Here is a 111,436-nt window from a genome sequence, read left to right as displayed (position 1 = left end):
TTCTAAAACCTCAGGGGGGGTTACCCTGAAGGTCGTGGCACCCAGCAGTGCCCAGCGTGCCCTCCTACGCCTGGTTTTTCTAGGTTTTTATAGCCTGGGAACCGGGCGTGGGATTGAGCTGCGGGCGCGAAAGGGGAGAGACCACTGGCTCCGTTAAGCGCAGTCTCTGGCTTCCGATGGTAAGCAGCAAGTTCTCTTAAATTATAAATAATCCGTGTCAAAAGACGGAGGAGATAATTGGTTACTGATTAGAGATCGGATTTGTGAAGCTGTGGGGCGCAAAAACGGGGCCCGTCCCAGCAGCGGGAGAAAATGGCGCAGTAAGAAAATCGGAGGAGCTGAGCTATGGAAAGTGAAACTGACTGCCTGCGGAGTGAGTTTTGCAGAAGCCCTTGTTTATTTTGTAACAAGGCAAGTTTTGAGGGGTGAAAAGAATTACCTAAAGACTCTATATTGATACTTTGTCTCTATCTTGGTGGTGGATCTGCAAGTGATCTAGATACTTTGTATTATCTGCGCTCTAGCCCAGAAAATACGATCGGCTTTGATCTGCCTGAAAGCTGTTTTAACATCGCTGCAGCACTGAAGGAGGGGGAAGAGAAGGCTGACTTTTAAAACAATTACGAGTAGAGTATTTCCACACTAACTTTGAGCTCTGAAGGGGGGGCCGATCTTGGATTGAGCCATCAAGAGGCTGAAGAGGGGGATTTACAGCTTTACTCTTTACTCTCCCTAATTAGATACTGTGTATTATCTGTGCTCTAGCCTAGAAAATACGATCGGCTTTGAGTTGTTTGAAAGCTGTTTTAACATCGCTGCAGCACTGAAGGAGGGGGAGGAGAAGGCTGACTTCTAAAACAATTATGAGTAGAGCATTCCTACACTAACTTTGAGCTCTGAAGGGGGGGCCGATCTTGGATTGAGCCATCAAGAGGCTGAAGAGGGGGATTTACAGCTTTAGAAATGCAGATCTGGGGTCTTTACTATCCCTAATTGGATTAAGCCTGCAAGTGGCTGAAGCTTTTAACTTGTTTTGGGTCGCATTGGATTCTATATGTGGATTAAGCCTGCAAGTGGCTGAAGAGTTGCGGGACTTGGCTTCTTTGTTTTAGGTCTTTGAAATTAAAGGTGAACTCAATTGAGTAAGAAGCGGAAGGGAGCTTATTAAGGAGGGACTGAGTTAAGGGGAATTGCAATCTGTAATCCTTCTATGTACTGAGAGTGGAAAAGTATTGAAAGAGGACTGAGAATTGAGAGTATACCACCCAGTGGTGGAGAAGGGAATATACATACTCAGGAGTTGGGACAAAGTATAGTGCCATCTGGGGGTAAATTGGGTATTGCAGGAACTTGGGATTTTGAGCAGTACCCTCTAGTGGTGAGAAGGGGGATTTTCTTTGTCTTTTTTGTTTGTTTGTTTTTGTTTCCCTCCTGAATAAAAATGGCAGGTAAAAAGGAAAAGAAGCCGGCAAGCACACCGAAAGACAGAAGAGGCTCTAAACAAGAAGAAGTTAAAGATCTAGAAGCTTTATGGCAAAAAATTAAAGATGAATTTAAACATAGTGAACAGCGAATGGATAAGAAATTGGGAGAGATTGACAAGAAGATTGAAGGAGCGGTGGGAGAGCTTTCGACTCAGATAAAAGATCTGTCAGTGAGATCCAAAACAATGGAAGATTCAATTAAGAAGACACAAAAAGAAGTAAAAGAGGTTAAAAAGGAAACGGATAAAGTGAAAGACAAAGTGAAAAAACTGGATAAGGCACATGAACAAATGCTTGACAATTTAGCATTGATAGAAATGAAACAAAGACAGTTGAATCTGAAATTGAGGGGTATTCCTGAAGAAACGGGAGAAGATATCAAATCGAGAATAATTGCTGAATTGGCAAAATGGATGGGAAAAACAGATGAAGAAGTGAGTCAGACAATTGTAAATGTGTTTAGAATTAAAGTGAAATCAGCAAAGGCCAAAGCAAGGAAAGCACCTGGTGATTGTGTGGTGATATTCAATACAATGGAGATGAAAAATGAGATTTTAAGACTGAGTTTCACCAACAAGCTAATCATCAGTGGTAAGCCTATAATTGTGTTTAAAGAGATACCAGGAAGATTTTTGAAAAAACGCGATAATTATAAAGCAATGGTGGCCTTGCTTAAGAAAAATGGAATTCAACATAGATGGGAATACCCCGAAGGAATGATGTTTCATTATAAGGAGAAGAGACATGTGCTGACAAGTATACAGGATATCGGAAAATTCTTGAGGAAGTACGAAAATTTTTTGGGAGAGTTGGACCCAGAACTGGCTGTTCTAGCAGAAGTAACAGCGGAAGAGGAAGAAGACCCAAGACCACAAAGAAGGAGGAGAAAGAGAAGAGAGGAAGAAGAAGAAAAGGCAGAGGAAGAAGACCAAGATCAAGAGAAAGAAGAGGAATCAGAGAGAGAGGAAGAAGAAGAAGATAAGGATTTAAATAAAGAACCCGACCAAGTTTAGCAAAATAATTTTTTGCTCTTCCTGATAGTAGGAAGTAAAATGGCATTGAAGATACATTCCTGGAACGTGAATGGCTTGAATAATAAGATTAAAAGGAATAAAATTGATCATGTTTTGAAGAAGAAGAATTTGGATATAATTTGTCTTCAGGAAACACATGTGGCAAAAAAACATAGTTATATTCTTAAAAATAAAAGGTTGGGTAAAGAGTTTATAAGTTCGATGGAAAAGAAAAAGAGAGGAGTGGTCTTGTATATAAAGGAGAAATTAGATCCGAAATTGATTTTTAAAGATGAAGAAGGAAGAATAATCGCGGCTCAAATATTGATTGAGGGAGAAAAAATGTTAGTGGTGGGAATCTATGCACCGAATGAAAATAAAGCTGAATTCTACAAGAATCTGGAGGAAAGGCTGACTGAATATATGGATCAAAAGACAATGCTTATGGGCGATTTTAATGGAGTGACAGTGCCAGAATTGGATAGGACCAAGAAAAGGAAGAATGAAGGTAAATTACCAAAATCCTTTTTTGAACTAGTAGAAAACCTGGGTCTAGTGGATATTTGGAGACTGAGGCACCCTACAACTAAACAATTTACATTCTTCTCAGAACCAAATCAGAGTTCGGGAAGGATAGATAACATGTGGATCTCCAAGGAACTAGTGCCCAGGGTGAGTAAAACAGAGATAATACCACGTACACTGTCAGACCATAATTCTATATTCATGGAATTGAAAAGCAAAGACCAAAAGTCCTTCAGGTGGAGAATGAACGAAGATCTATTTGATGATAAAGAGGTGGTCTCGAAAGCTAAGAAGACCCTGAAAGACTACTTTCATTGGAATTTACACAAAGATACCGGACTGGATATGGTATGGGATGCAAGTAAAGCAGTGATGAGAGGCTTTCTAATACAGCAAAACAGTTTTCTGAAACGAAAGAAAGAAAGGAAGAAAGAAGAAATTTTGAAATGTCTCATGGAAAATGAGAAGAACCTGATTGATAAACCCGAGAATCAGCAAATAAAGAATAATATAAAGATGTTACAGACACAATTCTCCATGTTGATCAATCAGGAGATTGAGTGGAAAATAAAACAAATGAGACAAAGAAATTTCGAATCGGCGAATAAAACAGGAAAACTGTTGGCTTGGCAGTTAAGGAAACGTCAAAATCAGAACATAATAACTAAGATTAAAACAGAGGGAGGAGTGACGGAAGATCCAAAGGAGATTAAGAAAACCTTTCAAAAATTCTATAAGGATTTGTATTGCAAAAAGAAAGAAGATGAGAAGAAGATCAGTGAGTATCTAGGAAAATATGGCTTGAAACCAATTCCAGAAGAAGAGAGGAAGAAGCTAAATAACAGGATAACGACACAAGAATTACAACAAGCAATAGGGAGAATGAAACAAGGTAAAGCCCCAGGACCAGATGGTTTAACGGCGAAATATTATAAAGTACTGAATGAACTGTTGGTTCCAGTTTTAGAGGAAATGATGAATGATATTCTGTTGGGGGGAAAGATCCCAAATACATGGAAAGAGGCATACATAACATTGATCCCAAAGCCGGATACGGATGGCTTAGAAGTCAAAAATTATAGACCAATCTCATTATTGAATAATGATTACAAACTTTTTGCAGATATAATGTCCAAGAGATTGAAAGAAGTTTTAAATCAAATAATACATAAGGATCAGGCTGGTTTTCTTCCTGGTAGACAGTTAAAGGATAATGTAAGACACATAATAGATGTAATAGAATATCTGGAGACCAAGATAGATAAACCAGCTGTCTTGATGTTTGTAGATGCTGAGAAAGCTTTTGACAATATATCTTGGCAATTCATGAAGAGGAATTTGGAATCAATGGTTGGGAAGAATACATTCGTGAATGGGATCGAGGCGATTTATTCAGAGCAAAAGGCAAGATTGATAATTAATAACACCCTAACAGAATATTTTGAAATCACAAAAGGAACTAGACAGGGCTGCCCTTTATCACCGTTATTGTTCATCATGGTCCTGGAAATATTATTGATCAGATTAAGAGACCTATCTACAATTAGAGGTATTAAGGTAGGTGCAAAGCAATTTAAAGTGAAAGCCTTCGCAGATGATTTAGTTTTAACATTGGAAAATCCAAAGGAAAGTGTTGCAGAAGCTATAGAAGTAATGGAGAAATTTGGCCAATTGGCAGGATTCAAATTAAATAGACAAAAAACCAAGGTTATGGCAATGAATATGACGAAAGAAGAAAAACAGGAATTACAGTTAAAACATGGACTCGACGTGGCTAAAAAGGTAAAATATCTGGGAATATGGATGACAGCAAAGAATATTAATCTTTATATTGATAATTACGAACAAGTATGGAAGGAAATAAAGAAAGACCTGGAAAGATGGACTAATATGAAAATGTCATTCTTAGGAAGAATCGCAACAATAAAGATGAATGTATTACCTAAGATGTTATTCCTATTTCAAACTATACCTGTGGTTAAAGGTACGAGGCAATTCCAAGAGTGGCAAAAGATTTTATCAAGATTTGTCTGGCAGGGGAAAAAAACCTATAATAAAACATAAAATTTTGGTAGATAAGAAAGAAAGAGGTGGATTCGCCCTGCCAGACTTGAGACTTTATTATGAAGCGTCCTGTATCTGTTGGATAAAAGAATGGATAACTCTAGAGAATACGGACTTGTTAGATTTGGAAGGTTTTAACAATAGATTTGGATGGCATGCATATTTATGTTATGACAAAAAGAAATCACATACCGGGTTTACGAATCATGTGATAAGAAGATCTCTGTACGAGGTGTGGGAAATAAATAAAAGGCTGTTAGAGACTAAAACACCCTGGTGGGTCTCACCAGCAGAGGTATTAACAGTTAAGAAAGTAAATATGGAGAAGAGGCGGGCCACGTATGAGGAAATCTTGACGAAAACTGAAAAAGGATGGAGTTTAAAACCTTTTGAGGACATTAAAGGAGTGTTAACAGGATGGATAGAATACCATCAAATAAATGATGTGCTTAAAGAAGATAGAAAAATAGGTTTTGAGGATAAAAGATCCAAATTTCAAATAGAAGTGCTAGAAGGCAAAACAAAGCTTTTGGCAAAGATGTATGATTTGTTGTTGGAGTGGTATACAAAAGATGAGTTGACAAAAGAAGTGATGATTAAATGGGCAAAAGATTTGGGGCATAATATTGAATATGATGCGTGGTTGAAATTATGGAATCAAACTTTAAGATTTACAGCATGTACTGCCTTGAAAGAAAATGTATATAAGATGATGTACAGATGGTATTTAACTCCAGTTAAATTAGCTAAAATGTATAGAATGAGTGATAAAAGTTGCTGGAAATGTAAAGAGAAAGATGGTGAATTTTATCATATGTGGTGGACATGCGAAAAAGTTAAAAGATTTTGGGAAAGTTTATATAACGAATTGAAAAAGATGTTTAGATATACTTTTCCAAAAAAAACCAGAAGCATTTTTGTTAGGAATAATAGGAGGAGAGATTAGAAAAGAAGATCAAACACTGTTTATGTATGCAACAACCGCGGCTAGGACTTTGTTAGCCCAAAAATGGAAATTACAGGAATTACCTACAATTGTGGAGTGGCAGATAAAAATGATGGACTATGCTGAACTTGCTAGATTGACATGCAAGATTCGTGACCAGGGGGAGACAAGGTTTCAAAAGGACTGGAGTAAATATGTGGACTATATGGAGAAAAACTGTAGATCATTAAAAACTCTCGCAGGATTAAAATAAACCTTACGAATTGACCAATATGTTAAAAAAGGAACTGCAAAAAAGGGAATTAACAAGAAACCCGCATGAAGGGAGGGGGGGAAGTCATAGCTCGGCGGAGCAAGGTAAAAGATGTGAATATAAGATTTTGTATAAAAGATTGGTTTTGTTAATTTGTTGAATTTGGAAAATTGGAATAAAATGTATTTTTAAAAATAAATAAAAAAAAGAGATCCAGCACCGAGGACCTTCTGGCGGTTCCCTCATTGCGAGAAGTAAGGTTACAGGGAACCAGACAAAGGGCCTTCTCGGTAGCAGCACCCGCCCTGTGGAACGCCCTTCCATCCCATCAGATGTCAAGGAAATAAGCAGCTATCCTAATTTTAAAAGACATCTGAAGGCAGCCCTGTTTAGGGAAGCTTTTAATATTTAATGTATTGTTTTAATATTTGATTGGGATCCGCCCAGAGTGGCTGGGGAGACTCTGCCAGATGTGCGGGGTATAAATAAAAAATCATTATTATTATATTGATAAGATGGAATGTGTGCAGAGGAGGGCAATCAAGATGATCAAGGGTCTGGAAACCAAGCCTTATGAGGAATTGTTGAAGGAGCTGGATATGTTTAGCATGGAAAGGAGACTTATATGATAGCCATCTTAAAATATATTTCAAGGGCTGTCACATGGAGGATGGAGCAAGTTTGTTTTCTCCTGCTCTGTAGGCAGGACCCAAACCAGTGGATCCAAGTTACAAGAAAGGAGATTCCGACTAAATATCAGGAAGAACTTTCTCACACTCAGAGCTATTTGATAGTGGAAATGACCCCCTGGGAGGTGGTGGACTCTCTTTCCTTTGAGGTTTTTAAGCAGAGGTTGGATAGCTACTGGTCATGTATGATCCTTGCATTGCAGGGGGTTGGATGAGATGACCATTGGGGTCCCTTCCACCTCAACAATTCTGTGATCTACAATATTTAAGTCAAAGAGGAACCACTGGCACTTCTGTGTGGGCAATATGTTCCTCATTCACTTAGTTGGCAGGGACAGCTCTGCACATATAGCCTTGCTGTAAACCCAGACTTGTCCTCAAGACTTGGTGAATAGAAATGAAGAATTCAACTTTTATTCTCCTCCTGCTCATTACTTGCTCCATGGCAAAAATACCACCAGATCACTCATTTGCTTCTTTCTCCTTGCCAAGGCCTAAAACAATAGAAAGACGGCTTTCAACCCAGTCTTGTTCAGCTCTTCTTCTTCATCTTCCTTGTAGTGGGAGGAGTCTGGGAGGCCCCCTGATTACAGACCTCTGACAGTAAGTAGAATCTTTTGTTCATATGGACCAGATGGCATATAAAGAACACAGACAAGGCCTGGAAGTCAGAGCGTTGCATATTGGTGTTTATTAAGTTTTGACTAGCAAGATTCACAATATTATGGCTCTATGTGTAAGGGGGGGAGGGGAAGAATGGGACTCTCTAGTACCTTTCTTTGAAATAGGCCATCAAAAGATTTGCACAATTGCCTGCATAGTTTGTCAAAGCTTACCAGTTTCTAGAGAATAGTATATATGAAACTGTATGTAAGATAGGACAGCTGTATTAAGGGACTTGCAGGAATACTGACAGCAACTTATTTGCATGATTTGCTAAACCACACATACCCAAATAAATAATTTGTAACTTTAGGTCATTTCTCCCTGGTTTGAAGGGTAGAGTGCGTGGGGAAGTCACTGTCCAACAATTTAAGCTATGATTTGGATTCATTAAGTTTGGATTGCTGTTTTGCATAAGTAGGCTGGCTGGCATATCATCAGCTGTACATTTAATTAGAAAAATGAACTAGGAATTGGCGGTTAAAAGCACTCCTGCTAATTTATTACGTTTATTCTTTATGCCACAAGAAAACTGTTTTAGCCCCAAGGCCACACTCCACACCGGCTGTGTGCTTCACACCCTCGAGGTTTTTTTTGCTTGCCTTGAATATATCCTTTGAACTCTTGCTCACCTGGAGGGAGGATAGAGAGGGATATGTGTGCAGAAACCAGCCTACTATGGGGAGGTGAAATTTGCTTTCATTTCTCTGCCCACTTTCACTCCTGGCTGCACCAGCCACTGGCAAAAAGGAGTGCAGCCTCAGGTTGAAAATGGTTCCCCAATCCACTAACAGCCCCATCTTGTGTTGAGTAAGGCATGTTTAAGTTCAAGGTTTCAATAGGCTAAAGCTTAACTTTGTTTATGAGATGATAGGGTTGTAAAGTTCCGGTCTTGTGCATTTATTATTTGGGAATAGGCTAAACTGAGAAGTCAAGTAAGGCTTTTCAAATAAGTGTGTTTTTGTTTGGGGTGTGGGGAACGGGCCGCATGTCTGTGATACTGGGGCAAAAATGCAGCCAGACTTGGTAAGGTTCCAACGCAAAACTTTAATAAATTAATACGCATGCCCAATAAAAATACAAAATTACCATTTAAAACAACAACAAACCAGTCTTCATTCGTTCAGTTTGCCACCTTTAACTGGATCTGTACAAAAAAAAGGCATGACTTGAAAGTGGCAGCCACAACGTAAAAGAAAAATGCATGCCATCGTTAAAACAAATGCTATAGAACCCAGCTAGAAATTACTGTATTTACTCAAGTCTAATGCACCTTCGAATCTAACGCACGCCTCTGTTTTTCAGAACCTTGAGGGGGGGTGGGAAAGGATTTGCTGGCAAACGTAAATGTGCTATCGAATCTAATGAGCACCTTAAATTTCGCAACATAATTTGGCCAAAAAAAGGCGCGCATTAGATTTGAGTAAATACGGTATCTTTCAAAGTAGGCTAAGAATGACGGGTGATGTCATTGAAGAGCTAGACATCTTGGTTCACTGCAATCTGCTCCCCGCAACTGAAATATCAGAAACCAATTACGGAACGTAGTAAGAAATCCACAACAGATTTACACTGAGAAACATGCTAAAGTACAATCACAGACTATTCCAGAACACAGAAGCTGTGCTGTTCCTGTTGTGTCCTTTGTAGCAGAAGCCTCACAAGAGAGGGTAAAACAAGGAGACCTACTTCAGTTTGAATTTCCTGTACTATGATGAAACCCCCCAGACCTATTTAGTACTGGAAAGTACAATATATGTTCCCAACATTGTCTGAATGATACCACACAAGCAACAATAATAAGCATCTTTCATACATCAAAAACCTCACAGTCAGAATTCCGCTGCAGGCTACATTTCAAAATATTCCTTCATCAACCCCGGATTCTTTCTTCTTCTTCTTCTTCTGCAGTTCATTTAAAAACATACATGCACGCGCACACCCACAAACAAGTTCAAAATAAAATATCTTCGTTTTTTATAAGCATCTCCACCACAAGTCTCTGGTAACGGATATCGTTCAGGGCAGCCATTGCATCAAGTTCTGGCGCTCGCATCAGCGTTGGTCCAAAAACAATGCCCAGGTTCTCTGCGTTCATCAGGTTCTCCTTTTCGTGGAGCGTCACCCTGAAACAAGGAGGGCTACGGTTAAAATGCAAAGCACTGGGAAGACATTGTTGGTAGCTACCAGCTTGATCTCACAAACATGGGACCAGAAACAAAAAACCACATTGACACTACAAATTAAATGTTTTAATGGTCACAATGTATTTTGCCCAATTGGCAGTGGCAGTTGTGTGTTGTCATGGCAGATATTCTCCCCGGTGGCAGAGCAAGCCGAGGGGTGCCCAGGGGTGGGGGCGGGGCAAATTGGGTCAGGATGCTCCGTGGGGCCTCTGAGGAATCTGTCTGCCTCCTTCCACTCAGCCACCCTACAGCTGAGGGGGAGGTGGTGGGTGGACTGTTTGGGGCAGAGCGGGGAGCCTGCATGCTCCCAAGCCACCACATCACTCCCAGGCCCTGTGGTGCGTGCCGCTCATCATTTTGTCATCCCCTCAGTGGTGACACCCTGGATGGCCCGCCCCCACTCCACCCCCTTCCTCTGCCCCTGCTTCTCCCCTCTCTCCCCCATTCCCAGACAGTCTGCCTTATGGTCACTGCTTTACAGAAATCCAGTTGGCAAGACTTGGTGGGACACGGTCATGAGTCCCAACTAAAGGAACCCTGAGAATTACAGTTTTGCAAAAGAGTTACCATTCTCCAACAAACTCTTCTCATGAAAACTAGGTTTTTTTTTTGTTAGTGCAGCAGGGGGTTCAATCCACATACAGCATAAAGGGCCCAGAAAACCCTGTAGGCACCCTGATTGTGTTGATAATTCTGTACTCTTAAGATCTGACCTTACAACAATTATAGCATGTGAAATCTGATGTTAAAAGGGGGTCCTTGTGATTGTAATCCTTGTGATTGTAAACAGTGCTAGAAACTCAGATATCTAAGCCAGGCACCAAATGGCTCCTTACACCCAGAATGCTCCTTACCAAAACAGAATGATGCCTTCCTGGAACAGATGGCCAAGCATTCCAAAGGAAGTGAGATAGTAGTAATGGGGGATTTTAACTATCCTGATATTTGTTGGATGTCAAACTCAGCCAAGAGCATAAGGTCGAACAGATTCCTCACTGGCCTTGCAGACAACTTCATTGTCCAGAAAGTGGGAGAAGCAACAAGAGGATCAGCCATTTTAGATCTGGTCCTAACCAATAGTGATGACTTGGTTAGTGGGGTAGAAGTGGCAGGATCATTAGGTGGGAGTGACCATGCTCTTCTGGAGTTTATTATCCAGCGGAAAGGAGCAACCAAGCATACTAAGGTCCAAATTCTAGACTTTAAGAAAGCCGACTTCAGAAAACTTAGGGAAACGCTGGGTGAAATCCCATGGACAGTAATACTAAAAGGGAAGGGAGTTCATGATGGTTGGGAGTTTGTTAAAAGGGAGATATTAAAAGCACAACTTCAGGCAATACCAATGAGACGGAAACATGGAAGGTGCCTAAAGAAGCCAGGCTGGCTATCTAAAGAACTTTTGACTGAGTTAAGATTTAAAAGGGATATGTACAAAATGGCGAGGAATATGGCGAGGAATATAAGGATCCTCCTAGATCTATTAGAATATTTGGATTGGTCTCCAGGGAAAAGAGCGGCCTTTGTCTTCCTAGATATGGAGAAAGCTTTTGATTCGCTTGCATGGGAATTTATGAAAAAATCTTTGGCAGAATTTGGAGTTAAAGGGAAGTTCATGGAGGGGATCAAGTCAATTTATAATAGACAATTCGCAAAATTAATTTTAAATGGGGAGGTGATGGAAGAATTTGAGATAAATAGAGGGACGAGACAGGGCTGTCCCCTCTCCCCATTATTATTCATATTGTCCTTAGAATCATTATTAATCGAAATTAAGGAAGATGAAGGAATTAAAGGAATCAAAATAAGAGATAAAATTTATAAAATTAATGCCTTCGCGGATGATATGTTAGTTTTCTTAGAAGATCCGGAGGAATCCTTTAAAAATCTGAGGAAAATATTGGGAGCATTTGAGGCAATTTCTGGACTCAAAATTAATGAGAAGAAAACCAAGGTGATAGTTAAAAATATAAGGAGGGAGGATAGTATAAAATTGGGAAGCATCATAAATTGGGAAGTAGTTAAAAAAATTAAATATTTAGGTATTGTAATTAGTGGCCAAAATATAGATCTTTTTGAAAATAATTATGGGAGAGTCTGGAAAGAATTAAAAAAAGAAATGGAAAGATGGCATGATTTAAATTTGACCCTTTCAGGTAGAATGGCCTCAATTAAGATGGTGGTTCTACCTAAGATATTATTTTTGTTTCAAATGCTCCCAATTGTGGGGAAAAAAGAAATATTTGATAGGTGGAGAAAGGATTTGTCCAAATTTATATGGGGAGGTAAGAGAGCAAGAGTCCAGTACAAATTACTGACTGATAATAAAGAAAGGGGTGGTTGGGGGGTCCCGGATCTTAGGATTTATCACGCCTCCGCATGCTTATGCTGGCTTAAAGAATGGCTATTATTGGAGGATGAAGAGGTTCTAGTGGTAGAGGGTTTCAGAAATATAACTGGATGGCATACCTATTTGTTACAGGAAGGGGGGGGTAGGTTCAATCAATTCTCAGATCACATAATCAAAAAAACGATTCTAAAAACTTGGCTGGAATTTAAAGATCTAATTGAACCAAAAACACCTTGGTGGGCCTCGCCTTTAGAAATGACGGCGATGGGGGGGAGATGCAGGAAGGGAACTTGGTTAACATACCGAGATGTGATAGTCAAAGAGAATGAGGAGTTAAGGTTGAAATCATACGATCAGATTAAAACCAGCTGTACTAGCTGGTTACAGTACTTGCAATTACAAAGCTTGTTCAAGAGCCATAAGGAGAAAGGGTTTCTGGAAGGGAAATCGAAGGTGCAAGAATTAATAATTGAAAGTGATTCTAAATTATTATCAAAAATTTATAGATATCTCCTAGAATGGGAATTAAAAGATGAGGAAATAAAGAGTACGATGACTAAGTGGGCCCAAGACCTGGGGAGGCCAATTTATAAAGTCCAATGGGACAGACTGTGTAAAAGAACACTAAAGTTTACGGCCTGTACCGGGATAAAGGAGAATATGATGAAGATGTTATATAGGTGGCACCTGACTCCGGACAAGCTAAGTAAAATATATAAGAATGATGATAAAAACTGTTGGAAGTGTAAAGATAAGGTGGGTGACTATTTACATTGTTGGTGGGGATGTGAAAAGATATCTAAATTCTGGGGGGAAGTGTATGAGGAACTGAAAAAGATGTTAAAATTCACGTTTAAGAAAAATCCAGAATATTTTCTATTAAGTTTGATTCCCGAAAACCTTCCGGAAGACAGGGAAAGTATTTTTCTTTATGCATGTGCGGCGGCAAGGCTGCTAATAGGACAAATGTGGAAAAAAGTAGAGGCTCCAGCAATACAAGAATGGCAGGTAAAATTAATAGATTTTATGAGCTTGGATAGAATGACGGCAGCAATTAGGAATAAGTCAAAACAATCAATTAGTAGGAAATGGGAATATGTAGAGGATTATTTTAAGAAAAAGGATATTAGAACGGAGCTAAAGATCTGTTTACTTTGAGGCAGCGCGGGGAATAATAGAGAAAGGTAATTGGATGGGGGAGAATCGTATGTTAGGGCTGATTTGTATGGATTAACAACGCAAGTAGTAGGAGTAAATCACAGCTAAGTGGTGTGGGCAAGTTTGGAAGTTAATTTTTTAATGAAATAATAGAATGGTAAGATTATTAAATGTAATTTTGATTCGTGTTGCGTGTGTGTGAAATGTTAAAATTTTGAAATGTGTTTTTATGGCAATAGAGGAATGGTTGTTTGTCTTTTGCTGTAATGTTTCTTTTAAATGTTTCAATAAAGTCTTTTTTAACAATAAAAAAAAAAGGGATATGTACAAAAAATGGAAAAGGGGGGAAATCTCCAGAGAGGAATTCAAACATATAGCCAGCACGTGTAGAGACAAAGTCAGAAAAGCTAAAGCACAGAATGAACTCAGGCTCGCTAGAGAGGTTAAAAGCAACAAAAAGGGCTTTTATGGGTATGTCCGTAGCAAAAGGAAAAACAAGGAAACAGTGGGGTCACTCAGAGGAGAAGATGGTGAAATGCAAACAGGGGACAGAGAAAGGGCAGAACTCCTCAATGCCTTCTTTGCCTCAGTCTTCTCCAAGAAAGAAAACAACGCCCGACCTGAAGAATATGGAGCAGATGATTCAGCAGGGGAAACACAGCCCAGAATAAGTAAGGAGGTAGTACAAGAATACTTGGCTAGTTTAGATGTATTCAAGTCTCCAGGGCCAGATGAACTACATCCAAGAGTATTAAAAGAACTGGCAGAGGTGATTTCAGAACCACTGGCAATAATCTTTGAAAATTCCTGGAGAACAGGCGAAGTTCCAGCAGACTGGAGGAGGGCAAATGTTGTCCCTATTTTCAAAAAGGGGAAAAGAGAGGACCCAAACAATTACCGCCCAGTCAGCCTGACATCAATACCAGGAAAGATTCTAGAGCAGATCATTAAGCAAACAGTCTGTGAGCACCTAGAAAGAAACTCTGTGATCACTAAAAGTCAGCATGGGTTCCTGAAAAATAAGTCATGTCAGACTAATCTGATCTCATTTTTTGACAGAATTACAAGCCTGGTAGATGAAGGGAACGCTGTGGATGTAGCCTATCTTGATTTCAGCAAGGCCTTTGACAAGGTGCCCCATGATATTCTTGTAAAGAAGCTGGTAAAATTTGGGCTAGACAATGCTACCATTCAGTGGATTTGTAACTGGCTTACTGACCGAACCCAAAGGGTGCTCATCAGTGGCTCCTCCTCATCCTGGAGAGTAGTGACTAGTGGGGTGCCACAGGGTTCTGTCTTGGGCCCAGTCTTGTTCAACATCTTTATCAATGACTTGGATGATGGGCTTGAGGGCATCCTGAGCAAGTTTGCAGATGACACCAAATTGGGAGGGGTGGCTAACACCCCAGAGGACAGGATCACACTTCAGAATGACCTTAACAGATTAGACAACTGGGCCAAAGCAAACAAGATGAATTTTAACAAGGAGAAATGTAAAGTACTACACTTGGGCAAAAAAAATGAAAGGCACAAATACAGGATGGGAGACACCTGGCTTGAGAGCAGTACATGTGAAAAGGATCTAGGAGTCTTGGTAGACCACAAACTTGACATGAGTAAGCAGTGTGATGCAGCAGCTAAAAAAGCCAATGCAATTCTGGGCTGCATCAATAGGAGTATAGCATCTAGATCAAGGGAAGTAATAGTACCACTGTATTCTGCTCTGGTCAGACCTCACCTGGAGTACTGTGTCCAGTTCTGGGCACCACAGTTCAAGAAGGATACCGATAAGCTGGAACGTGTCCAGAAGAGGGCAACCAAAATGGTCAAAGGCCTGGAAACGATGCCTTATGAGGAACGGCTTAGGGAGCTGGGTATGTTTAGCCTGGAGAAGAGAAGGTTAAGGGGTGATATGATAACCATGTTCAAATATATAAAAGGATGTCATATAGAGGAGGGAGAAAGGTTGTTTTCTGCTGCTCCAGAGAAGCGGACACGGAGCAATGGATTCAAACTACAAGAAAGAAAATTCCACCTAAACATTAGGAAGAACTTCCTGACAGTAAGAGCTGTTCGGCAGTGGAATTTGCTGCCAAGGAGTGTGGTGGAGTCTCCTTCTTTGGAGGTCTTTAAGCAGAGGCTTGACAGCCATCTGTCAGGAATGCTTTGATGGTGTTTCCTGCTTGGCAGGGGGTTGGACTGGATGGCCCTTGTGGTCTCTTCCAACTCTATGATTCTATGATTCTATGAATGCCTCTTTGCCATTTTGGGGCCAGGTGGCATGAAAGTTTTATTTTTTAATAGGACTTTTGGGTTCCTGAAATTCATTTTGATTGTGCAGATAAAATATAATGGATAGAATTCTACAGTGTGTGTTGCTAGCTTGTGAAAACAGGCAAGATCCAAGGATCCCCAAGCATGCACTTCCAGATGGTGGAAGATGTCAGGCACCATCCTGGTATCTGGGCATCTTCACTTGGTCGCAAGTGGCCGATGGCCAGGTGCAAAATGCTCCTGGTGCTTGGTAAATTTTGAACATGTTGGAAACTACAGTGGTGCCTCGCAAGACGAATTTAATTCATCCCATGAGTTGCTTCGTATAGCGAAAAAATCGTTTTGCAAAGCGGCTTGGTTTTCTATAGGGTGGTTCACAAGACGAATAAAAAAATTCGTCTTGCGAGGCACCCTATGGGACGAAAAAAAATTGTTTTGCGAAGCGCGCCATAGGAAACTTCATCTTGTGAGTCTCCATTGAAATCACAAAACGCATTCATCTTGCGAATAATTCATCTTGTGAGGCATTTGTCTAGCGAGGTACCACTGTACTGCCCTAAAGGACTACTGTGAGACGGATATCCACTTATGGGCTCCTTAGAGGAAGGATGAAAGTCTAGAATTGAAAGAAGCCATGTCCTTCTATAGAACCACACACATCCCTTTTCATGTTATAAACAGTAAAATGGAATAAATACAACACACACAAAGCATACCATCTAAATGCATTGAATAAACATCTACGATACACAATCTATGTAATTAATGACAGGAAAAGTGATTTGTCTCCCTCTCTTCGGACTCTGTTCGAATGGCGCAGCATGCAAGCGGCTGTCTTGAGAGGCTACAATACGCTTTGCGGCAGTTAATTGCCAATTAATATTTGTAAATTAGCTGGTGAACAGATTAAATTCATATCACAGGATTACAACTCAAAATCCCCATCAAGGGCACACATATATAACTAAATACCCACTGTTGTGAAGTCTGTGAATTATAAATAAAATATCAGCAGCCCCCTCTCCACCGTGTTCATTCTATATTAGAGAGTAAAATAAATTTCAAACACCTTTCATGATAGCTAGGAGCTGATAACTGTTTGGCATATTGAAGCTGGGCAACCTCTGCAGTTTCTATTTACAGTGACTCCAAATATAGCCAGCAGGCTGACCAACTGAATTTGCAACATGTCTTTGTGAGCATGCCAATAAAAGGTTAGATGCTGCTTATGTACCTATGTGAAATGGGCATGACTGAGTTATTCTTGCGTCTATGGCAGTCATAAGAAAATTCTGTGTGGAAACTTCTTGGCTAGTGCTTTAAAAAAGAGCTGGTTGGCCTTCACACTAAATAACAAGTTTTTTGGAAGTCTTATCAGAAACTCCTCCTTTCTTGCCACTTTTGCTGTTTGTATTTGCATTTTTGTACATTTGAATTTTAAAGAGGATTTTGATTGTGAAATTATACTCGCATGAGTGGAGTATATATTTAGAGAATACTTTTTAAAGAATAAACCACTACAAATCATGTCTGAAGTGGCAAGTGCACATTTGTCAATGGATCCCATTAGTATCTCACTGAGCTTCTAAAAGAAAATGGCGCTGTTAATAAAGGGGAATGAAAAAGCATTTTGGGTGTGATAGAAGGAAAGTGACCCCCCTCCCCTTTCTGTTACTTTTAATAGAAAGAGAGGAAGCAGGCATTAAATGTGCTTCACGTAGTCTGGATTGTGGCTTTCCTTATCCATAGCAAAGATGTTAATTTTTCCAAATGAGAAACCAAAGCTTGTGCCAAGAACTAAAAATGGTTGTTCACACTATCGAAATATATATAATTTTTTTTTTAAATGTCCAGTAGCACCTTAGAGACCAACTAAGTTTGTTCTTGGCACCAGCTTTCATGTGTGTGCACACTTCTTCAGAAACAGAAGTCACCAGACCCTTATATGACTTCTGGTGACTTCTGTTTCAGTGTATCTGAAGAAGTGTGCATACACATGAAAGCTCATACCAAGAACATATATATATAATTTTGACTGCATCAGACCAAGACGGCTACCTAACTGAATCTAGGGCACACTATCATTACTGGAATTTTATTGGCTGGGTACAGCAATCCTAAACCCTGGTCTGGCAGCACAGGGCAGAACAACTACTGCAGCCAATACTTTGCTGTTCATGCCAGCCAGGGCCAAAGATGTGGCGGAGGGGGTTGCCCAGTTTTTAATGTTTCAATTACAGACTGGCACAGCTGAGTTGGTTCAGCCAGATTTCTACTTTGAAACCGTAGGCCGAGCCATGCTCAATGTGGTAGACAAGAAAAACAGTGTTGGGCATGATGCGATAGTCCATGTAACCAGGAAAGAGAAATTAACTACCGTAACCAGGAAAGAGAAATTAACTACCTGAAGATCCAAAGTTTACATGGATTAACTAAAGGCACGGTTGCTTTGGGATGCTCAGAATATTACTTTGCATTGTCTTGATGGCCAGAATGCTATCCTCCCAAGGAAACTATATGATCAAAGAAAGTTCCTCAAAAGAAGGGAAAATAAGATGCGAAAAAATGTTTTTGCAAAGGAAAACAAAAACTCAAATCAGAGAGGATTAGGATTACACTCTTAGGGAAGTTTAGATTTTTGAACAGTGGCATGCGGTCAGTGCAACTTGCAACCTTGGCGTTGCCAGGCCACGTTCTAACCAACTGAGCTATCCAAAGGGACAAATCTCACCTGTTCTTCAGTGGAGGGGAGCAAAAACAAAGAGGCATTTTATTGGGTCTCTGTTTTCAGAAGAAATAAATGTGGACGAGGGACTGTGCTGTGTGCCCTCACAAGGACTAAGTAATTCCAAAACCAATCTATGATCATTCCTCTGAATTCACAAGCAGCCTCATTTGACAAGGAAACACTCTAATTGTTTCGTAGATAGTTACATGAAGGGGGAAATATGGAATTCACACTTCTTGCTGAGAATTTGCTTATCATGGCTCAGCACATGAATAGGGCACAAAGGGTGACATTCCAATGCTGTCTCCTCCACTGCCAGAAGGCATCCACCAACAGAACTGGGAAGGAGGCAATTTTACGGCAATTCTTCCTTCTGCTGCAGCACCTTTCCTTCTCTAAATCAGCTTTAGAAGTTTGGGGGACCCTCCCGTTCCTACTTTTTTTTGGGGGGGGACACATGTGACTGTAGGGAGGAGGAGAAATGCTTAAAATTGTCGCCACCTATTGCTTAATGCCTTCCATCACTAGAGTCCTACCCTTAGGATTTAATGCAGTTAGCCCAAGAACCAGAGGCAAGAAACACACAAGAGGTACTAAGAAGAGGACGGGACCATTCATTTCCATACCTTTTTAAATGCGCCATGAGATACCGTAAGGTTTCACAGTGAGCAGGGGGCAGCAATTTTAGGGCTTCATGAAGTATTTCCAGCTGTTCGTCAGGATCTGTGGTTTCTGAAACAAGAAATATCTGATCAAATTGAAGCAAAAATATGTGGGGGTTTCAGGAGTTTGGGTAGTCTTCCCAGATAATTCTAGTTTATTGTAATTAAACAGATGATGAGGAATGGTTTGTGAAGCAGAGAGTTGCTCTGTAGCTCTCAAGTTTTAAATTGGTTTTAACTCATCTAATCAATATTTTACCAAGTGGAGACCAGAGGACGGAGTCCCGATTTTATCACTAAAAGGGGGGTGGGAAACGAAGTTCACTTGAAAAATAGTATAAATTAAAACTTACTTGCAGAATCTATAAACTTTGGGTAGGCATCGTATGTGATTAGCGGAATTGGCAAATCCCTGAAGTACAGTTTAAGTGCACCTGTGATAATATTGATATCTTCATATGTATTCACAGAGATGTCTGCTTTTTCCCCATCTGTAGGTAAAAACGAGGGAGAAAAGGGGGTGGGGGAGAGGAGAAGCAAACAATGTAGGAGGATTATTTTCATACAAAATTGAACATTTACTGGTGTTCACCTTTTTGCTGTCCTAACAAGCCTTTTGTAAACAACTCCAGTACTATATTGCCATAGGTTTCAGCTCTAAGTCAAGTACACTTAAACCAGCTTGTTCTTCTCTTCACAAGACATTATAAATTAATGATTGCTTTACACATTAAACCAAGTCTTTCTTCCTTACCAGCGAATTGGTACAGACCGTGAGAATGTTAATTTACGTTTACCTCAATTTGCAAGAGCGATTCCTTTACTAAGTGAGATGACAATGGCTGGATAAATCAGCCACAAACACTACACTTTCCTCTGCTCAGTAATCAAGGCGAATTCACCAGACCTCATACTGGCAACCTGTACAATGGTTGGTATGCCAAAAGCTACCTTAGGTACAGTAGATCTGCATCCACTGACCACCTATGGTTGATTTGCAGTAGACTGGGAAAGATCCCTGAAAATTGAGTTGTTTAACAGCAGGAGCAATGAAATGACTCCCAGCTCTAAATTTTACTTCTGAAATGAAGGTGTGTTGAATGGCATCCAGTTGTGGAACTTGAAACCTATTCCTGACCTAAGAATTATTTTAATGCTAAGATTTCGGAATAGATGGATCTTGTTCATTGCTGCATTAAACCATAGAATCATAGAATTGTAGAGTTGTAAAGGAAACACAGGGGGTCATCTAGTCCAACCCCTTGCAATGCAAGAATCTTTTGCCCAACCTGGGGCTCGAACCGACAACCCTGAGATTAAGAGTCTTATATCACAAGATTTGCAAGTCCACTCCATTTTTAAATGGTCTGCTATCTGGTGTGGGAGTCTTGGCCACTTTTGGATGTAAAAGCTAAAACATCCAGTAAGGAATATTACCTCGGTCAAAAGCCATTTTGACATCTTCAATTAGGTCACTGAATCCAGATACTCTGTAGAGTCCTTCAGAATTGAGACCTGTAAAAAATAATAATCACTCGATTAAACTTAGATATTTATCTTTTCTGCAGTCACATTTCTTTACTGCTGGCAACGCATAAATCTGAGCTGAGCTTTAAAAGCTTCATCTTCCTTTCTGAGCATAAATTTCACCGCCAGCTCTCAATCCTAAACATGTAACACTGTTGTGATCAGCACCCAATAATTTTACACAAACATATTTATGATAATGGTCCCTGGAATGGGGAAGATGTCATCAAATCACAAAGGAATTTGAAAACAAACCACTCACATTAGAATATCCAAGCTTATTTACATATATTTAAATATCATAAGAGCAACATTCAAGCAAAGAATCATTACAGGGGTAGACGTTGAGGAGGAAATGTGTAATTATCAGAGTGCTTAGCTATAAATATATAATTTACCTGTTGTTTTCCACAGAAATATCTGTGCAAGTAGAACAAGAGATCACTCAACAGCAGGCATAAATATTAAAGCACTGGAAAGAATATTTTTGGTGACTTGTACCATTAAAGAAACAATAACGGGGATTCAGCAGAGACATTACATTTTAAAAAAAACCAATGCAAAGTTAAGCATGCGTTGCTCAGGGAAATAATAATAATAATAATAATAATAATAATAATAATAATAATAGGTACTTATTTGTAAGATGTGTCATGCAAAACAGTTTCAAACTTAAAATTCAGCTAAACCAGATCAATCTAAAAGTTTTCCAAACTTTTCATGTCGGTGACACACTTTTTAGACATGCATCATTTTGCGACACACCAATTCAGTTTTACTAGCAAACCAGAGGTTATACTAACCCTTTACCAGCCCCCGGGAGGAGTGTTTGTGCGACACACCTACACACTGCAGCCGACATGCTAACATAGTTTGGAAAGCTCCGATCTAAAAGAATTATAAGAAAGGCAACAAGATCATTTAAAGCTGCCTTACCTCTTGATTCAATCTCTCTAATGCACATGTCTACAACCATTGGTCTCTTTGTGAAGTGCGCTTTTACTAGTGTAGTGAGATCACAGCTGTACACTTTTTTGACATGTTTCAGGTCTGGCTTGCAGTCGTTTGGGACCATCTTGGAGCATTGCTTATGAACATTTAAGCCACAATCTGGTGGAAAAAGCATACAAGCAACAACAACAAACAGTTAGCCTAACATTTTGTTCTATGAAATTGTAATCGCAAAGTGGAACCCTTCCTACAGAGTCTGATATTTTAAGGATCTCTTAAGTGAGTGCATGCAGTATAGGTACACAGTTTGAAGAATATCATCACCTTGGTTCTACATGTTTATAACAAGTTATCAGCATATACTTCAATATGACTTCATTGCAAGTGATGCTGCAATGAAGTGATGCTACAGAATGAACCTTTTCCACTCTGCAGCCAAAGCACGTGTTCTTTTATCAAGCTATGCCCATCTTGCGTGTGTACAAAGTGCCCTTGAGTGTTTTGAGCAGCAACCCCTTTATATAAACTAATCATCCAAATTCACTGTCGGTCCCCTTCACAGCTTCTAAAACCACCAGTCCTTTCTATCTTATTTTCAGATTATCCAAATGTTTTCTAGCTTCTCAGACCACCAAGGCAGAGATTACACTATATGTAATTTCATAAACCGCTAGAAAGCCAAGAAACATGATGAAATAGATTCTCAGATACTGCAAGTTGAAATATCTCAGATAAGCTGCTCTCCCCTTGCACTTTTCCAGGGCATCAATGGAAAGACAATATTTAAGAACAGAAAATATTGATTCTCGCATTCTCCAGTGAAAGCTGTAATAATGTGCTTTCATTAATGCATGAGCAAACACAAGACCTGTAAGCACTGTATATTAAGATTGCCCCACGAGGACCCATTTCAAATATTTGCTGAGAGTACAATAAGCAAAGCTGTCATTTTCTCTTCCATTGCTGATTTGATTTTAGTCAGCTCTAACCTTCTTCTTGCTTCTAATTCACTGAAATATATACATAGTTGCTGAATGAGCTTTATAGAAACAACCTCATATGTTAATGCATGGCCATCGTATTTTATCCAAGCTACACTGGGGAAGGATATGCATTCTGTCATGTTTGAGAACAAACAGAGTTCCTTCAGTTTTATGATTGCCATGAAATCAAAGCAGGATTTGGGGCAAGTGGATGAACCTGGGGCTAATTTTGGATCTGGGGAAAGGAAAAAAACAATGTACTTCCACTTGCTCATATTAGTTTCCATTAAGTTGGTTAAAAATGCTGGTGAATCCTCGTTTGCTGGTACTGGCAGCCTAGTGGCACACCAAGTATTCTACAGATGTTAACTGAGACACAAATAATAAGAGACAATTGAGGCAATAACCCATCCTAAGGAAAGACTTTTTGAAGGAAAGACTCTATATTATTTTTTCAAAGATGATGGAAAACCACCAAGGATAGAACTTGCAAGGTCTGTTCAGGGTAGTCAACCCACCCTGCTTTCGCAGAAAAGTACCACCTTTTATTTCCCAAATGACTCACCGGTTGTGCATGCATGCTAGGTATGGGTCACTTGCAGCTGCAAACAGTGGGTGCATGCTCATCACAGGACATCTGCAGAAGGAGCCTGGTATGTTGGAGAAACTAGGCAGCGTTCCACTCGCAACCCCCTCTGTTACTAATTTCATTTATAGCCAACCTTTCCTTCAAAGGGCTCAAGGATGCCATGCATAGTCCCCCTTTCCCCATTTTATCTACTCAACCACCCTGCAGAATGCCGTGGCGAGACTCCTTATGGGGTCCTCGCCGCAGGATCACATTCATCCAGTGCTATACCAGCTGCACTGGCTCCCGGTGGAGTACAGGATCAGGTTTAAGGTGCTGGTTTTAACCTTTAAAGCCCTATACAGCCTAGGACCCTCGTACCTATGGGACCGCCTCTCCTGGTATGCCCCACGGAGGACCTTACGGTTCGCAAATTATAACATTTTGGAGGTCCCGAGCCTCAAGGAGATTAGACTGGCCTTGACCTTTTCGGCCGTGACCCTGGCCTGGTGGAATATACTGTCACAAAAGACCAGGGCCCTGTGGGATCTGACATCTTTCCACAGGGTCTTCAAGACAGAGCTGTTCCACCAGGCCTTTGGTCGGGGTTGAGTCTGACTCCCTCTCCCCTTTCATAAGAACTTGCATGAAAGTGGCCTCCCAATTTTTCTCATATAAGCTCCCATATAAGTTCAGCACAAACAGTTGCTCCTGGTGAGCATTTAAGGTCCCCAACCCTAATCCGCGGGTTGCCATCTGATTGGATTTTATTCTGATCCTGATCTGATTTTAGGATGTATTTTAATTGATTGCCTGATTTTATGTTAATGTGTTATACATTTGACGATAGCCGCTCTGGGACAAAAGACCTGTGCCTTAAACACCAAAGACTTGGGGCTCAGCCTCCCCTCTAAAAAACACACCGGCTGCGAACTGATTTGCCTGTGCCACCTGGCTTGATGGCCCAAGACGAGGATGCTTTAAGTTTGAACAGTACAAGCCCCCAAAGCAAATGCAAAGCTCCGGAAAATCTAAAGGCGATAAGGAAAGAAGTTTGTTCTGTGCTTTGTTCAGGGTAAAGCAGGAAGCCATTTTTAATTTTCTTCCTCCCACTCAAGGACCTTGGGGGGGGGGGAAAGGGAAGAATCTGGCCCTAAAACATTATTTTAATGTAGATGGCGATGCATGGTGTGTGAAAGAACATTATATAAATTGTAGCCATGCAGGAGGCAAGCCACCCACCTACATACCAGCTTAGAGAGAAGGTGCAAGCTAGTTGCCATGGTATGTCATGCAATGCTGAAAAGATACTGATTATAAAATTTACTCCGAAGAAAATGGATTGACAAGCTCTCATGCTATAAACTAATCTACGTGCTTACTGGGAAAATCTCCACGTAGCATTCCAACCCGCCCGCCCGCCCCCCACCTGCCCCCTGCCCCATTATTTCTCTCTTTCTAGTGACATGCAACATTGCAAAAGTAATCGGAGTATGCTCTGTTCATTGGGCTTCGCTGGACCCAGAATTTTATACAGTTTTCATCTTCTTGCTTTATAGCTGACATTGCTTTTACATGACTAATAACCACCCATTCCAGTTTTGGTGCTCTTAAGGATTGGATCCTGACTACAGACTGTGAACTAGGACCTTGAAGGAGCAGCTGTAGGCCTATGCTACTTCGATGTTGCCTTCCAGCAAACACCTGTTTTTGAATCTTGATTACATTCTTCGCCTGCCTTCATCTCAGGCTAGGTAGCTTCGCAGCAACTTCATGTGCAATAAACACCTGCCTGCCCCTGACAGTTTTCCTCTCCTTTTGTACTCACTGTAATTTAATATTGGTCTATAAACAAACAAACAAAATTTAAATAAATGTTAGGCCCAGCCCAGCCAAAGATGAGCACTCTAGGCAAGTGCTCCTGATTTCAGTGATAAGAGAAGCAGCATTTTACTCTTTGGCTGAAATCAAAGACATTTAAAAGTCCTGATTGTGCCCACCACAATAATTTAACATGATTTACTTTAGAATAACAACCTCAACTAAGGATCCGCCACATGTTTTGATTTCTACGGCTAGAATTTTATTTTAAATAAGAAACGTAGACTATTTTATTTGCAAGAATTAAAAGAAAACTTTCTGGGCTTCACCTGGTTTAAGACAGCTGTATATCTAAAGAACGCTGAGTTTATTTCCACAGCAGGTTTCCCTCTGAAGCACTGTTTGCCTGTATAAAGTCTTAGCATTATTATGCTCCAAGGGAGAAGACACCTTTTGGAAGTGGACAGAATGTTCATATAGTTTTATTCACAAAAATCCATGTACGTACAGTATATGGATTTGTGTTTTAATGTTTTCACATTCCCCCACCAACATGGCTCACCGAAACATATATCCATGATGTAGAAACAATTCAGAAGAAGAAGAAGAGGAGTTTGGATTTGATATCCCGCTTTATCACTACCCGAAGGAGTCTCAAAGCGGATAATATTCTCCTTTCCCTTCCTCTCCCACAACAAACTGAGAGGCTTCAGAGAAGTGTGACTAGCCCAAGGTCACCCAGCAGCGGCATGTGGAGGAGCGGAGACGCGAACCCGGTTCCCCAGATTACGAGTCTACCGCTCTTAACCACTACACCACACTGGCTCTCAATTCAGCATTCGCATAACAATGTACACATGCTGTGTATGATCAAGTGTGGTGATTGCAATGTTTGTTTGGCTTTTAATGCTATCAAGTGTGTACTGGACACCCATAAGCTGGCCCAATTCATTCATACGGCACTAATTTGTGATAGACAGACGACCACCCTAAGGAGTAAATTCAACCGCATATTGAAAGCTTGGGATTTTCGTTTCAATTTTGTGATGTTCATCTATATACACATTTTATTGAATCTGATTTCTTGGACTACATTTTTGTAGCTTAAAGCTTGTTTGCTTTTGCAGAATCTTCACAGCCATTTCTCTCTTGGATGCTATCAACACATAATGATATCCAACTGGAGAAACTCAGAATTTATAATTTATAGTTTTGTGGCAACCACTGCTGTTTTATGATGATTTTAGCATTGTTTCAGCCTCCATTTTATTGCTTTTTTATGTTAGAAGGCAGAGTGCCAAATTACCAATATACTTTCTGATTAATATAAGAGGCCGATCCGGTTACTTCTCATGCCAATGGGAGTCATAACATTATTTACAACTGAAGTCAGTAAAGATTGAGGGAGTGCATTTCATTATGAAACGCAAAACCTACTAAACATTCACAGCATCAGAAAGAAACAAAAGACCCAAACAGTTGTTACCTGCGCATTTCACTCCCTGAGCAATGAGGCCCCACATAAAGTTGGCACAATATTCACACCAATGTGGACCCCTGAAAGTGTGAACCTGAAAAACAAAAGCAGAAGTCAACAGATGAGCGCAGTAATTTGCAAGTACGTACCCCCCCCACAAAAAAGTACACCAACCACTTCCTCCCCCCCCCCATTCTCTCTGATTAGCCTGGCTTCCATGTTGTGCCTACTACCACACAGTATGAGATACCAGAAACACAAACTTGCACAGAGACAGATTCAAACTGAAAAAGACTGCTTCAGGCTCCACAGAAACGTTCTTTTCAGCCTCAGGGCAGTTCTGAACAAGGTTGCCCCAAAGGTTTCCCCCTCTATGTGAAGCTGTAGGCTTGAGGTATAAAGAATCTTTGCGGATGATTGTTAGAGATGCTAGACACATGTTTCAAAAATGAGATACTCTGCCAAGCTGTGATACTTGCTCTATGTAGTACAGTGGTACCTCTGGTTACGAATGGGATCCGTTCCGGAGGCCCGTTCGCAACATGAAAAGGCCACATCCTGAAGTGCTGTACCTGCGCGCGCACACGCGCGACGCAATTCAGCGCTTCTGCGCATGCCCGTGCGCTGAACCAGGAAGTAACCCATTCCGGGACTTCCAGGTTCGGCGCGTCTGTAACCTGAAACGATGTAACCCGCAGCGGACATAACATGAGGTATGACTGTATAAAATATATATTACATCCATTTTGTACTTCTGTGGAGCTATGAAGTTTTGGAGAAACATACATTTTTTTTTTATCCTGCCCAACCCTGAAGCTATGGAGGTGGACAAAGCATCATTGCCCCCTCTTCCAGCTCCAGACTTGGTGAGAAGCTTGGGACTTGACCAAACAGCACCAAGTAGGCAAACCCTGTGCCCCCTCTTCCTGCTCCACCAAGCAACTCACCAACGCTAGAATACTCCCTTCCTCTCTTCCCTGAAGCAAAGGGTTGAAATATCAAGTTATCCCCATCCCCTCACTTTTAAAGAAATAATAATAATAGCCCATCATATCTGAAATGGAGCAGGGGACAGAGAGCTTTCCAATCCCTACATGGTGTTGAAAGCCACCAAGATATTCAGGTAAATCAACAGAGTCACTCTCCCATTGCTTCCCTCCCGTCCCAGCAAAGGCTGTCCACACGAAGATGAACAAGGTGTCCTCAGTTTCTAAATGGAAGATGAAACTAGAATGAGCACCAAGTGTATCGCTAGAAGTTATAGCATATAAATGCATATGGTACAATTGCCAACCATTTTTCTCCATTTAGCACCATCAGCATTGCATGTGGGATCTGAATTGCACGCTCAATCCTTGTCCCATTCATTTTTTATTTTTCTATAGTATCTTTCTGCAATGCCTATTACTCAAAGACAGTGTACAGTGGCAAAACAACAACAACATAACAGCAGATAATAGCTAGAAATGCAACCTGAGCATTGGAAAGAAAATGGCTGGATCATGGCCTTTAATGATTCTTAGCTATTTCTCCTGGAACAGATTGGTCGGTTTTTTAAAATTTTAATTTAGCTATTCAGCTAGACACAGCAGAAACTCAAACTCAGCTTTTACAGTTTGCAGACTTAAAGTCCACAGTGGTTAGCTAAACTAATTTATTTTCTATATGCTAAGAACATTGTGGTCTAGCGCAAAGCCTATCATAACGAAGTCAGCATTAGCTCATGTGGTTGCAGGAAGAGATTTAAGGAGTTGTTGTTTTTAATCATTAGCCTTGGATCTCTTTGTGCATAGGTAGGCTTCTATTTATTTTCACTTGCTACAGTCCTGAAAAGTTTATAACATCATCATCATTCTGAAGAAAAAACTACCTCTTTCTTTAACTATTGTACCAAAACATGAACTCTGCTGAAAAGAAATCTTAAAATCCCCCCTCTCAACTTCTAGGGAAAGTTGGCCACTAAAGGTGAGAAAAGTAGCCACTTCCTTCTCTATGGTTTTGATTTCCCCCTTCTCCAGCCTCCTCTGACTGTCCTGTGACAGCCTTCAGAATCCTAAAAGGGCAGAACTCTCTCCTTTGACAGGCCTGCTTCCAAACGGTGAATGCAATTTATAGCCAAGTCCTTATATGGAGAACTGGAGATGGTTCCACACCTGGGAAATCAGGCCTTCAGATGAGATGTGATTAAATAGCTCTATGGTCTAAGCCAGGCTTCCTCAACCTCGGCCCTTCAGATGTTTTGAGACTACAGTTCCCATCATCCCTGACCACTGGTCCTGCTAGCTAGGGGTCATGGGAGTTGTAGGCCAAAAACATCTGGAGGGCTGAGGTTGAGGAAGCCTGATCTAAGCTATGAAGTCTAGCCTCCCGTTGCCACTGGCGGATTTAGCAAGTCAAAGGAACCCATAATTCTCGTCATTCCCATCTTTCGTTGGAAACTGCCTTATACCAGTTTAGACTGCTTGCTCCATCTCATCCAGATCTGTCTACTCTGATCGGCATCAGCACTTCCATGTCACAGACAGAGGGTCTTTCCCCTCACCTGTTTACCTTAATAAATTTTAACTGGGGGATGCTGGGGATTGAACCTGCTTGCAAAGTCAGCTTCTACCAGTAAGCTATGGCTCTTCTGCTCCAGGGTAATATAAAAAATGCTGCTTTCTACTTTAATATTGTTTTGTTCTTTGAATTTTCTGTGAGTTGCCCAGAGAACATGTTACAGTGGTACCTCGGGTTACAAACGCTTCAGGTTACAAACTCCGCTAACCCAAAAATAGTACCTCAGGTTAGTAACTTTGCTTCAGCATGAGAACAGAAATTGTGTTCCGGCGGCCCGGCGGCAGCAGGAGGTGCTTCAGGTTAAGAACAGTTTCAGGTTAAGAACGGACCTCCAGAACGAATTAAGTTCTTAACTAGAGGTACCACTGTACTGGGGCAGACATATATGGTAAAATAAATAAAAAGAAGCGACCGTTTCCAACTATTAATATTTATTTATTTAGAAGACTGCTTTATAGCTCCAAGGCAGCGCACACCCACACCATAAATTAATGCACATTTAAAGCACATTGTTTCCTCCAAGGAATCCTGGGAACTGTAGTTTGCTAGGGCTGCTGGGTATTGCGGGGTAAACTACAGTTCACAGATTTCTTTGCGGGAAGTCATGTGCCTTAAATGTGCTTACCAAAGATTCACACAGAGAAAATTACATTCAGATCTGGTACCAGAAATAGAAATAACATTGGGTTGCATCCAAGTACGCAATGAAAGAGAAGACATTGAAACCAGCAGGTCTTCTCCAAGTATAACTCAATTTGGTCCCAATTGTGTTCCGATGGTGTCAGGATTATTCAGGTGGCATTTCCCACCTGCATCCTTAGTCTTCTCTTGTGTTGCTCTTCGGTAGCCACCTCTTAGGAAATTGCCCATGTCTTGGGCAGAGGTTCTCTGAGCAACAGCCTCTGAGGCAAGGAGGTGGGGATGAGCAGCTGAAACCCATTCATGGCAAAGCAAGTCTTCCCCTGCTTGCAGTTGCCAGGCAACACCACCCACTGGATCTCCTCTGATAAAACCAAAGAAGGAAGAAGGCAGAGGCAGGGGGCCAGAATGGCTTTTAGACCCCACAGTTCTAGTCATCTAGAGGACCAAGTTAAGAGGAGATTAACACATGCAAATAAATAAAAATTCTATATTGCCTGCTCGTGGAGCTTTAGGTGGCCCAATCTAAAGCTGCAGTCCTGCAAATGGGAGTCCATAGGTGCAAAAAGGATACCCATAACAACATTCTGGGGTTGGTGTTCTTACCCCCCCCCCAAGCTTATACAGTAAAGCCACCAAAAAACCTGGGCCGTTTTCAACAGCATATTCTACTCAGCATGTGGCAGAGCAGCACTTGCATTCCTGTGGTACTGACTGACATTACAGGATTACTTTTCTTCTCCTTAAAAAAAAAGCCTCAGTTATCTGCCACGTGCAAATGTAAATGCCTTATAAGACATGAGAAGTCAGGTTCTGCAGACAAAAAAATTCCATCCAAGATGTTCCAGGAAGATTCACTTCTCAAAACACAGAGGAAACAGCTTGTTTGTTTTGTTTAATGTATATAATGTTTAATGTATGTAATATATAATGATCAAAACAAGCTGCATATTGGCTAAGCTGCTGCCCTTTTAAAGTACAGAATGCAGTTTCAAAGCCTTTGTTCCACAAATTACTAATGGAGTCCCAGTGAATACAGACTTCTGATACTTTTCAATGTCTCAATCATAATGCCTGAGATATAAGGCATCTAATCCTGCTTCCCATATAGCAAAGAGAGGGAAGTGTTCTTATTAACAGGTCTCAGTAGCGCCAGCTCCTAGGAGAAGCCTATATTTCTTTTTGCAACTTAAGTTTTCTATAGGTTTTTTTGAAATTAATAGTGTGATTGCTAGAGAGGTCAGCCTCATTAACTCAGAGCTGTGCCCCTTTAATGAGGATTTCACTTTGCTTCTCCTTGTATTACTTGGCTGTGATTGCAGTGAGAGATACCAACAAATCATACTTCTTCATTGGCTAAAACTGAGAGAATATAAGATGCTAGATTTTACAAGACAAGACTTGTAATGCCACATTTGGTGGGGAACCATGTAACGAACAGAAAGATCAGAAGGCAGATATGTAAAAAAGGGAAATAAATTAATTAAGCCAATACCACACGCTTAATTAAAAAAAGAGGAAGAAATAATGGAGTTCAAATGCCTCCCTGAACACATGGCCCTCTGCCATGGAAAGCCCTTTAACCTGAAGCCAAAGTTTATGGTTATTCAATATTGAGGAGGGATGTGCAAATCTATCCATTTTTTCCATTTCTCTCAGTTTCTCATTTTTCCAATCTCAAGTTCAGTTCTGCACATTTCCACATCAGCTTGTGATCTTTTTTTTAAAAAAGTCCTCATGAAAATTCATCAGCATTTAGTACAATTCCTCCCCAGACAACCTATTAATGTGTGGCACGCTCCAGAGCATGGCGATGAAAATGGGGCCAGAGACTTTCCTCTACACCCCCAATAAAGACTGAGTTAAATCCAAACAAAGAAATGAAATAGGCAGAAGAAACTACTAGCTCCTCATCCTCCAGAGTGTTTATGTAGACTTTCTAGCTTTGTGATTGCCAAATAATAATAATAATAATATAATATTTTTTTAAAAAAAACATTCATGCAGAATTTAACAGAGCTACCTCTTGACTCTGGTGCAGTAGCTGAAAGAGCAATGTCACAGAGACACTGATTTTTTAAAAAACCTCATACATGGATGGGACAAGTGAGGCCCACACTATTTACCCAATGAGCCAAACAACAGCACACACTGAATGATAGCACTGAGAGATAAAACTCTAGCATCTGCCTTATGAATGCTGTCAAGAAGCTGCTTTCCCTTCAGCTATTCAGATAAGATTATCACCTTTGAAGGTTTAGTACCTTGTATATCACAAAAATCAAGAGCAACAAACCAGGACATGAAATGACAAATTACTTTCATATGTGCGGCAGTACACATAAAGATGATACCAGCCCTATATCTCCTTTGATTGCAACACCGCCGGAATCCCTGGTTGGGTGGCATTAGGACTGGGCCAGGTTATTATTGCAAGAGGAGCTTTAAAGGGGAAGCTAAATAAAATTGGACTAATATAATTTTTTTGTTCCAGTCATTCCGAAACCAATGCTGCCCTTTTGGGATCTCCTCCCGGGCTGGGCTGCCTCAGGTGGGCTAGTTGTGGCATAAACTGCAATGCAGCACAGAGCAGAAGGTGGGTGGGCTGAGATTTCTGCCAGCCTGTTCAAAGCATATTAACATGCTGGGAATATTCTGTTCCCCGCCAAGGGTCAGCTGTTTGGTGGGAAGCTCAAGTTCCTCCCAAACTCCACTCCCAACTTTCTTTTGTGCATTTTTAGCATAGAAGCAAATAAATGGAAGGTGGTTCTGCTTAACCTTAATTACTGATTTTTTAAAAGTGTTTTTAAACACTTACCAATACCTTTGCTCATGTAAATATCCCAGAAGTACTGAAAGCATGATATGAACCCATCTAGTTAAAACATTCCACGAAGCAAATACTGCTTTCGTTTCATGGATGAGAAAGGAGAGGAGGATAAAGACCAAGGGCACTTGGCAAATTCTTGACAGAAACAGAATTAATGTAGTAATATCGGAGATGATGGCTGGTAAAGTATGAATCTCAATAGTGAAAAAAATATTTGAGTGGCCTGGTGAAGGCATCCAAACCAGTCGGACACATGCATATGAATGGGACCTCTTTGGCTTGTAGAGAAGGAATAAAAGGTATATATATATAAAAGTTGGTCATTCAGGAGATTTAAGCAATCAAGGTTGAAAGCAATGGATGTTCTGCAGTAGCAGTTTCCTTCAACGTGACAAGGTCACTGAGAAGACTTTACGCTCTGCCTCCTGTCTTTCAGACAATGCTGAAGTTGCTCAAGTATTGAGTCTGCCCTGAAATTCAGCCAGCAACTTTGTCCAGGACTTCAGAGGACACTGGGGACATTTTGCACTGGTGCACTCCAGCATCCTTTGCTGCAGCGTATAAATAGCATTGTTTATCAGCAAGGGCAGCGTCGAGTAGCCAAACATTCTTTACAGCCCTCACTCATTTCCCAGCCAGAGGTTCAGCGGTGACTTGTTTCACTTCCCTGTGGGTATTAAATGTGTCAGCAGGAATGTGAACAAGTGGAAATTGTATTGAAGTGAGGCTACTGCTAAACCGGTACAGGAAGTGGAAGACAATGGAACGCACACTACTTTTCTTTTAGGGATAAAGGGGTGGTTTAAAAATTAGTATCTACTGCACACAGCACAGCCTATATAGATATAGATTCTACTGTAGGGTACATATCTCTTTTAGCAGTTAAAAAAATTGGCAAGCCCATCAAAAACGGCAACAAGAGCAAAACTTATTGGCTAGATATAGAAATGCACAAAACGACCGTACAAAGCTGCAAATGAAAGGAACTAGCCTGGCCATGATGCTCTAGCTAATTTGGAGGAAAAGCTGCTGATGATAAGAGGCTGTGACACACCATATCAAGTCCTTGAGGCAAACGCCTTGGCTGCCTCATTAGAGTCCTTCTACACTTCATCACATAGGGGAGCTGCTCAGCTCCTCAGGCCATGCATGTGCCAAGGCGGTAGACTCGCAAGCAGCAATGTGTCAAAGCTCGATTTGCCTAGGAAATATATATACACACAAGTTCCTATTAACTGGGCAGGGAGGGGGGCTAGGGAGCCTATTTTCATAGCCTTAAATGTTTTGAAATACAGAGAAAGCAGTGGGGTACGCTACTTCTGCATTATGTATATAACACTAATGAAATGCTGAAGGTTGGAAACGGTAGGCATAGAGTTTAAGCCTAAATGCAACCAAGTTGCCTTATAGCCACTTCCTAAGATGTAGGTTTTAAAATGGGAACCCTTACCTTTTTATTTCATTTTTTAAATAACTGGGACAGGAAACTGACAAAGATCAGATGTTGTGCTGTAAACGTCTATATCAAAACAAACAACTGCAACTAACCCAGCATTCGTAGAAATGCAGGGGCAGCTGGGGTATACTTCTTGCTCAGCATTAAAATTGCTTGAACATAAAGCTCATATTTAATGAGTGCATCAAGTTTGCTCCATCGAGAAATTTAAGCTTTTGTACCAGCATGTCGTCAGCTAATGACATCATGAGCAGATGGGTCCATTTCATTCATCAATTTACTAGGCAGGCTTCACAGGCAGAAGTTAACAGAATATTGTATTCCAGCCCACCTTAAACACTGTTTTAAATGCAGGAGACAAAGAAAACTAAAACCAGAGTTAACATCCCCCTGCCCAGTGCTCATCTTATTCTAGGAAGTGAACCACAAAATCTGGGCAGAGTCTAGAATGGTTATGTAGCTTTAAAGGCACCACTCCTGAAATTACAAGATCTTAGCATTCAAATATATTGCTCCAGCTTCTTGATGGCCTGCATCGTGTCTCCTCAGGAGTGGTGATCTAATAGGACATGCAAACTGCAGAAGGAGCTGGCCAGAATTAGATGTTTCCAATACTCAGTGGCTGCAGAGGCTGCTGGTCTGGCCCAGAGCCAAAGAGGACTTGGAAAAGGATAACATTCTCTTTGCAGAGAGCGGAGCCCTGCATTACGTTTAGTTCTGTGATTCTTTTTACAGACATTTGCTAGGGAAAACCCAGCTGCTGAAGCTGCAATTTGAAGGCGAGAAAGGGTCTTTGTAACTGTTATCCCTCAACTTGTTTTCCCACCAAACACTGGGCTCTCCAAGCAACTTCAAACACAGCAACAGAAGTGACCATGGGTTACCTGTATCACTTTTGTTGTAGTGGTAAATGCAGCTCAGGAGCAACTTTTTGCTGGAAAGGAGTTTGAGGGGAAAGGGTGAAGAAGCCCCTCCCCCTACACCAACTTACCGTTTCAAAATGTGTTAATATTTTTTTATTGGAAAAAAAAAAACCCCAGAAACTTAGTTCTGCTACAAGGTGTTGATCCAGCTAGTATCTCGTTTTCAATCAGTCCCTTTGGAAACATGTCTAATTATTTCAAGTAAAGAAAACACTGCATGGTCATGGTTTGTTTCCTAGCTGTAAATGTTTGATATAACCTTGAGCACTAATTTTGTGCTTGCATCCAGCTTGTTTCTCTAGCTGGTGCAACCAGTGTTATGCCCTTCGTATGCAACTGGAAGAAATACTTAGGGAGTTTGAAGACTTAAGACAGGCATGTCCAAAGTCCTTTTTGGAGGCCTAATTCGGCCCACCGGTCAGTTCAATCCGGCCCCTGTGGCAGTTCATTTCCTGGGGTAAAACCCTAAAAAAACTTTGGTCGGCCCTCACGCATGTTCACTTCAATCTGGCCCCCAAAAAGTTTGGGCACCCCTGACTTAAAAAAACGAACAAACCTCAAACTGGACAATAGATCTCCCCCTTTGCACAATGCCTACTTCAGTCCCAGGATAACATCAGTGAAATATCCCACCCCCTATTCCCAACCTAGCAAGTGCAGGAGTTGCAATTCCACAAGTTAAGAACTTCTCTGCACTCTCACACAACTTTTTCTAGTTTGTCACGGAGAAGGGCCATTATAGTTAAACCAGATCATATCTTTTCAGTGTCTGGTGTGCCCACTAGCCACGCCCACTTGAGTCCCACAGCTATGTACTGAATCACACCCATCATAGATGATCATTAAATCCTGAGGTTCAATGCTTCTAAATGGGAGAATCCAATCACTTTGTTTAAACATTGTTGTTTTATCCACTTTGTCAAGGAATCTAATTTAATATAAATTAGGTTTATGTTATATATGACATGGAAAATTTGCATTATTTAAGAGGACATCTCCTGGTTTTATTTATTTATGTTCAAAATCCCCCTTGCTATTTGCTTTTAATTCACTGCCTGCTTTAAAATTTTTTTATTTTTTTTTATACCCTGGGGGCAAGTTGACTGCATTCTTAAGCTCCAAACCTTAGGGACTGCCTTTTCATCTATCAGCAATCATAATCTCTGCAGTTAACCTATGGCAGTCTTTTGATAATGCCTCCTGTGTATCAAGTGTGATGGGGGAGGGCACAAAGGGAGGTATCCTGTACTCCTGTTCCCCATCATTCCCCTGAAGATCTGCCAAAGGCAGTATCCTTCAAACTCCTCTTTATTTTTATTTTTCAAGTGCAGGCTGCTTGGTTGCCAAGGATACGCTTCTTTTTTCTTCTTCCTTGCAATATGTTTCTCCTCTCCCATTTAAATACATTTCTAACCATTAAAAAACACACAACTGTTTAAAATGTTATAAGCCAGACCAAGAAGCTAAAGGACAAGGTATAATATGCATTTAAATATAATGTAAAATGATTGAAGGCTCAACAGAGGCACTAGGAAGGTTTTCCAGGGCTCTGCCTGGACTTAGATTCAGGGTAAACTAGCAAACCGCTGTTTTAGCAAAATGGATTTGGGTGCTCTTCCCACTTGCAATATAAATGTTTCCTGGAAACTGACAAATATATTAATAGAGATAAGGACATTCTTATAGCATTCATGCTGCAATGTATTCCTCTGAAGCAAATGGGACAGTATCAGGGCTTGCTTTGAGGACTGAAGCGTGAAATTAATAAAATCTGGCACCAATCTTAACTTATGTTGTGCATACTTTATATTACCGTAATCCAGACTAGATGCAACTGGGCATAGGACTCAAATTACAGGTTTGGAGAGGACTGTATAGCACAAGGGGACATAAAAAGAAATGAAATCTCCTGAATAAAACTGGAGCAATATGCAGGTAATTATTCCCAAATTAAATCCCGCCCCCGCCCCCGAAATGACATACAGTGATTGCATTTGAATGGCACTTTAAACCATGGTTAAGCAAAACTAGGGTTTAAAGTTAAGCGCACAGCCTGCTCATACACCGGGAGAAAATTGGGAGAGTTTCATTCCTCAGTGGTTTGTTTGTTTGTTTAGGGAGAAACAAACCACAAACCTGGATTCAGATTCCAAAACATGAATTAACTCCTGGAAGTGAGGAAAGAGCAAAGCACCCATGATTTTAGACCTGTGCAGCAGCATACTGTGTTTTCACCTTTAAACCATAGTTTAGCGTAATTATGGTTTACAGCAGCAATGGAGAACCTTGGCCTTCAAGCCAAATTAGTTCCAGCGGGAGGCCTAATTTCACCCAAGGTGAAATTCACGCAAGGCCTTTCACCCAAACCATGTCCACCTGCACTATACCTGACAGCATGTGTGATGTCAGCTAAAGATGTGACTGCAAAGGAACAATCAGGAGCCCTACTGTGTGCTCCCAATTGCTCCTTGGCAGCTGATTGGTGCTGACAGCAAGCCCTGCTTACACACTCCATACATAAATATGGTATGTATATAAAGCCAACTGGGAACTCCATACTTACAGTCAATCCCAAGTATTCAAAACACATCATATATATGAAGGGTTTGGAATCCATAAGGCAGGGCTAGCCTATATGGTGCCCCCTAGAAGTTGCTGGCCTGCCAACATAGCAGTTCGAAAGCACGTCAAAGTGCAAGTAGATAAATAGGTACTGCTCTGACGGGAAGGTAAACAGCGTTTCTGTGCTCTGCTTTTGCCAGAAGCGGCTTAGTCATGCTGGCCACATGACCTGGAAAAACTGCCTGCGGACAAACATCGGCTCCCTCGGCCAGTAAAGCAAGATGAGCGCCGCAACCCCAGAGTCGTCCACGATTGGACATAACTGTCAGGGGTCCTTTACCCATAGTTGCCAAGTCTCCTGCTGAAAAATGCGGGATCAGCAGTGGCGCGGCACTGGAAGTCACTTCTACGCATGTCTGGACATGCATAGAAGCGACTTCCGGTGCCGCGCTACCCATGTATGGGCATCGGAAATCGGGCGACGTCAGGACCCAAAATGGAGCCTCCCTGGCAGGTAGGAAATCCGGGGGATTTACGGGATTTTTTCCAATCCGGGCTGCCAGCAGGAAACGGTTTAAAATACGGGGGTTTCCCGCGAAAAACGGGAGACTTGGCAGCTATGACTTTACCTTTACCTTTTAAGAAGTTGCTGGACTACAACTCTCAGCATCCCTGACCACTGCTCACGCTGATTGGGGCTGATGGAGTCCAACAACATCCGGAGGGCCCCATTCTGACTCCACCTGCTGTGAGTCGGTATTATTACCATCCCAATTGCAAATAGGGAGAGAGTGGCTTGTCTGGAAGCCACCGAGTGAGTTCATGGCAGACGTGAGAACCAGGAACTTGCCAATCTGTAGCTCCTTCTCTGAAACCATTATGTCCCACTAGCTCTCTAGATTTCAGCTCGGCTTTACTACAATAAAGCACCACAACAGCGGGTTTCATATGTGTCTCCAGTCCAGAGCTCTGTGTATATTCAGATGTGTGCACACAAGTATTCTGATTCATGATGAACATGTGTGCAATGCATTCCCAAAGAGTGAGCTTTGTATATGCAATGGAGCATTCATGCCTAAAACTGATCACTGGATCAGAGCACCTGAGCACTGACTGCTTTCAAAAACAAGGAATACAGATATTTCACTTCGGGAGGAGTGTGGGCCAAATTTTTACCCTGACCCCTAATGGCAACCTCTTTTCTAACATAAAACCTACTGCGGTCTACCAGTTTCTGTTCTTTTGGAATAAGGCAATGAGTAAGTCCTCATTCTGTTTACAAGACCTTAATTAAAGCACCCATTCAATCAGAATGAATGAATGTAATGAATTATCTATAACTATCATTAGCTCAGTATACACATCTCAAGAAGATAATTTTAAGGGTTCCCAAGAAATAGTGAAGAAGACAATTGTATGGTGTGTGTGTGTTTTTAAAATAGTAATAATAAAAAAATAATAATAATCAGAAGCTACATAAGAAAACCATGTGGGTCTCTGAGAGTCACCGGCATTAAGAGCCCTATGGTAACAACATGCTCTTTTCATCACAGTCAATTCATTAATGAAGGAGTGGGGGGGGGGAGAGAAATGAGCTAGGAAGCAGGAAAATGTAGACCATCTGCTCTGCCCAGATGCAATAAAAGCATGCTTCTGGCATCTAACACCACTTAATGACAATGCACAGAGATAAGATCAATAAATCCGTTGATCAAAGATCAAGTCTCTCTCACACAAAATCTTTATGTACCTCTGAACTAAAAGCCAGAATTTAGCTAAAATATTTCCCCGGACTTTTTTAGTTGTTCATACACACCCAACTACCGTGCTAAGATTAGGAATCAATCAAATTAATTCTATACACAATGTTACTTTACTGAAGGGATACTGCTAGGGTGATTTTTGCCTAGCTTCAGAATGGAACACACAGACAAACAAATAACCAACCAACAGCCCCAAACAAATCTGGAATAGCTGCCCAGGAATAGGTATAATAAAAGAGTTGAACTCCTTACCTTGAAACTGTGAACCTTTTCATATTTTGGAATGTGTTCGTTTTCTTTCAGAGTTGCTCTTCTGACAAGTGATGTCAGCTGCGAATAAGCAAAGAGTTTAAGAGGTTGCCAGATTGTCACAGATGACTTTTGAAAGCCCAGCCGCATTCCCAAGGCTGCCATCAATAAATCTCTTTGACGGCTCTCCTGTTTGGAGTTGTGAACGGCAGATCTATTAGCTTTTTGCCCTGACCAAGACTCTTTGGATGGCATTTTGGAAGAACTGGCAGGCGAAAACCGAAACCAAAAAACCAAAAAGCCCAAACACCAAAAGTAAAATAAAAACAAGAACTTTGCACGGATCTCAATTTGAGTTAAAAGCAAAATGAAAGCAGCATTATTACCCTGAAGCCTAAACTGAGCTGAAGAAGGGCATCATTGATGCAATTACTATTTTACTTTAAAAGAAAAATCTGGTTTTGCTGCGGTTTCTTCTCTCTTGAGGGCTTCTTTTTTTTTAAAAAAAAAAGCTTTCTAATTCAAGCCTGAAAACTTATGGGTCTGAATGTAAACAAAAGCAGAGTCCCTATTAACAAAAGAAATCCCAGAAAGTCTTCATCCATTTAGAAAGCTATGCAGTGAATGCAGAAGAGGCCGTTTTCTGGACTCTTTTCTTCCCTATTCAACCATACTGATGACCATTTTGTATCAAAAGATGCTCACATACTGCATATAATCAGTTTCCAGTTAACAGACACTCTGCTAACCTCAGTCTAGCAAGGAGAGGGAGGAGGGGGCGGGCTTTAGCCGGCAGCAATGAATCTGACTGGTTGGAGTTAGACGGCATGCAACCAACGAAGAGCCTGCGATAGAATTTAAGCAGCGTGGTGCTCAAGCTCACTCATCCCCCTCCCACAGGAGACTTTCTTGCTGGCTCAAGAGAAAAAAGGAAAAAAAAATCAGCAGGAAGATAATGAGCGATGAATGAGTCATGCATCATTGCAAAATGGCATCTCTGCCATTTAAAAACTAAGGAGATTGCTCTTCAGTTTTAATGCCTGGAAATGTAGTGCAAGCAGGAAAGGAAGGAAAGCTGCATATTGCATTGAGACAGATGAACACGAATCCTATTGCTCATGACTATTCTCACACGCACCTCCCTTTACCTTTCTACAACAATTTCACGGTAACACAAAATGCCTTTTCTTTTGCACTTGTCGTGTACTTTGCTCAGTCCCTTTTTTCCGTAAAAGGCTGTCACCATCGCTTTCCTCTTCACCAACATCTTACATCTTGTATAATGATTCCCCACAGCATCCAAATGAGTTGGGACGATGGTACTGAAATGGGATTAGTGGTTGAGCTGGATGCCCCAAATGTCCTTTTCCAGCAAGTGATGGAAGTGTGGCAACTGATTGTAAGAATTATACTAGAATTAGCTGGCCCTGCCAAGTTGCTGTGGCTCATCCATGTGATTCCCCCCCCCCTGTGCCGACCCATGATGTATCCCACCCTCTCCTCCCCCCGCCCCGGCTTATCCCTGTGATTCCCCCCACCCTGTCCCGACCCATGATGTATCACACCCCCTCTTCCCCCCACCCCCGGCTCATCCCTGTGACTGGCCCCACTGTGTCCTGACCTATCCCGTGCCCCTCAAGCCCCACCTCCAAGCCCCACCCAGGCGAGTCAGTACCTCCATTCGGCCTAGTCTGTAAAGGCTTTGGCCTAGTATATAAATGGGAGCCGAGGTGCTGTTGAGAGGGGAGTTTTTATAGGTGCAGTACCAGTGTAGGCGCCGCTAGAGGGCGCTGGTTTGCAACCTGGTTCTTCCCCCAGCATGCATTTTCGTCTGAGTGGTGTGTTTTGGAACACGGGGTTTTGGGGTTTTTACCTGGCACAGGTGTGACATCTGTCTTTGAAAACGGTACAGGGTCGCTCTCATATTCGCATGCGGCATTGTGTCAAAATTTGAATGCAATTGGTCAAGCGATTTTGGTGAAACATGGATACTAATGGACATGGTCAATTTACATATATATATATATATATATATATATATATATATATATATATATATATATATATATATATATCAAACTAGCATGAGTGCTGGAGGTTGCTTTGATAGGCCTGGCAAACTGGACAAAGCAGCCATCCTTTGGCTTAGTTTTCATGTTCTGGAAGGGTCCAACATTTTGGAAAGGGAGCTCACCTTCTGAGTCCCTCTTCTCAGGTGTGGGATGTGGTATTTCTGTGTGTGAAAGTCAAGATGCCACAGGCTGAGAGTGGCTCACCAGAAACTTAGCAAGGATGGAGTAAGTAAGAGAAAAGGTTCTCATGTGAATCAGTAACTGGTTAAGAAACAGGAACTAGAGAGCAGGAATAAGTGGACATTTCTCTCTCTACTGATGGATCAATAATTAGAATGAGCAGTGAGGGCTTGAAGATACCAAAAATGTTGAGGGAGGTTGAAACAGAAAGGAATTGCCAGGAGCTCCTAATCACTGTCTCAAAACTGGGCAAATGGGCAGTAGATTGGCAAATGCAATTCAATGTTTTTGTTCTTGTTTTTCTTATGCATTTTGTGTGGGGGTTTTTATATTGTATGCTGTGGGCTGCTGCAAGATTTACAGCTGAAGAGTGGTATACAAATTTAATAAATGATAAATAATAAATGAAATTGACTGGGCCTGATTTTTATACCTCTGTGAATGTACCTGCCAAGTGCATGTAACATGCTCTTGAATTTAATGCTACAGCTATATTTATAAAGGAAGGGGTGGCATGATTAACACGTGGGGAAGCATTCAGGTGAACAATAAACTAGAAGCATTTAATTTTTCCTCCCCCACTACTGGAATGCACTTTCAAGTTTGTTAAACTCATTTTATGTTGTATCCAATTTTCGAGGCTACTTTGCATTTTGTACTTAGTAATTGATACCTGAATGCAAAACGCACACAGCCTCTATCAGCTGAGAATGGCAATTTTTACATCTCAACTGTTCATAGCAAAATACTTGGGAAGAAGGAGTCCAAGTCTTTCCCATTCATTACTTCCCCATTATTCTTTAAGAAAAGCAGTGACTTGAAGTATACATGAGCCACTCTCATTTCATGTGTGGTGCACAGATTTTGTACTGTGGTTAATTTGGGTTTGAATAAATCTTAGATAGGGCTGCCATATTTCAAAAAGTGAAGATCCAGACACAAAAGTTGCTGAGCTTGTTTTAAAGCTATTCTTTCCCAAGGAAATTCGCCAAAGTATCAACACTTCCGATATAAGCTGCCATATGCCTGGGTTTTCCTGGACATTTTTACTGATTTTTGAAAACCCCACCCGAACACTATTTTTGAAGGATGAATCCTGGCTAAGTCTGGGAAATTCCGGACATATGGCAGTTTATATTAGGTGTTAGCTTTGAGACAATGCAGATGTGTTGTGGCAAGAATTATCTTAGAAAGGCATCTGCATGAGAGTTGGGGGATTTTTTTTAAGAGAACGTTTGCTATCTGGGGCTTTGATAGTTACTTGTATTAAAACAGTATTTTTCTCTTTTTAAATCTACTGCCTTGTTAATCAATGCATGCTTTATTTCATTTTAAATAACTTATTATATCTTGTAGCCCTAGTGAAGAGGTTTCATTTCACACCTGACTGGGGAATATTTGGTCACAAGAAAAAAATGGCTGACAGGACAAGCTATTTCTGCCAAAATTGGTGGTGGTGGAATAGCTATGAAATAAACCTGATATTGATCATGATCTCCACATAAGATAAAATTTTAAAATGCCACTTGTGCTACAAACTTCCATCAAGCAGCTGTCCCTATGGATCTATTTCTAAGGCAAGGGGATTGAAAAAGTCACTCGTAGAGAATAAGGCATGGCTTTGTTTACAGTGGTAATGCAATGGGTTGTATCCAAGTAAGTTATACTCAAAAGTAGACCCAGTGGAATTAATAGGAACAAGTAACATAACTCCATTGATTTCACTGGTTCCCTGAAGCTGCATTGACTGTCTAAGAAAATGAAGTATTTTCCAGTCCAGTAGAAATAAGCAGGCCACCAACTTTGCACTTATATAATTAAGACTGCACCTTCCAAGATCCTTGAAACATCATAAATAATTGTAAGTATTAACATAAATCATTTTGATATTTTTCTTTCCTCCCATGGCAAAGAGCATGTTTATATTTTGACGTGCTTATTTCCTAGTTGTCAGTTTCCCTTTTCCCCTATATTTATTAAAACCTGATTTATTTTCAATTACACTTTAGGGTCACATTAGCAGAAAATGATTTCTGGATCCCGGAAAATTAAATCTAGAGAACGCCAATAAAAAGCAGAACAAAAACTACCTGACAGGAAAAGGTCACCCTTTCACTGCTATGATTATGAAAAAGAGATTTTAATCAGAAAAGGTGGTTTTAAACTAATGAATTTTCATTCTCATGTGACTTTCTGCTACAGAAACCTATGGAACACTGTTACAAAGCTTACATAAATTAGTGCTACCTTGATCATCGGCGGGATTTTAACCCCCCCCCAAAAACACCACCAAAAACAGTCATGCAGACTTAGAAATCACCCACACCTAAATCATGCTAATTATTTATGCAGTTATATATTACCCAAGCAAATAACACACCCCAATCAATATAGGATTCAACTTGTTTTGTATGAGAAACAACTGACGTGCCTGGGAGTTAGGTTACAAGGTGTGAACAGGGTTTGGGATGAATGCAAAATAAGATGACTTTATAGCTGTTCAGAGCTATAATTTATTGGGTTGTTTCTATTTCTATTGTGTATTTTGTGTTTTTATATTGTGATTTTCTGATTTTCTGTTGTAGCCACCCTCAGACTTGCAGGTATAGGGCGGTATAGAAATTTAATAAATAATAATAATAATAATAATATAAGCCAGTGATATCATGTGGACTTAGGAACTCCAACAAAATAAAGAGCATGGGGAGAACACTGGTATATGTGTAAATGTTAAATGGGGTGCCCTTTTTTGTGGGAACTATAGACTCTCAATCAGGGTGCTGCTCCCTAGCTGCACTGGGAAAGGGAAATGGGAGAGATGCTTATGGGCCTACAAAATAGTTGCATCTAGTCAGATGCAGTAGTTAGTGGTTTGTACAGGAATCTGCATAGCAATTCAACCTTGGCCAAAAGCCATTCTGGAAAATCAATCTTTTAATTCAAAATGGGTTTTTGAAATCCAGCTGCTGTTAAGTAAAACTGCAAGTTTAAGACAATCTTCGTGAATTTTCAGAAAGCCCAGAAATGCCACAGTGATATAGCTCAACACTAATATATATTTACTCATACGATTCTTGATTCTCATACATACAATTTTGTGGATGTTCAGCAAGCAATACATCAGCCCTTTCTGTGAAAACATCATACCTCCGGCCATAATATTTTGTTGTCTCCATAGGCATGAAACCTTTTGAGTTTCACTAGATCCTCATGGGTGTGAAAGTTAAAAATCTTATCTGACGTATTAATTTTGCAGTTCTTCAGTTCATGTAGCTGATTCAGCTCTGAAGGAATTTGGTGTATTTTGCTACTACAAACATCATTTGTTGCAGATTTAATTGGATGCAAGTTATCCAAACTAGCTGTTCAGAAACTGTAAATGAAAACTGCAGACTAGCCAAAGTGTTTCAAAGTGGCCATTCACCTATCACTAACTAAAATCTCTGCCCAAATAATTTAACACTTTGTCTACTGGAAAATAACTGCAAACCACAATGATATAAATTTTGCTAAAGTCATTCAGTGAAAGATTACACTTGTACTTTGTTAAAATGATTTTGCTGTTGAGCCACTGCCGTTCTAGTGAGTTCACAAAGCTACTTAGCATTTTAAGCTAGAGATAGCCCCCCCCCCAGGTAAAAGCACTTTAGAAGCATCCATTCTCAGCGTTGTGTGAAATTGAGTCGCTAAACTATCATCTTCATCCTACAATGACATGACCTAGCCTTGCCAATAGCTATTCCTTTGAAACAATACCTCAAATTGGCAAGAAATCACACGGTGAAATGAAGGATTTTGCCCAATCGTTCTTTTTATAAATAGCAACAGGACAATGAGACAAAGTCCACAATTGCCTTCAAAAGTTAGATCAACGTCTCTCAGTAATGTCAGGGTTATTCTTCACAAATTTGCCTCTAGTTCCTGAGTGCAGCAAGGAATTGCATGATCTATTAATAAGAGACAGTCACGTCCTAGACTCATGATCCATACGGGTGAAACTGTTTCTGCGGATGATCCTTTCCGCCCTGCAATAATCCTGAGACAATGTGGGGGGCCAATGTAATGTGTGGGCAGACTCTCACATATTCCCATTACTTACTCACTGCAAGGATGGAAATAACTAGCTGCTAAGGAGATTTGACAGGTTACCTATGGCTGATGTATCCCCATACTATTCAACGTATATCAGAGGCTAAATCACTGTGCTGCTCTTCCCTCCTGTGGCTTTGTGTTAAGTATTATTTTCCTTTGCTTTCTATTTGTTTTGTCCAGTCATTACCTTACAACAACGGTATATGGCTAATTGAGCATACATTGTTCTGGGTCTGTGACTGTATAATAAAATGATGTTATTTTATTTTATTTGACCATATATCGTCAAATACTACCAGCAATGAATGTACTACTACAAGAACAGGCTTGCAAATTGCCATTCATATAGGCCAGAATACACACACACACGCTTGCAACCCCCACAGTGCATATACTGTACTTTCTTTGGCAAAACCCAACTGTGTCATTGCTGGGGATTCTTTAGAAAGGCGTTACTAATGGAATTTATTATTTTTGAATGATAGCAACAAAAGGATGAGAAGGTACAATATATATTGTATATTTGTAACGATCTTCTGTTTCATTTCAGAGCTGTATTTTTCTTTATAATAACTTTTTCATGGTTTTGGTTATCATAATCATTTTAATATGGGGGGGGGGGGGAAGAGTTTGAAATATCCTTCTAGAGCACCAGGAACCACAGTGTTCTTCAGTAACATTTTAAGTATATATGCACAGCAAATAGTCATGCTATTTCCGGAGAGTTAAAAAAAAACAAAATTTTATCAGGATTGTACCAAAGGCCACAATGCCAAAAAATAAAAAGCCTAGGAACAAATAAGTGTCCAGCTTCAATAATAATAATTTTTAAAAAAGTACACTAATCAAAATCCACAAAACTCAAAACAGCCCCTTCTGTATTTAATATTTAGACTAGTTATAGGTAGGTAGCAGTGTTGGTCTGATGTGGCCGAAACAAACAAACAAAAATTCCTTCCAGCAGCACCTTAAAGACCAACTAAGTTTTTTTATTTTGGTATGAGCTTTTGTGTGCATGCACACGAAAGCTCATACCAAAATAAAAAACTTAGTTGGTCTTTAAGGTGCTGCTGGAAGGAATTTTTAAATAATATTTAGACTGTTGCATTAATATTTCTGTCACCATGAAGCTAGGCTCTGTGTTGTGAGCAACATATAGGGGTATAGCAGGATGTTAATGGCTTTAGATCAATGGTTCCCAACCTTTTTTTTGGCCATGCCCCATCTAAGCATCTCTAAAATCCTGATCCCCCCCCCGGGTGACATATAATTATTATTATTCAAAAAGCCCACTCCTATTCATGTGGAGGAAGCCTAAAAGGTCATTCACTGTTAATAACTCATTCTCGAATTGCCCCCCTTAAAAATCAAATTGCCCCCCCTGTGGGACGTGTGCCCCACGATGGGAACCACGGCTTTAGATGAATAATGAATCACAAGCCAAAGCAGTGCATTGGATGGATTCTGTTTGTCGGCCAAAGTGGGGTAAGTACAAGGAGTCTCTATTCCTTGAAGCAGGAATAGCCTCACTCAGTTCTTTGGATGCCAAAAATGCTGCAGACAATGTCTGCTAAACATGAAACTAATGTCTCAAGCTTACCATCTATGGGGAGAAGGAGAGCTCCATTGTGACTGACAGGCCAGCCTTGTAATCCGAGGGAATGATATCACCCAAACTCTTCCAATCCCAGAGCGTTGGGGAAGGAAAGTGAAGCCCTTTTAGTTCTCTCTCCTGGCTCCCACATAAACTTTAAAAAGTGCCAAGCACAAAACAGCACTGGACCAGTCTGTCTGCAATCTGGCAGGTTACTTACGGTACCTAAGAGGGAACTGCCCTTGTGTCTGATATATTTTCAGATCGATTGCCCATAAAACACCAGGATGGATTAAATAATTCCTTGTTTACCCATCACAAAACTGTAAAGGCTGGTCTTGTGGAAGCCACTCTAGTCAGCCTTCTGAAATTTGGCAAGATTAAAATCCTAAGAAGGAGCAGACGTGTTTCTAAATTTCATCCAATTCTGCCCCAAAACTTTTAAAGTTATAGACTATTTTTTAATTCAAAAACTTTTAAAATGTGCACAAAAAAATCCTCAAATCGTTTGGCAGAGCCAATCCACTCTGGAGGTACTACCAATGCCTGTAAATTTCATCCGCTTCCTTCAAAAGGGGTGAGGTGGGGGTGGAGATCTGTTTTTTTTCTCCATTGTGAATGACTTTCCCTGTGAAGTGAATTAGGACTCTGAGCAAGAGTTGAAGTATCCAAACTAGGTTGTTTTCCAAAGCACCAATTCAGGGTCCAATTCTTCTGATTGTTGCATATCCCTATCCTGTACCCTCTCCTCATTCTCTTTGTTAAAATTTTGTTTAAAATTATAAAAAACAAATTAGTGGTTTTTCCCCCCATTATAAACAATATTTTTGACTGTTAGCATTTAGTATATTACAACAAATAGCATGCCCTTTGTTCTTAAACTTTCATTACACCCTTGAGGACTTTCACAGTGAAAAAGTGAGGAAGAATCTTTTAAAAATAACTGATATTTACTGAGTAAGCATACCTTACTTAAATTACTGAAAGATTGGGTGGGGTGGGGTACTTTGCATTTAAACACTTGACCTGTAATTTCACTGTACCTAATACACTGGATGAAGCATAAAATGTATTTATGCTCTAAAATGCTTTTAATTTCTTTAAAACAGTGTTGTTCCTTTCTTTCATACCCACTGTCCTGTACGACAATGTCTTATTTTTCAAATCGGATTAGGAACTTTGGGAAAGTGTTGGAAGAATAAAATTGTGATTGAGTAACTTACCCTTTTTTCTACTATGTCATTGTCTCCTGCAGACTCTTTGCCATCAAGTGTATCTCTCACAGCCACTGTATGCTTCTTGTTTGTTGGCTCTCTGCTTAAAGTTGTATATCCTATGTGTTCATAAATTGGATTTATGGTCATCTTGGCAATGTATTCTGCTGCCTTGGTTTCAATATAAAGGGTGATCAATCCATCTGTCACCAGGTCGTGGATAGACTCAAAACGTTTCTCTCCAACGAAGTGTTTTCCATCATAGTAAAGTCTGAAGTTTCTGGTTTGATTTCCAAATCTGCCTCAACGGAAGAGAAGAGGTGTATTAAAAAAACCACAAAAAAAACTTCAGCAAGAGAACTTTGCACATAATAAACATTCTCAAACAAACCGAGGCTAGTATATTCTGCGGGTGGTTTGAACGAGGAATACAGAATGGTCAGTCTTTGGCTTCAACTTCCAGCTTCAAGGACGGTGTACAAATCAGAACCTCATGGGAGGGGGGAAACCAACCACTGTGGATAGAACACCAAAGATGTGCTTGGCCTTGAAAGACATGCTTTGTCCTTTAGTTACTTAATTATCTTGTGGACAAGCTGAAATTTAAAGCAACTCAATGCTCAGTTGCTTGCCTATGAAGGAAGAAGTTCTCGTCACACAGGATTATCTGTTGCAGAGCATTAATACAAAGATCTGATGTCGCTCTGTATCTCTGCACCCTGTTGCCTTTCTGTAGGAAGAGTTCGTTCAGGGCAGTGTCGTGCTCAAGTGCCATCAATGATACTGGGTGGAACTATTGCCAGAAGTGCAGCCATGCAGGACAGACTATGCACAAGGCCAAGCATTCTTCATTCGTGGCCAAAGACCAAGGACTAACTTTTCAAGCTTTACATAAAAGCTGCCTTGTGCCAGACTTATTAAGTCTGCAGTTCAAGGAAATCTTTGTGGCATAATGGCTCTGCAAGCTGGCGATTGATTCTGCAGCCCAAGTTGGAAATCATGTTCAGAGTAAGCTGAATTCTTGCACTTGTGAAACACCCCACCCAAAGAGTGGAATGCAAGGATGCCGGCAGTAAGTCTTAGGTAGATGAACTCCCTTGGGGACTGTTTGTAGGTCTTTAGGGCACAGTCAACACTACTTTTCCTAGAGGATGAAGGCATCCCCACCCAAAACAACAACACATTTGCTGCTGTCAAGTGTCAAGTCACTGACCAGACAACAGTACCAGCTACCAGTTTTAGCGGTGTATGAACAAAGTACTTCTTTGGGGGATATAACCTTGAAATATCCATCAGTCCATATACACTGGAGGTTTTAACCCACAACAGTCAACATCCACCGTAGTGACATGTAGTCCAATTTATGTATTCAGCAGAGGGTGTTCTGGAGAAGACACGCCTGCTTTGACCGATGATGGCCACTGCAGTCCCAGCAATGAGGGTCATAACTGGGGCTTATTCATAACACCCCTTAGGTAACTAATGACAAACAAATCCCAAGATGATGATGGCAGCTGTGATGTGTATGTTGTGTAGGACTCCTGTGCCTTTAGCAGTTGGGCAAAGAAGTCTTCCTGTACTTGGGCTATAGGAAGCCTTGCCCAAATGAGGGAAATATAGCAAAAGGATACAAAATCTGGCAAAGCAAACAGACGTTGATGAGGAAAGGCAAGAAAAGGAGGGATTCTGAGGAACGTGGTGCTGAAGTTATATTAAACAATGCACATTTCTTTAAACCCATTTGAAGCAGAATGACTTTTCAACCCAAATTTCAGCATGGTGTGTATATCTGGCAATACATGGGGAGGGTTAACCCTCCCCCCTTTCACAAAATGCCCTTGAACCATTGGGACCAGTTGAAGGCTTCTCACATGTCCAATATTAGGAGGGGAGGTGAAGAAGAATGGGTGCTGCTGGCAATATTTGGCTAATATACCCTGTCCCTGCACACTTCCATTGCATTATAGGGAAGGCAATGCTAGCATACCTTACATGGCTATTATAAGGCTTGAGATACTGCAACAATGTGCTTTGAACACTTGAAATGCATTTTATAAATGCTATAATCCTCCACAGGCAAACAGTCGTCATTATTAAAATATTGCTTTTCTGTCCTGTGCTTAATGTAACCGTTTTCCACTAGGAGACCTAACCTTTACACATTTTTGTACATCTTGCTAAGTTACACAGAAACGCAACGGTAACACACACTTTTGTAACAGCTGCTTTTTGTTTATTAAACAGGAAATTGGGTGTATATAATCACATACTCTCATGTCTTAACAGAGGCTCGCTGGAAAAGTTATTCCACGAATGTACAAAATGGGCTTTGACAATGTCATTAGGACACTCTTAATGGAATCCACTGTGCACTTATTTGCAAAATAGCAGGCCTAAAATAAAATGACTTGATTGTATTAAAAAAATGGTTTGGGGTGACTTGTCTGGCCTCTCTTGCTGACCAGCGGCATGCGATAATTTGCACAACCGGGGAGGACTCAGCTAAACTGGAAGTACAGTTCTAGTTTTAAAACCACACAAACATGCACACTTGTGAGAAAGCAGGAGGAGGTCAGGATAATGTTCAAGCACTTCTCCAGAGGTTCAGCCACTTGGCTGAAGACCTCTTCTGCCTTCCAGTGTAGTCTGGCAGTTTTCACCTACCATAACACGAGGGAAGCCTGGGGATCAGAGTGGAGCGCCTACTTCCTCGGCTTTCCTTTAGAACACATAGCAGGGACAAATGGTTTTAGTACACAGTGGGCTCTGCTGTGGTGCCGTTGGAGGCGTAGGAGGCTGGAGAGGTAGAAATCCATGAATGTCACTTTATAGTACAGCAAGTCTGCAACTTACGTGCATTTAAACTTGTGTGATTCAGCTCCGTTTCTACCGCCATCGTTCAGCCTGGACACTGAGGTCCAGCTCCGAGGTCCTTCTGCCGGTTCCCTCACTGCGAGAAGTGAAGCTACAGGGAACCAGGCAGAGGGCCTTCTCGGTGGTGGCACCCACCCCGTGGAACGCCCTTCCACCAGATGTCAAGGAAATAAACAACTATCTGACCTTTAGGAGACATCTGAAGGCAACCCTGCATCAGGAGGTTTTTTAATGTTTGCTTTATATGGACCCAGGTGGTGCTGCAGGCTAAACCACTGAGCCTAGGGCTTGCTGATCAGAAGGTTAGCGGTTCGAATCCCTGTGACGGGGTGAGCTCCCGTTGCTTGGTCCCAGCTCCTGCCAACCTAGCAGTTCGAAAGCACATCAAAATGCAAGTAGATAAATAGTAACCGCTATAGCGGGAAGGTAAACGGCGTTTCCATGTGCTGCTCTGGTTTGCCAGAAGCGGCTTTGTCATGCTGGCCACATGACCTGGAAGCTATACGCCGGCTCCCTCGGCCAATAATGCGAGATGAGCGCACAACCCCAGAGTCAGTCACGACTGGACCTAATGGTCAGGGGTCCCTTTTCCTTTACCTTTATATGTGTTGGAAGCAGCCCAGAGTTGCAAAATTATTGTTACTATTTTTGTTATTATTAAGTTTTACACAGGTGACAAATAGATATAAAACAATTAAAAATGGAGCAAGGTTCTGGGGAAAAAGAGAATCCTGCCTGCCATTGAACCCAGTGGGTTTTGACTATATGTGATTTTGGCTTTAGGTGTGACTCCCAGAGCGTAATCCCTCATGAACTGCGGATTTACTGTAGTAGATTAAAACAGGGACAAAACAGGTCTCTCTTCCCTGGAGCATTCCTGTCTCTAAAGTTGCATACTTTAGAGGAAGCTAGTAAAAAAGGCCTCTCTTTTCCAATGTCACAAGTGACGTTTTGTGGAATTTATATCATTTTAAAGCACACATTCATATGATGAATGATAGGGAGCTCAAAATTCAAACAAACCCCTCTTGATGGGATACGGAGCTTCCAAAATTGTTAACCTACCCTGGTCCCAAGTATCTTGTTGAAAGAGCTTCTTGCTTTGCCCACGAGACGCAGCAGACTTTGAACTTATTCTAATTTCAGTGTTGCTTCCAGCAGGAGAGCTGGGAATTTTATTTATTAATCTGAGAGTGGAAAGATTTTTGAAAATGTGTAAATCTCTTATTTGAGGTTTAAAGAAGAAAGGCAACTATATGCTAGAGGCTTAGTACCACATGCTCAACTAATGACCACCCGCTTTAGCCTGCTTCATTTTAAGGGCAGTCTTATTTGTGACACAGGTTATGTTCCTTGGGAACATTGCAGCAGATGAGGAAAGACATTTGAGAGGGAAGAAAACTGAAGCAAACATAGTGCCAAACTTGGATTAAGGTTGGACAGGACTCTCTCCATACCAATGCTTTTCAAGCAGCTCCCTAGCCTAGGAAGGTGGCCACTCCAGTTCATTAAAAATGAGAGTGAAATAGAACATTTTTTAAAAATGAAACCTCAGTATGATTACTAGAATCAACACTATCTCATTTTCTAATGCAACATTTTCATAGAATCAGGAAGCTGGAATAGGCCCATATCCACCCACATACCCCCCAACCACAGCCAAGCACCCAAACTTCAGCTATTCAATCCATACCACAGTGTACCAAAAGCAGTCCTTTTTTGGAGTTGTTTTAAGGCACAGAGATTTGGTTTTTTTTACAATTTTGCAAAACTCTGATATGTCCAGTATCACTTCTGAGGACCTCAACTTTTACAACCCAAACGTTCATAAGCTGAGGTGACTAAAACAACAACAACAACAAGCAAAATCTAGCCAAGCAGCAAATTCAATAGCAGCAAATTCAACATATTCTTCAATATGCTCACCTGTTAGCCCCTTACATTTAAAGTGAAAAAAGTGTATTTATTGCAGAAACAGGTGATCTAAACTACTTTAACATTGTGTGTCAAGGACAGATGATGTTAAATGTTTGAATGCTGTGAAATTATTTTTGCATGTTAAAGAACTCATTAACAATGACTGAAACACATGCTATCATTTGGGGTTGTTTGTTGGTTTTTTTACTTGAGATGTCCTTGATTTTAATTTATCCTTTGTCACATTCGCATAATGTACTTCCCCCCAAACACATTAGAAGACCTAATAATGAATAGTTGTAGGTCTGCGACAATTGCTCCTAATTACCAACATATTTCATTGGGCTTGAACTCCTGCAGTGGTGGCAAATTATTGGTACCAGTTGTGAACCAATTGTTTTAAATTCCTTTTATAATACCACAAATCCATTGATGGTGCTGGAATTATATGTACTGTAGTATAATCTGGGAGACATCATGCAGTGGTGCGCTACAGACCTTACAAGATACATGCATCTTTTAGAATTGTACATATTGCACATATCAGCACAAGTATGATATAGCATAGCCAATTGTGTTAATCTAATTTCCCTTTTCATCATGATTATGGAAAGTCATTTTTTTAAACACATGCTTCCAGGCTGAGGTCTTACATCACAAATGAGTCCCCCCCCCTTTGTATGCAATTAGTACATCGGCTTCCACTCATTCCACTCATTTTTTTCAGTCAGAGGCCCAATGGGATACCCAGCCAGGTGGGTGGGGTATAAATAACAAATTATTATCATCATTATTACCATTTGCTATTCCACACCAATGGGTTTGGCTTGATGGACTATTACTGTGCTGGATTTTATTTATTTGTTTGTTTGTTCCTTGATGTCTCTACTTACTCTGACTAGAGCAGGCACATAGGTATTTCTGTACGTGCGTACCTTTTTAAAAAATGACTCTGACAGCAAAGGTTGCCAGCCTCTAATGGTCATGTTTCTAGAAAACGTGTGCTTTTTTTGTGAAGGGGGCAATATCCATTTCCAGTTGGTGCCTTAAAAAAAATAAAAGCAGAGATCTTGAACGAGAGTAATGCTTAGCTATATCAAGCTGCTAAATATGGCAAAAATGTGATAAATTGGTGGGGTATGAGTGTTCAGACCCCTGGGCTCTCACTTGTGGGGTGCCTCAGGGTTCTGTCCTCTCCCCCATGCTTTTTAACATCTACATGCAGCCGCTGGGAGAGATCATCAGGGGGTTTGGGCTGGGTGTTCATCAGTATGCGGATGATACCCAGCTCTACCTCTCTTTCAAATCAGAACCAGTGAAGGCGGTGAAGGTCCAGTGTGAGTGCCTGGAGGCGGTTGGAGGATGGATGGCGGTTAACGGATTGAGGTTGAATCCTGACAAGACAGAAGTGCTGTTTGTGGGGGACAGGAGGCAGGCAGGTGTGGAGGACTCCATGGTCCTGAATGGGGTAACTGTGCCCCTGAAGGACCAGGTGCGCAGCCTGGGAGTCATTCTGGACTCACAGCTGTCCATGGAGGCACAGGTTAATTCTGTGTCCAGGGCAGCTGTCTATCAGCTCCATCTGGTACGCAGGCTGAGACCCTACCTGCCCGTGGACTGTCTCGCCAGAGTGGTGCATGCTCTGGTTATCTCCCGCTTGGATTACTGCAATGCGCTCTATGTGGGGCTACCTTTGAAGGTGACCCGGAAACTGCAACTAATCCAGAATATGGCAGCTAGACTGGTGACTGGGAGAGGCCGCTGGGACCACATAACACTGGTCCTCGGAGATCTAAACTGGCACCCAGTTTGTTTCTGAGCACACTTCAAAGTGTTGGTGTTGACCTTTAAAGCCCTAAACAGTCCTGTATACCTGAAGGAGTGTCTCTACCCCCACTGTTCAGCCCGGACACTGAGATCCAGCGCCAAGGGCCTTCTGGCAGTTCCCTCATTGCGAGAAGTGAGGTTTCAGGGAACCAGACAAAGGGCCTTCTCGGTAGGAGCACCCGCCCTGTGGAACGCCCTTCCATCAGATGTCAAGGAAATATGCAGCTATCCTAATTTTAAAAGACATCTGAAGGCAGCTTTGTTTAGGGAAGCTTTTAATATTTGTATTGTTTTAATATTCGATTGGGAGCCGCCCAGAGTGGCTGGGGAGACGCAGCCAGATGGGCGGGGTATAAACAATAAATTATTATTATTATTATTATTATTATTGTTGTTGTTGTTGTTGTTGTTGTTGCACAAAACCTCCATATTATTTATTTGCTGAGGCTGCAATTCCTGTCTCCAAGGTAATCTGCATTTACTGTGTGGAGATCTTGAGAAAACAGCTCCTCCAGACTTGATCATTAAAATCTGGCTGTGCTTTTAGCATGAGACAATTAGTTGAAATAGGTATACTTGCACCATTTGGGATGTCGAAAAGAAAATGGCTAGATTATGCTCAGGTGAGGAGAGACGGAAGTAGTGACCAAGGGGTGGTGTGTCTCGTTTTGCTGTTTGAGGCAAAACACGAAGTTTTGCTGCCACCGCCGCCACCTCTACCACCAGCATAAAAGGTAAAGGTAAAGGGACCCCTGACGATTAGGTCCAGTCGTGACCGACTCTGGGGTTGCGCGCTCATCTCGCATTATTGGCCGAGGGAGCCGGCGTATAGCTTCCAGGTCATGTGGCCAGCATGACAAAGCTGCTTCTGGCATACCAGAGCAGCACATGGAATCGCCGTTTACCTTCCCGCTGTAGCGGTTCCTATTTATCTACTTGCATTTTGACGTGCTTTCGAACTGCTAGGTTGGCAGGAGCTGGGACCAAGCAACGGGAGCTCACCCCGTCACAGGGATTCGAACCGCCGACCTTCTGATCAGCAAGCCCTAGGCTCAGTGGTTTAACCACAGCGCCACCTGGGTCCCTAGAACCACCAGCATAGGTGAGATTGAATGAGTTCCACAAAATCTTGCTCCAAATCAGTGTGGAGGCAGCAGGGCCAGCCCTGGATGGGGATATTGGTGACCGAGAATACTAACCAAAACATGACCACACATGTGACACACCACCCCAAAATATGGAATTTTTGTGCTAACATGTGGATATATAATAGCCTCTTTTTATTACCTGGATTTTCCAAGGGTGGAAAAAAATCGAGATTAAATGTAATGAAAGTATGGACTGCTGTTTTGATGACATCAAATGGACCCCGCATAAAACTTGCATGTACCAAACTGCCAAGATTGCATAATAAACTCCCATTTGAAAGCGCCCAGTGTTTTTATTCACTAGCTGTGAGTGCTCAAGTGTCAAAACATTCAAGCGCTGTATACATTAGCTTATCCAAGGAGCCCAGTTGCTTAGGAAGCTTAGCGGTTTGCATATACTGGCTACAATTCTTTCTACAAGTTGTATGAGCAGTACCTGAAAACTCTCGAATGTTCAAAACATGTCAGGGAGATTTGAGCTCCGAAACACTCTCAGATTTGCAAACGACCAAGGGCACAAACCATACAGAAAAGTTTAGTGTGCCACCCACTTCAGACATGCAACTGGAAATTATTTAAGGGCAGATTTCCCATAGCCTTACTTGGAATGGCTAATAATAATAATAATAATAATAATAATAATAATAATATTTATACCTCCACCCATTTGGCTGGGTTTCCCAATTTTTAATTTTTAGACTGATTGTTTTAAAGGCCCTAATATAGGCATGTCCAAAGTCCGCTTTGTGGGCCTAATCCTGCCCCCGTGGCAGTATATGTCCTGGGGATAAATCCTAAAAAAAACCTCAACAACTTTGGGGTAAAATTGCAAAAAAACAGAAATAAAAAAGCTCAACGATTCTAACCCTAAATTCATCAAATCTGGCCCTCTTTGAAAAATGTTTGGGCACCCCTGCCCTAATAAAAACAGGGCTTCCTAACCCAGCCAGTGCTGTGAGCTTTCGACATCACTACCTTCCCATTCCAAACTTACCTAGTAGCATCAGTGGCAAGAGGACTCAGTGGGGGTTCTGGCAGGCCCAAAACACTGTTGGAAGCATGCATGGCAATGCCCAGAGCCAATTAGGAACCACAAGAAATCAAGTTCCCAGGGGTTCTTGGTGGTAATTAATTTCCCATGGATCCACCTGATGGTCAAGGGCCTGGCAAAGGAGGAAGTCATATTTATAGACTATGGGTGGTATTCAACTAACTTTCGACTCAGAATAGATTCATTGAAATTAATGAACATGACTCAATTAGATTCATTAATTTCAGTAGCACCACCCTATATGTGGTATTCCCAAATCTGCCCATAAGCCTCAAAAGGTTGAGGACGTCTGGTCTAGAAATATGTCATCAGGAAAAGCTAGGCCATTATAAGAAAGGAAGGCACAGTAGGTAGGGCTCCCAGCTGGACTGATTCACGATTTGGGTGATTCCACAGGGCCAGCCCAATTCAGAAAAGCTCTGAGCGGTCTAAATCCCATAAATTTATACTTCAACCCCCAAAATGTTGGCATTTGTCACCCATCAGAAGTTAAGATGGTAGATTTCCTTTTCCCCAACAGATTTGTGGTAGATTTCCTTTTCCTCAACAGCAGGTTCTTGTGTGTGAACTTGTGTGCATTATCCATATGTGAACCACCACTTCCACATTTGAGTCATGTATTTTATGTTATGGGGACCCAGGTGGCGCTGTGGTTAAACCACTGAGCCTAGGGCTTGCTGATCAGAAGGTCGGCGGTTCGAATCCCTGTGACGGGGTGAGCTCCCGTTGCTCGGTCCCAGCTCCTGCCAACCTAGCAGTTCGAAAGCACGTCAAAATGCAAGTAGATAAATAGGAACCGCTACAGCGGGAAGGTAAACGGCGTTTCCATGTGCTGCTCTGGTTTGCCAGATGCGGCTTTGTCATGCTGGCCACATGACCTGGAAGATATACGCTGGCTCCCTCGGCCAATAATGCGAGATGAGCGCGCAACCCCAGAGTCGGTCACGACTGGACCTAATGGTCAGGGGTCCCTTTACCTTTACCTTTATTTTATGTTATAATCTGATTTGGATTGCTATGCTATTTCTAAAATTTGTCTTCCTTTGCACATTCTCACATACCGGCAAGTGATTTAGGAAAGGAGCTTTTCTTTAGCATTTTTTTTATTTATTTTTTAATACTGTTGAATATTGAACAGTAGGTGCCTGGCTCTCCTATTGATCAAGAAGGTTGACTATTGATTATTTATATTAATATAGCTATTCCAAATATAAGTTTTCTTCCCACACCATCCCCCTGAACTCACAGGGAGAAGGGGAGAGGGAGAGAGAGAATGGAAAGTTAAACGAAAATGAAATAGAATTATACGATCAGTTTTCCAATCAAAATGTTAACTGGAAAACAGAGTCAGTGAAATGTTGTTAGCTTAGAGCAGGCATCCCCAAACTGTGTCCCTCCAGATGTTTTGGTCTACAACTCCCATGATCCCTAGCTAGCAGGACCAGTGGTCAGGGAAGATAGGAATTGTAGTCCAAAACATCTGGAGGGCTGAAGTTTGGGGATGCCTGGCTTAGAGCTAACAAGAAGTGTTATGCTGCTAATAAAAACAGGTAGCTTCACCAAATTCACCAACCCCATTAATTCTCCTGACTAGGGTTACATAAACAAAATAAGAAGCAGGAGGTTTTAATTACTGCTTCGTGGTATTTGCTCGTAAAATTATTTCAGAGTGAGAGGCCCCATGTGCCATAAACTTTTGAATTTACAGAGAAAGGAAAATAATGTACCAATTAATATTGCTTGTCCGTTCTATGCATACCTGCCAAGTTCCTGTCGGAGAAATGAGGGATCGGACCGGAAGTAGCAGACCGGAAGTAGCGCTGCCGCCATTTTGGAACTGGGCGGAGCATGCTCAGAAGCGGCTTTTGATGCTGCTCTGCCCAGTTCCAAAATGGCCGCCGTGCCAGAAGTCACACTGCAGCCATTTTGGAACTGGGCAAAGCAGCATCAAAAGTCGCTTCTGAGCATGCTCCGCCCAGTTCCAAAATGGCCGCCGCGCCAGAATAAACTGGGGAAAAACAAAAAAATCTGTTTTTTCAGCTGGGAACAGCTGGAAAAACGGGGGTTTCCCGGGGAATACGGGAGACTTGGCAGCTATGGTTCTATGTTTTTCTTTTAAACAATACTGAGCAAAACACTGTAAACAAGGGAAATTCCACTTAGTGAGCATGCAAATAATGGTAATCATCCACATGCACGTATGCCTATAAAGTGTTAAATGTGATGTAAACAGGAAATCCAGTTTTGCTTCTTCAACTTTCAGTGTGGTTGCTCCTATTTTGTGGGTGTCCACTCTCTGTGCTTTCTGGGAACAACTGAAGATGTTTTTGTTTGAACAAGTTTTTTCCACTGAATGAAAAGGTCTCTGATTTAGGTGTTCATTCTGAGTTATTTGTAAACATATCCAGTAGTTTTCTGGAACTGCTTTTAATAGGATGCTTGCAAATTTGCCTGGGAGAGTCATGCAAAAGACAATAAATCAGCAATACAACAGCTACTATTTCCCCAAAGAGAACGGCACACACTTACCAGACCTAGTTCTCATTCATGCTAGTATTAGTTTGAAAATTATTCACAGAAATACGAACACCATATTGGAAAGCAAAACTTGTCAAAGGCAATTTCTTTATTTCTCTCTCCACTGATGTCATCCACACATTCAAAATCCTTATTAGGTGTGCAGAGTTAGGGCAGAAGTATGTAATTGAATTGCTACTGTAAAAACGACTTCCCTGCTATACCAGTTATTTATTTCATCTTTCATTTATTGCATTTATACCCCCTCCCCAAGGAGTTCTCACCCTCCTCCTTTAATCCGCACAACTACCCTGTGAGGTAGGTTAGGCTGAGAGGCAGTGACTGGCCCAAGGTCACACAATGAGCTTCATGGCGAAGGTGGGATTTGAACCCTGGCCTCCCAGGTCCTAGTCCAGCACTCTAACCACTGTGCCACACTGGCTGTGCTATTATTAGGGCCATGTGGGGTCAGGTGTTCCAAGTGGTCTACTGCAAGGGCAAGAGACCAAGTGCATCTGCCAGGTGAGGCCAAAATTCCAGAGTGTTGCATAAATTCCAGAGGGGACAGAGGCGGGTGTGTAGCCAGGGCTGGCAGATGGCCAGGCTTGAAAGGGTGGCAGTCCGATGGGAGGCATAGCATAGGAGTCCGCATAGCAAATTCTAGCAGGGAGTTCAAGCCTGAAGTCAGTTATGTAAGGTCAAACAGCCCCCTGTTACCTTCCCAGCTCATCTGGTCTGGTTGGGCTGAGTGTGGAAAGCATGCAAAAGAAGAATAAAATAGCCAGTTCCATGTTATCAGATGGCAGCACAGAACTGCACTGCTACACATTAACTCCAGTGAGCTCATTCCTGTAAATGCTTATCAAGATTTAACACTGTGCATTGACACAGTGCTTCGCTTCGCAATGCTCCCTGTTCTGCATGGGAAAAGAATCTCAGCAGGAATGATTTCCTCACTATTAAAATGCATTACACCCTGCCTCTGAGTATCTTGCCAATAATTGCCGAAGATACAAGAGCAGGTGGAAGTCTGTTGCTAACAGAACAGCTAAGGGTAATCTGGGATTTCTGGCCAAGGGAATACAGAACTGATAATAGAGGACAGATTGTTGGAGGAGGCAGTGGCAGCGGCAAAGAGAACGGGAACATAGCAAGAACCATACGGGAAGGAGAGATAACAGTCTGGGGGAGGAAACAAAATAAAAAAAAATCTTTCAGTAATGGTGTTGTCCACATACACCCGGACAACACCATTACTGGCCCCAACAACATCCAACATACCATCTCAGGACTATTTAATTGCTCATCTTCTAACATTGTGTATGCCATCAAATGCTAACAGTGCCCTTCAGCTCTCTATATTGGACAAACAGGCCAAACCCTACGCCAAAGGATAAATGGACACAAATCTGACATCAGGAACCACAAAACAGAGATACCAGTAGGAGAACACTTCAATCTCCCAGGACATTCTATACAAGATCTTAAAGCAGCTGTTTTATTACAGAAAAATTTCAGAAACAGACTGGAAAGAGAAGTTGCTGAATTGCAACTCATTAGCAAGCTTAAAACCATGGAGCCACCTGGAATGAACAAAGACATAGGATTCTTATCTCATTATACATGATCAAGCTTTCCTTAGCACCTCAGCCCTTGCTCCCCCCCGCAAGACCAATTGCTCCCCACCCCCACCCTCTAAATATACATAAGGGTCTGGTGGATTCTGTCTCAGTGTATCTGATGAAGTGTGCATGCACACGGAAGCTCATGCCAAAATAAAAACTTAGTTGGTCTTTAAGGTGCTACTGAAGGAATTTTTTTATTTTGTTTCGACTCACACCAACACGGCTACCTACCTGTAGCTAGAACTATGGGGGAGGAAAGAATGGTCCAGGTAATTAATTAACTCTACGTTATTATGATAAATGCAAGCTAGAGAACTAGCTCCTAGCTGCCTAGAGTAAAAACTGCACTTTCTTTCCTAGTCCTCTTTTCCTTCACTTGCTACTTAGCTAGTCTGTAGTTCCTTGCCTTTCAGGGTATTCACCTCCTGGGCTCATATTTCAGCCTCAAGTCTTAGTAGCATTTCTGACTCTTGCACCATGCTTGCCAAGAGCACATAGCTCTTGCCAACTTGAATAAAATACTTGGGGGGATGTGAGCCCCACCTTGCGTAACCGATCACACGCATACCATTTGAATGGCAGTCCCCATTAACTTTGGGGTGGGGGAGAAGCCCCTCAAATGTTTTCTTGGGGCAGCCGAAGGGACCTTGGACCCTAGGAGTTGGCTTCGATGGCACGTAGTCCTTATTGTTTCTAGTCTAGGACTCCTATTGTTCAGCTGACAGCTACTATTTCACCAGTGACTCCACCATTTGCAACTACCCCATGTCACATGAGGATCTCAGCTTACAGGAAGCTCCTGGAATGGAAACGAATCCCAATGAAAGCTCTCTCTTAATCTCTCTTCAGACAAGCTTGACCTTCATTGCACCCCGTCTATCCAAATATCTTTAAAATTTCTCCGAAATTTTCAAGTTAAGTTCCGAGTCAAATTAGTTTTACCCATTTCATGTTGCAGGCGCCTTATTTCCAAATCTCTCCCCCCCACCCACCTCCGGTATTTCTGATAATGCAACAATAGGGTTTGCAGGAAAGGAAACTATGGTAACCAGCTAAACATCATGTAGCAGCAGCAGCAGCTATCATCTCAAAGGAACAGAGAGTGTTCTTGCACTTCCAACGCCTACCGCCAGTACAATTCCTCCTCGCTTTCTTTATTATCTTTGTCCTAATTAAACAAGGTTCTCACTACCAAACTGACACAGGGGACGATGTCTTATTGTTGTCAACATCTGTTATAGGTCTTGGCATTAAGCAAGGCCCTACTGTTTAGCTGACTTCAAAGGTAGCTTTTGATACCTTCTGGAATTAATTAGGAATTTCCTGTTCCTTTCAGCTGTAAGGAATTTCTAATTCACATTGCAATGTATTCTATTACCCTTATATCCCCTCACCTGCGATCTGGATATAAATGCAATAATCTGCTCTGGCCAGAGTCCCCACCCTGCGCCTCTTTAATAAACATTGCTGCTTCTGGATGCAGAGAACTAAGAACAGTGCTCTTCCACTAATACTCAAACAGTTTGCATTATTTTCAATGCATCTCCCAAGTTCTATTCTCTTTGACAAAAATCCACTCTCCTCAGTTCCATGGGCATTCACTTCGAAGCCAATAATCCAGTCTATTAAACAGTAGATTGAGACCAATGAACCACAGAGCAAATGCCATCAACACAATATAGTCCCTCTGACGGCAACAGAATCCTACCACTGTTGTCCACCCATGCCAGTAAATGCTGCTTCCTGAAATACAACCTTGAGCTTATTATTTTGCTTCTAGCTGCAAAAGGCAGATTTCCTGCCTTGTCTGGTTTCAGCTGGCCACTGTATCCCTCTGATCTAGCTCAATGACGATGCCAAGAATCAACTGCACGAATTCAAACCAAACCTTAAATTTAAAACAACAATCTATCAAACCAACCATATATCAAAGCAATGCCATACCAGTAACTAAATGCCAGCTCTCAAAAGAAATGGCATGCAGCATTTCAAGAAGATATATATGTAAGTTTCGGCTTTTGCAGAAAATCCATAACTGTTGGTCAGCCACTGGGAATAGTGTGAGCACTTCACGTACAGACTAAGCACAGATATAGTATTGATGGTCTTGCAATGACATATAAGAGGATGAGACAGCGACTTGTGTGCATATGGCCCATGCCACCACAGGTTTTATAACCTGAAACAAGTTAATTTACTTGTTTGCCCTGCCTCTTCGCAATGCACAACAGTAAACGTCGCTTCTGGGATACAGAACAACAATGCTCCAATTTAATGTTTTGAGCAAAAAATGTAAAAGCACACTATTCATGTTTGAACTAAAAATGCAAAAAACACCTCTGCAACACACAGCCATAAAAGAAAGTATAGGAATATAAACCATATACCACCCTGTTGTGCCTGAAGTCCGCAGTAGTCTAGTCGGTGCAAACTTCAGGGAGTTTTGGAGCATGTGTGCTTTATCCCCACCAGGTACTGAATCTTTCCCACAGTCAAGTTGGGGAAGCGCCACACGCAGCAGCATAATATATCCTGAGGTTAGGAAAAGGTATAAATGCTTGCATCCAGGTTTGACACAGCTTTCTTATCTTACGAGATGAATCACCCACAAAGAGTGCCTTTCTTGGTTGCCATGGAATTCTAGACTTCAAACCGCGAACCTAAAAGGCCACTACTAGCACCCAAAATTTATGAGTGGCTGTTGCATTCATGCCCTCCCCAGAGATACACTTAGCGCATACTATTCTCCATTTCACTCTGGGTCAAGTTGATGGTCTCCTGCATCTAGTTTCCAACCATGGAAATAGAGGAAACAAGACAGGGAAAAGTTAGGAACTCTGAAAGACCACAAAAGGAAAAGCACTGTAGAATTCCTTCCTAGTCATATTGTGTTAAGAGACTGTGTGGATATCTGAACATCACATATTATTTATTTACAGGTAGGTAGCTGTGTTGGTCTGCCGGAGTCGAAACAAAATAAAAAAAATTCCTTCCAGTAGCACCTTAAGGTAAAGGTAAAGGGACCCCTGACCATTAGGTCCAGTCGTGACCAACTCTGGGGTTGTGGCGCTCATCTCGCTCTATTGACCGAGGGAGCCGGCGTACAGCTTCTGGGTCATGTGGCCAGCATGACTAAGCAGCTTCTGGCAAACCAGAGCAGTGCATGGAAACGCCATTTACCTTCCCGCTGTAGCGGTACCTATTTATCTACTTGCACTTTGACGTGCTTTTGAACTGCTAGGTTGGCAGGAGCTGGGACCGAGCAACGGGAGCTCACCCCGTCGAGGGGATTCGAACCACTGACCTTCTGATCAGCAAGCCCTAGGCTCTGTGGTTTAACCCACAGTGCCACCCATGTCCCCTATATTCTTCAGATACCTGAAGAAGTGTGCATGCACATGGAAGCTCACACCAATGACAAACTTAGTTGGTCTCTAAGGTGCTACTGAAAGGAATTTTTAAATATTATTTATTTAGCAGAGTTGCAGCCCACTCTTCATTAAAAATAATCTCAGAATAGGCTCCAATATAACAAACACAATAAAGCATTAAGTTATATATAAGGCAAATAGTACACCAGCACCAGTATTATACAGATAACCCCCAGCAACACCAAAATATCACCCAACATCTTTCTTTGAATATATGTATTCACTGGCCACTGTAGCTGTCTATAACATGTGTTATAAAACAGAAAAAAACCTAACGAGTTAACAAACAATAAAAAGGCTGCATGGACAGGTCCAGAGGCTTTAGTAAATCTGTATGTTCCATGCAAACTCCCAACAAAATTAGAAAAATATATTTTAATGGCTCAGATGTATGCAGGATTAAGGTATGACCAAGGCCACTGGAAATCAACTGATTTACAACACATCTAACTGCACAGGGTGAGTTGTAAGAAAACGAGACCTTGATGCAGTGCGGAAGGAAAAATATTAACATCTACAAAAGCTATTATGTAACAAATTGACAGAGAAGGTCTAGTGAGAGTCAAAGACAACATTCCAGTTGCTAAGTTACTCATAACTGATCCACATATGCTTTGAGGGGGGGGACAAGTGCACCAAAAACTTTAGAAATCTTACTTTCAGAAATCATGTTTTAAAAATGATAGGAAGAGGGGGTACCCCAAATACTTTAGGGTTCAGCTTTTTTGCATGCTCCCGGTATTTTTTACCACATAGATTCACTGTCAGCTTACGATTCTGGTTTTTATATAATATGTGTAGCTTATAAGGAAATAATTAATCAGTGATCTAGTTACACCAAGCATGAAAAAAGGGTAGTTAACACCCCCACAATCCATATCTATCCTGTCATTTCTTATGAAATGCTTCATTTGGGTGTGTTTTCCTTCAAACCAGGATCGATCCGGACTGAGAAAAAGAGTGACCTTTTAAGTCGGTTATGTGTGCACCGTCTAAGTGAAGCACATTTGCTGAAACAGGCTGTTGCTTATGCCTGCTCATGACACAATAGCCAGTTTATACAGGGCTTCAAATGCCTGAAATGAGTCAAAAGCTTGGTACTAAGGCCTGTGACTCATTTATTCTGTAACGGTGTGGTAACCTTGCTGAGAAAGGTTCTCCATCTGTCAACAAAGACCTTGTTGAGAAACTCCAGAACCATTTCTACCGTCGCCATGTACCTGCCTAGAAAGATGAGAGATCCATTTGCCTTATTTTCTTCAAGGTTCTATTAGTCAGTCAGCTTTTTAAAAGTACACCATAGCAGAATGAGCCCTATATTCTGGTAAATATCAATAAAATCCACTGATCTTGCTGGAAGCAAAGATCAGAAACGACCACAACAGTGGTTTTTAAACTTCCAACTCTTAGTGAGCCCTTTCCACATGAACTTGCCTGCTGAAGAATTCCTTGCGCTCTTAACAGTTGCTTCACACAGTAGTGGACAGCTATGACATTAAGTGATGACATGCCTATATGAATGGACCATCACAGACCTTTATGTAACCTCAGATGCAATGCTTTCCAATAAAATCAGTTCATACAACCAACATCATTAGACAGAGCCTTCCTCTAATGGTGCGCTGTAGATGTCTGGTAATCCAAAACATTAGAAGTGCACCAGGGCGGTAACCCTGCAGATGTTGTTGGATTCCAAATTCCCACAGCTCAGTGTGCATGATGTGCTACAGAATGTAGAATGAGAGTGCCTCTTTCCAGATGGTTTACACACTGATTATGTCTCATTTGTTCACGCAGAGGTTGAAACCATTTATGTATTGTACTGCAATGCACAGAAACTCTTCCCCAGTGTTTAATGAGGTCTCCCACACATGGATCATAATCTTGACACATGGCAAGAAAGTCTCTGACTGAAACACTCTTTGACTTGCTAGTAACTTCATGGAGAGGACAACACGTCAGCTAAAACTGGCACAGAGGCTGGATAAACCAGGGAGCCAAGCCAAGCCCGAGAGGCTTCTGCTCAGGGAAATGCAACTAAGCCCAATAGAAAAACGTGACAGTTGCCTTGAACCCAACCACGCACCAAATCCCTAATTCTCCAACCTCAGAAAACAGTAAAAAGAAAAAAGAACTATGACCAGGATCCAGAACGATTACTGAAATCCATTTGTGCAGAACACGATGTCTATTGTACTAGTCTATGTTAGCTGTATTCATGTGTCTGCAGTTGTGTCTCCAGCTGCAGAGATTGGGAGGACAGAAACAGGTCATCCAGTCCTATGCGTCAGAAAGAATGTTGGATAACACCAGGAACCGCCAGCATGGTGGCCAGCAGACATTGGACTCAGCTCCCATCAGCCCCAGCCAGCATGGTCAACAGTCAGGGATACTGGGAATTGTAGTCCAACAGTATCTGGAGGGCACCACGATGGCGACCTCTGCATTAGACAAACAACCAAATTAGCCTTGTTTTTTCAAGGGCAGAATACGTACATGAAAGGTTGAGGCAATTTAGTGTAAGGAAGTTCCCATTACTGGGTTTTGACAAGTTCGAAAATTTGGTTGAGGATAATTTAAGATGGCAGTTCTGTCAGCAAGCAATGGTTTCATCAATTTCAATCACCAGCAAGTTTCAAGTTGTGGGGGTGGGAATGATGACAAAGAAGATTTATTCATAACAGAAGACTACACAAGCCAAGAGCATATAACAGCTAGACTGGTGGACAAGTTGGATAAAGTTAGTTTCTGGCTTCAAATTTGACCAGTTCAGAGGTGTGCGGTGAATTTTTCCATATGGAAAGACAGTGCTATTGCAATGTCCTGTCATTGCACACATGCAGCATCATGCCTCCCTCTCTAAGCCTGGCATAAGCTTCCTGGGCTTTGGGAAGGAGGTGCCAAGCTTTGATACTTTAATACTAATTTACCAGGAAGTCCCCCTAGTCCATTGACCACACTGGACCAGTTATAAAGATGGCACTATCTATTCTATAATTGGTTGATGCTTAACTATATCTTTTAATGCACACTGCCTTTTGTATAGATAGCACCAGTCCTCATCTGCACAGGCCTTTCACTCGTCTGCATTACAGCTGAATAAAACCATGAACTTAATGGGAAGGCTGCTCGCTTGGGAACCTGAACAAGAGTCAGTGTGTGTTCTCCAGGGGTCAGCAAACTTTTTCAGCAGGGGGCCGGTCCACTGTCCCTCAGACCTTGAGGGGGGCCGGACTCTATTTTGGAAAAAAAGAGGAACAAATTCCTATGCCCCACAAATAACCCAGATATGCATTTTAAATAAAAGGACACATTCTACTCATGTAAAAAACACGCTGATTCCCAGACAGTCCGCGGGCTGGATTGAGAAGGCGATTGGGCCGGATCTAGCCCCCGGGCCTTAGTTTGCCTACCCATGTCCCACACTATCTTGTATCTGCTGGTGGTGTTGGCACTGGGAGTGACGTAAACTCCTGCGCTTCTAGTTTAGTGCTGCAGCATCAATTGGAAAGTGCTATTAAGCTGTTCCTTTATGGTCCAGCTCTCACTTCCATACATATAAAGAAGCCTGATTGCCGAAGAATTGATGCTTTTGAATTATGGTGCTGGAAGAGACTCTTGAGAGTCCCATGGACTGCAAGACGATCAAACCTATCCATTCTTAAGGAAATCAGCCCTGAGTGCTCACTGGAGGCTTCAATACTTTGGCCACCTCATGAGAAGAGAAGACTCCCTGGAAAAGACCCTGATGTTGGGAAAGATTGAGGGCACAAGGAGAAGGGGATGACAGAGGACTGGATGGTTGGACAGTGTTCTCGAAGCTACGAACATGAGTTTGACCAAACTGCGGGAGGCAATGGAAGACAGGAGTGCCTGGCGTGCTCTGGTCCATGGGGTCACAAAGAGTCAGACACGACTAAACAACTAAACAATTAAGCTGTTCCATAGACATGCAAGATGGACATGGTTTTGTCTAGATATTAAGATTGTGTCAAAAAGCCACTGAAAAGCTCTCATACATTGAGAGATGACTCTGGTGGACCGAACAGCCTATTTGTTATTCTTCTCTTTAAAAATAACAACCACCACGAATGTGCTTTTTAAAAACCATTACCTACACACACTGTGATCTGCAGAATAATGAAAGAGAGGTGGTATTAAGAAAGGCCCCTGCATACAATTGAAGCAGCTTTCAATTTAAACTTTTGGTAGAGCGAGGGATATAACAGGAGAGGACAAGTATAGAAAGTAGAACAAGGAGAGAGGTAAAGTGATAAGATTTAAAATAAGCATTTCTAAGTTTACAATGCCCCAATATTTCAATTGCCTGTTAAGTTAAAGGACTTTGAAGGTAGAACTAGGCCACAAAAATATAATTCAGTTAAACCTTTATTTCAAGAAGATTCATAAATAAAAATGGGAAAGAGCTAATCCTAATATTCCCCTCAAGAGTATTCATAAATATTCTAATAGCCTCAAAATGAAATATTAATTACCAACCTCAAAGCCAAAGTGTACGTTCCAGGTTGCCGTTGGCTTTCACGAATAAGATAACTTCCCTCTGCTACGCTCAATAATTGATCTGCTTCTTCTCTCGATATCCTCCCATGGAACCTGAAAAACAAAGCCCATCTTCATCAGCACAATAAAAGAGTTGTTTCGAGAGAAACGCTCACCAGAAAAACACAAGCCCTCAGCGTTTTTTTCATGTTAAGATACAAAAATAGCATCCTTCCTTTAATTTCAAGAAACACGCAGCATACTCAAAGTCAGCCCTGAATACAGTTATGTTAATTTCTCTACTTATCATGCAGCTGGCTTGATAATTTTCAGCTGGTAGTTCTTAGTTATCAACTTCTTTTTTTAATATATAAATAAAGCCTAGGGACACTGCCACCCTATAGGCCAAGTAAATTCTGTTCATAAGGAGCACTTATCAGCTTGATTTACAGAGAGGTGTAAATCTTATCTTACATAGCTTCTCATTTGACATTAAGGTTACATATCCTTCTCAACAATGAGCCAGATTGACAGCATGCCAAGACCCTAAGGACAGATCTTAAATTCGAATAATCATCTCTGTATACATAATTTACATACATTTTCCCCAGTCATCAGCACAACCCATCTCTCCCTCCAACTTATTTGCTTTCTTTCTATTGACCCAATGGAAACACCTCTACTATAATGTACCATTATTGTCATGGCAAGTTTTCCCCCCTAAATACAAACATCACAGTGAAAGTCACCCTGGCAAACATCGATGCTGCGAATGCTGTATGTGGCAAATGTCAATGTTCACATTTGAACACTGACAATCCCAGATGAATATTATGAACTTCCAAAGTTTCAGAGATACACCTAGTGAACGCTGACAGTTCCCTCAATGAGATCGTCAGTGTTCACTCATCTATTTCCGGCAAGTAGGAGCATACGGCAGTGTGCTGACCATCACAAAACCTGTCTGGGACTGCCAGCGTTCACACATGAATGTTGACATCCAACAAACTGTGTACATACTGCAATGAACTATGGCGTAGAAAGAGACAATGCTGTTATTTTAATGAGATCCGCTTTCCCCCTCAGATACTGCACAAAAGAACACCACTACAGTGGTACCTTGGTTCTCAAACGCCTTGGCTCCCAAACACCGAAAACCCAGAAGCAAGTGTTCCGGTTTTCAAAGGCTCTTCAGAAGCCGAACGTCGGATGCAGCTGTCGGCTATTGTTTCTGGGGCGCCTGCACCAATCAGAAGCCGCGCCTTGGTTTTCAAACATTCCGGAAGTCAAACGGACTTCCGGAACGGATTAAGTTCGAGAACCAAGGTACCATTATAAAAGCCATATAAGAAATGACAATGGAACTCTGTAAGAGGAAATGCCTCTAACAAAAAGCATTGTACATGCAAAGGGCAAACATATAAAGAATGGGAAGCCTGGTATGGCTAGGCCCTGATCCAAACTTTTCCTCTGCCATAATGCTCTGCAGGTGATATTTAGCTATGTCACTAGCACACCTTCTGATATACCATTTCCCATGTGCAAGAAGTCAATTGTGGGAGTCACAACCCAAGTATGTAGCCTCCTATTTGCACAAGCTGATCTATAACCTGAAAAAATCTTTCCAACTTGATTTTACTAATTGTACATACTCGTCCTAAGTTGCTGACATTATAGTTCCATAGTTTTGAATTCCATGTTACTTAGTTTTGTTGATAACTCAAATTATTTTCACTTTCAAATTTACAAGTCCAACAAGAATTTTGAAGCCCATTAATTCACTTTGGCAACTTTAAACTGCTCTGAAGATACTTTATTTCCAGCCAGGGAACTGTAAATTTCTTCAATATAAAGGCGTCGAATTGAACACAAAATGGATGACTGTGAACCCATGAATTCCAAGAGGAACAAACTATAAATTTTGAGTTAACAAACAAAAATACCCCTGAACAAAATGTGTGAATGAAACAAAAGGTGACTGAAGATTTTTCAACTGCTGAAAAATACATATATCAAAAATTCTCTTATGATCTGATTGCTTGTAATCTACTTCCCAATTTCAGTGTATGGGGAAAGATGAAAATTGGCTATAAATTTCCATAGCCACTCTAAAAGAAAAAGAACAAAGACGGGGGCCCTGGTGTGATTTTGCTCCCCACCCTCCTTAAATAAAAGAAAAAAAAGAAAAATAACTCACACATTTTACTTTATTGCCACCAATTCTGCCAAATGGAAGCAGGAATATGAAGTAAAGCACTTTCCTTGAAGTACAAAACAGCTAGCCTGAAGATGTGCGTGTCAACATTTCCTTATGTGACCTATTCATGGTCGAGTAAAACTGCCTATGTTGTTGAAACCACCAGTGAATTGCAAAATAATGTCATCTCTGTATCCTCTAAGACAAATTGAGCTGTTTTCTGAACCCATTGAGAACATGCAGAGTAGCCATTGGGCAAAGTTTTGGTATTTTTGCTCTATTAGACAGCCCTTAGCTTAAGGCAAAAAATTCAGAGCACACTGCATTACTTACTCTCGTCCATAGTACTTCGGTCTCTTCTCTACCTATTGAAAAAGAAAAAAGAAACACCATTTTACCAGAACAATACAGAAGACGTAAAAAGTTCGTGTTCTCCCTTAATGCACAGTTTATCATGGAATTAACTGAACAACAGCTAATAGACAAAAGACACAAATACTTTTTATCATTTCTAGATCTTTTTTTGCTTACCTAGAACAGGGTTTCCCAAACTTGGGTGTCCAGTTGTTTTTGAACTACAATTCTCATCATCCCTGACCACTGGTCCTGCTAGCTAGGGATGATGGGAATTGTAGTCCAACAACAGCTAGAGGCCCAAGTTTGGGAAACCCTGACTTGGAACAAACATTTTAATTTGGATACAACAATTTTTAGTCATGAAAATCTCTTAGCTTATTAAAAGGGCCACTTCACAGCTTATTTCATGAGGAAATCAGCTGCATATGCCATTTTTGCCATTTCTACCAGCTAGCCACAACAGAAATATATGCACTAGTCTGGAGACCACAGGTGAATATGGCTAAATGGAAGCCACGTAGCTCAGGAGGCCTCCACCCAATAGACCAGGCATCCCCAAACTTCGGCCCTCCAGATGTTTTGGACTACAATTCCCATCTTCCCCAACCACTGGTCCTGTTAGCTAGGGATCATGGGAGTTGTAGGCCAAAACATCTGGAGGGCCGCAGTTTGGGGATGCCTGCAATAGACCAATGCAGAATAGAAAAGCAAATGGGTTGCGATCAAAGTTCCCATGAGTAGAACTCTGTTCACAAGACATGGCTGGAGAAAAGTGGGCTATTTTCACTTATTCTTCCTTCTCAATACAACCCTCTCTACCTCTCAAAAATCAGAAGAGCGTTGGAACCGGGGTTCTGAAAGAGGAATCGGCAAGAATAGCATCCTGTCGATAACTCTTCCAGGAAATTGATCTCGGTCCCTTCTGCAAAGCGAAGGAGTCCTCTCCCTCCAATGCCATCCATATTAAATAAGCTAAGAAATCTCCTGGATCACATAGCCTAACATCCTGTTTCAACCAGATGTCTCCAGGAAGCCCACATAGCAACAATGGTTTTCTCTCTCGCTGTTACTCCTTAGCAACTGATATTCGCAAACACGGTGCCTATAATTCCGTAGGCAATGTATGTGGCCTGGGTCCCAAATAAGTAAGAATGAAGGAAGGGAACATGGGGGAGGGGGCACATCCGTGTGTTGCGATGCAGCTTGCATGAGATGTGTGTACGTGTCCCCCGTCCCCCCCCCCAAGTGCCTCAACAGCAGCTAAGCTCCATGCCTCTGGCCTAAAATCTAGCTCCATAATAAGCCTCTCATTTATGATTCGAAAATGAGAACCAAATTGGGGTAGTTTGGCACATAATACTCATTCTGCTCTTGTAAGAAATCCATCTTGCAGTGTGGATGCTCTCATATTTTGGAACTCCCCGACTCTTTTTGGTATGTGTTAAAACACTTCTGTTTATCCAGACATGCAGAAGCTGCTGCTTTTTAAGCTTATTGATGGTCTTCAGTATTTTTTTTTAATACTATACATGTTCTTAACTGTTTCTACTGCTAATTTTATTGCTTTATCCTTTTTGCAAACCGATTTGAGGCTTTATCACAATTAAGCAGTATATAAACAAACAAACTAGGTTTTTCCTCAAGCTCCTGCAGGCCAATGTGCAACAACCTGCCTACAAGCTGGTAATTCCACGGAACAAATAGAGGAGATGCAGGGAAAACATTAAAAAAAAAATGAGTGCAGAGGAAAGGAAAACCCCTTAGGATGCTGAAAATATCTCCAGGAACTTATTTACCAGGAAAATCACCCAGCAGCAGTATAAAGGGCTGCTTAGGACAAGGTTGTTTGTAGATACTGTTCACTCAGGCTTGCTGGTAATTAGGGTTATATTAGCATGAAGCTTTACTATACAACAAGAAGTGGGGGGGGGATATTAATTAATGCAATCATCTGGTTCGCTTGATATCTTTTCATTTAAGATTATTGTAACTTCATGGCAAGATGCCAAGCTGCGACAGCAAAGGACATCTTACGTGTGTGAGTATGCCACATGAACAAACACGCAGCAAGGCAACAACAGTAATGAAGAATCAGGCTTTTTTTCTTAAAAAGAATAATAAAAAGGCTTGAAAGAAGTTCATATGACAATTGGGGAGTATTAAATCAGTCGGAGATATTATCAGTAAAAGCTCATATCCTCTGTTTCCTATAAAATTATCCCTCTGCTTCAACGTAAACATAAGCACTGTAAAAAAACCAAAACAATGTAACTGGATTGATACTTGAGAGTATTGAGATATATTTTTCAGTTATTTGATTTAAAGCCTCTCTATATTGATGTCAGTGTCGCTCAAGAGAAGGCTCACAGTCTTGACTTCCCCGAAGCACAACACTTTCTTTTCCGAATGACCTGGGGAAATATCTGAACACACTCTGATAATAAGGTCAAGTAAACAGAAGTGATATTTGTAAAGGCTTACAAATGGCTTAACCCTAGCCAACAGGCAGCCCCGGATAGACAATGCTCCCAGCCACACTTTTAAGTTGCCCTTCTTACATCTCTACTTTTTGGTCTTCTCATCATGTCAGAAATGCTCCTTCATCAATCCCACCCCCCAGTATCAGTATGTTTTTTTTGGGGGGGGGCGGTTGGTTTCAACAATCCCTCTAAATTCTTAGTTGGAAATAAAAGTTACAATTTCTTTCAGAATGATTTCAGTTGAATGGTTATGCTTGTTGTTGTTATCAGCATCACATTCCCAAAAAGTAGTCTGATGAAAAAGGCTATTGGGGGCACATTCTGGAATATGGCTGTTTTGGCAGCCAATTCTTTAGTTTTATTATTATTATTTTATCTACGAAAGCATTTCTGTGCTGCCCTCTCGCAAAACATCGGGACAGTGTTCAGCAACCAAAAAAACAACACACCATGCAAAAGCAATAACATTGCTTTTTAATTGGAGGTGAGATCGTTATGCCCCTTACTCCTGTTGCTACTGTAAGAAAAATAAATGAAATGCTTTTAAAAGGTTAGGAAAGTAAGGGTAGGTGGCACATATACGTGGAGCAGATTTGCTGTTACGCAGCGATATGCAGGTAGGTTGTCTGTGCATTGTCTCAGGAGCCATGTCTGTGTCATGCTCATCAGAACATCAGCGATAATGCTAAGCGACTGGCCCTCATTTGGAGGAGAAGGAAAGACCTGGGTTCAGTCCTCTGTGCTCCCCGCTTGATGTTATTGCTGATGAGCTGATTAGGGATATTGCCACTGACTGGTGCTGTTGCTGATTTTATGATATGTTTTTCCGGGAGAGATTTCGAGGTGCATACAGCTTTGGGAAGGATAGGCAACCTGTGGCCATACAGATGATGTTTGACTCTTATGAAACCAGCTGGGCTGTTCCGATGAAGTGAAATGTCTGTTAAGAGTGCTACTAAAATCCCAATGCCAGGCAAGGGAAAGGGAATTGTGTTGTACACGTTTGCAACTGTGCAAGAGAAAATTCTTACCAGGGCACTCGATAATAGGCTAGAAAGCAAAACCTTAATTTATCCTGATCACTACTTATCTTCATGAACAGGAATCGGCATTAGCTGGATAAATAATTAAAATGCCTGCCAAATCAATATTGGCAGAAACTGTAGAGTTTTCTTTGAAAACGTGGACCACCTCACGCCCATTAGAGCTTTATATTTTTTCATCCTAGAGCCTTACAGCACATTTGGAAGAATTGCAACTGGCATATGAAAGAGAACAGCACAAAGAAACTCCTATTTAATTCAGTAAATTAATCCTGTTTGTGATCTTAGCGGTATAAGCTATTAAGGCCATGACAGTACTGTGCTCCCCTGTATTTAAGGCTATGTCAAAATGACAAACACATTTCGAAGATTAATTTCCTCTCCCCTTGGGTACATGATGAAAGTGTTGCAATAAAATTTAAAACTTTAATCATTTTCAGCGCCTGTTTAGCATGAACGGTGTTTTGTGGCTGCATTATAACAAGTCAAATTTCACGCCATAGCATATTAAAAATTGAAATTGATGTTGTGCTGTGATCCAGCAGAGCTGGCTGAGGAACAGATAAAACGGTTTGCCTAAGAACATTTAAAAAAGCTCCTGACATGGTGATTGGAGCTACTAGGTTTGTAACCTTGAATAGGTGGGCAAGTTTAGCTTTGTCCAGTAAGATGAGAGAGAAAACCCGATCAACATATTCTCCCTCCGCCTAAGAGATTAGACAGCACTGATCATGTCTACTGAAGGCAAGCAGGGGAGAGACCTGGACTCTGCGAACAAGAAATCAGGGTTGCCAGGGCTGAAAGCAACGTGTTCATCATCCACTGCACACCCTGGCGTACAATGAGAACTAGTCCCCGAGGATGATCCAAGCATGAAACCCTGTTTATGTGCATGGCTCACTCTTGCAGGACACATTTTGGTCATAAGATAGTGCCCCAATGTCTGGGAATGAAGGTCTGAATGACAAATGGTTGACAACTGGTTTGTTTGTTTGTTTGTTTTTATCCAGTGAGTCCTGTGCTCGTTCTCCCTCTCCCTCTCCCTCCTTTCACCCCTTACACACAATTAATTAATGGCTATGAAGCAAAAAAAAAAATCCAGCAAATCAGCAGTAACAAGATGGACAGGTCAAGGATGGTCAGGCATGATGATGCAAATCATAACAATGGCCATTTTTTAGTTTAACTGCACAGTGCTATTTTCACAGAAAAAGAGGTGCACGGGCTCACCATGAATTTCTCCCTTGCCATCTTAGAATGGCAATGGCGCCCACCTGAGAGGTGCCAGAGGTGAGCTCCGGATGAGGAAAAAAGTCCTGACTATAGGAGTGCCCTCACCCTAAGTGCAAATGAGGACTAAACAAAACAGGAACAGTACCAGCTGAGCGGAGGTGATTCTCATGGGTGTCATGGCAGAGGAAGAACGATTTAACCTTCCCCTCCCTGCATGCTGTGGTCCCAGCTGAAAAATGACTTCCTGCTCTTTTCTTGGTATTAAATCCTTCAGAAAACAGATACATGGTTGCTAATGATGTATTGAGAATCACACCTCATTTGGTCCCTAAGAGGGCTGCAATAAGGACCCTGTGCTTTTATATAGTAATTGGAATATTAACAGCATGATTTCCTAGCCATGTTAAGGCAGAGAACTGCCTACATGCCTGGCTCAAAGGAAACCAGATAAAGCTTCCAGCATGTAGTGGTGAGACTGGGAAAGAGGGACTAAGGGTAATTGGCTTATAAATTTAAAAAAAGGCTTAGGAACATTGTGGGAAATTAAAACAGTGGCCACAGGGAATGTATATTCAAGGAGGTCCAGGGAAGGCAGTGGTGGGCTGTTCCTAGTCGTAGAGGTTTGCCAGAACTAAACTAAGCAACAATATTCAGTATTTTTAAAAGCCTTCAATTACATTTAGCTTTCACGGTAAACCCACCTCAGATGTGCAGGTAATCCTTCTAGGGTGTGGAGCTTCTTGTTGCAACTGATACACTAGGAAAAGGCAGAGGAAAAATGGATTTCATTTTTATGCTTAAGACTGCAAGGAGGTAAACACTTTAGCATTTCTGTTTGTTGGTATTAATGAAATAGGCATGTTTGACAATCGGGGATCTGTCTATGCCAATGGTCAGTCGGTTCCTTTGTATGCCACATAGACTATGTTCGAAGCGGCATTCAATACATGGGAAAATAAAAGTATATAATATACTAACTGGGGGGACCCAGGTGGCGCTGTGAGTTAAACCACTGAGCCTAGGGCTTGCTGATCAGAAGGTCGGCGGTTCGAATCCCTGTGACGGGGTGAGCTCCCGTTGCTCGGTCCCAGCTCCTGCCAACCTAGCAGTTCAAAAGCACGTCAAAGTGCAAGTAGATAAATAGGAACCGCTACAGCGGGAAGGTAAACGGCGTTTCCATGTGCTGCTCTGGTTTGCCAGAAGCGGCTTTGTCATGCTGGCCACATGACCTGGAAGCTGTACGCCGGCTCCCTCGGCCAATAATGCGAGATGAGCGCGCAACCCCAGAGTCGGTCATGACTGGACCTAATGGTCAGGGGTCCCTTTACCTTTACCTTACATGTCAGCAGTAGCTACACAGCAACATGGTAAGCTGGAGGCAGATTTTCACCCATGGAAGACTTTTGATCCAATGGAGGGATTCTGCTGGTGAAGGGAAGGGGAAGGCCATCTTTGCCGATTTCCTCCTCCTCCTCCTACAGCCACCTGTTATCACCTCCCACCTCATTCTCCAAGACTGGTTTGCAATGATATTAAGAGTTGATCCAGACAACAACATGATTGAGGAGGAGGGAGGCAGAAGTTAAAACCATGGCTTAGCTCTGTTATACTGACAGCTGTTTCAGATTTCCTGTCCTGGACGCTATAGGTTAGCACCCAACAACTCTCTCTGAATTCTCAAGAAAAGGTAACCGAGCACATTGGAAACATTCAATAGAATTGCACATTTTGGTTGAACCAAAAAGAAAAAAAGGACAAAAGCTTCACTTTCCTTACAAAAGGTTATTTTTCAGCGATTTATTATTGTTATTTGCAACGGGAGACAACACACATGCGTTTCATGGCGACAAGTTGCTGGGTGTATGGTTGTTGTGATTAACGATGTTTAATATAAGCAACACAATGAGTGCCAATTTTTATCCTTTAATCATCAGCTTGAAGACAAAAAGCCTGCTCCGAGTCACTTTGTGTGTTAATGGTTTTATATTAAGTGACTGGCTTGGCATATGACAAGTGACTGATATAATAAATTATGACTCAAAAGCTACACTGTGGGACACTTAAAAGGCTCTGGAGCAGACAAAGGTTCTGACAATAGCGGTTATGCGGCAGCAGCTGTGGGGAAGGGGACTCTTAAAGGTACTACGGTTCCTTCGAGGCTCTGAAGCGAAAGCCTGGGCACAAATGGAATGAAATGAAGGTTGACATTAATTTCAATATAGAACAGATTTAAATCATAGTGGGACACTGAACATGAAACGCTGATAATGACAGATAAGTTCTGTTGGTCCAGCTACTCAGTAGCAGGGACAGAAGCCCTAGAGTAAAAACACATTACAGATATTATATCACCACAAGCACCACCTAATTCTCTCCCTGTCATATATATATGTATGTGTATATGAGCGATAGATATACTGAGAACTACCATATTTACTCGAGTCTAATGCACCATCGAATCTAATGTGCACCTCAATTTTCAGAACCTTGAAACCAAAAAAGGTATTCACTGGCAAATGTAAACATGCCATCAAATCTAATGCACACCTTAATTTTCGCAACGTAATTTGGCCACAAAATGTGTGCATTAGATTCGAATAAATACGGTAATATGGTGCTATCTCTTGTTTCAACTTTGGGTCTTGAAGGAATACAAAAACACCAGGCACACAGAATTCTAGCTACAAATAAAGCCAACTTTCCTATCGTAAGCCTGGGATTGTGAAAGGTGATTGTCCAATCCAGCATCTTTTCAGGATCTAGGTTTGTGAAGGTTTTCGTCTTCCTCCACTTACTTTCTGATGTGCACACGAATTTATGTGTAGATTTAAAACGGAGAGCAAACAGTTTAATGAAGGTTCCCCCAACTTCTAAATCAGACACCTGGTCAGAAGCAGATTTGGGGATTTTTATAGAGGGCTTTTTTCGTCCTCGGCAAGAGAGCAGATGCAAAGTGCAATATCATGAAATCCTCTCATTTCCAAAATGTCATAGATAGCAGCTAAATTTGGAGTATACAAATCTAGCCACTTGCGCTTTAAAAAAGAAAAAAAAATCCCCTGGTTCAACTGGTTTTAATAGAAGAAATAGACCGACAAAATCTGTGACATCCATTGATCTTCTTGGTACAGTTAGGTTCAGAACCTGTATCCTAACAATATACTTTCATTCATAGAATTGTAGAGTTGGAAGGGGCCCTGAGGATCATCTATTTCAACACCCTTGGTTTCAGATGCTACAGAGCAGGAGGATTCTGAGTACACCATGTTTATGAATTTCAAGACTTACAAATTTCGCCATTTTAAAAATACTAACAGTACCAGGGGTAGGGACAAAAGTAACAGAATTGAATCAGATACTTACGATAAGATTTCCAAACTGGTGGCCTGTATTCATCCGTATCTGAAAGAATAATGATACTCATTAGTACCCCAGCAGAAAGGGGGAAACCTGTAAAAGATACTTGAGAGAAATGTTATTTAAAAACTGAGAGGTTTCAAATTAACAGCATTATTTAGTTCCACTCAACCCAGCATTGACAACCTCTGGGCCTCAGGTCTAATTAGACCTGCCAACCCTCCTCATTTTGACCTGTGGTGCCATTTTGGCCATGCCACATCACCAGCTGGAACAGAACCATGAAAACCCTATGCACAGTGCTTGGCAAGGGCTGGCGATCTACCAGTTGTCACAGTTTCCATGTACAACGCTATGCAAAAAGGGTTACCTGGCCTCACTGTGACATCAGGTGATTGACAAGAGGGTGGCTCAGTGTACGTTTCAAACTTGGTCTGTGGGGGTGGGTGGGAAAGATAAGGATCCACCCCCCCAGCTCTATGGCTCTATGACTACCCACCCTGACACAGCCATTCCATTTTTCAAAACTGATTATGCATAGACAGACTTTGGGCGGGGGAAGGTTCTTTTTGCCTAGCTGGAGGAGACTCTTGAGAGTCCCATGGACTGCAAGAAGACCAAACCTATCTATTCTTAAGAAAATCAGCCCTGAGTGCTCACTGGAAGGACAGATCCTGAAGCTCCAATACCTCCAATACTTCGGCCACCTCATGAGAAGAGAAGACTCCCTGGAAAAGACCCTGATGTTGGGAAAGATTGAGGGCACAAGGAGAAGGGGACGACAGAGGACTGGATGGTTGGACAGTGTTCTCGAAGCCACGAACGTGAGTCTGACCAAACTGTGGGAGGCAGTAGAAGACAGGAGTGCCTGGCGTGCTCTGGCCCATGGGGTAACGAAGAGTCGGACACGACTAAACAACAACAATTCAGTTTAAAGGGACTCCCAAATATAAGTTTTTTTAAAAAAACAAGAAAATGAAAGAAGGAAGATACAATGAGGAAGGTACAACTATAACAGCTTGAAGCAAAATGTTTTTGTTCAATTGTTGGTTGCAAATTAACGAAATATAAAACAAATTTAAGGTTTCATATCTATAAAAGAAGCACTGGTAACTTCATTTTAATCAAAGTAGAGATCTATGTTTAAGCCATTGTGTACAGTTGTTTCTCCTGATCAGGATGTGAGCATGCTCTGCTAGGGAACTCCCAAATGGCATCATTTGCAGATGCCTGCAGCTATGGCTGAAGCCAAAGACTCATTATCAAGGTCATCCTAAAGTCACATGACCCATGACAGACACTCACCAGTTCTTCCTTTCAGAAAGATGGGATTTTGTTCAGATTCTTAAAACATATTTTGCAACTTTCCAGTCATTGTTTATATGATTTCAGTGTGCATTTGTGTTGTGTCATTAAGACACTTTAAATCAGCTAGAAACAGAGAACTGTAGAGTTGGAAGGGGCCCTGAAAGTCATCTAGTTCAACCCCCTGCTATGCAGGAATCTCAGCTAAAGCATTGATGGCATTAGCTCAGTAGGTAGAGCATGAGATGCTTGATCTCAGGATTGTGGGTTCGAGTCTCACATTGGGTGAGAGATTCCTGTATTGCAGTATTTCCCAAACTTGGGGCTCCAGCTGTTTTTGGACAACAATTCCCACTGTCCATGACACTGTCTTGCCAGCTAGGGACGATGAAAGTTGTAGTCCAAAAACAGCTGGAGACCCAAGTTTGGGAAACACTAGTCTAGACGACCCTTGTGGTCCCTTCCAACTCTAGGATTCTGTGACAGATGGCCATCCAACCTCTGCTTAAAAACCTCTGCTTCATTATCCTCCAATGAAGGTTAGTCCACCACCTTCCGAGGGAGGGACTAAGATGGATCAACAGTCTGGAGTCTGGACACCAAGCCTTATGAGGAACGGTTGTGGGAGCTGGGTATGTTTGGTCTGAGTATAGCAATCTTCAAATATCTAAAGGGCTGTCACATGGAAGATGGAACAAGCTTGCTTTCTCTTGCTTTGGAGGCTAGGACCCGAACCAATGGATTCAAGTCACAACGAGATTCCAACTAAACACCAGGAAGAACTTTCCGATAGTAAGAGTGGAATGGACTCCCACAACAGTTGGTGAACTCTTATTCCTTGGAGGTTTTTAAGCAGAGGTTGGATGGCCATCTGTCATGGATGCTTTAGTTGAGATTCCTGCAATGCAGGGGATTGGATAGATAACCCTCAAGGTATCTTCTAACTCTACAAATTCTATGATTACATGAATTCATACTGTTTCAGAGGACAGTGGGGGAGGAGGCACTGGGGAGTGCAGGGGGAGAGGGAATTATCAAATGATACCTTCTCCTGATTTGGCAGTGAGATTTTTCTGCTAGGTCAAAAGTCTTCTGTGGGCAGGAAAAAACAAACCTTCCATCTGCAGATGGTGAAGTCTGGCTCCATCCCAATGCTTTTCAGTGGGGAACAGTTCGTACTAAGAGTCATCAAGTGAAGTACATTCACATGTGAACAGGTCTTAACTTGGTGGAATTCAAGCAACACTTTAATCAAACTTCTAGAGAAGGCTGCTTTGGCAGTGCTTGAATATTCCTACTTTACTAGCAACATATGCATGGAAATACCATTTTACAAGTAAATTATTTAGGTGAGGAACCATGTGTTCAACTGTGTAAACAGACAGCAAGACTGCAAATAGCTTTTGGCTGGACTAGCAAGACTATGGATACATCTTCATTACGAGAAATAAAGATGACTTAACGGAAAAGACTATTTTTCACCAGAGCCAGAACATCTTGATTAAATCTCAACCAAGAAGCAAGAAAACTTTGCATATAAGCTAATATTTATAATTCGGAGGCTGAAGGAGTGATTTATGCCATGCAGGTGTTCCAAAATGTTTTTGTATTAAAGTACTGCTCTCATGTTTTTTGTGCAACCTCAACCATCCACGCTGGAGAAAAAAATACCAAAAGTTATCCTATAAACATATTACATCAGTGATAGCTAAGCAGAAGTGTTTTATAGTATTTTTGTGCACCCTTTACAGGGTGCTGATATATTATTAACAGATGACTGAAGTTCCACTTTTTCGTTTTCTTTTAAAATGATGAACCTGATGTAATATTCCAAAGCACAGCGACAGCTGGGAGACCACAAGATTGGCACTTGAGGTCTCTCTAATGCTGGGACTCTTCAAACACTAAATGATAGCCTGGCCCTACGTACAACTGCTGGCACGTTGACACTGAATAAAAGCCTTGCTGAGAGGTGTGAGTGTTAAGACAACAATGGAGATAGGGCCATTTGGAACACATGGGGATGCAGTAGAGTTGCTAAACGGGCAAACACCTGACCAGGTGACCACTAGACCAAATTTATCCTGGTAATTTATCTTAGGCCTCCTGGAGTGATTGATCGAAACAAGAGATAATGGAGAGGGTTGCATTTACATATGAACCAAAACAGAATTAAATAAAAGGCAGGAGGATTTCAGGAGCTAGGATGCTGTTCTTGGAGGCACACTGTGCATAAATGCGAATTTGGGACAACAGTTTTCTGCTAAGCAAAACATTGGCATACACTATTAGCAGCATTTAGAAGACCTTAACTCAATCCATAGCCATTAGGGAGGTTGAATTATATTAAGGGAGCGCTTGGTATTGCAGCCAAATTAGGAAACAAAGGGCTTAATTTAACAAAATTTAAATGTCATTTGGTGTTTTCTTCAACTGCATAGAAACTAAGCAAACTTATGTGCCCACTTTTCTCTTTCTCTGGCACATAAAAAAGACAAATTAATGTCCACAAGTGACATGGGTTTGCGCAAAATTTTAGAGAGATGTCTGTTGAATAATTTTAAAACAAGGAAGTTGGAATATTCTCTAAGGTTAATGTAAACCTTTGCCTCTTATCTGAATTATTTTTGCTTTCCCCTTTAATCTCAGAAGCTGTTTTATGGTTTTGTTAATACAAAAAAAGAAAAAGAAAAGCTAATCTCCTTTCACTTAGGATTTTCTAAAACATTAAGCACTAGAAATATTCATGCAGTGTTAACAATGGGTTTTAATACATGGCAGAAAAGAAATTAAATATTACAGTCTCAAGGAAGTCATAATTCAGGCCCCTGAAGGCATATACAATAATCTGTATTAGTACAATGGGAATAATTAAAAATAAAACATTATTTTGCAAAGAATTTTCTGTTGGAAGACACCCTGCCACTGATAACTGCAAAAGACAATATATGCAGATTAGTAACTGTTTCCACTATACACCAACATGCAAAATCTTACAGAGCCACATTTTTCAAGAGCTGCATACTGTTAATATAGCCATTATCTTTTAATAATATAGATAACATCCCTAGATAATTTTATTTCTTTCAGTGTATTTTATTATTCTGGAAATCACACTTGTGGTATGACTTCGTAGCAGTGATTTCACACTAAGTCATCCAGTATCTAAAGAAGTGTGCATGCACACGAAAGCTCATACCAATGACAAACTTAGTTGGTCTCTAAGGTGCTGCTAGAATGAAATTTTTTATTTTGTTTCATCCAGTATCGTTACGTATCTTGTAAGAACTGCAAACATTTCCGTGTAATTTTAGTTCTTATTTGGCTGTTAAATATAATCGACTAATAAACTTCTTTGATAACTCACACCTTCCTTCTTCAATTATATTATATTGTTATATCATTATATAGTATCATATATTCTACACACACACACACACACACAAACACAAAAGTTGTTTGTCCATCTGCTCTCTATCCATTTGGACACCTCTTGAGATATAGTCACCAAATTTGGCAAAATGGTTTCTGCAACAGAGGAGCAGGTCTTCAACCATGTTTGTTGGGATACCATTGGATGCCATTTTGAATCAAGATGGCGGACTAAACTTTCCTAAACTTCAGACTGAGGCACCTCTGAATATATTGTAGATATCATGCCCCCGCTGGAGGAATCCTGTCAAGAGGAAGACCTGATTGCTCCCGAAGAGGAGCAGACTGTGTCAGTGGACAGCAAGACAGAACAGAGGGATCCAGGGCCCTCAGGGGTCATGGCACCCCAACATCTTCTGCAAGGCACAAAACTGGAGGCAGAGGGTGAGCCACCATCCAGTCTGGAGGAGAGCCAGTGCCTAAAGCTGCAGAACCCAGTTGCCAGATTTAAATAATAATAATAATAATAAACCAAAAACCTGGAAGCCAAGCCTGCTAAGTCTTAAATACATCCAATACAATACCATTTTGACAGAAACTTTACTTATGAACATGATAAATCATGTAGGATCTCCATCTGTTCATTTATAATATTGCTTTTCTGTCCAGTTGTAAATCTCCTTCCCAAAATCGGTCTTTAGAATTCAACACAGCTACCGCTCTTCCCTTATTTATCAGCTTTATAAATTAAAGAATTATCCTGAAGGGAAATTAATATGTCATACTCCAGCGGTCATCAACCTTCTGGGATCTGCGGACATGTTTACAAACCACAGAAGCTGTTCTGTGCATCACACACGCCGAAGACAAACACATACTGCGGCATGTTCTTACGGACAGCAACAGAACACTCCTTTTAAGCCTTGTTTCTCGGCAATGGAGGGGTGCGTGTGATCCTTCAGGAACTACAAAAGTGTCTGTGGGCCCCTGCAGGCTCCACATTGATGACCCCTGCTCTATTATTATAGAGGAATTATGCCCAAATAAATGAATAATAGTAATATGTTTGTGGGGTTGTGTTCTTTTTATTATTATTGTGTATTTTCTGTTCCCATTTTGTATACTGATGTTGTGAACTGCCCCGTGATCTTCAGATGACACACAGTATACAGATTTAATAAATAAGAATAAGAATAAATTCTACTGTGCTCCTTTAGCACCCTTCAAACTATCGGTAGATCAGAGTTTTCCAAACTTCTCACGTTGGTGACATGCTTTTCAAACATGCATCATTTCGCGACACAGTAATTCGGTTTTACTAGCAAACAGGAGGTTAAACTAATCCTGCCTGGAGGCGGTTGGAGAATGGATGGCGGCTAACAGATTGAGATTGAATCCTGACAAGACAGAAGTACTGTTCGTGGGGGACAGGAGGCGGGCAGGTGTGGAGGATTCCCTGGTCCTGAATGGGGTAACTGTGCCCCTGAAAGACCAGGTGCGCAGCCTGGGAGTCATTTTGGACTCACAGCTGTCCATGGAGGTGCAGGTCAATTCTGTGTCCAGGGCAGCTGTCTATCAGCTCCATCTGGTACGCAGGCTGAGACCCTACCTGCCTGCAGACTGTCTAGCCAGAGTGGTGCATGCTCTGGTTATCTCCCGCTTGGATTACTGCAATGCGCTCTACGTGGGGCTACCTTTGAAGGTGACTTGGAAACTACAACTAATCCAGAATGCGGCAGCTAGACTGGTGACTGGGAGCGGCCGCCGAGACCACATAACACCGGTCTTGAAAGATCTACATTGGCTCCCAGTACGTTTCCGAGCACAATTCAAAGTGTTGGTGCTGACCTTTAAAGCCCTACATGGCCTCGGTTCAGCATACCTGAAGGAGCGTCTCCACCTCCATCATTCTGCCCGGACACTGAGGTCCAGCACCGAGGGCCTTCTAGCGGTTCCCTCGTTGTGAGAAGCCAAGTTGCAGGGAACTAGGCAGAGGGCCTTCTCGGTGGTGGCGCCCACCCTGTGGAACGCCCTCCCAACAGATGTCAAAGAGGAAAACAACTACCAGACTTTTAGAAGACATCTGAAGGCAGCCCTGTTTAGGGAGGCTTTTAATGTTTAATAGATTATTGTGTTTTATTCTTTTGCTGGAAGCCGCCCAGAGTGGCTGGGGAGACCCGGCCAGATGGGTGGGGTATAAATAATAAATTTATTATTATTATTATTATTATTATTATTATTATTATTATTATTATTATAATACGCTGGTTGTTTGCCTTTAAAAATCTCTAGTGAATACTTCCTCCTTACCAAATAATATCTTAAATTTACGGATACGTAACAGCAAATGACCAGGGTCACCTCCTTTGCTGATGTTTACATTTAGCCCCCGTTCTCATAATCTTGTGCATCTCATATAAACTTTTTTTTTTACTAGTAGAATTGACTTTTTAGAGCACAATAATTCATCTGTTTTGAATAAAGCATTTCTGGTGAAGATTCTGTAAGTTTAGAAGATGGAAAGCGCCATCTTGTGGCAATTTAAATCTATAGCCATATTCATATTATGGTCTTCAACTAAATCACCATGGCTCAATTTGGATCTAAAAGCAAACCTTCCAAGCATAAGGAAGGTTGAGCCTTAGGTATGCAAGCTATTTCTCCCTTCTGCTACAAGAGGGAGGAGTTTAAGACTCTTAATGTAGGTTTTGCAGCAAACTAGAATTGCAAAAAAGCATATTTTACTCACTCTTAACATGCTTTTACTCACTCTTAACATGCTTTATTCACTTCTTTTTCTATCTTTTCACGTTGTCCTCTACACTGTAATTTGTTCTTTTAATGTTTCTAAATTTGCACAACAACCAGATTTGTATCATAGCATACAAAACTACAATAAACAAGCACAGAAACCACTTACAAATAATCATAAAGTGGCAATAATCAAATAGTCAATGAATAAAACACTTATTTATAAATATGCCACAATAATATATACGGTACATTATTATGAAACTTACAAAAGGTATAATGTAAAAATCAACAGATAAAATAAAACTATAGGATAATAGAGTAAGGTCCATGAATCAAGCATCTTCTGTCAATCAATAAACTAAGAAACCTATTTTACTAAGAAAGAATAGGAGAGGCAATTAGGTATACATATGATTCTTTAACTCAAGCTAGTTGACCAAATATTGGTTGAATATTTTTATTTGAGTTTTTGGCTGCTCTTTAGCAAACACATACAGAGTGGCTTACAATAAAACAGCAAAACAGTTAAAACAATGTCATAAATATATCAAAATAAAAGAAACACTGAAAAGATACAGGTTTGCTATCTTATGCTACCCATTAAAAAATGAAATAGAACCTGTAGCGAAACAAAAAACATCTTAAAACTTATCTGAACTATAATAATAATAATAATAATAATAATAATAATAATAATAATAATAATTTATTATTTATACCCCACCCATCTGGCTGGGTTTCCCCATCCACTCTGGGCGGCTTCCAACCGGATATTAAAAACAGTACACCATCAAACATTAAAAATTTCCCTAAACAGGGCCGCCTTCAGTTGTCTTCTAAAAGTAAAATAGTTGCTTATTGCCTTGACATCTGCTGGGAGGGCGTTCCACAGGGCGGGTGCCACTCCCGAGAAGGCCCTCTGTCTGGTTCCCTGTAACCTCACTTCTCGCAATGAGGGAACCGCCAGAAGGCCCTCGGTGCTGGATCTCAGTGTCCGTATTTTATGTAGTATGTTAGCCTGAAAATGACCGCCTAAGTGCTTCTACCTATGAGATGAACAAGGATTTGAACCTGTGTCCCAGGCTGACAGTCTGCTCATTTAGCCGTCACCTTTGCCACTGACCCATTGCCCTTTTGGAAAGCCCTACAGTTATAGCAGGTAGCCAGTAGGAATTTTTTTGCTATGCTGTTTGGTCTGCTCCCTCTGACCATTGCAGGACTAGGAAGTAAGCTGTCCTCACTCTGGTCTTGTTAACAAAATGAATAGATGTAGTTGACAGTTCAAGTCGTATCCTTAAACAAAAATAAAGAAAGCTGTCCTCCCATTCTCACTGCTCCATGCATGTGCATAGCTGGAGGGTGGGGGTGGGGGGACAGGGGGCAGCCCCCCCAATCCTCAAAAAGTATTGAAAAGCATTAAAAATACTCCCATTAACTGAGGTTCTGCCCCCCTTAGCAGAAGCCTGCCTCCCAATACCCTCTTTTTTGGGGGGGACAACATTTTATTAATTTCCCAAAAAATAACAAATAATAATAATAATAATAATCACATTTAACAATTTAAACCATAAATCTTAATTCCATTATTTTACTCTTATTCACACACATCCTTAAAATCTTATATTCTTAACAATCCAATTTTTAAACATTATTCATCTCATTACAAGTGACTTTTAGAAGTTCCACTAATGTAAAAAACTATACAGTACACAAAGCTTACAAGGTTATGCTTTAAACATTTCCCTTATTTAAAAAAGAAAAGAAAAGAAAGAAACCAATATCCTCTTGGGTTTCAAATTGTCTAATGTCCTCACTTTGAGTTGATTTTTACCCGAGATCTCCCCCCCCCCCAAAAAAAACTCTTAACTTGTTTGGGGAGATCACAAAAATCCAGGCTAACAAAAATCCAGTCTATGCCCATGGCTCCATGCATCAAAACTCTCATTATGTAAGTGTTATGTAGACTTGTAAACCACTACATCTTTTGGGAAGCTACACTTTGCCCCTTCCCAAGGGGTGAATAAATACATCTAGGCAAATTTGTGCAGAAGAGGCAAACCGAAGTGTCCCCTCACCACCTACACCAAAGTATTCCCTACCTGTCTGTTATGTATTAAAGGAATATCATTCACTCACGTTTTCATGGGACATCTATGTGACACCATCTTCCAATCATAATCATCCCATATATTTCCCCTGTGCTTTCCTCGAACAACAGAAAACCCATTTTTTAGAAGAAGAAGAAGAAGAAGAAGAAGAAGAAGAAGAAGAAGAAGAAGAAGAAGAAGAAGAAGAAGAAGAAGAAGAGATCAATAGTATAATCTCTGAAAGGCGCAGGTGGTTCTTGGTGCAACTCTTCCATCTTTTACTAGAGGCACAGTTTTGATGTGCACAGTAACAAACCGGGCAGGTGAACCTATGGGTACTCAGCACATGCTCACAATCACCTTTCACACTGGCATCGTTTTGACATCCCATTTACTCTAATCCAACTTAATTGGCACCAAAATATTAAAATAGATACGAAATAATGACCAACTGACTAATTAAAACTTTTTTGAAATTCTTTAATGTGCTTCCAGTAAGTGCCATTCTTAGCAACCTTCCCCTGCACCACCAATTAAAACATGTTCACTTTATTTTAAAACAATTTTTTTTATCGCAAACCATTAAAGCTATCACACTGAAATAGTGCCACACACAAAGTATGTAATTTGATTTTAAAACATATCGGAAAAAAGTCCTACCCTCTTTAAATAGCTGCTCGTGTTAATTGTATTTCATCCTTTACCCAACCGCATGGTCACATCATGTCCAGTGGTGTGGACAGAATATAACAGGACGTCCACAAATAAAAAGCACAGTATCCCCAGTAGTGTGGAAAGTCAATAGCAATTTTGCTTATATATATAGCAAAAAAGCAAAGCATGGACTGGGGAGGTGGGGGGCTTATCTGGAAACAGCCATGTAGAAGTACCACACAAAGGTTAAAGAGGAAAGGACTCTATAGTCCCCAGAAGAATGAAGCCATTGTTCGTGTTGCATCACTACTACTAGAGAGTAAGAGACAGGAGCTGATTTTTAGATATAGCCATTGTTCTCCAATATAATATTTATACAGGAAGGCTGAAGTCTAATCTCTCAGTTTAAATCTTCTGGGTGGGCTGGTTCTTCCTTTAAAATCTTTCACTTGCTTCTCATTTCAGTGAAGAGTGTTCTGTTGCCATGGGCAGGGCTAATTTGAAGCACAGGGGTATCTTACTTTCTCCAACGCCACACTGGGAACCAAGCCTTAAAGAGGCAGACCCAGAACATGCACTCATTAGTGTGGTCAAATCTGAGTGCGCCATGGCAGCTCCTTCCTTAGCCGTCGAGTAATAAAGTATAAGACTGCAATTGTTTCAATAGCTGCCCCCCTCCCCTGGCTATGTTAGAAACAAGCAAGCCAATTTCAAATAATGGGATTATACAAAGTAGCCTTACTATGTGCCGCGTTCCCAAGGTCAAATGGAAAAGGAAGGCTCATTTAACGCAGCAAGCATGTTGGAACCTTCTGGTGTGATGGAATCCTAATGGCATTTTTTTTCCAGGAATTCCCATTAAAAGCTTTATAAAAACTATCGCAAAATACCTCTGGAATTTATGGTTCGGCACACATGGGCTAGTTTGCCTACGGCATCTCCATATTTAAAGCAGACATCGCACAAGAACTTTATTATCCCCCCTCTTTTTTGTTTTTCAACAGCACACAGCAGCACACACACACACACCCCCGCGGCTTCCTAATGCTGAGGCACCTGGTAGCTCCCCAAAGGCGACATGCCTCTCATGTGCTCAACACTGTCACAGTGTACTGCGCGGGGAATGGTGAGTTTTAAGAGGCAAGAGGCCAGGTTTTTAAAATGCAAGAGAGCCCTGGGGCGAAAGAAGGACTGAACCCTTGGGAAGCAACAAAACCCCCCTGGGATGTATAGAAACTTCCTTCCTGTAACAATCCCCACGGCAATATACAGTGGGCCTTACACAACTCACATGGAGGCAGATGCCATTGGAAACCTGGATCCTTCAAGAATGTCATGTAAGAGGGAACCCAGGAAGCTGCCTTAGACCAGGCAAGACCATGGTCCCATTGAGTTGAGTTCCTGGGAAAGCAGTTCTTTGGGGTTTCTTTTTCTTTCTTTCTTTCTTTTAAAAAAAAGTTTTCAAAAGTTTACAAGACATTTAATTTATCCATTGACTTCCCATCCGCCTTCCATGATGTTTTATGTTTTATGTTTATCCTTTAATGCTGCATATTTTAACTGATAACACTCCATATACACACCCTAAAAAATTATTAACTTTAATGTATTTCTACTGTTGCTCATACTTCAAATCCTGCTCGCAATTTCATGCAATTTTAATAGTTCTTTAGATATTCTTCAAAAGGTTTCCAATTCTCAAAGAATGGTTCATCATTTTGATCTCTCATCTCTTTTTTTGCTGTTAGCTTTGCCAGTTTTGCATTCTCCATCATTCTAATAAGCCATTATTAAATGGCTTCGTTGACACCTCAAGCTCTCCAGGGTTTCAACTAGGAGTCTTTCCCAGCCTTACCCAGCCTTATTGAGTCTGTGACTTCCTGTATGCAAAGTATGAATTAAGCTATGGCATTTCCCTGTTATCATGTTTCTGGTGTTTAGGGGTATACATGCAGCACCCCACACTTGATAAGGATCTAGTTCAGTTAAATCATACAGGGGTATTCTCTACTACAAATAGTAGCACATCCACTGCAAGGCAAATGGTGTTCATTTCAAAAACAAAAATGTAGCACTTGGCTCTTACACGGCCTTTAAATATTACACACAGTGCAATGTTCAGGAGATGCGTACCCAACAGACACGTTTGATGCAAGATACAAATACTCTGCCCACAAGTCAAGGCTGCCGGCTGCTTTCTCCATTCACTGTAGATTCATTGGCCACAAGGTGGAGCAGCTGCACAACAAATTTCACTATTATGCTGAGAACCAGTTAAAAATTATGCAATGCTTTTTGGAAAGTTTATTTATTTTACTTGTTATTGGTTTCAAAAGGTTTGCGGGCAGGAGTGTATTTTGCAAGAAATAAATGCCTATTTCTCATTAGATAGGGTTTTGATTCAGGTTTATTTCTAGATTCCTGAAGATACAGGATTTTAAGGTTGGAATTCTGAAATAGAAGTATGTTTTTTTAACAAAGGTGTTTCGCTATAGAAGACTGTACAGTCGTACCTTGGAAGTCGAATGGAATCCATTTCAGAAGTCCGTTTGACTTCCAAAACATTCAGAAACCAAAGCGCTGCTACTGATTGGCTGCAGGAAGCTCCTGCAGCCAATCAGAAGCTGTGGAAGCCCTGTTGGACGTTTGGGTACCAAAGAATGTTCGCAAACCGGAACACTCACTTTCAGGCTTGCGGCGTTCGTACCGCAAGGTACGACTGTACTGCCCTATACCCAATGGTTTCGGATGCTAATTCCACCACCAAGTAATTTCGTCCACTGCAGGGTGGAAGTGGTAATGGGACATGCACAAAGTAGGTGCATTTGAGTTTTGTTTTTATATTTTCCCAACCCTGCATAGAATTTGGTACAGTTAAAAGTATTGTGGAATGTGACAGACTCTACAAACAGGGTCCACATTGTGGACGGCCTTTTCTGTTGTATGTACCGTGTTTCTCATATTATAAGACACGTCTTATATTTATTTTTTCCTCAAAAAAACACACTATGGCTGATTTTCAAGGGATGTCTTATTTTTTCCCTCCTCCTCCTGCCGCGGCCGGCATTGCTGCTGCGCCTATCACTATGTCTTATTTTCGGGGTATGGCTTATATTCCTTGAATGCTTAAAAATCCTACTATGGCTTATTTTATGGGTATGTCTTAAAATATGAGAAACAGGGTATTGCAGCCTGTCATACAATTAACTCTCCCTTCCACCATTTCTGCAGCTCTGAACATACAGCTGGCATGCTTAAGGGTTACAAGACACCAAATCACTGCGTTTAAGGACATGACTTTTTAAAAAACAAAACAAAAAGTGCCCCCCCCACCTTTCTATGGATCTACTAATGCAAATGGACTCAACCGATACATCTGCTTGCAATATCTAAAATGCTAATGGACTCAGCATTTAGCAGAACCTAGAGGTTAAATTTTAGGGGAATTGTATTTGAAATGGGGAGATAGCCCCCTGGAGGCAAAATGGAACAGAGAACAGGAAGGTAGGGGAAGGGTCAGGGCTGGCCCTACGGCCAGGCTGGGTGGCGCAGGGCACTACGGCGCCGGCCCACCAGGGGGGGCGCCGCGACTGCGCCTGCCCGCTGGTCGGCCGATCCACCGCGCAGCTGCGCCCACGGCACCCCCGCTGTGCCTGACCGCCCGCCGCGCAGCAGCGCCTGTGGCAGCTGCGCTGCACCTGCCCACCGCGCTGGGAAACGGGGCGGGGGACGCCGGAGGGATCCGCTGCACCACGGCGCCAGGGGCGCTTAAGACAGCCCTGAGAAGGGTTAATGATTCCCTCCCTGCTCTCAAGCAGTTTCTCCAGAAGCAACTTTTTTGTCATCAAAAAGATCTGTTGGGCTACAGTTCCATACAGCTTGCCTCTCCAATTCCAACAAAGCCTTACATAGTTCATCCTAAGCTATTTGTGTCATATTGCTCCCTTAAAAACAAAACAAAAAGCACCCATCAGGACCAATAAGATCCTAAGTTAGTTACCAGATTCAACCTGAACTCTTCACTGATTCTGAAACTGCTCTTTGCTTTGAGTGAACATTCCCAATCCTATCAATGCAAATAGCATTTTCCCCCTCAGGGTTGCAACAGGCGACAAAATGGCTAAAGCCCCCTTGTCTGATGGGAGCCTGAAATTTATCAGCAACCTCCTCTCCAGCCAGTTGCATTTACTTTTTTTTAAACCCTGCACATTAAATGCCACACTTAATGCCACATTTAATTTGCTCCTGCATTAAATAAAAAGAATTAACCAAGGGAGCAAAAGGGGCATTTCTGGAATATGTCAAGTTGTTCAGCCCAATGTGCAGTCAGTTTTTGTCCTCCTTTGCCACTTTAAGGCTGAATCTCTTGTGGGTTAGAACTGCAGTTACAGAGAAACATTCTGGCCCAGAGAAGCAAACACACACTCTTCCATTAGAAATCACAAAAGCCATTTGTGATTTAAGGATGTGGCTTCTTTAGCAAGCTTGTGACCACAGCAGCTTGATTCACAAGGAGACTCTCTGGTTGTGCACATGGTTTACAATTCCTCAGCCCTTAAGAAAGCTGACATAGTGTCTGCGGCCAATAGGTTAACTCAAAATGATGAGCACCCAATGCTTCAGTTTACTTTTCCAAGGGAGAATGGACGAAGTAGCCAGAATAAGAGCCAAAGTCTCTTTAAATGTGGGTCTGGCAATAATATCACATGCACAAAAGTGGGAAATGTGGGGTCTTCACTACCAGTCGTCCAACACAGGACATTCTTCTACCAGCAGGCTTGATTCTAGGGTCAGACCCCTGGGTAAGGGAAGGTGACATCAGGGGACACATTGAAGAGAAAATTGTAGGCAATGAGAGATTAGCATGTGCTCCAATATTCTTAGCACTGTCTTATCCTGACCTCAGCAACTGTGTTTACTACTTTTCCCCCAACACACCAAATTGATCAAGCAAGTACTGAAATTTTTCATCATCGGGTATGAGCCTCAGCCTCAAGATACTCAAATTATTTTATCTGCTGAAACCAATTTACCAGCTAACAGGTCCATTTTGCTTCCTGAGTTTCCAAGCAGGCTTCCTCTTCCATTTTAGTCGAGAGAGTGCACTGCCAGCAAAAAGAATAAGACCCTCTCAAGGTTACTGTCTTTATTTGCTTCATTAGATTTTTCAAATTAGATAAAGAGTTTCACTGCACCAGGTGAAGAGAACCATTTGATTCTCAAGGCCAGAAACACTTTTCAAATGGCACAGACCTTACGACCCCCTGGGGAAAGAGGCTGGAGCGGAGTAGGGTGAGGGCACAGAAAAGAGGAAGATTTCTTGCTTTCCTGCAATGCACTCATCTTTTTGTTCATTTTTATTGCTTAAAAACAGAAATCAAAATATCCAGCTATCCAGCACACACAGGTTTTAATTGCATAGCTTGCAATTGCATAGCTTACATTGACTTGCTGGTGACGGGTTCACAAGACCACTGGCGGAGGAAGAGGGGTGCAGGGGGAGCGCACTGCCCCCGGCAGCGCGATTCTGGCGGGGTGCGATCGCTGCCCCCCCGCGCTGGGTGTCAGGCCCCCAGGACGCATGCCATGCCCCCAGGACACATGCCAGCCACGCCCCCGCCTGCTCTCTGCCCCCCCCCGGTGCCACTGTACATGACCATTTTAACTGATAGCTCAATTACTATACTATTGAAGACAGGCAGAAACATGTCTTAATGCTCCCTTGCAATAATAAAAAAAATTCCTGCAAAAAGAAAACAAGTGTAAGGAGGACAATGGTTCCCAGCTGTCTGTTGTGCTAATTTACCACTTGTCAGCATTTGTTTTTAAATGCAAGGGGACATTTTAAAAACGTGATGCTCCACTTGGAAATTGAAGTATTCTTTTTTAAAACAACAACAGGAAGAAGCAGGTCTTTCCTAACACAGAACAGAAGGGATGAAAATAAAAAATAGTTGATCATTAACTCTGTATCTGACCTTTCTCTTTCTGTTTTTTTGTAGCTATAAAAACCTCCCACCCTGCAATGAGCAATAAAGCACACCCATCGAATTTGTGTCAGAGAGGACGATCAGCTTTTGAAGGTACATAGCAGTGGCTTGCAAGTGTGTGGAGCCCAGAGGTACAAACAGATATGGATGGCTGTTTTCTCTTTAAAAAGAAAAGAAAAGAATATTGTGTTATGAACCATTCCAATGTTTTACAGCAGGGGAACGCATGAACCCTCTCTAATTGCTGAACTCTCATCCCAGTTCAACAACACGTAAGGGGCCAAGGGCTGTGGGTACCAGGAAAGGTCTCAAGCACTATCATCTTTTCTGCACGCTGCTGCATAGGCAACTGACAACCAGTGTAGCCAGAAAAGGAAGGGTGTTATATGCCCTGAACATCTAGAAAGCTACTGGTTGGTAGCAGTCTGTACCACGTGAAGCTTCCAAATCTCCTTTAAAGATAGCCCTGCATGTACAGTGTATTATAGTAGTCATGTCTAGATGTAACCAGGGCATGAATCATTGTATATTATACACCTTTAGGCACCAGGCAACAACATTCCTCTTTAACCAGGCCTTTGGCCGACTGACATCCAATGCCCTTTATAAATGTGTTGAGGGGTGGGGTAGGGGTTACTGGATTGTTTCTGTTTTTAATTTTGATTTCTGTATTTTGCGCTTTTACATTGTGATTTTATGTTGTAACTGCCCTGAGACCTGCAAGTATAGGGCAGTATATAACAACAACAACAACAACAACAACAACAATAGAAGAAGAAGAAATGTTCACTTTCTCTAGATAGGGATGCAGCTGGAAAATCACCAAAGCTGATATTTTAAGAATTTAATATTTTAAGAATATTAAACATTACTACTGCTGAGAAAAGCACTAGCTCAGGCATCCCCAAACTGTGGCCCTCCAGATGTTTTGGCCTACAACTCCCATGATCCCTAGCTAGCAGGACCAGTGGTCAGGGAAGATGGGAATTGTAGTCCAAAACATCTGGAGGGCCGAAGTTTGGGGATGCCTGCACTAGCTTGTTTCTCCCCACCACAGCCAATTTTGTGTTTTATATATGACACAGTGGCCCTCTTTAGATGCAGATAAACATGTGGAGGAGAGAAGGACCATATATATTTATTCCCCTGTGCTGGCCTTACATCAAAGCTCTCCATGTGTTGTGTGTAGTGGAGCAGCCTATTGAATGTGGCTAGGGCAGCTGTCCCCATTGAGCACTCAGGGCTCAAGCTCACAGGGAGAATCTACATGCACTCAGCAGGCTGCCCTGCTGCAAAAATGCCTCCAACACAGGGACAGTCTTGCGGAGGGGGCCTGTACAGAGTGAACCTGCACTGTCCCTCCTCCCTCCCGTGATTTGGTTATGGAATGACTAAAGAGAAACTCTTTTGATAATGTGCTGCTAACTCGTAGATCTTGCACAATAGTTTCTTCAAGGGACAATAGTGTCTCTTTGGCAATGCTTCTGTTCATTTGTTTAGTACTCATCACAGGACTGATGCAGAACACAGCTGGTGTTTTAATAATAGAATATTACGTTAAAAGGGCACTAAATGCAAGATCTATCTATCTATCATCTATCTATCTATCTATCTATCTATCTATGGATAGACAGAGGGAGAGAGAAGCAACATCTGCTAACCACACAAATAATTTTACCAACTACTCAGAAATATGCTTTAAAAGTAGCAAAAGAACATCCAAGAGAAGCAGCACATCAATAAGAGGTTTGTAGCTGTCTCTGACATCTGGAGAATGTAGAATTGTACTACTACTACATCATCATCATCATCATTATATAATGAATACCAGGATTTTATAAGAGTTGCTGCAAGTGACTGGGCTTTTTGAGTGTGTCTGTGATTTGCTCATTAAAGGTTAAATCCCCAAAGTTGGTAATTCACAAAACTATGGTCCAGGTTTGAAACAGTGTTTTACACACCTGCAAAGCATCGGTGTTTCACAGCCTTTTATATTGGCTGTCTTCTGGTTTCTGCAGAGCTGCAGAGACTATGAACTAATCTTGATACAGTATTTTCATTGTGCTGGTGACCTCAGCTGCTGCTGCTGCTGCCGCTTCACCTGCGCTCATGGGTTGAGAAGAGGCAGCAATTATCAGGAGAATGGAGAGGGGAAGAAAGAGAAAAATGATGGGCAACTAGTCTCTCACTAGCTATGCAAGGCTTTCATAAGATTTCTTCAGCTACAAGTAATCTCATTTTAGTCATTAATCAGCACAGATGGAGGATCAATGAAAGACCTAAGGGAGAACTGCAATGTGAGTAATTTGGCTGGATAGTTCTCCATTACAGGTAGACTTGGGTAACCTAAAGTATAATTTCATACATTCTGTACATATCAAGAAATAGCTCTGTAGATAAATAAATTAGGAATCCACCAAGTCTCCCCTGAATAACTTTCACAAAATATAAAGAGCACACTAAATTGTAGGGATAAAAATGCAGCAGCTATAATAACATGAGGAGAGAAGCCCAAGAAAGCAATGCTGAGTCTTAACAAACTTTGCATTACCAGAAGTGTCAGACACTCAGCAAAAATCTGATTCTAAATATGAGAAGTAAACACCATCTCTATAAGATTATGTGGAAACACATTATGCATAAATTCTAATTATGCAAAATTAGTCAGTAGAAAGCACTTCTCAAGTTAAGTAGCAGCTATGAGTTATTTATGTAATGAAATTTGCTTCCACAAATGATATGTTAATATCGAGATTATATTTTGCTTCCTTCACTGTAGCAAAGCCCTTTTTAATTATTACGTTAGGAATGTGCATAATTAAGTTTAATAATCAGTTTATTAATATGCCAGCATATAAAACTCTGCCATTTTATTGCTTTATTTACCAGAAACAGCGCCTACAGCTAAAATCAAATATCAACTGAAAGCTCTTTTTTATTTTTTAAAAAAGGACATTTCATTTCTTGGATGTATAGTCTCTCTTGAAAATGTTAAGCAAATTCTATGAAGATGCTCAAAGCTTCTGATGTGCAATATATATACCGGTATGTGTGTGTGTATATATATATATAATCTGTTTAGGAGGAAATGCAAATATGTTCTATACCAAAAAATAAATAAAATCCAGTCCCTCTTGGTGAGAACTTCCAGAGAGAAGCTAAAACAAAAAAAATTAATAAATCACAAATCCACACAGAGCAATATCCTTATTAGACCGCTCAAAGGTACAGATTTCGGATTTCTTTTTAATGTTTCCATGCCTTTAGATAGATAGATACTCTCTCTCTCTCTCTCTCTCTCTCTCTCTCTCTCTCTCTCTATATATATATATATATATATATATATGAGTGCCTTGCAAACCAGAGGGCTGACAGGGGCGGGAAAGTGATTTCAACACTTATTTTGGGGGACCCCCACTTACCATTGTTTCAAATGCAAACTCTACAGCAAAAGCTAGTTATTGTATGAACACACAGATGGTGGATTTTTTTTTGTTTTTATTTTTAAAAAGAGATCACCTGGAAAGTCTGGAACTCAATACAGTACTCCGAGATGCCAATCAACTCCAAACCCCCGAAATTGGGAGGGGGGCAAGCACACGCCCATAATATGTGCCTCAAGCAGCCTTATTTTTTCTAGCCAGGAATTAAGTGAATTAGGAATGTGAGAGAGAGAGAGAGAGAGAGAGAGAGAGAGAGAGAGAGAGAGAGAGAGAGAGAGAGAGAGAGAGAGAGAGAGAGAGAGAGAGAGAGAGAGAGAGAGAGAGAGAGAGAGAGAGAGAGAGAGAGAGAGAGAGAGAGAGAGAGAGAGAGAGAGAGAGAGAGAGAGAGAGAGAGAGAGAGAGAGAGAGAGAGAGAGAAGGGGGGCAACCAGGGGGCTCACACCTCTGAAATCCGGCAACGCAAACTCCCTATTGCATGCTGCATAACTGACAAGGCGGTGGGGTGGAGAGGAGCTGGACGAGAGATCTTACTCACCAAACAAGGTAAGAGCCATTGCGAAGGTGCTGCAAGTCGCAGGATCACGTCGGGGCTGCTCAGGAGGGCTGGGCTGGACATTGGGCTCTGCAAGCTCTCCCGTCCGCGGCGGCGCGCGCAAAATGCAGACGGTGTGTGCGAAGGGGGACACACACACAAAGGGCGCCGAGGCTGCAATAAAAAGTTATTGCATTGTTGCCCAAGGAGCCACTTGCCCCAGAGAGGAATGCATTTATCTCTCAACCCTGGAGAGGAATGGCTGGTAAGAGTAGGGTGTGTGGCGGGCAGCGGCGCCGCCAGGAAACTTAAGGAGCCCCGCCGAGGAAGGACTCTTGCTCCTTTTGCAGGAAGAAGCGCGCGCCGCCCGCTTTGGCCACCTCAGGCTGCAGCCCTTCAGGCTCCGGTAGCCATCTTGTTTCGCCACATGACCAGATCCTTCCCCTCCCTCCTGGCTCCTCCGCGGCGTTGCCGAGCCCGGCGTGAGTTCCCATGGCAACGGGAGGTTCACGCGCCGCCACCTCCCGTCTCCTGGGCCCCTCCATCTCCACCCCGCGAGAGGCAACAAGAGGCCTTGACAATACGGGGCATGGGAGGAAGGGGTCAGACTCAGCAGCCAGCACCCCTCTAGAAATGAGGGTGGAGGTGCTTTGAGAAAGGGCCCTGCTCCTTCTCCAAATAAAAACGCAGGCACCCCGTCTCCAAAAGCGCATCCTTAAAAAGGGAGCGCGCGCGGGTTTCCTTGTTTCTGAGCGCAGGTGAGAATTCTAAGGTCACCTGAGACTGTGGACCATTCCTCAAAGATGCTTTGCAAGGGTGGCTACTCAAAAAAGGATGCTTCAGGAAGGGGGGTAGGCAGAGGGGGCAGCTGCCCCCCCCAACCCAAAAAAATGAAGTAAAGAAAAAAAAATACTTAACTAACTGAGGTTCTCCCCATCCCCCCAAAAAATTCCTGGCTACACCCATGGCCTCAGCATGGCTACTAAACACAAACAGTTCTACGTTATTATCATTATTGTTTAATAAATTTGTATGCCTCCCTTCATCCGAATATCCTAAGGCAGTTTGCAATAGGAAACAATGCAAAACAAGAATACAAAAGACATAATAAAACAAAAACAAACCGATTGCCCCACCTCATCCCATATTTAAAGAAACCATGGGGTGCTTATCAGCCAAAAGGCAGGGGCGAAACTAGGCTTTATTTTAACCAGGTCAAAGACCCAGTTTGATACCCACTCACAAACATCTGTGCATATGCAGGCTGGGAACCTCAATGGCAGGCCTCTGGAGGCTTCACCCAGGGCAAAAAAACCCCCAAACCCAGCTAGCTCCCCTGTAGCTATGGCACTGCCAAAGGCCTGGTTGAACGTTTTTGCCTGCTGTCAAAAGATAGGTAGTGAAGGCACCAGGTGAGCATTCTGCAAATGGGGAGCCACTACAGAAAAGGACTGTTCTCAAGTTGCTGCTCTCCAGGTGGCACATGAAGAAGGTGATGATTGCAGGGTTTAGGGTTGCCATATTTCAAAAAGTAAAAACCAGAACATCCCAAAAGATTGTTGAGCTTTTTAAAGGAAAACTTCAAATGTGATTTTTTTTAAGGAAAACCAAAAAGCACCACCTTTTGGAAAGTCCCCTCGGATGTATGGCAGCCCTAGTCTACGTAGGGGATAGGGATATGACAGGTGATCCTTTAGATATTGCAGTCCTGAGCTTTATAGGTCATATAACCCAAACTTTGATTTGGGTCCAGGCCCCAGAAACGAATTGCCAGTCTGTGCAATAGGGTAAGGATTGGTGCAATACGCTCAAACCATCTGGCCCTGGTGAGCAACCTGACCACCAAATTCTGAACAGGCTGAAGTTTCTGAACATTATTAGGGTGAACTCTTAGGGGCTTTGAATTTTTGATCTGGCAGCTCTTGGGGAAACACATATGGAATTCCTGATCTTTGACATCTTGCCTTCTTTCAAAAATGGTGCAATCAAGCTGTCCTGCCTACAGTTGTGAAGAATATTCTTATGTGTTTAAGAAGAGGAGGTCAGAATAGGCCTATATATATATATATATATATATATATATATATATATATATATATATATATATATATATGGATTGTCTCTTGATCATGTGATTTTTCTTCTTTAAGTTCTCAAAGTTCTTAACCTAGTTCAAGGTTGTCATCTGAACTAGCTAGATGTTTAACTGATAACCAATCACAGTCAGTCCATCATTTGAAAAAACAAGACTTTTGAGCCGTCTGGGCCAGAAATGGCAACTATACATTCTGTTTTGGTGACTGCAACCTTGGTTTAAGGAGCCATCTAGCTCCTAGCTTATATACCTGAGTTTCTAGCACTGTGTAACCTGGGTCTGATGAAAGTTGGGAGTCCAACAACCTCTGAAGGGCCAAAGGTTCCTCATCCATGGTATAAACAGTTTGGCACTGAACTGGGAGAGAACTTTGCTAATTTTTCCCTTGGTGCCATACCAAGGGAATGTAGAATCGGGAGGTCAGTCTGGTGGGGAGATCAGAAGTGTAGAAAGAGCACTGTAGACCCCAGAAGAGTTGCCGGTAATTGTGCATTTCCTGTAGAGTGCTATCCAAAACTGGTTGATCTTGTTGTTGCACATTCCAGACTTGGAAATGAGTTTTGCGTATGGTTATGCCATGGATATATCTTTAATGGGATCTCCTTAGAGAAGCTGATTAGTCATTATAGGCATACCTCGGTTTATTGCACTTCACAGACCTTGTTCCTTGTGAGGATGTGGGTGCAGCTGCAGGCTACCCCATTGCTTCCAGGGGAAGGAAGCCCACAGCTGCTACTGTCCCTCTTCTGGCCGAAGGAGTGGAGCTGGCTAGGGCTGGAGCCAGGTTTTCCCCCTGCCGTTCCTGCAGCCAAGGGACCCTGGCTTAATAGACTACAGTATAGTGTAAACATAACTTTTATACACACTGGGAAACTATTTTGTGTGTGTGACTTGCTTTATTGTGATACTCGCTTTATTGCGGTGGTCTGGAACTGAACCTACAATATCTCTGAGGTATGCCTGTACTTTATCAGCTGCTGGGGTGGGAAAGGAGAGTGGTTGAATCTGCTGAAAAGAAACCACTGCTTTTGCCCTAATTTACTTTTCCTCTTCAGCTGTATCCCAAACGCTTCCCTAAATCAAACCAAGCATAATCAGCACCCTGGCTATGTTCATAAATTCCTCTGAAAACCAAAAACATGCACACAGAAATGTCAAGAGATTGTCAAGGTTTTCTACAATTCTGTTACATAGTATTGTATCATTCAGACTAGGTCTTCAGCTGACCTATCTACAGTAGGTTTTAATGCCCAGACCCCATATACATATACATATACAAGGTAAAGGACCCCTGACAGTTAAGTCCAGTCGCGAATGACTCTGGGGTTGTGGCACTCATCTTGCTTTACTGGCCGAGGGAGCCGACGTTTGTCCGCAGACAGTTTTTCCGGGTCATGTGGCCAGCATGACTAAGCTGCTTCTGGCGAACCAGAGCAGTGCACAGAAACTTCCTGCTGGAGTGGTACCTATTTATCTACTTGCACTTTGATGTGCTTTCAAACTGCTAGGTTGGCAGGAGCTGCGACCGAACAACGGGAGCTCACCCCGTCGCGGGGATTTGAACTGCCGACCTTCCGATCGGCAAGCCCAAGGCTCAGTGGTCTACACCACTCAACATGTGAATAAATTTGCAAGAACTCTCTGTGTTTTTTAAGCAAATAAAGCTGTCTTGAAATTGTAGGCTACCTTAGGTAGGCTCTGCTGCACCACAAGCAGATTTGACTGTCCCCTACACCCGTGTTTCCCAGCCTTGGGTCTCCAGCTGTTTTTGGACTACAGTTCTCATCATCCCTGACAACTGGTCTTGCTAGCTAAGGATGATGGGAGTTGTGGTCCCCAAACAGCTGGAGACCTAAGGTTGGGAAACATTGCCCTACACAATGATAGAGATGTGGCTCCCAACAGGGGACAGAGGCAATTGCACACCCTCCAAAATTTCTCCAATGAAAATAGGGACTTCCTATTCAACAACAACAACAACAACAACAACTTTATTATTTATATCCTGCGCATCCAACTGGGTTGCCCCAGCCAGTCTGGGGGCTTCCAAACATATATGAAAACATAATAAAACATTAAACATTACAAAACTTACCTATACAGGGCTGCCTTCAAATGTCTTCTAAAGGTTGTAATAGTTACTTATCTCCTTGGCTTGGGGGGTCACACAACTCCATACCTTCCAACATTTTTCTGATGAAAATAGGGACGTCCTAAGGAAAAGCAGGACATTCCAGGATCAAATCTGAAACCGGGACAGCTTCTGTAAATCCAGGACTGTCCCTGGGAAATAAGGACACTTTGAGGATCTGCAATTGCCCCTTATTCCTGCAGGGGCCCTACAAGCAGTGGTGTGAGAAAAAGCATACCCCCAGGAAGAAGATATGAAAGATCATACTGGAACAATCAAGATTCTCACAGCAAGGATCATGGCCTGAACAGAACATTCCCCCACTCCCCTCTATTACTACACATTGCTTAAATCGCCTTTTTTGCAATTTTCATTTTCTTATATTCTACGTTCTGAACAATTAATAAAAATTAGTTGTAATAAAGTACTTGATATACTTAACTCTGTGTAATAGTTTATACTTTGATTATACTGAGTAATATAATTAGTATTCAGTGCTTTTTCTAAAAAAATAATGTTAAGGGGTACTGTCATTTTGACTCAATAAAATCACTATTTTATAGTTCAAATCAGGAAAAATAAATACAATAAATGGACAAAAGTACAAAGAACATGCATTACCTCATATTACACAGCTGACAACTCACAGTAACTTCCACGTTGGCATGAGGTTTCATCAGTAAAACATCACACATCCACATTCCACACTGCTTCACACATTAAACGCTCGCTTTACACATTAAACGCTCCCCTGTTAGATTCACAAAATGTTTAGGGGTATGCGTACCCCTGCGTACCCCCGGGGAAAAAGCACTGATGGTATTCAAACTAATTATATATTTCTACATATATCAAATCAGGATTGGACCCTCAGTTACTTGCTCCAATACAGTGATTATCTCAAGTGCTTGGGTGTTTTATATTCAAAATAGCTGTTTTGTTGACATGACCCTCAGAAAACATCTTAGATACTCAGAAAGTAACAGATGAACCACCTTCAGCACACAGAAACGCAGCATCCCACTTCACATGGGGAACAAAGGTAAGTCATGCAAGTTAGAGAACATTATTTTCAGATCCATTTCCATGTGTGCAGAGTGTTGCCCGGGCAGGCAGATCTGCAGTTTAATGCGAATACAGATCTCTGTCTTCTTAACAAACACACCCTTCTACGTCTGCTCTTGGCTCAAGCACCCTATCTAAATGTGGATTTCCCTCAAAACATTAGTTGTGGTTCTTGGGTAGGCAGTAAAATTAGGGTGTTATAGGACTACATGATCACCACAGTTTTGTATTCAGCAATGCCATCTTCTGCTGGCTGTTCCCTCACTGCGAGAAGCAAGGTTACGGGAACCAGGCAGAGGGCATTATCGGTAGTGGTGCCCTCCCTGTGGAACACCCTCCCTTCAGGTGTCAAGGAAATAAAGAACTATACAACTTTTAGAAAACATCGGAAGGCAGCCCTGTTTAGGGAAGTTTTTAATGTTCGGTGTTTTATTATGTTTTATACCTGTAAGTCGCCCAGAGTGGCTGGAAAAGCCCAGCCAGATGAGCAGGGTATAAATAATGAAATAATAATAATAATAATAATAATAATAATAATAATAATAATAATAATGGTTGCACTTTGAAGCAGAAGTCCAGGGGAGCAGCAGGAAGGCCCCCAAGTGCAGTAGGGCTGGCTTACCACATTTTTTTTAGGTAAAGGAAGTAATCTAAAGAGGAAGCCCTCTTAAGACCATCATTCAGCCTAGAGACTAAGATCACCTATCCATACCACTGCTTGTATTGGTATGTTTATTATCGTTTATATAAAAAAAGGATGTTGAAGGATGACATATAAATCCCATAACACATATGTATATATAGCATTTTCGGTTCTTTCAAAGAACTGAAAAATAGCACTGGGGAAATGTTGCCGAAATAGTCTCCCAAATGGGATAGGTGCATGTGATTTGGAAATATGCAGAACAACACATTGAGGGGCGTAAGTAATAAAAATTATGTATTGAAACCGCTAGCCCATTAAGATCAAAGACCTATCCAACTCAGTTTTGTATCTTCAAGAACCAACAATTCTGGTCGTTACAGAAATCTGTTACAGCTGCACAATGAACATTCCATTCTGTGCTGCTTACCTCAAGGTTCCAGAAATCTAGAATTATGGGAATACCCACATATGAAAAAGTAATTACAGTGGTACCTCAGAAGTCTAACAGAATCCGTTCTGGAAGTCCGTTCGACTTCCAAAACGTTCGAAAACCAAAGCCCAGTTTCTGATTGGCTGCAGGAAACTCCTGCAGCCAATTGGAAGCCGTGTCGGATGTTCAGATTCCGAAGAACATTCACAATCTGGAACACTCACTTTTAGGTTTGCAGCGTTCGAGAGCCAAAACGTTTGACTCGCAAGGCGTTCTTCAACCAAGGTACAACTATTTCAGCAAACACCCATTGCTATTATTGATGGATTCATGTACCTGCTATACCTTAAGATATAACAGCAACAATTTTCTTAAAATCAGTATGGCAGGTCTTCTTTCATTCTGCAACACGGTGGTTCCCTCACTGCGAGAAGCAAAGCTACAGGGATCCAGGCAGAGGGCCTTCTCGGTAGTGGCACCCGCCCTGTGGAACACCCTCCCATCAGAGGTCAGAGAGATAAAAAAAACTACCTGACATTCATAAAATACCTAAAGGCAGCCCTGTTTAGGGAAGTTTTTAATTCGTGATATTTGATGTATTTTAATGTTTGTTGGAAGCCGCCCAGAGTGGCAGGGGAAGCCCAGCCAGATGGGTGGGGTATAAATAATAAATTATTATTATTATTATTTATTATTATTATTATTATTATTAGTTCTAAATCAAAATTCCTCTTAAGGCTACGCTAGGGACACATCTAGAGCCCATAGCTACACCTTGTTTCTGAATGTAATATTTTGAACCAAACCAGAAAAAAAATTGTTAAATAAAATCAAATCTATAATTTCCATCAAAAAATGAACAGGTGGAGACGTTTGGTTATGATCAATCAGTAATTCTTGAATCTGTGATTTAACTATGTCTAAAGGTACATTAGTATATAGAGAAGAGACATCCCATGTCGCTACAATACTATGTTGAGTGACATTCAAGTTTTCAATAAGAGTTATATGCTTGGTGTCATGAATGTAGGAAGGGGTTTCTTTAGTAAAGGGATGTAAGAATGAGTCATTGTACTGTGTGAACAGTTCTCCGAGAGGGAACCAGAAGCTGACACAATTCTTTTAACCAGCTTGCTCACACTTAAGGCTATGGAAATGTTTGCACTGTTTACAAAAATGTCTTTGCCTTGTAACAAATGTGTTTACTTTTTTTTGCAGATCTCTGAATAAAGGTTAATAATGTCAATCAGGGGAAATGCCTTACGTTTAAAAAGTATTTCCCCAACATTATTTTCACTCGCCACTAGATGGTGCTTTATTTCAAAATATTATGGAACAGTAGAAAAGCAGGGTTTTGAAAGAAAGCAAACGACTGATAGAGAAGAATAGAGTTATCTAAGGGAGGTTATCTAGTTGACTGATTTGATTGATGTGGCAGTGTCTGTCCTTCAGGTTATCTGACTTCTGTTTCGCATAGTTTTTGGTCACATTGCTTCCACTGAGATCTACGGATGAAGGTTGGTATAGAATTTTTAAGAAGAAGAATAAAAGGGCAGAAAGGTAGTGGTTGGTGTGTGTGTGTGTGAGTGAGAGAGAGAGAGAGAGAGAGAGAGAGAGAGAGAGCTCTCAAAAAGTTCTCATTCCGTAATGGAAGAAATTCAAAGGATGACTCCAGTGTCAAACCACTGAATTAGAATCAAATCTGTTGGCAAGTGCTCTTTGTTGGGTATGAGTAAAGGCAAGGCCGGCTCAATACATTTCGCTGCCCAAGGCAAAGGACAAGATGGTACTCTTCCACCAAGTACACATACAGTGGTACCTTGGTTCTCAAACTTAATCTGTTCCAGACGTCCGTTCCCAAACCAAAGCGTTCTAAAACCAAGGCGCACTTTCCCATAGAAAGTAATGCAAAACGGATTAATCGGTTCCAGACTTTTAAAAACAACCCCTAAAAGAGCAATTTAGCATGAATTTTACTATCTAACAAGACCATTGATCCACAAAAATGAAAGCAATAATCAATGTTCTGTACTATAAAATAAGAGAGTATTGTAGATGATAAAAATTAAAATAGTTGTTTGGGAACTAAGCTGTTCGAAAACTGAGGTACCACTGTACAGGGGACCATTGGACTTGTAGTCCAATACTGGCGGAAGGGCTGTGTCTTCCACTCACTGGAGGGCAGCAGGCTATAGGGCAGGCCATGTGATGCTCATAGTTCTGGCCACTCCCCCCACCTCAGCATCTGCTGCCTGAGGCAGCTGCTTCACTCTGCCTCATTGTAGGGCTGGCCCAGAATAAAGGCAAAGGTTTCTTGGCCCACTACCGGTATTAATATAGATGTGCTAGAGACAACTGTAGCCCTATTCTGGCATGAAAAGTCCCACACATGAGCAGAGCAGCCCTGCCCATGTTGCTGCATGTAATTTTCCCCTCAGCATTTTTGCGCACAGTGGGAACATCTGTGACGAGAAAGCCTTTGCTCCAAATGCGTAGGCTATATGCACGAATGCAAGGGGAAGGGGCCATTTGGCCCATTCAGTGTCAAGGATGAGCATGCTCAGTGTAGCGCCACTCCCTGTGTTGGACTTGTGTCTGAATAGGGTTACTACTGGTAATGAAATACAAGAAGTGCAGTCTGTGACAATTCAGCTGCCCTTTGATCATTAATAATAATAATAATAATATACTTATATGCCACCTATCTGACGGAGTTGTCTCAGCCACTCTGGGCAGCTTCCAACAAATTAAAACCCTGTAAGACATCAAACATAAAAAAACTGCTTTCAGATGTCTTCTAAAAGTCAAGATAGTTGATTATTTCATTGACATCTGATGGGAACGCATTCCACAGGGTGGGCATGACTACCCAGAAGGCCCTCTGCCTGGTTCCCTGTAACTTCACTTCTCGCAGTGAGGGAACCACCAGAAGGCCCTTGGAGCTGGACCTCAGTGTCCAGGCTGAACGATGGGGGGTGGAGACGCTCCTTCAGGTATGCAGAGCCAAAGCCACCCATGTTTTGTTTTTTTAAAGGCTTATGCCATCTTTTTTGTTGTTCTTGTTAAACTTCAAATCCACTAGTAGCAAACCACTGACATTACTCAGATTACTGGCAGTACAAACAACTCTGTTCCCATAAAACTGCCTGTAGTTCATGGTCAAATCCTACTGCAGACAAGTCCCTAATTCACTCCTGGTCAACCACAGTATGCAAGCCTAGCTGAAATAAAGTACTCAAGGCTTAACTCAAATTTAACCCTGTTTGCTTCAGTCATATTAAACTGGCTTCTGTCCAGGTACTTTGGTTGTGGGTTAGAGGCTGGCAGTATTGATTTCTTGCTCTAAATGAGAGCTGTTTAAAGAATGCTGATTACTAGCAAATTCACAAGTGCTCGCACACAATCTCACCATATTTTCTTTAAAATATAAACTCTCAGAGGGCAGATTATGGTGCATCAAATGCAATGTCAGATACCTTGGAACACTGCTTTCTATTTTGAAACTTATCCTGGAGTGAAAAGGTTTATGGCAGTTATAAATATGTAGGAAACTTGCCTTACAATCTTGCCCTTTTTGCTTCTGCTACACTAGCAGGTGAGTAATGGAGAGGATTTACCTTTACCACCCTAAGAAGGATAATCACATCTCCCCCTATCTATTCCCCCATCTATTGACACCTTGTTCCTCACTCCCGCTTCCAGTTGCTCATCTGCTGTGCTCGCCATCCTCTGTGCGCTAGTGTTTAATGCCAGATCAGTATATAGTTAATGACGGTGTTGATCTGATGTGTATTATTGAGACCTGAGTGGGTGGGCTGGGATGAACTGCCATGGTGCTTCAACCCTTACCCTCTTGACTTATGAATGCATAATGGGTGGTCTAGAGTGTAGTCAATCCATCTTTGCATGAACAAGTAGTCCTGTTCATCTTAAAAGAGGTAGCAATTCAACAACTCATGAAAAAGCTCACCTTGCCTCCATTGGCTTGAGAATTTTATGAAGAGTTCCAGGATGCTGAAGTTGGTTCAGATGGCTCTGTATAACGTTGCAGGAACCTCCAGTGATATATCTTAATGGGTATGTGGAAACACATCTGATGGAGACCTCGGTCAAGATGTAATGAGGTAAACTGCTGACATTGTAACTTGTTGTCATCTCTGGGTTCCCACTTTATTTGGAATTGTCACGAGAATATGATCTGTACAAGGCTGTATCCAACCAAGTTAAAGAGTACCGGTAAAGGTAAAGGTACCCCTGACCGTTAGGTCCAGTCACAGACGACTCTGGGGTTGCGGCGCTCATCTTGCTCTATAGGCCGAGGGAGCTGGCGTTTGTCCGCAGCCAGCTTCTGGGTCATGTGGCCAGCATGACTAAGCTGCTTCTGGCAAACCAGAGCAGCGCATGGAAAAGCCGTTTACCTTCTTGCTGGAGCGGTACCTATTTATCTACTTGCACTTTGGCGTGCTTTCGAACTGGTAGGTTGGCAGGAGCAGGGACCGAACAACGGGAGCTCACACCGTCACAGGGATTCGAACCGCTGACCTTCTGATCGGCAAGCCCTAGGCTCTGTGGTTTAGACCAGTGTTTCTCAACCTTTTTTGGGCCACAGCACACTTGTTCTGTCAAACAAATCACGCGGCACACCACCATTAAAAGACGGGGCAAATCCTGGGGGTTGGGAATGGGTGGGGGACTGAGGAATAGGGAGGGTGGGGAGACAGGGGGGAAAGGAAGTAGGTCGACCCACTGGCACACACACACCCCAAAAAATGAGACTGAGAGAGGTCATTCCCACAACATTTACCTGCTTTGCCAGCCCTGGATGAGGTTGGTGTACTTGCTGAGAGAGCCCTCGAGCACTGCCTCCGTCGTCCTGCCTGCCGCCAGCCCCCCGCTCCCTCCTGGGCTGGCCGCGGCTGAGCT

General features: G+C 41.6%; 1 protein-coding gene across 1 annotated transcript; it reads right to left on the bottom strand.

Moving 5' to 3' along the window:
* Positions 1–8,664: 8,664 nt before the first annotated feature.
* CHN1 (chimerin 1) lies at positions 8,665–100,695 on the bottom strand. The gene is made up of 13 exons (XM_035134957.2): positions 100,150–100,695; positions 80,016–80,054; positions 77,354–77,409; positions 71,873–71,904; positions 69,343–69,456; positions 48,462–48,750; positions 39,304–39,381; positions 26,329–26,413; positions 21,456–21,629; positions 20,430–20,507; positions 19,346–19,483; positions 18,957–19,062; positions 8,665–9,763 (listed from the first exon to the last, which is right to left on the bottom strand). The coding sequence occupies exons 1-13, from the start codon at positions 100,166–100,168 to the stop codon at positions 9,592–9,594; spliced, it is 1,380 nt and encodes a 459-aa protein (XP_034990848.1). The 5' UTR covers positions 100,169–100,695; the 3' UTR covers positions 8,665–9,591.
* Positions 100,696–111,436: the final 10,741 nt, after the last annotated feature.

The sequence above is a fragment of the Zootoca vivipara genome, chromosome 1, assembly GCF_963506605.1.
Source record: "Zootoca vivipara chromosome 1, rZooViv1.1, whole genome shotgun sequence".
Classification (NCBI taxonomy): domain Eukaryota; kingdom Metazoa; phylum Chordata; class Lepidosauria; order Squamata; family Lacertidae; genus Zootoca; species Zootoca vivipara.
This window is presented reverse-complemented; position numbering and strand designations above follow the sequence as displayed.

Coding starts and splice junctions, on each gene's coding strand:
- CHN1 (XM_035134957.2), bottom strand. Junction 69,457..71,872: donor CCGAAGTACTATGGACGAGA/GTAAGTAATGCA, acceptor TTTGTTTTTCAG/GTTCCATGGGAGGATATCGA. Junction 48,751..69,342: donor ACGTACACTTTGGCTTTGAG/GTTGGTAATTAA, acceptor CCGTTGAGGCAG/ATTTGGAAATCAAACCAGAA.